The 114,704-nt window shown below is 45.5% G+C and overlaps 1 protein-coding gene and 1 non-coding gene across 3 annotated transcripts; both read left to right on the top strand.

The window, feature by feature from the left end:
- Window positions 1-20,022: 20,022 nt before the first annotated feature.
- TMEM182 (transmembrane protein 182) lies at window positions 20,023-85,611 on the top strand. 2 transcript variants are annotated; one of them, XM_036355477.1, is made up of 5 exons: window positions 20,025-20,323; window positions 20,546-20,645; window positions 22,198-22,296; window positions 63,491-63,628; window positions 83,418-85,611. In XM_036355477.1, exons 1-5 carry the CDS (start codon window positions 20,192-20,194, stop codon window positions 83,636-83,638), a joined length of 690 nt encoding a protein of 229 aa, XP_036211370.1. In that variant the 5' UTR covers window positions 20,025-20,191; the 3' UTR covers window positions 83,639-85,611. The 2 variants fall into 2 exon arrangements, with proteins under 2 accessions (XP_036211372.1, XP_036211370.1); XM_036355479.1 differs by lacking the exon at window positions 63,491-63,628 and having other exon boundaries at window positions 20,023-20,323.
- LOC118679156 lies at window positions 22,990-23,116 on the top strand. The gene has a single exon (XR_004975149.1). It is a non-coding gene; the product is annotated as a small nucleolar RNA SNORA25 (small nucleolar RNA).
- Window positions 85,612-114,704: the final 29,093 nt, after the last annotated feature.

Genomic DNA, 114,704 nt, shown 5'->3' with positions numbered 1-114,704 from the left:
CTGATTCCATTTATATGAAATGCCCAGAATAGATAAATCCATAAAGATAGAAAGTGGTTTTCTGGCTGGTGGAGACAGAGTGACTCCTAATGGGCAGTGGGTTCTATTTGGGATAATGAAAATGCTCTGGAAGTAGATATTGTGATGGTTGCACAACTCTGTGAATATACTAAAAACCACTGAATTGTATATTTTCAAAGGATGAATTGTACAGTAAGTGAAAATCTTAGTAAAACTGTTATAAAAATTAATCAACAAAAGTCTCCAAACAGAAAAATGAGTCAAGTAAATGAACAGCCAATTCACAAAAGAATACAAGAGGTGGATATACTCTCTCTATATATATAAAAAAGTTCAACCTCACTAAAAGTCAGATCAATATCAATAAGCACAAAATACCACTTCCAGTACCAGCCTGGAAAAAACTGAAAAGATTTTCATTGATTGTGGCCAAGGCATGTTCCCAATGAGCAGGAACAGAAAATGGTACACTTTGTCTGGACGGCAGCCTGCCAGTACTGAAGCAGATATTTAGTGCATTCCTTGGTTGGGTAAAAAGTAATGTTTGGATGTGAGTAATCTGAGGGCCCATGGTACAGATACTATGATTTCCCAGACGAAAGGGTATTTCACCAGCCGTAAGAAACTGTGAGTCCTGCTAAAGAACTGTGCCCAGAGAAAATCCAGCCTTGGTAATAATAAGCTCCACCAAGCTAGGCACTCAGGGAAGCTACTGGCCAGAGAAACTCCGGACTCACTCTTGCCAAAGGGCAGTGGCACAGGCAAGAACATCACCAGCAGTTATTCCCGCTATGAAGGGAATCACGGAGTAGCTGCTGTGGCAATCTGCCTTCAGAGCCTGATGACGCCTGGTGGGTGGATGTGGAGCAAACAGAATTGTCTCATATATTCTTATTTCTGGTTATGACCTTTTCTGCTGAAAACCTAAGCATGTTTTTGTAAAGCCAGTTTAGTGGTGATGAACTCCTTGAGTTTTGCTTATCTGCGGAACTCTTTCTCTCTCCTTCAGTTCTGAAGAGAGTATTCGAGGTTGTAGGTTCCTTTCTTTCAGCACTTTAAATATAACCCGCCACTCCCTTCTGGCCTGTAATGTTTCTGTAGAGAAATCAGCTGAAAGCCTTATGGGGTTTCCTTTGTTTTTGACTAGATGTTTTTCTCTTGCTCCCTTTAAGATTGTCTCTTTACCTTTTGCCATTTTAATTGCAATATGTCTTGGTTTGAGTCTTGTTGGATTCTTCTTGTTTAGAACTCTCTGTGCATCCTGGACCTGGGTTTTCTTCCCCAGGTTGGGAAAGTTTTCAACCATTATTTCTTCAATTAAACTGTCTACCCCTGCCCATTTCGTTCTCTTTTTTTTCTGGAATGCCTATAATGTGAATGTTAGTTTTTTGGTGTTTTCCCAGCAGTCCCTTGAGCTTCCCTCATTTTCATTATTATTCTTTTACCTTTTTGCTGTTCTGTTTGATTTCCACTACTTTATCTTCCAGGTTGCTAATCTGTTCTTCTGTATAATCTAATCTGCTATTGATTGCTTCTAGTTTATTTTTCATTTCAGTTATTATATTTTTTTATCTCTAATTGATTCTTTTTGTGTTTTCATTCTTTTTAGTTCATAAAAAATCAAAGAAAAACACATTTGTTTAAGAAAACAAGATACAATATTCAGATGATGTATTATAGAATTGTACACCTGAAACACATATATTTTATTAACCAATGTCACTCCAATTCTATATAATAAAAGGCTAATATGCAAATTGACTGAACAGCAGAATGACCGGTCACTATGATGCGCACTGACCACCAGGGGACAGACGCTCAACGCAGGAGCTGCCCCCTGGTGGTCAGTGCACTCCCACAGGGGAAGCACTGCTTGGCCAGAAGCTGGGCTCACAGCTGGCGAGCGCAGTGGCAGTGGCGGCAGCACTGGGGATGTCCGACTGATGCGGGGAGCGGGCCTAAGCCAGCAGTCGGACATCCCCCAAGGGCACCAGGCCTCTAGTAAATTCAATAAAAAAGAAAATAAAAATAAAAAAACTATTGCAGGAAAGGAGATCTGGGCTGGACCTACCTCTTTTAGAATGGGTAGGGATTTATTAATGTTTTAAACAAAACAAAAAGGAACAAAAAAAAAGAAATAATTGTTTTGTTCAGTACTGTTTGGCATAACTATTTTTTTTTTTTCATGCTTTAAACACTCAGCACAGCCACTTCAGGAAGCATTGAGATGAGACCAGCAAGAATGGCTGCTGGTGCCTTGGCTCTCTAATATTTGGGGGAGGCTCTGAGGGGCAATCCACCAAAGGCCCCCCAAATCCACTCCATTTTTCATTCCACCTATTTTTGCAATGAGAAAGAAACAGTCTCAAACTAAATTCTCAATATATTAAGTTTTGGGGTGTGCCAAGTGCCTCCCCAAACCGCCCTGGCTCTGTTCCCCCAGCCAGCTGCAGGAGCTACTCCAATGGCCAGGAGGCCGCTTGGTGCCAGCTCACTGAGAAGGAGGGTCTGTGCGGTCACTGCTGGACAGGGGGGTCCTTTTAGTGTTTGGAAGCTTCAGAGCAGCTCTTTCCCTCCTAAGCTCCCCCAACCTTGAAGGGTAAATGCCATCAGCAGCGTCCTGTCGGGACTGAGCTGGGTTTAGCTCATGCAGGTAGCGTCCGGTTGTAAGCCCTGGTTGCTAGCTTCCAGGCCGATTCCAGAGCTGGAAATGGACAGTTAGAACAGGAGGGGTGGGGGTGGGGGTGGGGGACTCAGGGGCAGGGAGGAGACATGCGGAAGTGCAAGCACTCCTCCTGGGCCAGGCTCCCAGCTATTTCCTCGGCCAGCTTAGAATTTTTAGAGCCTGGCAGCTTCAGGCTGACTAAATTATGCACCAAAGCAAACTGCACTCCCAAGCAAGAGATGTCCTGCTTCTCTGTGGTGATGGCGTTGGGCTCCCCTCTCCAGACTTTTCCCACGTGTGGCTCCCTATACCTTGAGCCAGCCAAAGGGGTGTGCGTGTGTTTGTGTGTGTGTGTGTGTGACAGAGAGAGAGAGAGAGAGAGAGAGAGCGCGCACAAGTAAAGCAGCAGTGCCCCAATCGACCCCAGCGCAGGCAGACCGCCGGGCTCTCAGGAGACGCTGAAGGTGAGTGAACAGCAGGGCCGGGGGCACCAGGCAGTGAGCAGCCCTTCCCGCTTGCGGTGCGGGGCTTCCTGGTCCCCGCCATCCCCTCAGGTCAGAGGCAGGCCCTGGCGGTTCTGCCCGAGCGAGGGTGGCACAGTCCGCCTCCGGGGAGACCTCCACGCCCTGGCCAGGAAGGCCAGCCTACAGGGCGGCCAAGGTGGAGCGGGAGGAGGGCACCTCTTGGCGGGCGGACACTCGCCCATCACGCCTCGCCCATCAGGGAACGCGGGGCCTGCCGTCCCGCGGGGGCAGGAGCAGTGGGAGGGCTCTGGCTCCTCCTCGCCCGGCCACCGCGGCCACCGGACGGGCGGGAGGGAAGCCGAGCCCGGCGCCGGCCCTCGCCTCCGTTTCCTTCCGGGTGGTTTCCTTGGGGGCGGGGGGTGCCCGCGGGGTCGGCCGCCAGCGACTGTAACAGCTCCGACCGGGCCAGGAAGGTCCTCCTCGGGCCAGAAGCCACCCCCGCGCCTTAAAGAGCTAGAAACAAACTCCTACCCCCGAGAGTTTGCCTCTGGCGGCCACTGATTGGAGGAGACAGGCCACAGTCGGCGGTGACTCACGGAGTTGAGTGTCATGATTGGCTGAGAGACACACAGGCTCCGCCCGACTGCAGCGTTGATTGGTGCCAGGCCCCAGCGTCTTGTGATTGGCAGGAAACCTCGGCGCTGGCTCGGGCTGCAGCGTGATTGGTCCAGACCGGAGCCGGCGTCTGGGAGACTGCGCGCTCGGAGCCTTCTCAGCCGCCCGCCCGCCCGCCGTGCCCGCCGGTCCGGTCTGTGCCGGACGTGCGCCTGCAGGTCGGCGTCCGCACGCCGCCTGGCCGTCCTCCCGGTAGTGGCGCCCGTTGCCCCAGCGGCCGGCCCAACCTGGACACCTTCACCTCCGGACGCGGGCAGCGCTGCGGAAGGGGACTGCGCGGCGCGGGCGCACCTGTCCTGGGCGCACCTGACCAAGGCGGGGTGTAGGTCTGGACCTCTGTCCACTGGAAGGAAGGCCTTCCCGGGGCGTGGGGCTGGGTCTGCCCCGTGGGCACAGCGCTGGCGATTGCGGCAGGTCCCGGGCTCGGAGGGCACCCGCGCACAGCTGACGGCGCGGGCAGGTCTTGGCACTCGCCGGGCACGGGAGGTGGTGGGTGTTCGGCTGCCAGCCTCCTGCGCAAAGCCCACGGTCGCGCCGATTCACCCCGTGATGAAGCTGTGCTCGTCGCCTCTGGCCGTCGTTCCCCACCTCCACCCCCGCCGGCGCCGGCACTGCTGTCGGTCCCCAGACGTGGCTCCTCGCCCCACACTGTCTGCAGCGGCTTCGGCACCTCGCCAGCGTGGTGTGGCTTGACCTGGGGCTGCAGCGCCAGCCACCAGCTCTGGACATCAGGGGCAGACCCACGTTCTCTGCCTCCGACAGGGGAAAGGTCGCTCTCCAAGCAGCTGCCAAACCCATAGGCAGCGCCGGCCTCGCCCACACAGCGGCAGCAGCACAGGTCTAGCCACTGCGGGGCGCTGTAGGCCAGCGTGTCCTGGCACCAGCTGCACCCCTGGGTGCCCCCAAGTAGGGCAGAGTGGCCGCGCTGTGGTGGGAGTCGGGGAAGAGCAGTGACGCGATGAGCACCAGCAGGAAGGCCCGGGAGAGGAGCCACACTCGCAGGGTGCGCTTCCTGGCGCGAAGGCCTGGGAGGCTGGACCACTGGCCCGGTGGGCAGCCGGCGTCCGGACCACTGGCCCGGTGGGCAGCCGGCGTCCGGTGTCACCGTGGCCACTCCTCTCCCAGCCCACTGGCGGCCTAGCCACAGCTAGCCTGCCTGTTCCGACCCTGGGTGCAGAAGACATGCGGGCATTGCTGCAGAGGGGACAGCCGCAGGAGTCTAGGCCAGCCCTCTCTCAAGGTCAGGAGAAAGCACGTGGGTGGGCAGGAGCGGCTCCCCACTTGGGCCTCTGCTTATGGCTTCATTGGGCCTCTCCATCACTGCCGGGCCACTGACGCTGTGCCTCTCCCCCTGCTCTAAGGGAAGGCCAGTACATTCCAGCCTTCTAGGCCATTGGGGTGGCTGGCTGCCAGCAGGCTGAGATGGTCCAGACTGGAGTAGTCCAGGGTCCTGGTGGTTCATGAGCAAAGCTGGGGGCAGCCCTCCTCTCCTGCAGCAGGGGAGCCCTTGACCCCAGTCGCAACATTGAACACATGGGCTCCAAGCAGCCTCGCTTCCATGAAGAGGGGCCCAACCCCGCCGCCAGGGGAGAGGAACCAGGCTCCATCCCTGAGAGAAGAAACCAGGACGCCCTGGGTGTCACAAAACTCTGCTGTGGAGACCAAGATACTCCTGACCTTAGGTTCTGCCCTTCCGCTTCCCATCGAGGCGCAGGTCCCTCTGGCCATGGTCACAGCCCCACCTGCAGCTTCATAAGGGGCTGCAGGGCTGCCGCCGCCGTGCAGTCCTCCGGGCCCGGCACAACAGGGTGCTGCTTGGAACGCAGTCTGGGTCAGCAGAGCATGTGCCGAGGGCCCTGCCCTGGCCCAGGCCTCCTTCCTGGTGCTGCCCTGCCCATCCCCACCCCAGAAGCCAGGGTCCTTCGGTCTTACTGTTAGCTCCTCAAGCAGCAATCCCTTGAGAAGCGCCCCTTGCTTTCAGGCGCCTGGCTGCTTCACTAGGACCTGCAGGCCATGTCCCTGCTCCTGCCACAGCCTCCACCACTGCAGAAAGCCAGGGCCACCGCCCCACCCAATTGCTTCTTCAGTTTGTATTTAAATTTTTATTTATTCATCTTTACTCTTGAGAGTATTACAGATATCTCCGACTTTCCCTCCCCACCCCTCATCCCCTATTGCCCTCCTCAGCCCAGATACTGCCTGCTCCAGGCCTTCACCACCCTATTGTCTGTGTCCGTGTGTAATGCACATATGCAGATAAATTCTTTGGTTGATCTCTTCCCACCCCATCTCCTCCCTTCCCTCTGAGGTCAGTCTGTTCCATGTTTCCATGCCTCTAGTTCTATTTTATTCATCAGTTTATTCTGGTTTTGTTTTAGTTTTTTATATATAAATCTTTATTGTTGAAAGTATTACATATGTACATATGTCCTTTTTTTCTCCATTGACCCTTCCTAGCCCCCCCCCCCCCCCCCCCGCCCCCCAACCCCAGGCCTTCAGCACCCTATTGTCTGGGTCCATGGGTTATGCATACAAGGTCTTTGGTTGATTACCTCCCACCCACCCATCCTCCCCTGCCTTCCCTCTGAGATTCTGCACTCTGTTCCATGCTTCCGAGTCTCTGGATCCACTCTGTTCATCAGTGTATTTTGTTTTTTAGATTCCTTGTTTGTTTATTTTGATTTTAAGATTCAATTGTTGGTAGACATGTATTTATTGCCATTTTATTGTTCATATTTCCCCTCCCCCTCCTCCTCTTTCTCCTCCTCCTTCTTCTTCTGACCCTTCAACATTTAATGTAATACTGGTTTGATGGTGATGAACTCCTTTAGCTTTTCCTTGTCTGGGAAGCTCTTTATCTGACCTTCAATTCTAAATAGCATATTTTCTGGGTAGGGTAATCTTGGTCGCAGGTCTTTGCTTTTCATCACTTTGAATATTTCTTGCTACTCCCTTCTAGCCTACAAAGTTTCTATTGAGAAATCAGCTGACAGTCCTATGGGTGCTCCCCTGTAGGTAACTGACTGCGTTTCTCTTGCTGCTTCTAAGAGTCTCCCTTTATCGCTAACCTTTGGCATTTTAATGATGATGTGTCTCGGTGTGGGCCTCTTTAGGTTCCTCTTATTTGGGACTGTCTGCGCTTCCTGGACTTGTATGCCTATTTCTTTCACCAGGTAGGGGAAGTTTTCTGTCATTATTTCTTCATATAGGTTTTCACTTTCTTGCTCCCTTTCTTCTCCTTCTGGCACCCCCATGATGCGAATGTTGGTACTATGATTGAAGTTGTCCCAAGGCTCCTTACATTATCTTCATATTTTTGGATTCTTTTTGCTCTTCTGGTTGGGTTTTTTTTTTCTTCCTCATATTCCAAACTGATGATTTGAGTCTCAGCATCCTCTACTCTACTGTTGATTCCCTGTAAACTAGTCTTCATTTCAGTTAGTGTGTCCTTCATTTCTGACTGGTCCTTTTTCATGTCTTTCATGTTCTTATTAATTTCCTTGAAATTCTCACTACGCTCATTGGCATTTTCACTGAGTTCCTTGAAGCCCTCATTAAGTCCCTTGAGCATCTTTATAACCATTGTTGAACACTATATCTAGTGGTTTGCTTGCTACCATTTCATTTAGTTCTTTTTCTGGAGAATTCTTCTGTTCTTTCATTTGTGACATTTCTTTGTCTCCATATTTTGTCTGCTTCCTTGTGTTTGTTTCTATGTATTAGGTAGAGTGCTAATTGGTTCGTTATTACATTTTCTAACTCTTTGCTGAAGTTTTCACTGAGGTCCTCTATTCTACTGTCAAGTTGGGTGAGCATCCTTGTGACTGTTAGTTTGAATTCTTTATAAAAAAATACTTATTTTCATTTCATGAGGCTTTTCCTGTTTGTTTCTTTAGTGTTCCTTCATTTGAAACATATGCCTCAGTCTTCTCATTTTGTTTTGCTCTCTGTGTTTGTTTCTATGAATTGATAAGTAGCTGTCTCACCCAATCTTGAAAAAATGGCTTTGTATAGAAATGACCTCTGTGTAGACTGTGTTCAGTGGTTTTGGCAGGCTGGTTGGAGCTGGGGTGTGTGTGTGGCACCTGGGGTACCAGCAGGCTTGGGAGAGGGCAGCCTAATGCATATGAGTTTGTGGTGGTGCCCTATTAGTCCACCTGTCTGGGGCCAAAGTGGGCTCTGGGCCATGCAGCCTAGTGTGCATGTACACAAAGGTGCCTTGCTGTCCAGGTCAGAGCTGGCTCTAAGCAGGCAGCTGGGAATGCACTGCAGTGGCCTTGCACATTGGCCAGATCACCTGGAAATGGCTGGCTCGCATTATGTAGGTAGAGGGGGAATGTAAACAGTGGTGCTCACTGGTACCTCCATATGCCTCATTCTGAAGAGTGCCCACAAATCCCAGAGAGCTCCCATGGTTACTCAACCTTCTCTATGCAGCCTCTCTTTTGTGCAAGAGCTGTTCCATCATCCCTCCGTGTGTCTAAGGAGGAATTGTTCTATATGTGGATGTATATTTGGGGTCTGTGTGGGAGGGGCAAGTTTAGCGGTCATCTTGAACCCTTCTCTTTCCTAAGACATTTTAAAAACATCTTTATTGTTGAAAGTATTATATATGTCTCCCTTTTTCTCCCCTTGTTCCCTTATATCCTTCCCCTGCCCCTTGCCCCAGGCTCCACCACCTTATTGTCTGTGTCCATGGGTTATGCATGTACACATACAAGTTCTTTGGTTGATCTCTTCCCACCAATCCATCTGCTCCTGCCTTCCATTTGGGATCTGACAGTCTGTTCCATGCTTCTTTGTCTTTGGATCCATTTTGTACAACAGCTTATTTTGCTCATTAGATTCCACATATGAGTGAGGTCATGTGGTACTTACCTTTCTCTGACTGGCTTATTTCACTCAGCAGGTCCCCAGGTCCCTCCATGCTGGCCTAAGACGTTTTTGATTGTCACAACTAGAGGTGTGCACCTAGCATCTGGTGAGTAGAGATTAGAGGTACTGCTAAACACCGTACAATTCATAGGACAGCACCCTATCCTTCACAACAGAGAATCATCCTTACATAATGTCTGTAGTAATGAGGTTAAGAAACGCTGCCCTTTCCCCCGTGTTTTTAAGGTGTGGGCTGGTCTATCAGATCATTTTTTTAATTGTATCTGCTCCCTCTTGGCTTTGGGTCACCTCTTGGCACTGTGAGTCAGAGACAGTCTTCCTCCTGCAGTTCCAGGTATAGTCGATTGTTATTTCTACCTGACACTTGTGAGCGGGTGATGGTTGGCTGGGAGGAGAGCATTCTCTGATCTATGTCTCAGCCAGGCACAGTCTTCGACAGGCACCATCTCACACAGGCACTGGGAACCCGAGTCTTGGGGTGTGGCCTTCACAAGTGCTCCCAACCCTTTTTCAGTTGTAGTGACATCAGATATTCCAGTTCCTCTCTTAGGTAGAAAGCATTTTTTTGTTTTGTTTATTTGCTTGTTTAATAGACTTTATTTTTTTAAGAGCTTGAGGTTCACAGAAAAATTGAGCATAAAGTACAGAGAGTTTTCATATCCCCCCTGACTCTCCATGTGCTCCATTATCAACATCCCCAACATAGTGGTACATTTGTCATAATGGATGAACCTACATTCACACATCATTATCACCCTGTCTGCAGTCTATATTAGGGATCACTCTTGGTGTTGTACATTCTGTGAGTTGGGACAAATGATAATGACATGTGTCCACCATATGGTATCATAGAGAGCAGTTTTACTACTTTAAAATTCTGGATGCTGTAAACCATATCCCTGCTTCTCTCTCAGGGGAAAGTCCCTTCCTTCTTTCCTTTCCCCATCCTTTCTCTCTCTCTCCCCACTCCTCTTTCCTAACCTCTTGTCTTACTCAGCTACAAAGGCTTTCCACACTGAGACAATTCTGTTACTCTTCACTATACAGATTACGGCTTTTGTTCCATAGGGGAGATAGGTAGGCAGAATCTGGCAGTTGCTACTTTTCTGCTCCCCCAGTCAGTAACGAGATGGAGGGTGATTCTCAAGATTCTCCTGTCTTCTCAGTAAGCACTTGCTGGGTTTTGTTGAAGAAAAGCAAGTTGGTGCAAAACCCTTTAATGGGACGCCTTTAATGGGTCTTCACACTAGACTAGACACACGTGGCCTATAAGAAATCATTAGGAATTTTTAGCTGAATGTCCGTAGGAGCTTACAGGCCATTCTGCATTTCCCACTGTGGGTTAGCAAACACTTGCGTCCTGTTTCTCCCTACAGGCCCTGTTTTCCCCAGCAATTCAAGTAGGTTGGTGTTTACCTGAGAACTCAGTTCTCTCATGGGTTCAAGAAAAGCCATTAATTTGAAGTTTGTCTAGCATTTTGTTTGTAGAAAATTTGGTCGGAATGCTCTTTGCAGCTTTCTACACCTCTAAGATAAAAATGGAAACCTTATTTTTTCACATTGTAGTAATTCTTTGACAACTAAAGTAGAACTGAAATCTGCCTAGAGCAGCAGTTCTCAACCTGTGGGTCGCGACCCCTTTGGCGGTCAAACGACCCTTTCACAGGGATCGCCTAAGACCATCCTGCATATGAGATATTTACATTACGATTCATAACAGTAGCAACATTACAGTTATGAAGTAGCAACGAAAATAATTTTATGGTTGGGTCACAACATGAGGAACTGTATTTAAAGGGCCAGAAGGTTGAGAACCACTGACCTAGAGCGTCTGACCCCTGGCCTTAGTTCCATGTTCTGGGGTGACACATGAGGCCCAGCCTCAAGTCTTCACTTACCCTGAATCTCCTTCCAATGGGCCCTATTTCCAAATACAGTCACAGTGGGGGTTAGGGATTTAAGATAGGAATTTTGCGGTATGCAAAGCAGTCCATAATGAGAAACCTTGCCACAGAGAGATTCAGCATTGCCTGTTTCCTCACTGATAAAATGGGGAAAGTGTAGCACTTACTGCAGTGGGTTATTGTGGAGGTTAAATGAGTTAATAAACCCAAAGCACTTAGAACACTGCCTTGGACAAAACGAGTGCTCTGCATGCTGGGCGTTATTGTTATGTTGCTGCTGTCATATTTGGTATTTAGCTGTGTGTTATTAGAGCATCCTCAGATGTCCGAATTTTTAAGCACTCACGCCATACCACACGTGCAACTACCTTAGACAGAACTAAAGGACCTGGCAGAGCAGAACAAGAAGAGAAGGCTGGAGCCATCGGTGCAGGAGCAGTGGTGGCACCTTCCCAGTCGCGCAGACAAGGGCCTCTCCCTCCCCACCTACTGCTTCTGTTTGCATTTTCACACAAACACCAGCTGTTTTCTCCTGTGGAGACCTGGGCAGTGAGGCCCAGGGATGTGTCTCCTCACCTCCCACCCCCAGTCTCTTTCTCTTGAGTGTCTTTCCTTTGGGGCACAGGACCTGACCTGGCTCAAGGACCCTGGGCTCCCTTGAGCCTCTCTCCTTGGGAAAGTACTTGGGAATGGAAATTAAAAGTCCACCGTCATCTTTATCAACAAAAAGGACCTAGTGGCAAAGGTATTGAAGGAGAAGGTAGCATACCCCAGAGCTGAGGTGAAATAAAAATGTCTTTCTTTAAATTAAGGTTTAAGTTCTTGCACTCTCTGATTAATGAAAAGTACTTTCACTACCAAGGGGCAGGAGAAGGAAACCTTTCCATTTATGTGGCTTCTGGCGGATGGAATGATATATATCCCCTCAGAAAGAATTACAACAAAACAAAGGAATGAGTGAATTAAATCAAAATTATAATTGTTTAAAATGTCTATTTATTTACATAATAACTACATCCTACAAGTTACATTTTTTTTCCATTTCTGATCCTATGAATCAAAGAATTTCCAATTTGGTTTCCAGGTTTGTTTTTGAAATGTTTTATTGTAGATTGATTGCAAATTAGGGCAGTTTTTAAAGAAATATGTTCCAACTTTTTGCCCTTTCAGGAGTCAATGCACTTAAACGCGCTAATAAGAGTTTCTTATGGAACTGAACCCAGAGTTGGGCAGCAAACCTTTTTCAAAGTGAAGGGCATTTTTGTAATATAACTGCTTCTGTGTGAATTACTCATGTGCGTAGCTCTCAATTGAATGGACTGTAAACTGCCTAATTAATGAGGTGAGTGAGTCTCTGGATCGTGTAACAGTGTGTTCAGTGTAAGTTATTCCTCAGGGCCTGGATACATTGATGGCACCATCTTAATTAAAGCTGTAAAGCATCTAATTCTGTGAAAATAACAAATCCTCTACTACAGTGTTGCTTTATATCAAAATCGCAACAACTGCTCATAGCAGTCCATGGAATGCAAATTTTACCTGTGGCCAGCAGATGGCAGTGTTCAACCCAGTTCAATTCAAGGCAGTATGAGTATTTGATCCGCTAAGTTTTTACTGAGCACCTGCCTACGGCACTGTGCTAGGTGTTATGTAGCCATAAACAAAACAGAATCACTCAGAGCTATTGCTGCTATAGAGTATGTTTGTTGTTCCTGTACTATGTGTAAGATGAGAAGGCTGGAAATAATTTTTTAACGTTGTACATTGTGGTCCTATTGTCCTATTGATGAGGGAGGTAGCACAGAGGATGATACACAAGAACTATAATGCCAAACAGAGATTAACAAGTTCACTAGAGTGGTAGAGACACATGGTGATGGTAGAAACATATGGTGATGGTTCTCTGGGAGTAAAAATCCGTTTTAATGATGATCATGGGGAAACCATTGCTTTTAGGGTCATCACTCAGTCTACCATCTTGCATGTAGGACTACAGGACCATGCTCCCTTAAGTGTAGCCTTTAGGACAGAGGTGTTTGGAACTCAGAGTTTTGGGATTTCGGAAAAGTAACTATATGCACATACTGTGTATTGCCTAACACTCCCAGTTGAACTTGGGGGGCCCTGTAGTCAAACATGTTCATATTCAGCGATCAAACAAATGAAAGCTCACACTATAGTTTATCCACATGCTACGCCAGTCGGGGCTGCTTTGCCTAAAGCTTTTGGTTTTCAGAGATTTTAGATGTGGAAGTGGCAGATATAAATATTGTGGATCTATAATACATTACTTCATGATGAAAAAGAATCTACCCTAAAATCTCCAAAAACCCATTCTAGTTTTCTGGAAAATGATTCCTATTCTATAAAAGCATTGGGAGTTTGATTTCTACATTTGTTTACAAATTTGTTCAGCATTGTTGGATGCTCTTGTATTTTTTTTAAGCTAAAGTGAACTGAATTAATTTTGTTTTGAGAATGTTTAAATAGTTTCATTAGATATTTTGATATAATTAAGACTATTGCAATATCAGGATAGAAATTATGACCTTAGGGGGGAAAGCACATACACACACAGTTAACTAAATAAAAGGACATTAGATCAAAACAAGCAAAGCCTTTCATTACTTACAGTCATTCAGCCTTTGATGGTCAAGTTTCACCTAACATGTAACAAGAACAAGGGGGAGTTTACTCCGGTATTCTGAAATGCTAATGATCTTCATATACAGATTTTCAAAGATTCACTTTTAAACTTTGTTTTAATTAAACAGTTAAGTAGAAACATTTCTGCCACCATTTCTCTAAGTGACAAGTGACTCCAAAAGGGACGCTTGCAGGAAGTCAGGAGGGTCTCAGATGAGGGTGTGAGAGGAGGAACCGCAGGATGAGGGGGAAGGGAGGGATGACTAAATAACTCAAGGATCTTTCCGATGACATAACAAAATGAGACCAGCATTTTTAGCTGGACACGCACCTTCTAATATCTGATTTCACAAAATGTCTGTTTTGCTTCATTGTTTAATTTTCATGTTGTTCTCAAAAGTATTTGAAGGAGCTTACATAAATGCGTACTAAATTAACAGGTTAAAAAGGTGTGTATGAGAGAGTCAGGGGCACCCGGGAAGGAAACTAAGGAAGTCGGGCTTGAGGAGGGGCCGTTGCCTTTTATCCATTGGCCTCCAACTTTCTAGGCACCAAAGCAGAGAGAAGCACTCACAGTGCCCCGAGAATACAAGCTGGTTAAGGTTAGAGCACATCTCACGCCCTGCTCTGCTCTGGGACACAGCGCGCTGTCTCAGAGTGGGCAAGTGATGAACACTGATGAACTGACAGCGTCTCTGAGGTGAAAAGTGACAGCAGTGTCCTATGGGAACACTTCTGTAGCATTCAGAACTTTCCTACTCGTCTGCACAGGGGCGCTGTAAGAAGGGACTAGCATCCCAGTAACATCTTGAAGAATAATGGGAAGATTCACTTGTTTGGTCATTAAGTTAATTGGCTAATGAACCAAACATTTCTTGACTTATTTTTTCCCCATGAAGCAGGGATTCAGAAACTGCCTAGAGATCAAGCACGGAATTAAACAAACACGGAAAAGCGCTATAGGTTGTATAATAGTCTTGTTGAAACTCAGCCCTGGAACATGCAGCGCACAGTAGGGACTTGGTAAGTATTTGTTGAAAGGGTTAATGAGGAGTTTGTCAGAGAGGTGGGAGAGAACGGCTTCTAATCACAGGGGAGCAGAATTAGGCACAGGTTTGGAGAGGGAGGGTGATTACGTGAACGTGGCACTTGGTGAGAAGTTATTCTGTGAAATAAACTAAACCCGAGTCAGATCTGGAATGTTAGCATAGGGACTTTTATTTTATTTTATTCCTTTTAAAACTTTTTCATCAAGAATGATCTTCAGCTAATGGCAGGAGAGAAAGAAGCCCAATGTATGATGCATCAGCCTATTTGGCACTTTTCCTCTTACCTGATAGCCCCAATCACCCTCTGGACATTGCTCCCATTTCCCTATAAAAGCAGACGCATGGAGTTGAGCAGTTCGTCCAAGATTACTCATCTGGAAAGAAAACGCTCTTAATTCCGCGAAATCCGCATTCTGAAAGACTGTTCATGGGAGGAGGCGGGGGAGGGGGGGGATGTGGCAAGGGAGCTGGTGCCTGCAGTTCCTATTCTTGGCCCCGGTTCACCGTGTCCTGGAGGGTCACTCTCATGTCCCCACTCAGCTCCTTGCCTCTTCATTTAGCTTTGGGGGTACAGGGAACTCAAGGTTGAAAGCTGCGGTGGAGCCGTGACTAACATTGAGGACATAAGCGTAGAACATAACCCATAAAGTATTGGGGATTACCTTTGGCAGTGAGGGTCCACGCAGATCTCTGCTTACCTCTGGCCTTTTTTAAAAAAAAAAAAAATTTAAAACTCTTTTCAATGACAGTTAACAATAACTTATTCTGTGATTCCCCTGCTAAGTCTGGTTCCCACCTGGCACTATCAGATCATTCTGTGCTTTTGTGGGTTTGTTTTTGTTTTGTTTGTTTTGTTTTTAGATTTCACATATGAAATGATAGTGTCTGTCTTTCTCTGTCTGTCTTCTTTCACGTAGCATAATAACTTTAGGTTCTTTCTTGTTGCAAATGATAAAATCTCATAATGGCTATCATCAATAAATCAACAAATAAAAGTGTTGGCGAGGACGCGGAGAAAAGGAAACCCTCATGCACAGTTGGTGGGGTTGCAAATTGGTGAAGTCACTATGGAACACAGTGTGGAGGCTTCTTAAAAAATTAAAACTACCATATGACCCGGCAATCCCACTTCTGGATATGTATCTGAAGAAATCCAAAACAGTAATTTAAAAAGATATATGCATCCCTATGTTCATTGTAGCATTATTTACAATAGCCAAGATATAAAGCAGCCTAAGTGTCCATCGATAGATGATCAGATAACACAATGATACATATATGCAATGGAATATTACTTGGCCATAAAAAGAATAAAACCTCTGGACTTCTTCATGTGACCAAGGAAATCTTTAACTCCTACGATCAAGACTTTTATATGTTAAAATTTCTGACCAAGAGAGTGGACACCCACTGAAAAACTGGTCCTTTCATACTCTGCCTATTGAAGACTTCGTTGTATTTAAAGTATTTAATGTGCTGACTATGGTGTCTGCCACATGGTGGGTGCGCAGGAGTATTAGTCATTATTATTCATCTTGGTTTACATTTTTGATAGTCCAGCGCTCCCACAGGCGGGACCTTGGGACACCATGCTTATGCTTGTGGCCTTGCAGAGTCAGTGTGACAGTCATATCAACATGAAAGTGGGTTCAATATTCACATAAGGGATAGGTACGCGCAGTAGCAGTGGAGTTGTTTCATTGTAGGATTCTTGTGCATTGAGGTTGGTGCCAGGTGTGGCTGTCTCCTCATCTCCTGGCCTTCCACTGGAAGGAGGAAGAAAGTGAAAAGGGGACCTGTGCCCAGATTTGTAGAGATCATGAGAACACAGCTGTTTAACAATTTTCCTGCTGCGCAGGCAGCTTTCTAGGCTGCTGAGAGAGCGCAGGCGAGAGACGCTGAATGGCTGGTAGAAGTATTTGAGAATCATGGAACGCTAGAAGAGTTTCAAATGACTGGCAAAGGATCTCATTTTCTGAAGAAGATACTTTTTGATTCTTGGATTAAAAGTTTTATTTCATTTTTTCATAAGAGCCTAAAATAGATTTTAAAAAAGATGGTTTGTGGGCATCTGCGGAGGAAGCACACACCCTGATAAGTTCCATCTCTCCAAAGTTCACGAAGAGCAGGCAGGCCAGATGGAGGCCGTCTCTGGTTGGGCAGCTCAGGAGGTCATGCATTTGCATCTCAGCCAAGAGTCCTAATACACATCGATTTTTATTTTACTTTAGTTCCTGTTATGTGTCAAGTACTCTAAGAAGCACTGGGGATGACTGAGCTAAAAGATTTCAGTTTTATGATGTAAAAGTATTGCATTATATTTTTCTCAAATAGGGGCACATGCTTGAATAGTTGGAAATAATTAGATAGGTCACATTAATAACTGGTTTAATATACATTTTTAATAATGATGCTTATACATTTTAGGATATGGTGAGAAAATCTTAGTCATTGATGAGTCTAGTCCAGATTATTACATATATATATATATATATATAGTGTGTGTGTGTGGCAAAGACAAAAATTGAGATGAATTGTAACATTAACAAAGTTTTATAGAGGTTGTAATGATGGCCTTCTGGCCCCAGACACATTCTCCTACTCACCTCACACATCTCCCAGGATTAGTGTGATGTGTATGTATTAATATGAAATCTCATACATGTTTATGACAAACCATTGAGATAGAAATAAAATAAATAAAAATCTTCCTAAAAAGATTCTCCTTTCTCTTCCAACAGCAAAGATGCCACCTTCCACCACACTGCACAACCGTAAACACGTCACACTAACCCTGGGAGACGTGTGAGGTGAGCAGGAGAATGTCTGGGGCCAGAAGGCCATCCTTACAACCCCTGTGTACTTAACTCTAAGGCACCATTTCTGTCACCTAGCTCAGGAACTCCTCAAGGTCAAGGACTGTGTGTTGTAAGCTTAAAATCCGATAAAGGCCTGGGCCCCCACAAGTTCTCAAAAGCACTTTTTGCAAATTTATTCCCCTCCCCCCCAAAAACCACCTTAACTTGATTGGATATTGCATTAATTATAGAACAGCATCTGTATTCATTTCCTATTGCTGGTTTATCAAATTAACACAGAGATAGTGGCTTACAACAACACAAACTTAAGATCTTGTACGTCCAAATGTCAGAAATCCCCCAAATTGAGATGTTGGCATTCCTTCCTGAGGCTCTTGAGGGAAAAGCTGTCTTCTCTCCTCTTGCAGCTTCTAGAAGCCCCACATTCCTTGGCTGTGGCCTCCTTCCTCCCTCTTCAAAACAGCAACTCTCGGACCCTTTCTGATTACATTTCTTTCTCCGACCATTCTGTCTGGAAAGATTGTCTTCTTTAAAAAAAAAATTGATTTCAGAGAGAGGAAAGGAGAGGGAGAGAGGGATAGAAACATCACTGATGAGGGAGAATCATTGATTGGTTGCCTCCTGCACGCCCCCTGCTGGGGATTCAGCCCACAACCCAGGCATGTGCCGTGACCTCCTGGTTCACAGGCTGACACTCAACCACTGGGCCACACCGGCCAGGCAGATTGTCTTCTTTTAAGGATTCATGCATTTAGACGGGGCCTACCTGGATGGCCCAGGACATTGCATAGACGGAATCGTGGTCACGGATTATAGACTGTGTTTAGGACCAGCGTTTGTACACCTTTGGGAGGCTGTTCCACAGCATCCAAATAAGGAAAGTGGTGGTATGAAGGCCATAGACCAGGGGTGGGCAAACTTTTTGACTCGAGGGCCACAATGGATTCTTAAACTGGACCGGAGGGCCGGAACAAAAGCATGGATGGAGTGTTTGTGTGAACTAATATAAATTCAAAGTAAACATCATTACATAAAAGGGTACGGTCTTTTTTTTTTTTTTAGTTTTATTCATTTCAAACGGGCCGGATTCGGCCCGCGGGCCGTAGTTTGCCCATGGCTGCATAGACTGTACTCAGGATATTTCACTCTGTTCACTTCGATCTTGAAAGTTCTAGCAAAGAAGCAGAACAGCAAGGAAATTTGGAGTTGTGTCGATCTAAGGGATGCTTAAAGGAATAGGATGTTTACTTTAGAAGAAAAAAAGATCTATATTAAGGGGAGGCATGGGAGTTGCACTTGTAAGAGGCATGAGATGATTACTTCCTCAAAATATCAGGAAGTCCTGTCATGTGCAATCAGAGGACAGAATAGGGGCAATTAACTTTAGGGAAACAGCTTTTGGCAGAATTAAGGCAGAGCTGTGTGGAAATTACTGATGTCCTAAATCCGACATGCTGGAAATGGCACGGCTTGATGATGTGGGGAGTCTTTTAAAGGAGATTTGGGCATTAGATGAGGGATCAGCTGAGGTGAACTCTCAAATTCCATTTAACCTTCACAGTCACTAGTTCTGTGACTTAGAATTCCACTCATGATCTCTGAGCACCTCCAGTTGCATATAGCTGGAGCTGGCCTAGGCCCCACATCCTTACTGAGGAGTCATCTTTGTGTCCTCTTACCAAGCATATACCCAAAGATGCCAAACAGAAGTGGTGAAGGAAGCCAGTATAATTCAGATGCCTCTTAGAAGATGCAGTGCCTCGTTACCAGTGAGAATATAAAACCACTAGCCATAGGGACAGTACAAGTTTAAAAATGTTATACAAATACCTAAAAATATTCTCTGGCATATTCAGACATGAAAAGAAAACAAACAAACCATAGAGACAAGGCATGAAGAAAGTGTAGTTCATTGCTATTAGGTGGCTTGTATGAGTATCAAGCATGACTCATATTTTGAGGAAATTGAATACTTATAATGAAGAAGGCTAAAGAAAGAGAGGAACAGATCCTTTTATCCTAATCCAGAAAACGTATTTTTGAGAATTCTTTTTCATCAGTCCACTTTGGGGATGATTATTTGAAATGATGTGTATGAGATCTGGGCGCTGCTGTGGAAAATGCTGTTTTTATGTCAATACTGTGTGCTGCATAGAAGTACATCTTATTTTATTTTCCATCAGCATTTATCCCCCTCTTCCACCTATACCCACCCCACTCCTTTCTCCAATCACCTCACTGTTGTCTGTGTCCATGAGTTCTTTCTCTTTCTTTTTTGTTCAATCCCTCCATCCGCCCCTTAACACCCCTTCCCCCAGAGCTGTTTGTCCACTCCCTATCTATGAGTACATTTTAATACTTTAAACAGTTTATGTTACCATATTCTTGGATCTTTTAAGTACACATCTAAATGTCTAGGTAATAAACCTGAACTGTATTCAGTTTTATGTTAGACCATTTGACCCACCAATTATTTTCTATCCCCAAAATATCCAAAATGAATGAAGAAATTAATTACAACTTCAGTTGTATTCAAGAGAAGTCTTTGTGTTTCTTTATAGCTGTGATAGCTCTTCAAAGAGAGTCTTAAGTGTCTTTGGGGTTGTAACGGCCACTCAAGACTAAGAGGAGCTTGTCAGACACTTAGGACTGGGCCAATACTGTCAAGGACTGTACCATTCCATATTCCTTCCACTTCTATGGATTACCCAACACCAATAATGATCATTCCAGCTCATGATACCCCTCTCTACAGTCAGGGGAAGGTCAGCTATTTTTTGATTCCCATGGGGGAGAGAAAGCTCCTCAATCAGTTTCCTAAAATAGCTGGCCATTCTCAGCTGCTGGGCTGGAGTCCCTCCAGGGGTGAGCAAAGGGAATACAATCCACCGGCTGGTTGTGAGTGAGAAGCCACCAAAACATGAGCTAGGAGAGGCTTCTCAAGACGATTCTGCCTTATCAGAAATCTTTATTCTTTTTTTTTGTTGAGCAGCTAGGTGTTTGCCATTTTAAAATTTCTTGTTTTGTTTAAAGGGAAACCAGTGAGTTGAAAATGAGACTAAACATCGCCATCTTCTTTGGGGCTCTCTTTGGTGCTTTAGGGGTTTTACTCTTTTTGGTGGCATTTGGATCGGACTATTGGCTTCTTGTGACCGAAGTGGGGAAGTGTTCAGGTGAACAGAATGTGCGTTTCTTTTTCCAATTATTCGTGTATTTGGTGAGGATAGCCTTTTGCTCTCTCTTGAAATCGGAGAACAGTAGGGAAGTGTCTATTTCTTCGTAGAAGAGATGTGTAGAAAAGAAAGCTACTGACCATCATTACTGAAATGAAATTTATTGCTTACAAAGTTCCCTGGACGTGAGAATTCAGATTGTGTTCCTTGTGCCCCGTTTGTGTTCTGTGCAGATAGAGAACGTGACTTTCCACCACGAGGGGTTCTTCTGGAGATGCTGGTTCAATGGGGTTGCGGAAGAAAACCAGCCCGATCTCTGGAAGTTCTGGTACGGTAAGTGCGCTTTTGTTTTACCTTCTCCTTTGTCTTTAAAATGAAAACGAGCAGCTTCTTATTTAGTACATACATGTCATTAACAAAATAGGATTGGATTCTTAGTTGTAGAATTTCAATAGGTATCTTCAAAAGGTTCAGTAGGTAGAAATGGCTATAGCAATCATTATTTTATTCCAACATATAAATAGTTTAGATCTTTATCTGCTGTTTTCTTGTTCATATTTAGAATACACCAACCCTAACTAACAAAGAGGTATCATTTATAGTATTTTTGAGTGTCCTTTGTTATATTGCAAATAAAAGTCTTTCTTTTAAAAAAATCCAGAAATAGAAATGTATTGTCTTAAAAGTTAAAAAAAACCTCTTTTTAAATAATGAAGCTTACTTACCGCCTCTGGCAGATGACAGTTTGCTCAGTTTGGGCTTCCACCAGGTTTGTGGGCAACAGCAAGAAATGCCTTGTTTTTGATGTTAGAATTCTCTCATAAAAACGTTAAGGTTTTTTTTTAAGTTGAGCAGCTTCTTAAAAACGTGATGCATTCTTTCAACTTTATTCCTTATATTGTATTAATCTTCAAAAATAAATTTACTGAAAACAGCCTTTATCTTATTGCATCAAACAAAGAAAAGAACTGTCTATTACCCTAAAGCTTATTGTAGGTTGAAATTATTAGTCTCCTTATGAAAACATACTGTGATAAACCCAAGTATGATATTTACACAACAGTCAAGAGGATGGAATAGACAATAAAAATATGTGGAAGACTTAAGCAAGCGGATAGCAAGTCAGCATATGTAGAAGGACCAGCATGTGTAAATAGCATTTTGAGAGAAAGATTTGATAGACTATATTATAGTCTTGCCAGGGAGGAAAATAAGCATGCAGTGTGTCAAAAATTTAGACTGTCGTCAAATGGAGTGAATAAGACTGTGCAAGAAGAAGATTTTGCCAAGGACTTAGAGAAAGGAAGAATATTCCACACCCTCCCCCCTTAAAATGTACACAATGAAGTCTTCAAGTTTTCAAGCATAAAAATTCTTTCTTGTGGTTTCTTCAAATGCTAGAAATGTATTTGAATTATTAAGTCACCTGATCTATTATTTCCATCTTTTCCCTAGAAACAAGGTATAGAATAAATTTTATATTGATTGGAACTGATCAAGGTTAAATCTACACTTTTTAGACTTTCATAACAATTATTTTTTTTAAATAACTATGTGCTAGGCATTATGTTAGGAACTGAAGAATATGGCCCTGAAAATAAGTGAGCGGTAGTGCCTTTGGTTTTAAGGTGATACAAGAAAGGCCTGTCTGCATTGAATTATGTCATGGGTCAGGTGTTTGGGGTGCGTCCAGGTTCCAGGTTCCGTGTGCTCCTTTGTATGAGATTTTTAGGAAGTCTCCCCGTTCACTCAGCAGTTCTCTGACTTTGTTGGTCTCCCTACAGGTTTATTAGCTGACATAACCCCAGACTCCCTGTGTATCTGCTTTAGGAACGGTGCCCACTTGGGTGCTCATACCATACCATTATTCTGCTCTCCATCCTAGGCAATCAGCCGGCGTCCAAGACCTGCACACATGCTTACCTGTCGCCGTACCCTTTCGTGAGAGGCGAGCACAATGCCACCGCCTATGACTCTGCCGTCGGTAAGTACCTCTGCCCACAGAGTGTCTTGGGGAAGACATGCAGCCTGGCGGATGCCACCGCAGCGCTGTTGTGGGCTGTTACCCATAATTTAACACCTTTGCGTACAGAAGAATAGGACAGCATTTTTAACACTGTTTATAACCCTAATAGAATATAACGTTGGTCTAAAAGTGAAGCTACTATAATTTACTTGCCACTTATAAAGGTAACTTTCTAAAAGTATGTTTTCTGGTATGGAGATAGTAATGTTTGTTAGGAAGAACTGTTTTGTAAGGGTTTGACTGAACTACTAGCTCTACAACAGAAAAAACTGTAGTGTGCTCTCTGCTCTTAGAGCATTTTTTTTTTTTTTTTTGCAATTGCTACACACAAGAAGCTGATTTTGTCACTGCATTCCTGCAAGGTGAATGCACTTGGTTACATGAGACAACCCACTGAGGAACAGCCAGGTGTCATTAACTGGGAGTTATGATCATCTAGCTTTGTGTGCGTGTGTGTGTGTGTTTTCATACTATTTGTTCTGTCAAAAGTAGATGAACATAGACTCTATGGAAAGTACATAATATGAAGTATGTAAATCTAGTTTTATAGAAAGTACATAAGCTCAGTATGTCAACTTTATTCTCAGCTGGTTTCATGAAGTTTTAAATAAAGAGTGCTCATCCCAATCTTTTAAAAAATGAAGGGTTGGTAGGTCATTTCAGAGAGAGCTTGTGGAACCAAAACCAGGAGCTCTTAACACTGTGACTAAGGATTGAAGCTCTCCATATGTTGTAACTGTCACTCAAGAATGCTGTGTTTTCCCGAGGAGATAAAAGATTTAATTGCTAATATCCATGACTCATGATGTTGGAAAATAAATAAATGTCTCTCAAGTTAAAAAACAAAAAAACAACCCAAAAACAAAAACTAAGAGTTGGTACAGAACTTGATAATGTCATAAAAAGAGCCAAAATATTTGTTTTTCAAAGAGAATACATATTATATTTAATATTCTGAATAAACAAATATTAGTCAAGATTCTCTAGAGCAGCGGGTCTCAACCTGTGGGTCGCGACCCCTTTGGCGGTTGAACGACCCTTTCACAGGGGTTGCCTAAGACCATCCTGCATATCAGATATTTACATTACGATTCATAACAGTAGCAACAAAAATTGAATTTATGAAGTAACAACAAAAATAATTTTATGGTTGGTCACAACATGAGGAACTGTATTTAAAGGGCCAGAAGGTTGAGAACCACTGCAGGGAGTCCTAGCCGGTTTGGCTCAGTGGATAGAGCATCAGCCTGTGGACCAAAGGGTACCAAGTTTGATTCTGGTCAAGGACAGGTACCTCGGTTGCAGGCTCCTCCCTGGCCTGGGCCCTGGTCAGGGCTCATGCAGGAGGCAACCAATTGATCTGTTTCCCTCACATCAATGTTTCTCTTCCCCTCTCTTCCACTCTCTCTAAAAATCAATGGAAAAATATCCTCAGGTGAGGACTTAAAAAAAGAAAAGAAAAGATTCTCCAGAGAGTCAATATAAGAAAGAGATATTGAGGAAGGGACTTTCAGGAATTGGCTTATGCCATTGTAGATGGTGGCAAATCTGAAATCTGTAGGGCAAGCCGTAGGCTTGGAGAGTCAGATGAGTCAGTATTGCTGTCTTGAGTCTGAAGGCTGGAAACTCTGGTAAAATTTCTGTTTCAGCATTGAAGAGAATTCCTTCTTCAGAAAACCTCAGTCCTTGTTCTTAAGCCTTCAACTGATTGGATGAGGCCCACCCTCATTATGGAGGATAATCTGCGTTACTTGTAGTCTACTGATTATAAATGGTAATCACATCTAGCTAGCACCTTTATAGCAACATCTAAACGAGTGTTTGACCAAACAACTGGGCATCATAGTCTAACCAAGTTGACACATAAAATTAACCACCACAGAACTTCCATTATTCATCCATTTTTCATCTTTCTATAAAATTATGTATTTCCATACATTATAATTTTTTTACAGTTTGTCAAAGGTTGTAGCATTTGGTGTTATCACAATATTAACATGACATTTTATGGAGTGGAGTGGGGTCTACATAGGAAAAGAGGCAAACTGGTCCACAGCTGTGCTTGTGTACCACGGTTGCTGGCCACAATATAGTTGAAAGGATTGTGACTGTTGGTCTAGCAAATGTGTGTGGCGTGGATACTCTTTCCCATTAAAAACTGCTTGGCCAGTGTGGCTCAGAGGGTTGGGCCTTGTCCTGTGCACCAAAAGATTACCAGTTCAATTCCTGGTCAGGGCACATGCCCAGGTTATGGCCTGATCCCGGGTAGGGGTCGTGCAGGAGGCAGCTGAATCATTTTCACTCTCACGTTGACTTTTCTCTTTCTCTCCCTCTTCCTTCTGGTCTCTCTAAAAAACAAACAAACAAAAACTGCATGAGGAATCTCATTCACATTTGTTGGAACCTCCTGCATCCTGTTTTATGTGGGCCTTCTCACTGCTAAGAGAAGAGATGGCGTAGAAAGGAGTAGAGTAAACCATTTTAAGTTACAAAAAAGGCATTCCTTTCCCGACATTCTTACTTTTATTAAATAAATTAAGAAATAGTATTGGGTTGGTTTTCCAGAACATTATCTATTTGCACAAATATTAGTATTGTTACTGTTGATATTTATATGTTGAGCTCCTGATATGAGGCGGTATTGTAGGCATTATGTTTTAAAGTGAATCTGCTTAATTGAAAAGTCTGCCCCTCCAGAAGATAGTGGAGAACTTGAAAACAGGTGACATAATCCATGCATAATAATTATGATGGAGATGGATAGTGAATGCACGTCAAAGTAATTATACTGCAATTACAATTAGAATTATTATGTAGCACTGCATATAATTACTGTGTCAGTTTTTGGATCTAGTAACAAAACCATATTCCAATTTTTTTAAAAAAATATCAAACTCCTCTTTGGCTCATTCACTTTAAGCAATTTTATCAAATACTTTCAGTAAAAAATGACAGAGATGGGAAGAGGTATGTCCTACAACTGAGACAGTATAATCGCATATCATTTATCTTCATTATATCATACAATATCTGACATCATATTTGGGTGATTTTTTATTAATTTCTTTATCCAAGATAAGGGCACGGATTTCATGAGGTTTCTACCCGCCTGCAAGAAGGGGTTCCCAGTCCCCGGGTCTTCACTGGACCTTCGTGTGCTTTATAACATCAGGCATTATACATGACCGTTTATCATTTGTAAAACCTGATCTATCCTGTCTGGCAAATTATCGGTGAAATGGCCTTGTATTCTCCCGAGTTTTTACAGTTACAGTTAGCCAAACTGAAATCAGTGAACATAACATAGGGGTGTATGATTTTTCTGGAAGGACTGTTTTAGAATCATTGGAGCTACTGATGAAGTTTTTCTATTTCCTAATATGGGGACTAAGACTGATTCAGAGAAACCACGTGACTGTCTTGACAGCTGGTCATTGCCAGAGCTGATCAAAGGTTCAAGTGTCTGGATGTTGTATACTGGTAATTTTAGAAGCTATAGTGAGTAAAAAGGCTAATTTTAATGCTTAACATATTCAGTGTAAGTCTTTTAGTTTCATCTCAATGAAAGAATACATTAAACTCATGTTGGTTTTCCCTACCTTCCTCTCTGATCCTGACCTGTGTATAATCAAGTCTAATTCAGTGTTTCCTTTATTTTTTAATATCAAATATATTAGCCAAAATTCATTTATGCGCAAATCTATTTATTTGAATGGCTGCCCAAGCCTACAGGGAGTGATCTAAGTATTGTGTTTCAGGTAGGACTGTGTACTTGGAAGTCCGTTAGACAATTCCATTGCCTTTGATCTCTGTCCAAATTTAGATTTTCTGATTTGTCTCATGCTTAAACTCAGTCACAGTTCATTTATTTGGTTTATTTGATAATGGTGTGATGAACATAGATGCATTTTTTAGATAACTCAACCCCTGAATGAACTAATCATTTCTTTTGGATGCCCCCTCCCCCCGCCCTGCCCCACCCCAACCTTTGACCACACCTCCACAACAGTCCTCCTTACACTTAACTTAATTTCTTGTTAACCTCAGTTTCCTCCTTACCTATTGCAATCCCTAAGGCACAGACTGTAATCTCACATTTATATTCCCAGAAATTAATATAGTGCCTGGTGCTTAGTAGACGCTTAAATATTTGAAAAAAAAAATGACAATGCAAAAATTACAGGTAGTATTTTCAGCAGTTAACTATTTTGATTTTATTTTTTGAAGTGGAACATTTTAAAAACCAATTTCATACTTGCTTTTCTGTTGAGCAGAATATATTGAACGTAGTTTCATCTTTTCTTGCTGAGTTGGAGCACACGCACAGGCTGGCCACCGTAACCCGGAGCTCCTCAGAAGCAGGATTCATCCTCCTGCCCAAGGCCTTCATATGTGCCGGCCCCTCCCCCCAAGTGCTGTTGCTCTCGTTGACCCTTTATTTCTCTAACATCGCAGGTTTGTCCTTAGTTTTCTAAGGAAGCCTTCCTTGCCAGCAGCCTCTACCCACTAATACCTGTACTAAACCAGTTCTCCTTTATAAAACTTGTCCTTTAATTTGATCATTCATAGCACAGATTTTAATTATTTATTGTGTAATTATTTTGTTCATTTATTTTCTTCCCTATTTAACTCTAAGCTCCTATAGCAAAGTCTTTTATGTTTGGCTCACCATTCTATCCAGTGAAGGCTGCATATTTTTGTAGAGTGACTATTTCTTGGGAGTCTTCATTAATATACTGTACTGTGGAACTAGTAGTAATACCCTAAGTCAGTGGAACTAGTAGTAATGCCTTAAGTCAGTGTCGGCAAACCGCGGCTCTCGAGCCTCATGCAGCTCTTTGGCCTCTTGAGTGTGGCTCTTCCACAAAATACCACGTGTGGGCGCGCATGTACAGTGCGAAGTTGACTTAAAACTTTAAGTAAAGTTTATTAAGTTAATTTTAGGGAACGTTTTGGAGTGAAAGAAGATGTAGTGTCGAGGATTGAGAAAGGTATGTTGAGATGGTTTGGACATGTAGAGAGGAGGAACGAAAGGAGATAGACGAAACAAGTATACAAGACGAGTGTGGATGGGAGAGTTGGAAGGGGTCGACCTCAGTGAATGTACCTCAATCAGATTGAGGACTTTTTTAGCAAAGGCCAGCTTAGGAGCACCCTAATTAAGTTAATAACAATGTACCTACCTATATAGTTTAAGTTTAAAAAATTTGGTCCTCAAAAGAAATTTCAATCGTTGTACTGTTGATATTTGGCTCTGTTGACTAATGAGTTTGCCGACCACTGCCTTAAGTAACTATTGAAATATGCGGGGATTTTAAGAACTTTACTAAATGGACCTCAGTGATTCTTCAAATTTTTTATTCATATGGTTTTAATTTTAATGTCTCCCAAGTTGTTTTCATATGTCAGCTTGCCCTTTGCTTCTATTGTCAGTATTTATTTATTTACTATTCTCCCTGGTCTTCTTTTCCTTCACTCTTAAGCAATAAATGTAGGGTAAAGTGAATAATGTGAGATTAGAATCAGGAAGGCAGCTAGGCAAGGTATTTGTCAGCAACACAGTAAGCTGTAAGCAACAGAAAACAGACAAAAGCTACAATATAAGGACTACTTTTCTCCCACAACAAGTTCAGAGCAGCTGCCATAATGATATTGTCAGGGACCCAGGCCCTTTCAGCCTTTTCTCCCACCGTCCTCGGCAGGTGGACAGTCATCGTCATGTTCTTCCACCTTCAGAAGAGCAGCGGTGTCCCTAGAACCCTCCAGTAGATTTCTGCCAACGCTTTCTTTTTTTTCAATCCCTTTGTGTTTTTTCTTTTCTTTATTGATTAAGGCATTACATATGTGTCCTTATCCCCCCAATGCTTCTTCATCAGAGCGCTGTCCCATGGTCTGTTAAGCTGGGGCGTGGACTTGGCTTGCTAGCTGCTAGAGTAGGGCAGGAAAGGGCGCAGGTCTGGGAGTGAGGGAGCGCATCCTCCTCAGGGGACTCTATCAGGGCTCCAACGAGGGCGGGACAGCGAAGGCGAACATAAACTAATGCACCTAAATGATATGTAAAGAGTAAATGTACAAAACTTAATAGCTAAACAATAGAAACCTGGAGGAATCTGGATGGTAAAGAAATTTCCTTTTGAGGAAGGTGTAATTCAGTTTAAACACTATACAATTAAAGGTAATATGCTCACTTTCCAAGCAATAAATATTATTTTAGTGTATTTCTTTTTATATGCATATTGTATATAGTTTTAATCATTGGGAATACAAACATATACCTCACTTTTCTATTTTTAAGATAGCACACATTTCTCCATGTTTTTACCTAACAGTTTCTTATATTTTAAATGTTAGATGCTACCTCCATATTAAAAATAATTACATGCATGCAACATTTTTCATAACCTGTATTAATTGTTTGGATGATATATTTCCGGAAGTGTGAGGGGTGAATCAGGAGACGGAGTGGGTTTGTTGTTGTCGGTACTATGCCACACTAGCAGCTGGTTTGCCAAGGGGCACAGAACTGTGGGTGACTTCAACTTAGCGATTTGTAAGGAGGACAGAGCATGAGACAAGAGGCCGAGGATGCTTTGAGTGGAAGATGAGGATACTTTTGGATTTCGATATATTCAATTTGGGTCGATGGTGGAACACGAGCTTGAAATAATTTAGCAAGTAGCTTGATGTGCAAACTTCCTGAGAGACATTAATTAGCGCAGCAGATACTGGTGAGGAATTTCAGGACTGGTTTCTGACCTCAGATATAATCTTTAAGAAAAATAATAGGAAAGAAGGCAGCAAAATGTCAACAGTTCTTAGTGGGAGAAGGAAAGAAAGAAGGCGGCCCCCGAAGAGGAAGAGAATGAAGCTTGAGAAGCAGGCCGGTGCGCAGGCTGGTGCGCTGTCAGAGGGGCTGCTGGAGGGGGCAGTCTTGGGAAGGAGATGCTGACCTCAGTGCCAAATGCACGTGAATGGAGATCAGAACAGAATGATCAGGCAAAAGTTCGGGGCCCCTGATGGCTCCTCCCACCAAAGGTTCAGCCATGGAGGCCCACGTCCTTCCACTCAGGGGCATGACAACCCACATGCCCTGCTGGTGGCCTGAGACGTCCAGACCCTCCGCTCTGGGTCCCACTCCTGCTCACTGCCAGTTCCTTGGACTGGACTAGAGGGCCTGCCGTCTTTCTTGGTAACACCCTTCCTCCCCAGGAAGCCATTCCATTTTCCTGCACACTCTGTCGCTGAGGACCCTCCTGAGAGCCAAGCCCTGCCCCCGACGTCCTCTTTCTTCTCTTCTCCCAAGAGCAGAGGTCAGAAAGCAGTGATCTTAAGGGGCAGAGCCGCAGAATGCTGGGAATGTGAAACCTCACACTGGGGCGCTCAGGGACTGGGCAGTGAGAAATGTGAGACCTTTGCAATTTGTCAACATTTGGACTTGGAATAGCCACCGAAAGAGCACAGCAGTACAGAGTAAAAGTCCTTACAGAATCATCACATATGCACACACACACATCTTGCTCTACTGTGCAAGGCACAATAAGATCAAATAGCAAAATGAAACATAAAACTACACAGTTTTAAACTGCACAGAAATGAATTAAAATTTGAGCCTAAAATTAATATAAATATGTAAATAATTGAGGAGACATATCTAATTTTGTTGGGATGGCCTTTTGCTTCCAGATCATTACACTGGGGTAGCTGGGTGTTATCATTTTTTAATATTCAGATACAGGGAATCTGGAAACTGTCTTAAATTTACCAAATAGTTTTAAGCACTTTACCCCACTCAGCTTTAGTAGAGCAAGACATACCTTGCAATCTGTAATGGAAAATACATTTCAGTCTTTTTCTGGGGGGTCACAAATGTCAAGTACCTAGACATTTGGAAATGCCATACCACCCACTTAATTTCCTCCTGCTCGTCAGACATTCGGGTCACGTGGCCACGGCCACGGCCACACCAGTCAGAAGCCTGGTCCCAGCGCAGGCTTCTCGCCTCTAGGCTGGAGCGCTCGCCCGCTTCCCAGGGCTGCAGTTCACGAGGGCACAGCTGGCTTTTCAGTCCCAACATCAAAGCTGTGGTTAAACATCAGTTATTCAGAGGCAGTTATTTTATGTTTTCTACAATTTATTCATGGGCATCTAAGGATTGGTTGGCAGTTTATTTAACACCCTCCCAATGAAGGAGGCGCTCGCCTCTGTAAACAAGGATGCGTGCTCATGTAGGAAGGCGTGGACTGCCTGCCTTCATGGAAGACGGGCCCAGCCTCTGTCTCCCTGTGAAGGCGATGGCCAGCTCAGCAGGAAACATCTCCCCTAGTGACAGGGCACCTGTTGGTGCTCCAGACCCAGGGCTCCTCAGCGTCAGCAGTAGTGATATTTGGGGCCATGTCATTATGTGCGTGGGACCGTCCTGGGCCCTGTAGGTTGGTTAGCAGCATCCCTGGCCTCTCTACTCACTAGATGCCAGTAGCACCCCTTAATCATGACAATGAAAATGTCTCCAAACATTGCCAAATGTCCTGGGGCGAGTGGGCACAAAATTACCTCCGATGAGAACCACTCGGGCATTCTAGACTTTTACTCCTAGCACTTCTGACCCAGGGCCCGAGCTCTTCCTCAGAATCACTGGTATACTTCCACCGCCTCCACCTGTGCTCAGCTCTAGTTCTGGACAACAAAACACCCAGATAAAGGGTTAGTTTCCTTCTGCCTTTTTTCATGCAGAATAGCCAAACCATAAAGGAGAGGCCTAAGCCTCTCTTTTGTTTAAATATTATTGCCTCTGCTCCAAGCTCTGGATCTTTTTTAGAAGAGAGTATTAATTAAATGAAATGAAAAAAATATTGAATACCACTGTTATTGGGCGCTTCAGAGTCAGCCCTAAATTCTTGCCCTCATCGAATTTTCATTATAGTGGGGAGACAGAAAATAAAATATCAGTCAAATCCTTGCAGAGAAATAGGAAAGAATAGAGTGTGTGTGGAGAGGGTGCCAGTTTTAAGTAGGGTGACTAAGGCGGCCTCACGGAGAAGATGCTATCCATTTGTGGCTGGCTGGCCCTGGGTTAAATGGGTGCTGCCATCCAGCTAAGCGAGCGATTTCAACCTGTGTGCCACAAAGATTTTTAAAACATGCATTTCCTGACTATGTAGTTGAGGCACTGACTTCTTTTCCTTTAGATTGTCAAATTTAGAAAACGACAGCTGTCGTGTGTGAATGAGTAAAAAATTACACCTTTTTTTTTGTTCAGATGGGCAAAAACCACATTTTTTGGTGTGCTGCAGAGTTTTAGGCATTAGTTTATGTGCCATGAGATGAAAAGGGTTGAAAATAGCTGGGCTGAGCCATCACAGTTCCCCGGTTTCTCATCTGGGACTAGACGGGCGCGGTGGGAGGCTGAGCACAGGCCCCGGGGCCCCAGGAGGCTTCGTGGGGCTCTGAGCCCGTCCAGTCCGGTGTCTGTGCCGTGACTTGGAGCCACGACCTGGCCTGGCTTCCTGAGCTCCGGGAAGTTCACTGCACTCATTTGTGGAAGGAAGATGAGTATAGTCTCAATCTCACCCAGTTGTTAAAATGAAAAGAGATAATAATGCAAAGGCTTAGCAGAGCGTTGGCCATGCAGTTGGTATCCAGTAAGTGTCAGCTGTTTTTACGACAGTGCACCGATTTAGAGCACTGAAAGTAAGCTGTGCTCAGGGCATGCGGATTCATCATGGCTTCTCCCTGGTGAATGCTTCCTGCTCTGTGAAGTGTGTGTGTGTGTGTGTGTGTGTGTGTGTGTGTGTGTGTGTGTGATATCGAGTATTTGGCAAAAATGAAGGACTTCAAAAATCATGTTCATTATCATGATCATGATCATCACCACCCTAGTACAAGATAGTTAACATTACCCTCTGTACTGGCCAAGATTTACCACTGTTTATCTGGTAATATTGATTAAAATTTATCCAACAAATATTTATTGAACACATACTATGTGCCAGACACTTTTCTAGGTTTTGGGGGCCAGCAAGGAGCAAAAGGGAAGGACAGCTCTGTGCCGTGGAGCTGACGTTGAGTGAGAGGAGAGAGACAGAGCAACATAAGGCTAGCTAGTGCGTGGGAAATGACTAGTGCTCTGCTGAAACAGGAGACATGGACCGAGGCTGGAGACTCGGGCCTGGGGTGGCATGGGAGGGCGATAGAAATCCGTAATGTGCTCAGAGGGGCGCACGCCTGTGAGGAGGAAGCGTCTGAGTGGACACGTGGAGGCGAGGGAGCGAGCCATCTGGTGTCCAGGAGAGGAGTGTTCCCCAGAGGGAGACCAGCGGCCGGGCCTGGAGGCCGGGACACCTGAGGTGTGCAAAGGGCAGAGGAGAAGTGTGTGCAGCAAAAGAGTGAGCGAGGATGGAGCAGAGGAGATGGCTAGAGACACAGAGGTGCCAGCAGAGGTGGGCCAGCGTAGGGACCGCTCTTATCTGGAGAGGGATTGAGAGGGGGGCTGTGAGGAGAGACCCGGGGTATATGGTACACGAATCTTCGCAGGCTGTAGAGAGGCGAGGGTGGGATCAGGGAGCCCAAGAGGTCAGCTTTACCTTAGGTGACTAAGGTAAGGATATTAGAATGGGGACATTTGTCTGATTCTGAAATGTGTGTTGTATTATTATTATTATTATTATTATTATTATTTAACAACTAGTAAGGAAATAGTCAAATGGACAACACCTGTAACACAAGATAACAAAACAAAAACAAAAACTCCTCTGTCCTGGCTATTATACACCTTACCATATCAGCCCTAGATTCCATTTATGTCCTACTTTGTTGGAAACTGTTTTGTTATAGGCATTTTCAACATTTATAGGAATGCAGAAACGAGTATAGTCAACCCATGTATTGTCATCACCCAGTTTCAATAATTATCCACACATTTTATAAGTAACTTTCGCTGCTGTGAGTTGGAGAGTTCTTTATATATTCTAGCTGAGTCATTACTAGATATATGGTTTCCAAATATTTTCTCCCACTCTGCAGCTTGTACTTTCATCACCCTAAGGTCTTTCACATAATAAAAGTTGTAAATTTTGTTCAAGTCAAATTTATGGAATTTTATGAATCAGACCTTTGGTGTCTTATCTGCAGGACCAAGCCTCAGGGCCTGCAGATTTTCTCCTGTTTTCTTCCAAAAGTCTTATAGCTTGATATTTTAGATTTAAATCTATGAACCATTTTAGTTGCTTTTTGTACAAGGTATGACATATTATTTTTCAAATGTACATCCCATTGCTCTAGCCTTATTTGTTGAAGAAACAATCTTTTCTCCATTGAATTGCTGTGCACCTATGTCAAAATATTGTTGGTCATACTTGTGTGGGACTATTTCTGGATTATGTATTCTGTCCCTTTGACCTATGTGTCTGTCCCACTGCCAAGCCCACACCATCTGGATCACTTTAGCTATATGTCCTGAAATTGGGTTGAACGATTTCTCCCACAAGGTTCCTCTCTTTTAAAATTATTCTAACTATTCTAGACCCTTTTCTTTTCCATATAAATGTTAGAGTAGTCTTGTTTATATCTTCAAATTTTTCTTGGATTATAGAATTATTTGTATATCAATTTGGGGGGAATTAATATTTTTATTATGTTGAGTCTTCCAATCCGTGAATGTAATATAGCTTTCAGTTTATTTAGATCTTAGTTATTTTCTTACATCAGCATTTTGTAGTTTTTAACACACAAGGCTTAATGTGCTTTGTTAGATTTACATCCGGGTATCTCATTTTTTGACCAATTATAACTGGTATTGTTGTTTTTTGTTGTTGTAAAGTCTTTATGTCTTTTTCCTTTTTTTTTTAGTTAATCCTCACCTGAGAATATTTTACCATTGATTTTTAGAGAGAGTGGAAAGGAGAGGGAGAGACAGAGAAAAATACTGATGTGAGAGAGACACATCAATCGGTTGTCTTCTGCATGCACCCCAACCAGGGCCAGAGAACCTGCAACCAAGGTACTTTCCCTTGACTGGAATCGAACCTGGGACCCTCCAGTCCACAGGCCGATGCTCTGTATACTGAGCCAAACCGTCTAGGGCTGGTATTGTATTTTTAATTGTGGTTTGCATGTGTTTATTGGAGCTAGACATATAATTGATTTTTATCTTGTATTCTGAGACCTTGCTGAATTCATTTGGTAGTTCTAGGAAGTTTGTGTTTATTTTATTTTTTATTTTTGTAGATTACTTGGGATTTTCTGCATAGATAGTCATGCCATTGGCATATGGGGCTAGTTTTATTTCTTCCTTGCTTTTTTTTTAACATGCCTTTTATTTTATTTTCTTGTCATACTGCACTAGGTGTCACTTCCAGTGCCATTTTGAGTAGCAGCTGTGAGAACAAACATCCTTGCCGTGTTTCTGGTCTACAAAATCACTGTCCTTTTTTTCATTAAGTAGGTTGTTTGTTGTAGGATTTTTACAGATTTTTAAATTAAATTGAAGAGGTTTCCCTCTAGTTTCCTGTGAGGTTTTGTTATGAATATATGTTGACTTTTGTTAAATGTTTTTCTGCATCAATTGATATATGATCATAAGATTATTTTTCTTTAGCATATTAATATTGTATACGACATTTATTGATTTTCAAATATTAAAGCTGCGATTTATCCCTGGAATAAATCTCACATGGTCATGATGTATAATTCTTTTTATACATTGCTGAATTCTATTTGTTTATTTTTGTTAAGAATTTTTGCATCTGTATTTTTGAGGGATATTGGTCTGTATTTTTTCTTTTTTGTACTATCTTTGGGTCTGGTATCAGAGTGATACTGGTTTTATAAAGTGAATTGGGAAGTGTGGAAACCATGCCAGAGTCACCGGGTAGTCAAAGCAATGGAGTGTGAAAGGCCTTGTTGGTGGTACACCGGATGGCCAAGGCCACTCTGAACATGGGACTCTTAATCAGAATGTTCAAGGCTAAGATGCGATACACAGGTGCAAGGACACAATGCTCTCACTGTACACTGTGCCCTTCTATAACCCAAATGATTGATGTCACTGTTGGCAACTGGCCTCTTTTGTCTAAGTGGTATAATACGTTACTGACCAGCTACCATGTGAAGCTATTATGTGGGGAAAATTCAGGGAGAGGTGAGAGAGGCTGGAGAAGCTACTGGGGCTGCAGCGCTAAGGGAGGGCTCAGGTGCTGCTGCTATGTGAAGCGGTAGGTCCAGAGGCAACATGCAGCTTCTCAGATAATGGCTGTGGGTACAGAGACGGCTACTGCTTGATGGGAAAGATGTGTTCGTTTATTAGCCCATGTGCGGCTACCCATATGGGACTTTGCTGTGAAGGACTGTTTTGTCTGATGACTATATGGCCACTGGCTTCTGCAATAAAGGCGTTCTTATATACATCCTCAGCTTCTCATGGCGTCTCCATCTACCACCCGGTGTCCAAGGAAGTCCAGCCCCTGGCAGAGGGGCTCAGCTCCGACAGTTAGTGCTATGGGCGGGGCTTGAGAAGGAATCTGTCCTAACAGTTGGTGTAGTCGAGCAGAATTCAAAGAATATAGGACTCAGAGCACCTGTGCTGTGGTAGTGCTCTGACAGGACGTTTCCTCTTTTCTTCTATTTTCAGGAAGGTGCTAATTCTTCTTTAAATGTAAATGTCTGTTGGAATACACCAGTGAAAACCATCTGGGCCAGGAAATTTAGCTTTCAGAGACTTTAAAATTATAAATTCAATATCCTCAATAGTTACAGGGCTTTTAAAACTATCTATTTAATATTAAGTGAGTTGTGATAGGAGTTTTCTAGAATTGACCCATGTTATCTAAGTTGTCAAATTTATATCTATAGGATTGTTCACAATATTCTCTTATTATCCTTTTATATATGTACTATCTGTGATGATATCCCTTGTTTCATTCCTGATATTGGTCGTTTGTTTCTTACATGTTCTGTGTCAATATTGTTGAAGCTGTTCACTTCATGGAACTTTTCAAAGATCCCACTTGTTTTTTATTAGTTTTCTTTTCTGAATTTCATAAATTTCTGCACTTATATTTAATATTTACTTCTTTCTGCTTGCTTTAGCTTTGTCTTCTTTTTATAGTTTCTTGAAATAAAAGACTAGATTATTGATTTTTTCTCTTTTCTATTCTAAGCATTTACTGGTATAGATTTCACTCTCAGCGCTGCTTTAGCAGTTTCCCACACTTATGATATGTTCGTTTTTATTTTAATTTAAAGTGTTTTTAAATTTTTCTTGAGATTTCTTCTATGACTCATAGATTATTTAGAAGTGTATTGTTTAGTTTCTAAGAACTTAGGGATTTTTCTTTGATCTTTCTGTTATTACTTTTTAGTTTGATTCCATTGTGATCACAGACCATACTTTATGTGATTTGCTATTTTAAATTTAATGAGGTTTGCTTCGTGGTCGGGATGTGTCCTGCTGAGCTGCATGTTCCGTGGAGCTGGTGGAGCTGGAATGCTCCAGGAATGTCAGCGTCATTGCATATGGCGCTGCTGAGTGCTTCTGTGTCCCGCCGGTTACCTGCCTACTGTTCTATTAGTTGTTAGAGGTGGTATACTTTCTACATCTATTGAAGTCTCCAAAATAATTGTGGATTTATCTATTTCTCTTTTTGTTCTATCAGTTTTTGCTTTGAAGTGTCATATAGATAGCATATAATTGGATGAATTTTAACTTAAATCTGTTAAGCTTCTCTTTTTTAAATTTTGAGATAATTTTTAAAAAGCAGGCTTAGGTTTTATTCTTGTGTATGGTGTAAGTTGGTGGTCTAGTTTCATTTTTTTGCATAAGCCTGTCCAATTTTCCCAACATCATTTATTGAAGAGATTGCCTTTACTCCACTGTATGCTCTTGCCTCCTTTGTCAAATATTAGTTGAGCATAATGGCTTGGGTCGATTTCTGGGATCTCTGTTCTGTTCCATTGTCTATATGTCTGCTTTTGTGCCAGTACCAGGCTGTGTTGAGTACAGTGGCTTTGTAGTATAACATGAAATCTAGTATTGTGATTCCTCCAACTTTGATTTTCTTTCTCAAGATTGCTGAAGCTATTCAGGGTCTTTTTTGGTTCCACTTATATTTTTAGAGTGTTTGTTCTAGATCCGTGAACTATGCCATTGGTACTTTAATGGAGATTGGATTGAATCTATAGATTGCTTTGGGTAGTATGGACATTTTAATGATGTTAATTCTACCAATCCATGGACATGGTATATTCTTCCACTTGTTTATATCTTTCTCTATCTCTTTTTTCAATGTCCTGTAATTTTCTGAGTACAGGTCCTTTATTTTGTTGGTTAAGTTTATTCCTAAGTATCTTAATTTTTTTGTTGCAATGGTAAATGGGATTTTTTTTTAGTTTCTCTTTCTGAGAGTTCATTATTGATGTATAAAAATGCCATAGCTTTCTGGGTGTTAATTTTGTATACTGCTAGGTTGCCAAATTCATTTATTAAACATAATAGTTTTTGGATGAAGTCTTTAGGGTTTTCTATGTACAATATCATGTCATTTGTGAATAATGACAGTTTTACTTCCTCCTTTCCAATTTGGATGCCTTTTATTTCTTCTTCTTGTCTGATCACTATGGCTAGGACTTCTAGTACTATCTTTAACCAGAGTGATGAAAGTGGGTATCCCTGTCTTGTTCCTGTTTTTAGGAGAAATGGTTTTAGTTTTACACATTGAGTATGATGTTGGCTGTAGGTTTGTCATATATGGCTTTTATTATGTTGAGGTATGATTCCTCTATTCCCACTTTGCTGAGAGTTTTTATCATAAAAGGATGTTAAATTTTTTTCAAATGCTTTTTCTGCATCAATTGATATGATCATGTAATTTTTGTCTTGCAATCTGTTAATGTGCTATATCATACATACTGATTTGTGACTATTGTACCCGCCTTGCATCCCCAGAATAAATCTCACTTTTCATAGAGTATGATCTTTATAATGTATTGTTAGATCAGATTTGCTAATATTTTGTTGAGGATTTTAGCATCTATGTTTATCAGAAATATTGGCCTGTAATTCTCTTTTTTCATAGTATCTTTATTGGGTTTTGGAATTAGGTTAATGCTGACCTCATTAAAAGAACTTGGAAGTGTTCCTTCCTCTTGAATTTTTTGGAATAGTTTGAGGAGGATAGGTGTTCTTTAAATGTTTCATAAAATTCCTCTGTGAAGCTGTATGGACCAGGGCTTTTGTTTGCTGGATGTATAAATGCAAAATGGATAAAAGACTTAAATGTAAGCTGTGGAACAACAAAAATATTAGAAGAAACCATAGGCAGCAAAATCTTAGACATCTCTCATAGCAATATGTTTACAGATACATCTCCTAGGGCAAAGGAGAAAATAATCAAATGGGACTACATCAAAATAAAGAGCTTCTGCACAGCAAAAGAAACCATCGGCAAAATGACAAGAGAGCCCACTGCATGGGAGAACATATTTGCCAATGATACATCCGATAAGGGATTAATCTCCAAAAAATATATATATATAGGGAACTCATACAACTTATCAAAAGGAAGACAAACAATCCAATTGAAAAATGGGCAAATGACCTAATAGACACTTCTCCAAAATGGACATACGGAAGGCCAAGAGACATATAAAAAATGCTCAAAGTCACTGATCATCTGATGAATCAAATCAAAATGAAAATGAGGTATCAAATCACACCTATCAGAATGGCTATCATCAACAAATCAACAAACAACAAGTGCTGGTGAGGATGTGGAAAAAAGGGAACCCTATTACACTGCTAATAGGAATGCAGACTGGTGCAGCCACTGTGGAAAACAGTATAGAATTTCCTCAAAAAATTAAAAATGGAACTCCCATTTGACCCAGTAATCCCATTTCTAGGACTATACCCCAAGAAATTGGAAACACCAATCACTAAGAATATATGTTCATAGCCGCAAAATTTACAATTGCTAAGATTTGGAAACAGCCTAAGTGCCCATCAGTAGATGAGTGGATTAAAAACTGTGGTACATCTACACAATGGAATACTATGCTCCTGTAAAAAAGAAAGAACTTTTAGCATTTGCAAGAGCATGGATGGAGCTGGACAGCATTATGCTAAGTGAAATAAGCCAGTCAGAGAAAGATAAATATCACATGGTCTCACTCATTTATAGAATATAATGAACAACATAAACTGATAAACAAAAATAGATCAAGAAATATAGAAGCATCAAACAGGCCATTAAACCTCAGAGAGAAGGCAGGGGAAGGTGGTGGCAGGTAAGAGATCGTCCAGAAGACTTGTATGCATGTATATAACCATAACCAATGGACACAGACAGTGGGGTGGGGTGGGGGGCAGGGGTTGGCTAGAGGAGGTCAGTGGTGGGGGGAAGGGGCCATATGTAATACTTTTAACAATAAAGTTAAAAAAAATAAAAGCACTTTTAGGCTCACAGAAAAATTGAGAGGCAGGAACAGAGATTTCTCATATATTCCCTGCCCTCACACATGCAGGTCTCCCTATGATCAATCCCAAACCGGACTGGTCCATCTGTTATAATTGATGAACCTACACTGATACATTATAATCACCCAAAGTTTATATTTTACCTTAGGGCTCCCTCTTGGCCTCATGGGTGTAGACAAATGTATAACGATATGAATCCATTAGTACAGCATCCTAGTGGTTTTACCACCTTAACAATCCTTTGTGCTCTGCCTATTGACAGCCCCCTCCGCCTCAGCCACTGTACTTTTTACTGTTTCCATAGTTTTGCCTTTTCCAGGATGGCATATTGACAGTATTTTGTCTTTTAAGATGCATTTAAGTAATCTCCCTGTCTTCTCAGGGCTTGTTAGCTCATTTCTCTTTTTTTAAAAATATTTTATTGATTTTTTACAGAGAGGAAGGGAGAGGGATAGAGAGCCAGAAACATCGATGAGAGAGAAACATCGATCAGCTGCCTCCTGCACACCCCCTCCTGGGGATGTGCCCGCAACCAAGGTACATGCCCTTGACCGGAATCGAACCCGGAACCCTTCAGTCCACAGGCCGACGCTCTATCCACTGAGCCAAACCGGTTAGGGCTAGCTCATTTCTTTTTAGCACTGAATAATGTTTCATTGACTGGTTGTGCACAGCTTATTTATCCATTAATCTAATGAAGGACAACTTGGTTGTTTCAAGTTTTGCCGATTATGGATAAAGCTGCATAAACATAAGTGTGCAGGTTTTTGTGTGGCCTGAAGTTCACAAGTGTGCAACTCCTTTGGGTGAATACCAAGGAAAGTGATTGTAGGATCATCCCTGATGGCATATGATGTGGAGCATCTTTTCATATGCTTATTTTCCATCTTTATATCTTCTCTGGTGAGGTGTCTGTTAAATAAGATCTTTGGCCCATTTTTTAATTGGGTTGTTTTTTTGAATTTTTTTTACTAGAGGCCTGGTGCATGAAAATTCATACACTGGAGGGGGTGGTCCCTCAGCCCGGCCTGCCCCCTCTCACAGTCTGGGAGCCCTCTGGGGTGGGAGGCGACCCGGCGATTAGGGGAAGGCAACGCCCCCATCACACCTCTGCTGCTTCCACTGCAGGCAGCACAAGCCTTGGCAGGCCCTGGTTACCTGAGCCTCGGGCCGGCCCTGGGCTGCTGGGCAGCCAACAGCCTGCACCTCGGGCCGGCCCTGGGTGGCTGGGGGGCTGAGAGGACTGGGTGACTCCAGAGGCAGGCACGTGGCAAGGCAGGCCCGGCCTTGCTGCACACCTGCCACCCGACAGGGTTGAGGGGACTGGGTGCCACCATCTTGTGGCTGTGGGCACTGCCATCTTTGAGGGTGTGACAGGCAATTACCATATTCCCTCCTTATTGGCTGTGGGTGCCGCCATCTTTGTGACGGTGTGAGGGTCAATTAGCATATTCCCTCTTTAATAGGTAGGATTTTTAAGGGTTCTTGGCATATTTTGGATCATAGCCCTTTATCAGATGTATCTTTTGCAAATATTTGTCCTAGCCTGTAGCTTATCTTCTTATTCTCTTTGACATTGTCTTTTGTAGAGAAGAATTTTAAATTTTAACAAAGCCCAGCTTATCTATTATTTCTTTCATGGACTGTTCCTTTAGTATTATATCAAAAAGTCATCACCATACCCATGGGCATCCAGGTTTTCTCCTATATTGTTTCTAGGAATTTTTAGTTTTGTGCTAATATAAATGGTATTGTGTGTTTTCAAATTCCATTTGTTCATTACTGATGTATAGAAAATCAATTGACTTTTGTATATTAACCATGTATCCTTCAACCTTGCTATTATCGGTTCCCTGAGTTTTTTTGCATTGATTTTGAAAGATTTTCTACATAGAAAATCACATCATCAAATGAATAAAAATAGTTTTATTTTCTCAGAATCTATATTGCTTTTATTCCCTTTTCTTGTCTAATTTTATTATCAAGGACTTCCAGTGTGATGTTGAAATGTAATGATGATAGGGGACATTCTTGCTTTGTTCCTGATCTTAGTGGAAAAGCTTCAAGTTTCTTACTATTTAGTATGATATTAGCTGTAGAGTGTTTCTATATATATGCATTAGCAATTTGAGGAATTTCCCATCTATTTCTAGTTTCCTGAGTTTTTTATTATTAATGGTTGTTGGACTTTTTCAGAAGCTTTTTCTACATGTATTGATAAGAATCTTGTGATTGTTTTTGTTTAGACTGTTGATGTAATGTTTACATTAGTTGATTTTTGTATGTTGAAACAGCCTTTTGTATGTTGTATGCCTAGGACAAATCTCTATTGATCATGGTGTGTAATTGGTTTCTCTTCTTCTAGCCTCTGAAATATTATAGAGAATTGGTATAATTTCTTCCTTAAATGTTTAGTGTAATTCACCAGTGAACCCATATAGATCTGGTATTTTTTTTGGGGGGGGGGGAGGTTATTAACAATAGATTCAGTTTATTTAATATATCTCAGCCTAAATTTACATTGTCCATTTCTTCTTAGTTGAGTTTTGGCGGATTTTGTCTTTCAAGAAATTAGTTCATTTTATCTACATTATCAAATATGTGGGCATAGAATATTCCATAGTATTCCTAATTACCCTTTTAATCACGTGTAGTGATATCACCTCTTTCATTTCTAATATCAGTAATCTGTGTCCTTTCTTTTTTAGCCTGGTTAGAGAATAATAAATTTTTTTTGATCATTTAAAAAATTCTTTCCAATATGTTGATTTTCTCTATCGATTTTCTGTTTTCAATGTCAATGTTTTTTGCTCTAATTAATATAATTTATTTGCTATGTTCATTTTGCATTTATTGTGCTCTACCTTTTATAATTTCTTGAGGTAGAAAATAAAGTTATTGGTGTTAGATCTCTCTTCTTTTCTAATGTATACATCCAGTGCTATAAATTTCCTCTAACCACTGCTTTCCTTGCATTCCACACATTTTGATGAGTTGTGTTTTTATTTTCATTTAGTTGAAAATATTTTAAAGGTATTTTGAGATTTTCTCTTTGACTTATGTGTTATGTAGAAGTGTGTTTTTTAACTCCACATATTTTTGGGCTTTCCAGTTATCTTTCCGTTATTGATTTCTAATTTAATTCTACTGTGGTCTAAGAGCTGACATTGTTTGATCTCTTATTTTTTAAATTTGTTAAGGTGTGCTTTATGGCCCAGAATGTGGTCTACATTAGTGAATGTTCCATGAGAGCTTGAGAAAAATGTGTATTCTGCTTTTGTTGAGTGAAGTAGTGCATAAATGTCAGTTATCTATAATTCATTGATGGTGTTACTGAGTCCAGCTATTTCCTTACTGATTTTATGCCTTCTGGATCTCTCCATTTCTGATAAAGAGGTGTTAAAGTCTCCAGCTATGATAGTGAACTTGATACCATTATAATTAGCTAGTTACTATAATAGGTAAGGAGCAAGAGGGGAACATCAGACATAGGTGTAGAGCTAAAATCAGAGCCTGTGACCAGTTTCCTTTCCATGTGGAGCAGAGTACAATCCAACATCAGGCTAGCATAGTTTGTGTCCCCCTCTGTAGTACTGCAGTCCATTGCATGTGGGGGCCACAGGGCCACATGGCTGTGGAGGAAACAGGCAAATGTGAGGAAGTCAAGAATGAGCCAAGAGCACAAGGGTAACAAAAGCAACAAGAGCTACAAGAGAACAACTTTCTTTCTTTAGGAGCTTATATAGTCCCAAATTTTCATGCATTTACAATGGCCACACCCATTCTGGATAATGATCTTTGTTCCCAGGTATGACTGATAGGCAAGCACCTTCCCTGTGTCACCCCAACTTTACTGGGCATGCATCTCTCTTCCCTTCATTGAATCCCTTTCCCCGTTGTTTTGCAAGGAATAGGCCAGTGATTTCCTGGGGAGTGCAAAGTTGCAACTTCCTGGTGAAGCTGCCCAAATGACATGTCTATAATGTCTGGCTTTTCCTTTTACTCTTTTTCTATTATTTATAACTAGTGACCTGGTGCACGAAATTTGTGCATAGGGGTGTGGTGTCCCTCAGCCCGGCCTGCACCCTCTCCAATCTGGGACCCCTCTGGGGATGTCCGACTGCTGGCCTGCTCACCCCCAACTGCCCCCCACTCTCTGGCTTGCTTGCCCCCAACTGCCCCTCCCCTGCTGGCCTTATCACCCCCAAATGCCCTCCTCTCTTAGCCTGATCTCCCCTAACTGCCTCTCCCTCAGCCTCGCCACCATGGCTTTGTCTGGGAGGATGTCCGGAAGGTCTCCCGGTCGAATTAGCATATTACCCTTTCATTAGTATAGACTAGAGGCCTAATGCATGAAATTCGTGCAAGAGTAGGCATTCCTTCCTCTGCTGCTGGCACCAGCTTCCCTCTGGCACCCGGAACCCGGCCTTCCCTCTGGTTGCCTGCAGGCATCTGGGACCCGGGCTTCCCTTGCAGCCCTGGCTTCGTCTGGAAGGTCCTCTGGAAGGATGTCCGGTCTAATTAGCATATTATGCTTTTATTATTATAGATAAGCTAATTATAATGCTATCACTTGCAGTTCTATAAGTTTTAGCCTCACATAGTTTGATACCCTCTTGTTAGGTACATATACATTAAAGCAAAAATTTTTCTTTAATTAGTGTATCATCACCATTTACATTTGATTTCATAGTTGATATGTTAGGACTTTACCCTGCCATTTTATTTTTTGTTTTCTCTTTATTCTGCTTTTAATTTTCCATGTTCTCTCTCCTCTCTTATAATAAGTTACTTGTTTGTTTGTTATTTTGGAATTTCATTTAATTTTGATTTATAGTATTTTTTAGTATATCTCCATTCTTCACTCCATCCCACTATTCAGAACACCAACTGAGTTTTTATTTTTGGTTATTATATTTTTTCATTTCTAAAATTTCCTTTTGGGTCTTCTTTATATTTTCTGTTTATGTGCCAAGACTTTTTCTTCAATTTAGTTCAAGTATGTTCATCTTTCTCTTTAAGACATTTTGTCATAGATTATTTACAATTTTTGTTAAATAATACTAACACTTCTACTCTATTTGTTGGCATGTGTTGCATAATCTTTTTCATTGAAGTTGACATTTTTTCACTCTTGTATGAATAGTCTTTTATTTTTCAATTAAAAGTTGGAACTTGGGGGATATTATGCTATAAGATTCTGGGACTTCTGTTTTGGTTGGCTTTTTTGATACTGATCCTAGGAAGAGTGGACATTAAAAATCAGGTGGGAGTGGAATTCCAGGCTCCCCACTTGATCTGTGTTGACATGAGGAGAAACCCTTCTTCTTCCTTGTAGGGAGCGGCTCCAGGGTCAAGCCTCGGGCTGACCGGTGGCAGGGCCACAAACAAGTCCCAGCCTGGAGGGCAGAGCTCTCCTAGCATAATGAAGCCTGGCCTTGTAGCCCTCCCTAATTTCTTCCTAAGTAGCTAATGGGCTGTGGGAGGTGCAGCAAGTGTTGCCAAAACAAGAACATCTGTATACATGTTCATCTACCCTTGTGTTTTTTTAAAAAAATATATTTTATTGATTTTTTTTTACAGAGAGGAAGAGAGAAAGATAGTTAGAAACATCGATGAGAGTGAAACATCTATCAGCTGCCTCCTGTACACCCCCAACTGGGGATGTGCCCACAACCAAGGTACATGCCCCTGACCGGAATCAAACCCAGGACCCTTCAGTCCACAGACTGACACTCCATCCACTGAGCCAAACCGGCCACAGCTACCCTTGTTTTAATCAGACTATAAAAGAAAGCATCAGCTTGCAGGCTGGGTCTTTTGTGTCCTCATCCAGACACGGGAGATCCACCGAGCCCCAGCTGTATTCTCTTGTCTGTCTTTTCTTCAATCCTTCACCGCCTCTCCTCAGGTTCACCCTTGGCCATGCTGGCACGGCATACTTCTTTTTTAATCCTCACCTGAAGCTATTTTTTTCCATTGATTTTTAGAGAGAGTGGAAGGAAGGGGGGAAGGAGGAGAGACACATCACCGTGCGAGAGACTTATTGATTGGTTGCCTCCAGCACATGTCCTGACCAAGGCCAGGGATTGGACCTGCAACGGAAGTATGTGCCCTTGACTGGGAATCAAACCCACAACCCTTCAGGCTGTGGTTTGAGGTTCTAACAGCTGAGTCAAACCAGCCAGGGTGCGGAGCCCTTCTTGGTACTGCTGGGTAATGATGAGAACTTTGGCTTCCTACTATGGTTCCATTGATACCATCCTGGCCAGTAGGCTGAGGCTTGGATCATTACAGCTTCTACTATGGCTTCCACTGACATGGTGAGTATCCAGGGGTGGCCCCATTACTACTGGGTGGTGGTGAACGTTTTCACTCTCTATGAGGCTTCCCCGGAAACCCCCAATAGGGCAGGGGTGCCTCATTTCCATTTTGTAGGTAAGGAAGTCCAGCTCCCCATGTGGTTTCTACTGTTTCTGTGAATGGTGGCTTCATTACCCCTTCATAGATGAAAGTCCTGATTCCTTATTCAGCCTTTTCTGTCATATCCTTGTGTGCATGTTTGGTGGTGGTGTAGGGGGCACCTTGCTATAGCCTATCAAGAGTTGAAGTCTAGCCTCTGCTCTAGGTCTTTGCTGATCTGAGTGCCACTGCTTTATTCTGTAACGTTTTACTGGTTAGAGTAGTTATTTTCTAAAAGTTTTCCGCTTTGTTTGGTGACCCCTTAATCTTTTGGTTAAATAGTTTTATTGGGGCTTTTTGGGGGGTCTGTAATTGTTGGCATTTCTTAGTTGCTGGCTTTTCATTTCCACTGATACCTGGTAGTGATGAAAGTCCCACCCCTTCCTTCTCTGACACCACCCCTGCAGGGGGTGCTGGCATGTTCCCTATGGTCTGCTGGGGGTGGAACTAGACCCTCCACTCAGACTTTGTTGAAGTTTTCTCCTGTGGTGTTTGACTGCAGTGAGCAGTTATCACATGAATGTTTACTGTGTTGATATGCTGCCCTTTTCCTGGTGGTTGGTCTAAATAAACCAGGTTTTTGGTGTCAGTGTCTGACTCCTCTAACTTCAGTACGAGATAAATGAGGCCACAAGAAATCCCAGGTAACTCACCACCACGTCGTTCCTTGGGTTCCAAGGTCCCTAATTGGTCCGCCCCTTCTCTTCATCATTCGGATCTTCCCTTTATTTCATGGATAATCTCCAGGGCTTTCGGTTGTGAATAAAAGAAACAACAGGGAAAGTGTGGCTGCCTCATCTTCCTGGAGGCAGAAGCTCAAAGGACCTGGTCACATTCTGAAGAGCAGGTGGCCGGACTTGCTAATGGGTGTGAGGGAAAGAACAGGCAGCGATGACCCTTTTTTATCCTTTCCAGCTGGCGGGATGGAGATGCTATAGTTAGAGATGGGGAAGGCTGACGTTAAAGAGGTAGTTCTTGGACATGTTAAGTTGAAGACACCCTGTGAATATGGAATGTAAGCTTTTGGATCGAAACCTACTAACCTACTGGCAACTGTCTAAAAAGAGACATTTTATTTTTTATTTTACAGAATCACTAATGTCACAACAAAGTGGTTTAGTTCATTTTTATTACAAATTGAGTGGATTGATGGGGGCACATGCCAGCTCCTATTGTGAGCAGCCACTGTGCAGGCCCACCCGCTGTACACATATTGCCCCCTTGGATCTTGGTGACAGCGCTGTGAGCTAGAGTTTATTGCCACCAGTTGAAAGCTGATGAATCTGAGATTGTCTAGGTTTCTCAATACAAAGATCAAGCTTTGCAGTGAGCTGTCTGCATTTCCAATCACCTTCTTGATTACACTGTAGGGGAAATTGTTTCATGTACCTAACAAGCAATATATACTTTCAAACAAAATCTACTTGTTAATTAGAGGAGAATTGATAAGTCCTTTTATTTTACTATTTAGTTTTGGTGTGATGAGTCAATATCAGTTTTTCTTTTACTATTTATTACTCTTTACAAACTAGTTTGGGGGTATGGAACTAAAATTAAAGTGACTTTTAAATATAGTTATTTAAAAAATATGATAGATTTTAATAGTGTTTTTCCTAGCACTCAAATTCATTGCTTCCAGTCTTGGAGTAGCCAAGTCTATTATTCACATCAACAAAGTGTTGGTTCGGTGTTGTTAAGGGGAGCAAAACATTTTATGGAAGTCAGAATGTTAACTTGTTTCCAGAGCAACAGCTGTCGCCATGCAATGGGCCGGTGTTTGCTGTGACGCCTTATGCTGAGTGGCTGAAGAGGCGTCCTGTCACTGCAAAGAAATAAGTAAAACCAAATCACGCTCCAGCCGGGCGGCTCCGTTGGTCGGAGCATCATCCTGTGTGATGTTGCAGGTTCAGTTCTGGACAGGGCGCGTGCCTAGGTTGCAGGTTTGAGCCCAATTGGAGCATGTACGGGCGGTAACTGATCGATGTTCTCTCTCACATCGATGTTTCTCTCCCTCCCTCCCTCCCTCCCCCGCTTCCTCTCTCTCTAAAAACCAATAAAACATATTCCCAGGTGAGGATTAAAATAACAACAAAAGCAAATAAGCCACGCGACCATGTACAGAGCAGCCATGGGAATGCTGTGTTTGATCTTTTCAGTGACTTTCATTAAAACGGGCAGTGTTAGAAGGCTGCTCCTGCGAGAAGAGACCTGGGAGTTCCGTGCATTGTCAGAGGGAAATATCGCCCACCACTTGCTGGAACTCTCACCAGGAGCGTTAGCAGTACCTTCTGGGACTTGTGGTTCTCCCTGTGTGTCAAGAAACAAGCAGAGACTTAGGAAGGGTGTTTCCATGACTCACTTCCCAAGAACACACAGCAAATTGCTGGCAGGTCAGTGCGACCTCAAGGCTGCCAGGAGGCATTTCTACCTATTTTTTCAGTCTGATTCCTGGAAGAGGCCAAGTTCATGGAAGGGCCCGGGAAGGCTTTAGGTACTGTACTTGGTGAATACTGACTTTGAGCACCAAGGATCACGTTTCCTGAAAAGCGGGAAATCATGACTCTCAATCTGTTGTGAATAAGCAAAGTGAGAACGTTTGTTCTGGAATAAACGAGGCATGCTTGCCCTGCCAGAGATGCCAGCTGTGCCCCAGCGACCTTTCTGTCCCCATGAGACACTCATCTTACATGGGCTGAGCTAGCACTCCTTGCGTGCGGGGCTCGCACCATCACACGGGAGCTGGCCGAGCATCTCAAGGCAGTCGCCGCCAGGGACAGGCCATGACTTGCTGGTATGGCCCTCTCGCCCCAGCAGCTGATGGTTACTCTCATCGTAGTACCTTTATTTTCTTCCTAGGAACGTGTTTGGTTCCTTTCTTTTTCATTCCAATTCTTTGATAAGGTTTCTTTGCCCATTTCATTGTCCCCACAAGGCAGGGCAGTTACTGTGATGAACTGTCAGATTATTTTGGTGGCTTTATCTCATAGTATTTTACCCCTTTAAAAATATATTAGGAAATATAAACTTCTATAAGAAAAAATGGAATATGTGTTTTTCTGCTTTCTATTTGTATTTCTTTCTCACTGAAATATCTCCCTTCCCCCCAAAAAAATAACCCGGACTGCAAACATGTTGCCAATGGTTTGAATATTGATAGATTGAAGCTCCACGTGGATAAAAAGCCAATATGAATTTCAGTTATTGTGATTCGTGATTTATAGGAAAGTTTCTTACAGCGTGGGGGAATTGTTCCAATGGAAACGACCTACGAGGACCACCATGACCTTCCCCCCGGCCACTTCCTCTAACACTAACGCTTTCCCGCTGTCCGTGCCCACACGTGCCACTGCCCTCCATGGCTTCCCTGCCGTGCTGTCTCCTCTCTGCCTCATTTCCCACATTTCTGTTCTCCCTTTTAAGAATCACCTCCTCCAAGAAGCCACTAGTAGTATGCCAAGATTGGGCCAAGCACCCTTTCTCTGTTGTTTTCTCCTTGCACTTGGCATAGCTATAGTCATCTGATTGTGTATCCTTCCTCTCCTATTGGACCGTTGATGGCGCACATTGTACTTTTCTATGTCATATCAACAATAAGTGCATACCTAGCACAGTGCCTGACATAAGGTAGATTGTTTTTCAGTCAATCACAAATTTGAATATAGGTGGATGAAAGAGTGGAATTCAATTTAGTTGTCAATCATTCTTTTGTTGGGTGTTTTATGATAAGCAGAGGGGGAAATACCAAATCATTCTAGGCCATGGAATTTCTAAGCTAGCTCTTCTGATGCAGAAGTGGTAGAACCTACTTTTGGTCTTGTCCCTCAAGAAGGAATGCAACCTGGATGCAGGTTGCTATAAAACAGCATAAAATCCTCTGAAGTAATGTGATTTCTACGGTGTTAGAAACTTATAGAGACAAATCCTGGTATAAAAATGAAGATTCACAACAGAATACTCACAGCTCAGTGAGCAAGACTTTGCAATGTTTATTTTCAATTGTGTCTAAAAAAGCTGTGGGTGAGCAGGTTCAAATCTAATGTTAAAGAAGCATTGGATAAAGTGTCCTCCAAATGTCCTTCCCATTGGTTGATATAAAGGATAACAGGGCTCCCCACGGACAGATAAGATTTTTTTAGAGGGAGCGGGTGGATGGGGAAATGTGTCTCTCTTCTGACATTTTCAGAGCTGGGCAGGAACACTTAACTGAAATTCCTGATCTTCTCGGCTTGCTCCCCTGTGCTGGTTACTCAGGAGCATGGTCAGGCCTCAGCGCTCTGGCTTGGTACCTTGGTGGCAGCATCTCATCACCGATTCCTCAGTTCTTCCAAGCACCTGGTTTTCCCTAGTAGGGATTAAGTGATAAAGTCTCTCCAACTGTTACAATAGTTGCATGAGGTCAAGATCGTGATGCATTTCTGTTTTGAATGAGTTAGCTTCATTCTGTTCCATAGCTATTAACTATTCCACCGACTTTGGCTGTATACCTTGAGATTTCAGTGGGAACTGAGTGATACATTACTGATTGTTCACTCATTCACATTTTATTGAGCATAGAGCTTCCCCTGGGGTTAGACAGATGAATAAGACTGAGTGTTTGCCTTAAGGAATTCATAGTCAAGAAGTGAGGTGGAGATGAAAGGAAGGAAGACAGTACAGAGTGCTAGTCCGGTGGCTGGTGTGTGTCAGGAACACTGACTGAGTCAGAGACCAGATGTTCTGCTCAGTGCTGACCTGTGTTAACTTTTGAGCCTCTTAGCAGCACTATAGGATAGATATGATCACACTTTGTGGAAGGTTAAAGTGAGGCAGGTATAACTTACACAAGGTCACACACCTGGTGAGAGGTGTTCTAGCTCTTGAGTCTATATTCCTACTGATTCCACACTCTGCTGCCTCTTGGTGGAGATGACGGGGTAGCTGCACTATGTCCCTTCAGAGAGGTGCCATTGGACATTGAAGGACAAGGAGAGGCTGTTTATTGCAGCCGTGGAAAGAGCATCACACACGGCCAGAAGCATGGTGACAGCATTTCCCCCAGCAACTATCAGGGTCTGTTAGCATTTCTGGAGGATGAGGCAGGAGCAGCCAGGGGGGAGGGTGTGAGCCTAGAACACTTAGATGGAGCAGCGACAATTTATTTGAAAGCACAGCAAACACAGACACTCCAGGTGTCTGAGGCTGAGCGCAGAGACCCAAGTTCAAGTTTTGCCTTGCCATTTCCTGGCTCTTTTAATGTTTGAATTTCATCTAACTTCTCGGAGCCTCATTTGTAACATACACACCAGGGATTGCTGTGAGGACAAAGGGAGACGCCCTGTAAAGGCTGGGCCACGGCATAGGTACCGGACTTCTCAATGAAACCAGGAGCTCAGGGAGGCTGGGCTGCCCTGCATCTCGGCCGCCGCACAGCCCGCTCTCCTGGAGGCTTCAACAACACGGTTGCTGGCGCCCCCCTCAGAGATTCTCACTGGGATGTCTGGTTTGGAACCCTGGTTTGGGAATGGTGTTAAAGCCCACCAAGTGGCTCTGACGCTGAGGCAGGGGTGGGAGCCCCCAGCCCAGGCAGCAGGCCTCGGGGGGACCTGGGAGCTGGAGGGTAAGCCCTGGGAACTCACCTTGCCCTGTGCCAGGATCCGAGTGGCTGTGTACACAACAGCTCTGTGAGGAAGGGAGGGCGTTTCCCTCTGCCCTCTCAGATTCAGTGACTGGGGCCCTGCAGTTGTTACAAATACATAGGGAGGAAGCACTTAGGCCCGAGATTTTTTATACCTTTTTAACAAAAAAATAATAAATATGGAGATGTGACAAGACAAAGGGAAAGGAGTTTGGTCTGGGGCAGTAAACTATAAGAAGGTGACTAGGGAGTATGTGGGGAAGTGAATGCATGAGTAGGGCTCTTGTATAAGGAATATTGTATAAGGCTATTATATAGCTATTGTATAAGGGCTTTCATATAAGAGCTATCATGTAAGGGCTATCGTATAAGGGCTATCATGTAAGGGCTAGCATGTAAGGGCTATCATGTAAGGGCTATCATGTAAGGGCTATCATACAAGGGCTATCATGTAAGGGCTATTGTATAAGGGCTTTCATATAAGAGCTATCATGTAAGGGCTATCGTATAAGGGCTATCATGTAAGGGCTAGCACGTAAGGGCTATCATGTAAGGGCTATCGTATAAGGGCTATCATGTAAGGGCTATCATGTAAGGGCTATCATGTAAGGGCTATCATGTAAGGGCTATTGTATAAGAGCTCTCATGTAAGGGCTATCATATAAGGGCTATCATGTAAGGGCTATCGTATAAGAGCTATCATGTAAGGGCTATCATGTAAGGGCTATCATGTAAGGGCTATCATGTAAGGGCTATCATGTAAGGGCTATCGTATAAGGGCTATCATGTAAGGGCTATCATGTAAGGGCTATCATGTAAGGGCTATCATGTAAGGGCTATCGTATAAGAGCTATCATGTAAGGGCTATCATGTAAGGGCTATCATGTAAGGGCTATCATGTAAGGGCTATCGTATAAGAGCTATCATGTAAGGGCTATCATGTAAGGGCTATCATGTAAGGGCTATCATGTAAGAGCTATCATGTAAGGGCTATTGTATAAGGGCTATCATGTAAGGGCTAGCATGTAAGGGCTATCATGTAAGGGCTATTGTATAAGGGCTATCATGTAAGGGCTATCATGTAAGGGCTATCGTATAAGAGCTATCATGTAAGGGCTATCATGTAAGGGCTATCATGTAAGAGCTATCATGTAAGGGCTATTGTATAAGGGCTATCATTTAAGGGCTATCATGTAAGGGCTATCATGTAAGGGCTATTGTATAAGGGCTATCATGTAAGGGCTAGCATGTAAGGGCTAGCATGTAAGGGCTATTGTATAAGAGCTCTCATGTAAGGGCTATCATATAAGGGCTATCATGTAAGGGCTATCGTATAAGAGCTATCATGTAAGGGCTATCATGTAAGGGCTATCATGTAAGGGCTATCATGTAAGGGCTATCATGTAAGGGCTATCGTATAAGAGCTATCATGTAAGGGCTATCATGTAAGGGCTAATCATGTAAGGGCTATCATGTAAGGGCTATCATGTAAGGGCTATTGTATAAGGGCTATCATGTAAGGGCTATTGTATAAGGGCTATCATGTAAGAGCTATCATGTAAGGGCTATTGTATAAGGGCTATCATTTAAGGGCTATCATGTAAGGGCTATCGTATAAGAGCTATCATGTAAGGGCTATCATGTAAGGGCTATCATGTAAGGGCTATCGTATAAGGGCTATCATGTAAGGGCTATCATGTAAGGGCTATCGTATAAGAGCTATCATGTAAGGGCTAATCATATAAGGGCTATCATGTAAGGGCTATCATGTAAGGGCTATTGTATAAGGGCTATCATGTAAGGGCTATCATGTAAGAGCTATCATGTAAGGGCTATTGTATAAGGGCTATCATGTAAGGGCTATCATGTAAGGGCTAGCATGTAAGGGCTATCATGTAAGGGCTATCATATAAGGGCTATCATGTAAGGGCTATCATGTAAGGGCTATCATGTAAGGGCTATCGTATAAGAGCTATCATGTAAGGGCTATCATGTAAGGGCTATCATGTAAGAGCTATCATGTAAAGGCTATTGTATAAGGGCTATCATTTAAGGGCTATCATGTAAGGGCTATCATGTAAGGGCTATTGTATAAGGGCTAGCATGTAAGGGCTAGCATGTAAGGGCTAGCATATAAGGGCTATCATGTAAGGCTATGTGCAGACCCTTCTTGGTGCTGTCTGTCTTCCTCATGCCAAGCCCCCCAGGAAGAGGGAGTGTGTGGCAGGTCTCATTTCTCTGAAGTTCCTGCTTGTGGTCAGCGAAGGAAAACTCCTAGAAGGTTACCTTCGGCACGTGCCGATTCTCAGTTGCTCTAATTATTTCTAGCGCAGATTAAAGGAATTCTTACGCCAGAGTGGCATGTGCTGGGCGGGCAGATTCTGACCCGCTGCGCCTCACTCTGAGACCTCCCGCCTCTAGACTGCGACCTGGAGGATGCAGCTGCCGCTGTCCGCGCATCCCTACCCCCCACTCCTGGGGCAGCCCCTGCTCTTCCACCCCCTTTGCCCAGGCCCGAGGCAGCTGGCAGGCCTCCCTCCTTGCTCCAACGCCTCAGGCCGGCAAAGGAGGTCTGACGCTGGCTTTCCGCCCCCACCTGGAAGCTCTCACCCTGTGAAGAAACCCCTCTCCGCTTCAGGGACCGCCCAAGGTCACAGCCAGGGGGAAGGTGGCACCTCCCCGCTCAGTGCTCCCTGGCGGCCAGTGTTCCCTGCGGGAGGTGACTAGCCTCCGTCCTGCCCCTCCCTCCTCGCTCCTTCCTCCCGGGAAACCGGGGGCTGTGCAGGGCACGTGGCTTGGCAGGTCCCCAGTCACGGAGCTGGCACAGGGGCATGCCCACGCCCACAGTCTTCCCTCTGCTTTGGGTGGGCATCGCCGTACTTTTAGATCCAGCAGCGCCGCCAAGGCCAGCTGTGGGGCAGCGCAGGGCAGGCTGATGCGGCCCCGCGGCTGGGAAAGGGGGGAATGGGGGGGCGGGTGGGGAGGGAGGGGGTTCCCGCCGCGGTGCCTGAGCAGTGAGCGCAGGTTATTAGCTTCAAGAACCAGCTGGCGAGCTGTCTGAGGCAGGACACGACACGGGCTTTGCAAAATGAGTGACATCAGTGTATCTTTAAACTGCAAATATATTTACATTTTATACCCACACAGAATAATTTATCAAAAAACTCTGAATTTGGAATTGTGATCATTTGGGTTGACATTTTTACTTGATTGTGTATGAAGGGTCTGTTGGGTAAATTATGATCTTATGAAATCAGGGATTTGTTAATATCCTAACAAAACAAACGGTTCACTCTTGCTGGGTTCTCAGCACCCGGGACAGCAGTGCCCCTAGAGCTGTTTCTCTCCATGCGGTGCCCCTGCAGCTCCAGGAGCTGCTGCCATAGCTGCCTAACATGTCCCTGCAGGCGCTCGTCCGCCAGTCCATCCTCCACGGATGCTGTTCCCATGCGACGAGGCTGTGGTGCTCACACTCGTTTCTGAGGGCTGACCTTCCGCACACCTGGGGGCCTGAGTGATGCAGTGTGGACAGAGGCCTTGACTGCCTGTCTAGGTTCCCCATTCCCCTCACCGGCCTGGGGACAGCTGCAGGGACCACTTTCGCTTCCCGGGTCCCTGGGCCGCTCCTGTGCTGGGATGCCTCGCCTCCAGCCCAGTGCAGGGCTAGGAGAGGCGAGGTTGGGGTAAGCCCAGCTCCGCCCTCCCAGCCCCAGGCCTGGCCTCTGCACTCGGCCAGGGCCAGGCTAAGGCTCCTCTGCATTCCTCTGCCAGGCGCCTGACATCCAGGGTTAAAAGGCTGCTTTCCCTCACTGGACTGACTTCTGAGGGCCAGGCTGTCTGTATCTGAAGTGGCAGTGTTGTTCCTGGCACCCAGAGAGACTGGAGGTGTATCTGCTAAGTTAGGTGGCCTCAGGTGTCAGCAGTGCGCCCAAGGCTCAAGCAAGCTGGTGGTCTGCCGGCGTCCCTGGAGACACACTAGTTGGAGCTGTTGTCTGCACGCAAATGGTTGGGAATGGAACTAACTCTCAAACAATCCACAGCGAGAACTCCCGCTGCTTTTGCCACTGTCTACATTAATGAGGCCTTAGTGTTTGCTTGTTTATTACGTTCCTACTGGAAAAATAAATACGGTAGGGCTTCATTTTTCTAACCCTTTACATGAAACTAAGGACAGATGCCAATTCTAGCATTAGTTTTCCATCTTGGTCTGCACGGAGGCACAAAAGCACACACAAACTCAGGCACACATATTTATGTGCATAATTACTAGTCCACTCTATTTCATGGCCTCCACTGTCCTGAAGGTTTGGATGACTTTTAAATATCCATATTTTATTGTTATCAGAGAGGAAGGGAGAGGGAAAGAGAGAGATAGAAACATCACTGATGAGAGAGAATCATTGATCAACTGCCTCCTGCACACCCCCATACTTGGGATTGAGCTCACAACCCGGGCATGTGCCCTGACAGAGAATCAAACCATGATCTGGTTCATGGGTCAATGCTCAACCGCTGAGCCACAAGAGCTGGGTTTGGATGGTTTTTATGTTTCCTGCCTGAAGGATTTTTAATGGATGTCTCCCTACACGTCCTATTTATGCCTCTTTGGAACTTAACCTTTTAGATATACCCCAGATATGAGTTCCTTTGATATATATTTGAATCTGATATTTGAATTTGCAATGAAGTTAATACTCTATATGTAATGTACTTTTTATCAATAAAACTGTGACCTTAGGCCTTGGCTGGGTGGCTCAGTTGATTGAGCATTGTCCTGCACACCCAAAGGTTGTGGGTTACATTCCAGTTGGGGCACATACCTAGGTTGTTGTGGGTTAGATCCCTGGTCAGTGTGTGTAAGGAGGCGACCAATCAATGTTTCTTTCTCCCATCCACTTTTCACTCTCTCTCTCACTCTCCTTCTCTCTTTAAAAAAATCAATAAACATCTTTGGATGAGGATTGAAAAAACAAACAAAAAACGGAGACGTCAGGAACATAGCTTTGCATTCTATGTACACTCTTACTTAAGAAACTTGACCATCTCAATGACTTCATATCTTTTTCTACTGAAGAAAGGCAGCAGGATAGTCCTCCAGTGAAAACTAGAAAATACTTCATAGAAGTGAAAATATTGTAATAATATGAAACGAAATATTTACATGGAATATGTGTTAGGAAATTTCAGCATACTCTGAGCTGATGATTCTAGATCTACTAGAGTGAAATTACTAAGCAAATTGGTAAAAGTAATACTGTAGGTTAAAAATTTACTCAGGAAAATAAACTGAGGACACTGGGAGAACCATTTCTATAGCATCTGTTGTTTGACTCATTACTAGTCATCCTCCTCATTACACTTGTCAATCTGTGGTCATTGGTGCCAATTCAACACCAACAGGGATCTCCAGTGTGGGTGCTGTAAGAAGACGCTTTCTTCAGTGCAGAACAGCTCAGTTTTGATACAGCACAGCTGTGAGGCAGTGCTGGGGCCCGGCCCTCTCCCTCCAGACAGCTCTGCTCTGCTGAGGCATCTTTGGTGTCTCAGCTCAGCCAAGGAGCTGCACTCTTTAGTCTTAAGTGAAAAGGGAAAGTGTACTCCTAGAGCCAGAGGACAGGCAGTTTATATGGACTAAAGTCCCTGCCCTTGGTCCTTGATTGGTCCGTCCTCATGCAAATGAGGACTCCAAATCCTCAAGTTTGATTGGTCCAAAAGGCACTGGGTCAGAATAGAACCACTCTGATTGGCCAGGGTTGTGCAACTCTGATTGGATGGGGAAAGACTCAATCCTATTGGTTGAAATAGGATTGTAGGAAACCTTTATTAGTGCTGGCTCAGATGACAGAAACACAGGGCAGGCAGGCAGTTCAGTGTTGGGGAGCACAGGAGACTTGGTTGGAAAGTTTATAAGGAGGACATTCCAAGAAAAGGGATGTGCCAAAGGCGGGGCCCTTAATTATTTCTTGATCTTTCCAAACAAGTCTGTGCGCATGCAGACCCCTCAGTGTTTACTGGAATCCTTATGCTTAATCTTTGGTCCTTGCTTAAAAGACACTGAAAACACACGTGTCCTCACAATATTACTTACCTTACTGATTGTATCTAAAAGATAAACTTTATCTCAAAGTGCTGTTACAATAAAAGCCTAACAAGTCAGGCACTAGAGGCAGTCTGGTTCCTTTAGCCAGGCAGTCCCTTAGCCCTCTCTTTCACAGCAAGTGTGTCAGAGTAATCATTCATCCCTCGCTCAGCGTCTGCTGGTCAGCCCAGGCAGTTCAGCACAGGCTTTTCCATGAGGTGCATCTTGCCTGAGAGGCCTCTGTGCAGAAATGGCTGCTGGGCTCTGTTTTTTAAAATTTGAGCCTAGTTAGCCACCAGCAGCTCTTCCTGGTAGGTGCCTTTTTTTCTCTGTGTTTACACACTTGACCAAGGAACACTTTGTTAAGTCACCACCACTTTATCTAGAATCAACAGAACTTCATTTCTTTGGAAATAGCCATTAATTCGTGCCTTCCACAGATTCAAATGAGACTTTCTTTTGATTAATCCAAACTGTGATGATATAGAGTACATGTAAACCCACTTACATTATAAATCTTGCTTCATGTTCTAATAGGAACTAATAGAAATTCAATATTGCTCAAGGTAAGCATTGACTTGTATTTAATAGCACAGATGGATTTTAGATATGTTTTCACTTAGCACAGTCCAAACTTTCAAAGAGAAAGCTTTTCTGTTTTAATGGCTCATATAACGAACAAGGAAACAGACTAAGTGTTCTCTGAGACACATTTAAGACCTAGGAATCTTAAAAATATAAACCACAAAAACATCCTAACCAAACAAAAACATCCTTCCCACTGAAATTTACAGTTCTATATATTAGTACTGAAAGCTTGTTCCCATTCCAGATCCATGAGATTAGTAGATAGATTTTTTTAAGTGCCAACTGCAGATATGTAATAATAATAGATACGTAATAATACCAGGTATGTAATAATAACAGCAAACATATTTGAAGTCTTACTGCATGCTACTTTTTATATATTTCCTCTATCCTTACTATAAACTTAGGTGAATAATATTGTTTTCTATATTAGAAAACTGATCTCCATCAAAGTAAAAATTAGTAAGGGGAGAGGCTCCAATATCATATAATCCTCTTCATGTTGAAAATTCTCTGAAGGCCTCAGTTTTACTTCACCCAGTGAAAGGACTCTACTCAATTCCACATGATGATTCTTCATTATAATTGAGCATTTAATTCTGGAATCAAAGTGTGCCACATATGCAAACTAGGTGATATCACTGGCTAAGAAACAGGATGTTCCAAGACATTTCGAAATAGTCTTGAAGTTGAGCAACTTTGAATGCTGAAGCACAGGCAGGAAAGAAAAGCATGCTGTTGGTGACCGCAATAAGGAATCTCACTTGGAAGCTATTTCTGTGTCTTCAGACAGCCAGATCCCCTTTCCCTTAAACACAAATCCGTTGCTCCTGCCTTTTCCAGGAAATGCAGAAGGAAAAGCCAGGCTATTCGTTAGAGCAAAGAAGGGACAGGAGCTAGCGTCAGCGGTGACAGCAGCTCTGGGGAGCATTCACCCCGCTCTCCGTCTGGCTGTCTCGGCCTCCTTCTCCGGGTGTTTTTTCTCTTTCTCACCGTCTCTCTGCGTGTCCCGTCTTCTCTGTAGCCCGATCCATAATTCCTCCCTCCTGCTTGCATGTGACCCTGGCTTCATGGTTCCTTTGGACCTGGCTAGTTCAAGGTTACATACATGTATAAATGGCAAACACTATATTACTCTGATTCCAAACCTATATTTCTTTCCTGTGTTATGCTGACAGTGTATTTTTATATTTCAAAAGTCAATATATTTTAAATGAATTAAGATGAGGAAAATATTTATGTAGATACTCACCGTTTCTGTTATCGCTTACTTCATTCTGGAAGTTTCAAGTAAACTCTGGTACCATTTCCCTTCAGCCTAAAGAAATTCCTTTCACACATCTTTGGAGAGCAGGTCTGCTGTGATAAATCCCATTTTCCTACTTGAGAAATAACTTTCTTTCTCTTTCATCACTCAAAGGCGTTTTTACTAGAAGCAGACTTTTAGATTGATAGGTCTTTTCTTCTGGCATCTTAAAGATGTCTTCTGGCTGCCACCCTTTCTCAGGGGACACTTTCAGTCCTTGGGACTGTTGGTCCATACATTTAATATTGGCATTCCCATCTCACCCCCAGTCTTGCTGCTTTCAAGACTTTTTCTTTGTCCATGGTTTTCAGTAACTTTCTGATATGTCTGGGCTGAATTTTTATTTTATTTTATTTTGTTGTATTGCTTAAAATATTACAAAGAGTAGTATATATGTTTCCTTTTTCCCCCCTTGACCTTCCCCTAGCCTCTCCTACCCCCCCCCCCCAGTGTCTTGTGTCCATTGGTTATGCTTATATGCATGCATACAAGTCCTTCGGTTGATCTCTTACCACCCCCCAACCCTCCCCGGCCTTCCCGCTGTAGTTTGACAGTCTGTTCAATGCTGCTCTGCCTCTGTATCTATTTTGGTTCATCATTTTATAATGGTATTCATTATCCATAAATGACTGAGATCATGTGGCATTTTTCTTTCATTGACTGGCTTGTTTCACTTAGCATAATGCTCTCCAGGTCCATCCATGCTGTTGCAAATGATAAGAATTCCTTCTTTTTTACAGCAGCATAGTATTCCATTGTGTAGATGTACCATAGTTTTCTAATCCATTCATCTGTTGATGGGCACTTAGGCTGTTTCCAAATCTTAGCTATGGTAAATTGTGCTGCTATGAACATAGGGATGCATATATTCTTAGTGATTGGTGTTTCTGGTTTCTTGGGATATATTCCTAGAAGTGAGATCACTGGGTTTTTGAATTTACCCTCTTTGGAATTTGTTGAGTTTCTTGAGCCTGTAAATTTATTTTTCACCAAATTTGCAAAGTTTTAAGGATTCTTTTTTTAAACATTCTTTTTGCAATGACATCTTTTGCCTTTGCTTTAGGGACTCCATGACACAAATATGAGATCATTTGATATGGTCCCACAATTCTCTGAAACTCTAGTCATTTTTTTTCAATCTCTTTTCTTTCTGTTGTTCAGATTGGATAATTTATATTGCTCATTCTTCAAGTTCACCTGCTCTTTCCTCTCTCATCTCCATTCAGCCCTGGAGCTTGCATAATGGATATTTAATTACAGATATTCTATTTTTCAATTCTAAAATTCAGTTTAGTTCTTTTTCATAGACTCTATCTGTTAAGAATTTCTACTTTTTTGTTCGTTTCAAGAGTGTTCACTTTAGCTTATAGAAAGTGGTTCCAATAGCTATTTTAAAGTCTGTCCACTAATTCACACATCTGAAGCTTTGGGTTGGCATCTGCTGATTGCTTCTTCCTTTGAGGATTGGTCAAATTTTCATGGTTGTTAGTATATCATGTAATTTTGGACTGTATTTGGACTTTTGAAAATTACATTGTCAGACTAGGCATACTGTTAAAATTCTCTGGGAAATATTGATTTGTTGTTTGAATAGGCAATCGACCTGCATGGTCTGCTCATTTCTTCTATGATGCTAGTTTCAATGTCAATTCAGTTTTCAGTTATTTTTATGCTGTATAGGTCAAGGGGGCATGCACCCCCCAGGGCTAGCTCTGGTGCTTGGTTGACTTTATCACCCAAGAACTGTAATTCAGTTCTTAAAGCTTTGTTATACTTCTTTGGGCATTTTCCACATATGGGTAACTTGAGGTGTGAGCTCATTACTTGAGTAGCTTCAAACACAGACTTAGAGATTATCATCTCAGTTCTCTTATGTCTGTGGGATTTTCCCCACATCTTCTGGCTTCTAGGACTCCCTTACGCAGTTTTGTTGACAAGAAAGTCTGGGCTCTTTCAGAGTTTTGGCCTCCTTTACTGTGGCACAGTTTCATGTAGTTACACCACAGTGCAAAGCAGGAGGGAAAAGAGAAAACACATACCATGATCCCCCCACTTTTTGCACAATAGATGTGAAAGTCAACTATCTGGAGGACTGAATCATCATTTGGGATCATAAGTGTCCGTGACTCCACTGAGGAAGCAGTGCAGATTTAATTCTGAGGCAGGACTAAGAGAACACAAGGAGATAAGTGGACATGGGCATTTTCCCTATACTTTGGCTTGTAGGGGCCCTTCATTCTGCTTCTTATAAGCAGAATGATGACTTAACTAGGGTATTTTTTTTCCTGTTTGCACCTTTTACAAAGTTCCCAACTTAGCTCACCTCCAGGCCAAGTTCAGAAGGAGAAAAAAGGAAAAATTTGGGCGAGTCTTTGCAGCTGAGTTGACCTTAGCTACAGATTCGAGTTCCTTCCTTATACCACTTGCTATCGTTTGCTTTCTGGAGTCCTCAGCTAGGTCTTTGCCATGATTGTCCAGCTTTAGTGTGGTCAGGGGAGGGGCAGAATGGGCTTCTCTCGTTAATGTTTTTACCCTTCACGCTTTCCACGGAACCTGCATGTGATATGATGAGGCACATAAAGTGAATAAAAATCAACAGCATTGGTTTTGAGGTAAATTCCACTTGTTATTCCTGCCTTCAAGACTGAGTTATTCACACAAAAACCCCAGCCTTCTTTTCCCATTTAGCTACATGACTCTTCAAATTCCCATCTTCCCATGCATTTTTCTCTAAGATTCCAGTTGATTGACATATGTTTTTCTTTGCCAGGTGGGCTTGTTGAGAAAAAACATTCTTTGCTTCATTATAATGTTTTTATGTTTGCATACAAATTATAATTTTAATATGATTCACAGAGCTTTCCCTTGTTTACACCAAAAGGAATTTATTTTTGTGTTTTAGCCTTTGGGAAATGATATATTTGTTTAACAGATTGGTAATTATTCCATTCAAAATTGATCATTAGGATTCCTCTTTATTTGATTACTATGAACATATCACCAAAACCACAATCTATTTTCTACCAGCTGTATCCATTAATTCAACCTTGCTGGTCCTTAAATAAAAGATCACTATAACTTCTCATTTTGAACCTTTTTAAGAACAAAGATTGATAGAAAGTAATAAATCTTAGATATATCTAATTTAAAATCTCAGTCTGTTTACAAAAGTTTTCTTTTTGACTTTGCTTGCTATTTTTATTATAAAAATTATCTTAGCAAGAAGTAACTGGCGGTGTTTATACATGCAAATTCCTTTCATGTCTTTTGTACGCTTGGTCTGAAGCACCTATAGGTGACCCAGTGGGTACTCACTCAAGAGAACTTTTTAGAACTTAGGGTGTTCCCACTTCTAAAGCAGAACATCTGGTCAGGAAACTGAGCCCCCCAAGTCTACTAAGCATGTATGTGGCGCACACCCTGAGCATGAGTTGAGTTAAGGCTGACTTCACTGAGTCCAAAGTCACCTGATGAGGTTTCCACTTAAAGAGAAGCCAGGACCCACAGCCTGGTCCCACCTGGCAGTGCTATGGCTGCAATTAGAAAAATGAAGAGGCAAGAAACTCGCCCGCCACAGTCTGTGCGCTCACAGTCTAAGTGTGTTTTTCTTTTCTCCTTTTCTCCGGGGATCTTCAGTTTACCGTGGTTTCTGGGCTGTCTTCATGCTCCTGGGGGTAGTCGCTGTCGTGACCGCGAGTTTCCTGATCATCTGTGCAGCCCCCTTCACCAGCCACATTCTCTATAAGGCCGGCGGGAGCTCATATATTGCTGCAGGTATGTAAGTGCTATGGGTGTGCTTTCTAGCCCTGGGTTTTCTCTGTATTATATATTGGCCATTTATAGTTTCAGGTATCAGGCTTTCAGCAGCAGGAATACAGTTATATTCATGTGAAATCTGTCTAAGTTCTACCTGTGCCTCAGACACTTTCCTAGGGACTTGGCATTTTCCATGTGCGAACACAGCTAATCAGCATGGCAGTCTTGGCTCATTGTGTCCACATCATATGAAAGAGACAGTTGAGGGGAATCTGTGCTCTGAGAGCCTTTGAACATATTCACCCTATTAATTTCCTGTCTTTGTAACCTTAGGACACAGGTGAAGTCCTCTGTGTGCTCTGACAAGGGCAGCCGCATCATGATGCTCTCATGCCCGATTGCCCGCGGGAGAAAAGCATCTCCTGCAATGTCCGCATTCGGTTTTCTCAGTGTGATCTGTGTGCATTATCTAAACAACCCTCCTCACTGTAAAACCTACAGGTATTTTAGTCAGCTTTCCAACTAGTCTTTCTAATTCCTACCGAAATGATCATAGTACAAATAAAAATAACTGAGTAGGCAAGTCTTGTGAATATGAAGTGAATTTTAAGTCCCTTTCACTTAATTAGGAAGTAAAAGCCAGAACACTAACTTGAAAACATGAGCTCAAGGTTGTTTGTGAAGATGACAATTCTAGGAAATTAGATCAATGTCAGTGTGACTTAGACTGAACTTTTCGTGACCATGCTGTGCTGTCCCATTAGAGGACAGAGTGTTTCTACAAGAGAATGCAGTGACGGGAAGGGAAGGGGTGGGAGGAGAGCTTGTCTTTACTTATCACCATGGCAGACAGTGCAGGAGGCTGGCCAGGATTTAATCTAATAGCTTCTTTAAGCACGCATTTTACATAATATTGTGCTTAATTCTGCGGAGGGGATAAACGAAATGGTCAGATATGGATCCTCTGCTCCGGGAGCTCAAAAACAAACTCTGTGAGGTCAAAAGCCTGTTTAACTTATTTCATTTCAACTCTGTTCTTCACTGGTCTTCAAGGGCCTGTATCAAGAGCCCAGATTTGCCCATTTAAACTAAGATATAATTAAGATACAACTCACATATTATAAAATTGGCCATTTTAAAGTGTTGATACATTTACAGAGTAGTTCAATTATCATCAGGATCTGATTCTGGGATATTTTTATTAGCCCACAAAGAAACCTCATCCTCTCCTCTCCCTGCCCCACCCCCAAGGAGCACTAATTGACTTTCTGTCTCTATAGATGGCCTTTTCTGGACACTTCATATAAGTGGAGTCACACGATGTGGTCTTTGTATCTGGATGTCGTTTCCCTGCTTTAATTCAGAATTCCTTAAGACCAAGCTCCTTATGACTTGGGATCTTCTTTACTACCTGTTTTTTCTCTCCCAACCACATTCTACCCTCATTTCACTCAAAGGTCTAGTTAAGGTACACATGTACCCTGGTCTTCCCAGAAATAACAGCTCCCTGCTGAAATATGTAAATATTTCTTTCTTCTCATTCCTTGATTTTCTTTTTGAATCTTTCTCAATAAAGGTAATGTGTAATAGAAATAGGTTAGTACTAACACATGGGCAGCACAATTTATTTACTTATTAATTTTTTAAAAATATATTTGTGTTGATTTCAGAGAGGAAGGGAGAGGGAGAGAAAGAGATGGAAACATCAATGATGAGAGAGAATCATTGATCAGCTGCCTCCTACACACCCCCGACTGGGGATAGAACCCACAATCTGGGCATGTACCCTTGATAGGAATCAAACCCTTCAGTCTGCAGGCTGACACTCTATCCACTAAGCCAAACCAACCAGGGTAGCACAAATGATTTAAACACAGAAACGTTCTGGTCTCGAGTATGGTCTTAGGGAAGTGTGTGTGTGTGTGTGTGTGTGTGCGTGTGCGTGTGTGTGTGTGTGTGTGTGTGTGTGTTTATGTTTAGTGCTTTTGAAAACAATTTAGCCATTTGATAATTGTGTAAAAAAGTAGTATATCCAACTAGACTTTTCAGGGTGATCATTTCATAAGGTACAGAACTGTGGAATCACTATATTGTACACCTGAAACTAATATGATATTGTGTACCAACTAGACTTTAATACAATTTTTAAAAAAGAATTACAGTTGGCCAAAAACCCTGCAGAGGCATTTGATATGTATTCATGTGCCTGTGACGTGTATTTTCATTTCCAGTGAATCTTTCGTTATATGTGGGTATGGGGCTGAGATCCTCCCTGCTCAGGTCTTCATGCAAAGACCCCGGAGTCCAGAGGTGTTCTGGGAGCCCATTCTGCAAGCCACCGAACTACAATTATGAGGGCACTTCCTTTAAGAATTTCATTTCCTTCCTGGCCCAGTTCCTTATTGTTTATGTAGGACTGCTGCTTTCCCAGGAACAGAGGGAGGCCCTCTCCTGGATGAGGTACAATATTACTGTTCATTTTACCAGTGCAGACAGGAAAGTGGTGCACTCGGGAGTAACTAAAGCTTACTTTATAGTTGCAATCTGTCACAGAACACAAACTTTTAAACAGCTGTAGGCCAGTAAATCATCCTTAAACTTGCGTAATTATTGACGGAAGAATTTTTAAAATATTTTAATTCTCTGTTATTACCATTCCCAGATAATATGAAAGTCAACTTATTTTTTTCTCAAAGTTGAAGATGGAAATTTACATGCTGTGTTATACAAAAATGAAGGAAATATGAAATAATCACTAGGATTGTTGCTCAGCCAAATTTTTTCTGTACCGCATTTAATACCTAACCATACGTATAGCCATTTACTGAGGTAAAGTGAATTTATAATGCTTCCCTTGGTCAGATTGTTAAATTTTAGAAATGAAGAGGTTTCAGTCCATGTACCTAGTATTCCAAAATATCTTTAGTTTTCGGCCTTGCTTTGTCATCCGGCCTAGCCGAGTCTCCCAGGCTGCCTGGTGTCACCACTGTCCTCGGGCAGGCGGTGAGGAACAGGTGCGGCCTGGTACGGGTTGCTGTGGCTGCCTTGTCAATGCCACGGCCAGGATTGGACACGCTCTTTATTTGGACAGATGGCCTCAGGACAGGGCAGAACCAGCGTCCAGATGGCACTGCTGGGCGTGTACATGCAGGACGGTTCTTTGGCATCAGCAAGAAGGTTGTGGGGGGCATTCCATGTGTGGCTGGACATGGTGCTACAGCAGCTGGTGTGAGGGGTGGGTCCATGGTATTCCTCTTGCTCTGGAAACAGGCCCAGAGCAAGGCTCCGAGGGTGTGGGCTGCCACTCCCTGCACTGGGCAGATACCCCCTCGGGCAGGCGGGCCAGGCCTGTATTCCCAGGGAGTTCCGTCTGACTGCGTGCATGGAATTGTCAGGGCGTTCTTAAAGCCAAGCCTCTATTTCCATCAGACTCACCCCCCTCTAACCCCCCCACCCCCACCACAATGCTTAAACAATTGGTGATTATTTTGCATTTTATTTTTTAAATTCTCTAATACATCATCTATAGATTATATTGTGTGTTCACCACCCTGAAGTTGGCTTCCATGTGGCCTTCTGGAGAACTCCTACATACCAAGGGGCGACCTTGTCTTCTCCTGACCCTGTGATCCGGGAGGCCACAGGAAAGATGCAGAAAGCGCAGGATGGGTAGATCCCCAACCCCGCCCCGGGACAGGCTGCACACTGCATTGCAAAGCATTAGTTTGAGGAGAAGTGACTATAGAGCTGCTATTTCTAGTGCCCAGGCAGAGACATCTATGTAGGAACTGGTGTTCATCATAAGACTTCTAAGTGAACAAGAGGGGATGGCGGCATGGTCTGGATGCTTGGGACGCTGGCATGGCTGTCAGCCAGGGCACTAGAAATGTTATCGACCAGCGTCGTATGGGGTGCACCTGACATCCACCCCGGAAATCACCTCTTCCCAAATACACACTGGGATCAAGTTCTGCTGAAGGAGGAGCCGGTTCCCCTTAAATCCCTGCTGGACCTTCAGGTGGGTGAGGCTGCCCAGGCGTCTTGTGAGTCAGGGGTACAGCAGCCCCTATTCTAGGGGCTCCTCAGCGTCATCAAACCCTTGAAGGTGGTGGAGCGAAGGCGGGCCTGGCCGCTGCCCCGCCTGCTGTCCCTCCCCAGAGAGCTGCTCCTGGGTCACGTCTGTCCCCAGCGGCAGGAGCGAGGCTGTGACCTGGCAGTGCTGGGCCTGGGACAGGAACGCACCCTCCTGCGGGCTCTGCCCTCTGGGAGGACAGGTGCTGGAAAGGCGGGTGCACCTGGTGAGAAAGCAGTGCGTGCTCCGAAGGGAACAGGAAATCCTATCTGCAGGTGGTTCTGACTCAGAAGTAAATCCGATTTGTGGTTTGTTTTGTGTCCTTTTTCTTTCAAAAGCCCCATGGGTTGGTCGCAGCTCCTCAGTAAGCGCTTTCCCCTGCACCAGGTGAGATAGAGGTGGTGGCTGATACACGGCCCCGCCCTAAAGGCTCTCAGAAGCCCAGGACCCTGTCACCCCGGTTCCCTTTCCTGTGGCTGAGAAAGCTCGGCTCAGAGGCCAGAGGCACCGGTCCTCCTCCAGGCGAAGCAGGACCTGGCCCTGGGCACCTGGATGCGGGGACGCCTGAGAGCAGGAAGGGACAGGAGAGAACTGCAGAGGAACAGGCTGAGGCCTGAGGCAGAGGCCAGGGCAGCGCTCCCACCTGACAGCGCCTCTCCCCACCTGCCCACCAGCCCACCTGCCCTCTCCTCTCCCAGTGAGATGGTTACACACATACTCCCCACCTGCCGTCTCCTCCCTCAGTGAGATGGTTACACACACATACTCCCCACCTGCCCTCTCCGCCCTCAGTGAGATGGTTACACACTTACTCCCCATCTGCCCTTTCATCTCCCAGTGAGATGGTTACACACATACTCCCCACCTGCCCTCTCCGCCCTCAGTGAGATGGTTACACACAGGCTCCCACCTGCCGTCTCCTCTCCCAGTGAGATGGTTACACACAGGCTCCCACCTGCCGTCTCCTCTCCCAGTGAGATGGTTACACACAGGCTCCCTACCTGCCCTCTCCTCTCCTAGTGAGATGCTTACACACATACTCCCCACCTGCCCTCTCCGCCCTCAGTGAGATGGTTACACACATACTCCCCACCTGCCCTCTCCGCTCTCAGTTGAGATGGTTACACACATACTCCCCACCTGCCCTCTCCACCTCAGTGAGATGGTTACACACATACTCCCCACCTGCCCTCTCCACCTCAGTGAGATGGTTACACACATACTCCCCACCTGCCCTCTCCGCCCTCAGTGAGATGGTTACACACATACTCCCCACCTGCCCTCTCCCCCCTCAGTGAGATGGTTACACACATACTCCCCACCTGCCCTCTCCACCCTCAGTGAGATGGTTACACACATACTCCCCATCTGCCCTTTCATCTCCTAGTGAGATGGTTACACACATACTCCCCACCTGCCCTCTCCGCCCTCAGTGAGATGGTTACACACTTACTCCCCATCTGCCCTTTCATCTCCTAGTGAGATGGTTACACACATACTCCCCACCTGCCCTCTCCTCCCTCAGTGAGATGGTTACACACATACTCCCCACCTGCCGTCTCCTCCCTCAGTGAGATGGTTACACACTTACTCCCCATCTGCCCTTTCATCTCCTAGTGAGATGGTTACACACATACTCCCCACCTGCCCTCTCCGCCCTCAGTGAGATGGTTACACACTTACTCCCCATCTGCCCTTTCATCTCCTAGTGAGATGGTTACACACATACTCCCCACCTGCCCTCTCCGCCCTCAGTGAGATGGTTACACACAGGCTCCCACCTGCCGTCTCCTCTCCTGCCGGGAGCCGGTCCATCCTTGCTGTTTCAAAGGACCTGGCATATATGGCATACTGTTCTTAATATGTTTGCTCACCTTCTTGGCACTATGTGTTTTAACCAAGGTCTCTGAGAAAGGTTGTTTCCCCAGGTAGGGATTTTCCCCTGAAGTTAGGGAGGGAATAAAACCTCTTAACTAAGTGCCAGGCGGGTAATTAATCACTTTATGAACAATCATGCTTAAGCTACATAATGGAGATAAGAAACGCCCTAACCTTTGTAATAGAGATTGATAGGATTGAATCAACTGGTATAAATACAGTTGTAACTAGACAGCAAGAGACAGAACTTAGAACACAGAACTTAGAACACAGAACTTAGGACACAGAACTTAGAATACAGAACTTAGAACACAGAACTAAGAGAACAGAACCAAGAGAGACAGAACCTAGGCACAGAACCTACACAGAACCTACAGACAGAAGAACTTCGCTGGAGAGAACATGGCAAAAGATCCTGGACTGAACCTGACTACAGAAATTGGCAAGAGAACCTGACTAGAACCTGGTGACTGAACCTGGCTGGAGAACCTGGACAGAACCTGGCTGGAGAACCTAGCGAGGGAACATGGCTACAGAACCTGGCTGGAGGACCTGGAGAACCTAGCAAGAGAACATGGACACATATCCTGGCTGGAGATCCTAACCAGAACCTCACTGGAGATCCTGACCAGAACGTGGCTAGAGAACCTTGCTATGATGATCATCTGAACGCCCTCTCCATGTCATTCCTTCTTCGCCGACTCCGTCCACGCCTTTGGGGACCCCTGGACCTGCTGGGGCAGGACCCCGGCACTCTCCCAGTGAGATGGTTACACACAGGCTCCCACCTGCCGTCTCCTCTCCCAGTGAGATGGTTACACACATACTCCCCACCTGCCCTCTCCGCCCTCAGTGAGATGGTTACACACATACTCCCCACCTGCCCTCTCCGCTCTCAGTTGAGATGGTTACACACACTCCCCACCTGCCCTCTCCACCCTCAGTGAGATGGTTACACACATACTCCCCACCTGCCCTCTCCTCTCCCAGTGAGATGCTTACACACATACTCCCCACCTGCCCTCTCCGCCCTCAGTGAGATGGTTACACACATACTCCCCACCTGCTGTCTCCTCTCCCAGTGAGATGGTTACACATACTCCCCACCTGCCCTCTCCTCTCCCAGTGAGATGGTTACACATACTCCCCACCTGCCCTCTCCGCCCTCAGTGAGATGGTTACACACGTACTCCCCACCTGCCCTCTCTGCCCTCAGTGAGATGGTTACACACATACTCCCCACCTGCCCTCTCCTCTCCCAGTGAGATGGTTACACATACTCCCCACCTGCCCTCTCCTCTCTCAGTTGAGATGGTTACACACTTACTCCCCACCTGCCCTTTCATCTCCTAGTGAGATGGTTACACACATACTCCCCACCTGCCCTCTCCGCCCTCAGTGAGATGGTTACACACTTACTCCCCACCTGCCCTTTCATCTCCTAGTGAGATGGTTACACACATACTCCCCACCTGCCCTCTCCTCTCCCAGTGAGATGGTTACACACAGGCTCCCACCTGCCATCTCCTCTCCCAGTGAGATGGTTACACACAGGCTCCCACCTGCCGTCTCCTCTCTCAGTTGAGATGGTTACACACATACTCCCCACCTGCCCTCTCCGCCCTCAGTGAGATGGTTACACACATACTCCCCACCTGCCCTCTCCGCCCTCAGTGAGATGGTTACACACATACTCCCCACCTGCCCTCTCCTCTCTCAGTTGAGATGGTTACACACATACTCCCCACCTGCCCTCTCCTCTCTCAGTTGAGATGGTTACACACATACTCCCCACCTGCCCTCTCCTCTCTCAGTGAGATGGTTACACACATACTCCCCACCTGCCCTCTCCGCCCTCAGTGAGATGGTTACACACAGGCTCCCACCTGCCGTCTCCTCTCCCAGTGAGATGGTTACACACAGGTTCCCACCTGCCGTCTCCTCTCTCAGTTGAGATGGTTACACACATACTCCCCACCTGCCCTCTCCTCTCTCAGTTGAGATGGTTACACACATACTCCCCACCTGCCCTCTCCACCCTCAGTGAGATGGTTACACACATACTCCCCACCTGCCCTCTCCTCTCCCAGTGAGATGGTTACACACAGGCTCCCACCTGCTGTCTCCTCTCTCAGTTAAGATGGCTATACACAGGCTCCCCGTCAGCAGCCCAGGGGCAGGAGTGAGGACAACGGGCCTAAGGCCAGGGGTTCTGGCCAGGATGTGTGCGGGTAGGAGTTTTCCTGAGAAACCCCAAACATAGCTTCCCAACCTTATCTAATAAAGAGGGAATATGCAAATTGACTGTCACGCTGTAACAGTCAAGATAGCTGAGCCAGCGGAGGCAGGGATTTGGTAACAAAAGATGGCTGCGCCAACAGTGGAGGCCGAGTTTCCGTAATGAGCCTTAATGAGCAATCAGCAGGGACCTGAGGCTGCATGGCCCTGGGCTGGGGTAGGGGACCTGAGACTGCGCCCCCCCCATCCCTCTGCCTGAGGCTTGACAGGGGACCTCAGGCCATGCCCCCCGTCCCGGCACCAAGCCAGGGGACCTCAGGCTGCACCCCTCGCCGCAGTGCCAGGCTGGGGATCTGAGGTCCCACCCCCTGCCCAGCAGGGCTTGACAGAGGACCTCAGGCTGTGCCCCCTGTCCCGGTGCCAGACTGAAGGACCTGAGTCCACGCCCCCGCCCCGGCACCAGGCCAGGGAACCTGAGGCCACATCCACTGCCATTTGGGGCTTGATGGGGGACCTCAGGCTGTGCCCTCTGCCCCAGCACTGGGCCAGGCGACCTGAGGCCACACCCCCCCACCTGGAGGGGCTTGATGGGCGTGGGGCCGGCCAGGTCTGGAATCTTGCACGATTTTGAGGTGCACATGGGTGGGCAGGGACTTGATTCTGGTTCCTGTGGCGCACCCCAGACTGACAGGAGGAAGGTTTTCATATACATTTTACTAATTTTCTTTCATCTCTGACACTTCCATTATAGAGAAAGGGCAAATAGCAATATTAAAATATTTCCTCTAATTAATTCCCTTTTAATGTGCACAAATTTCCTGCACCGGTTCACTAGTAGGAACAGAATATTCACCGACGCCTAGGGATGAACATTGTATTCGCAGCCCTGGCTCCTTGGAGGTGTGAGGGGGGAAGAAAAGGTGATGGATAAGTGCTCTGGGTGCTGATATGTCAGCAGATGCACTTCTCACAGTAGAATCTCCCATTGCGTGGCCTGTTGAGTGGTGGGGCGGGGGTTGTGCTGCTCGGTCACAGGCCTGGCACCCCACCCCCATATGGCCCGCACCCACATGCTCAGAGCTGGCCCCTCTTGGGATGGAACTGGCCTGCTATGCCAGCACTCCATGCCCCCAGCTGCCACACTTAGGGATTTGTTCTGGAAAGTTATTGTTTTGGATACAATATATTATTATATTATATATTCTATTATAATATATATTACATATTATATATTACATATGATATTCTATTATAACGTGGGCAGCCTTCTTTCAGATTTTCATGGGGAATTTTAATGTCCTTCACCTGACATTTTACATAATCTAAGTGCAGAATAAGTCACCCTTGGTTCATGTTAAAGAGGAAGAAGCTGTGAAGGGTTTTTATTCACAGAAATATTTTATTTTTTATTTTATTTTAAAACATATTTTATTGATTTTTATGGAGAGGAAGGGAGAGGAATTGAGAGTTAGAAACATCGATCAGCTGCCTCCTGCACAACCCCTACTGGGGATGGAGTCTGCAACCAAGGTACATGCCCTTGACCAGAATCGAACCTAGGACCTTTCAGTCCACAGGCCAACGCTCTGTCCACTGAGCCAAACCGGTTAGGGCTTCACAGAAATATTTTAAAGCCTTATTACTTTCTTAATCAGATGCATCCTTGCAAGTTTATTTTTCCTCACAGCGCTCTCAGTTGAAATGTGTGTAACAGACTGGTGGACGCAGACTTGTCCTGCCCGGGTTCCCATGGGGCACCCATGGGGCGGTCTGGCACTAAGGCGGGAGGAGGCCCCGGGCAAGGCTGCGGAAGGGACAAGGGACGTCCAAGCTCAGATCTAGGAGTCTCAGCATCTTAGCCCTGATGAAGGCTTTGGCATGGAGGGCGTGCCGTGAGGAAGAGGAGCTGGTTTCCCAGAGAGGAGAGCGCGAGGCCTTGGCCCCCTGGGGCAGGGCTGTGGCCCTGGGAGGCGCCCTGGGTCAGGGCCCAGCTCCTGCCCTGGGAGTCTGGCCAGTGAAAGGCCAGCTTAGGAACAGCTTTGGGGAAACTTTTCTGGAAAAAGTTGAGTTTCCAACTTGAATAAGTATTCACTACCCCCTTTTAAAAATGTGTCTGTGCCGTCTTCCCGAGAGCCAGAGCGACGGGCCTGGCGAATGAATCTTTCCCTTTCGTGCCATGTTATTACGGGACATAATTCATCTCACCCTGAGAGGGAGTCTCAGATGTGTAAGGAGAGATTCTTTCTGGTTATAAATAGGACCTCCGGTTTGGGATTAGGTTTGTCCTAATGAGTGTCCACTTGCTCCCTTTTCCTTTCCCAAAGTATGTGTATCGTTCACATCTATTTACTCAGTACTGTAAGGGAGTTCATTTCTTTGTAAATATTCTTTTTCATTCCACACCCTTCCCCCAAATAGTCACTTTGCTCAAACAAACAAACAAACTATTAGTGAGTGGCTAAAGCATGTTGGTTTCTTTATGAAATTTTGTTATGTTTTTCTGAGAACTTTTTTTCTTTACACTTTCTCATGTACAAAGAGAAAAGCATAGGAACAGTTCCATCTGCATGATCAGGTTGACAAGTGCCGAGTCCTGGGAGGAGTGGCGGCTGCCCACACAGGACTGCTGAGGAGGGCAGGAGGCTTGCTTGACTGGACATTTGAAGCAGAATGTCCTTAATACAAATAAGCACAAGTCTGGCGTCACCTGGCGCTATTTCCCCTAAGTGTTCCCTAATGGGCCCGTGAGGGGACTGCTTCCCCCTGGTGGGCAATTCCAGTAAGACGGTGGCAGAAGCTGCTGAAGCAGTTTTCCCCTCACTTCCCTCAGAACTGGAAGACAAAGTGGCAAGTTACCTGTTGGCCAGTCCTGAAATAGGCCAGTCAGAAATGAGAAGTTCTGAAGCTTTTTAGAGGACACCATTTGCTAGCCATTCGCTTAATAACAACGATGGCTATAACCCTGGCCAGTGCTGACCACGGGTTCCAGGTGCCTGTGAGGGCTTTACCTCCAATAGTTCTTCATGGCTGCTTGCTATGGCAGGAACTTGTGTTATCTCTACTTTTCCAATAAAAAACCGAGAAAGAAGTAAAAAGCTTGTTTAAGGTTATTCAGCCAATTAAGTGTTAACTTTCCAGACAGTAAACCTAGAGCCAGGGCAGCTGGAATGCAGGCCTGTGATCTCCAACCACTCCTCTTTCCTGAAACTCAGTGGTTGAGACTAAACACTTTCTTGGCATTAAATGAGCTCTCCTTTTCAGACCAGATCCCTAAGCACCTGTAGAGATGGATAAACCCTGTGATCATTCTCTATCAATAATTGTTTCTCAAGAGGGTACAGGGAATTGATTGTATAGGATATTTAATGCCTAAAATTATTATGCCAGTCTAAGAAAATAATGAATATTGAGAAACCTGATAGATATTATAGAGTTTTGGTGATTAAATAAAAATATGAGCCCAGAAAATGAAAGGGAAGAGGCATTTAATATATTTGGAAAGTCATATGATGAGTATGGGCAGCAATGAATATTTGAGAATCAGATAGATGTAATGAAAATATACAGTTATGACATTATAACTATATAAACTATATACAACTATGTAAACTATCTTAGAAAATTGAAGAAAAATTAATAGAAAAGTGATTCTGAGAAAATGAAGAATGGAGATAAGTCGAGAATGCTTATGTTTGGCCATTATGTATTAGTTTTATGATTTCTGAAATACGATATGTAAAACTGAGCATAATTATAAGAAAAAGCAATAGCATATTAATTTAAAGAAAAAAGAACTACTACAAAAACACAATTTTAATTATTTTTAAGAGGCTCTAGCTTATGTTCCTAGAGCTATTTTTTGTTTTTGTTTTTTTGTTAATCCTTACCCAAGGATATTTTTCCATTGATTTCTAGAGAGAGTGGAAAGAGAGGGAAAGACAGAAAGAAACATTGATGTGAGAGAAACACAGCAATTGGTTGCCTCCTGCATGAGCCCTGAACAGGGCCTGGGCTGGAGAGGAGACTGCAACCCAGGTAAGTGCCCTTGACTGGAATAGAACCCGGTATCCTTTGGTCCGCAGGCTGATGCTCTATCCACTGAGCCAAACCAGCTAGGGCCTTAGAGCTAAATTTTTAGTGACAGAAATGATATATACAAGACTACTTTAAACGTATCCTAATATAAAAAGCCAGGAGTGGTCATGACTGAAACAACTGGATGGATGACCGAACAGCAGGCTGCATGGGGTGACAAGGCCAGCAGAGGGGTTAGTGAGGGACGACCAAATGACTGAACAGCAGGCCACATGGGGCGACAAGGCCAGTGGGGGGGGGGCAGTTAGGGGCAACCAGCCGACAGGGGAGCAGTTGGGGGAGACCAGGCTGGCGGGGGGGGGGGGGGTAGTAAGGGCCAACCAGGCCAGTGGGTGGGGGCAGTTGGGGATGACCAGGCCTACAGAGGAGGCAAGTTGGGGGTGACCAGGCCTACAGGAGAGGGCAGTTAGGGGCCATCAGGCCAGCAGGGGAGGGCAGTTGGGGGCGAGATCAGGCTGGCAGGGGAGGGCAGTTGGGAGCCATCAAGACAGCAGGGGAGGGCAGTTGGGGGTGATTGGGCTGGCAGGGGAGCAGTTAGGCATCAATCAAGCTGGCAAGGGGAGCAGTTAGGGGGCGATCAGGCAGGCAGGCAGATGAGTGGTTAGGAGCCAGCAGTCCCAGATTGTGAGAGGGATGTCCGACTGCAGTCAGACATCTATCTCCCAAGGGGTCCTCTATTGGAGAGGGTGCAGGTCAGGCTGAGGGACACTCCCACCTGTGCACGAATTTCGTGCACTGGGCCTCTAGTCCTATATAATAGAAGGCTAATATGCAAATAGACTGAACGGAGGAACAACCAGAACAACCAAACAACCAGTCACTATGACATGCGCTGACCACCAGGGGACATGACTGGAACATGGCAGGCATCGGCAGTGGTGGGATGGTGGAGCAGGTGAGGAGGGTGGCAGATGTATCTTTCTAGATGTTTGAACACACATAATCTCTTCCAACATAGGCCACAGGCTGCCACCACACTCTTATTCTTGAGTTGTTCATATTCTTATTTGGAAATGTTTTCTGATTTACATAGATGTTGTAAGTCCCTCTGCTAAGACCCATTGGAGTTTTACTAGCTGTCTTAATAATGTCTTTTATAACCAAAGGATCCAGTCCTGGAACATGCTTTGCATTTAGGTGCTATGTCATTTGATTCTCCATCACACCAGAAGAAGTTCTTCTTTGACCTTCATGATCTTGACTCTTTAGAAGAGTACAGGCCCATGCTTTTCTAGAATGTTCTTGAATCAGTTTGCCTGGATTCATGACTGGATTTAGGCTCATTGTTTTGGCTGTAGTATCATAGTAGGGATGCTGTGTTCTTTCCATTGCATCTCATGAAGCGATGACATCAATTTGTCATGTCACTGGTGATGTTAATTTTGATCACTTGATGAAGGTGGTATTTGCTAGGTTTCTTTAGTATAAAGCTACTATTTTTCTCTTTACAATTATTAAGTTTTTTATGTGAAGAAACTCAGAGCCTGTGTAAATATTTATTACTTGTCTAATTTTCATCCACTAGTTTTAGCATCCATTTTTGTTTCTTGCCTGAATTATTACCTAAATAAATGCCAAGTGGGGATTTCAAATTTAACGCTTCCTTCAATTTCATAAGGAAAAGCTTTTCCCTCTCCCCACTCATTTACGCACTCTTTTATTTATATCACTGTGGGTTCATGGATCTTATTTTATTCAATGATATATAATGTGCCACTGTCATTATTTGTTTGATAACAAATTGTCTCAGAATTGGCTATGGGAAGCTCCATCAATCTGGCTCCTGAAACATCCCCATCATTCTTTGAGCACATCTTTATTTTTGGTAAAGCAAGATATTCCAGATTCCCCTTGTACTTTCTGTTCCAACTTGAATTCATATCCTGGTTCCTGGTATTTAGAAGCCAAGATCTGGACACTTAGTGTGCACTGTGCTACTGGGTGTTGTTGATCCCAGATCCGCTCAGGGAACAGAGCCAGGAAATGTATCTAGATATATACACACAGGTATGTTTTAGTACACACACACTTTTACTTTATATTTACCCCTCTGTCCATCTTCATAAATTCACAGATATATTCAATCCCAAATAAACACCATAGAGTTTATTCTAGCTTTTCCCATTTTAAATTTTTAACTCCTTTTTTAGGCAGTGAAAAACCTGGCTCCAATGAACTCAATGTATTTATTCATTTGATCGGTTTACCTATACTAACAGTTCCCTGACTGCTCTCTTGGCCACATTCTTCGTGCAGAACCCTGTCATAAGTTCTTGCTGCTCTATCAGCTAAAACACTGGCCTTGGTATAATACTTCCCCATGCTTGTTAGTTCATTTTACTTCTCTCTGTTTCTGTGTGCATGTGCACATACACACCAGGTGGAATACTCTGACAATTCAATGGGAATGGAAACACTGTTTTTCCCCAGGCATAAGCTATAATAAAAACTGATGTGAAATGAACTAAATGGTTTATGTCTTCAGTTAGTGAACAAGTTAAATGTTATAGTGATAGAAACACCTATTATTCATTTCCTCCAGGATGTAATTGCTCTGGCAATAACAGCAGTATTGAAATATCAGTAATTCTTCCTTATTAAGAACCATCTACACGATTTCCAGCAATACATTTTTTAAACACTCTAAATTAGGAAGTGGATTTTGCAACTTTTGAAACAATGTATATCAGGCTACTAATTTTTCACAGAGGCAATTTTATTTTTATAAAAATATCTGCAAACACAGGAGATTCACCTGGTGCAATGAAGATAAAAACCATGTCAACAACTAATAACAAAGGTTTGCAAATAGTATATAAATCACTGAGTCAACCTTTACATCAGCAGAGAACACCGTCTCCACATTTGCTGGAAAAAATGCATTGAAACGCACAGAGTTGCCAAACGACACATGGCATGGCCATGTTGTTGCGAGGATCTGGCTTTGCCAGAGCTTGCTCTCAGGCTCTGACTCCTGTTTTCGTGATGTGATGTTGTTCAGTGGTTAGATTGCTCTATTCTGCGCTCCAGCGTTTGCATTTATATTACAGACCACAGTGTGAAGGGTGCTTCTTTTCAGTGAAGCATGCTGAGTCCTCCCTGCTCTGTGGCTCCCATCACGATTATGAGAAAGGTTAAGCTCTGATACTGAGACATCTTGACATATTCATGGGCCCTTCTTTTCTGTTTACTTGTTAAGATCGGTTATGAAATTGATGACCCGAGAGAGAGAGAGAGGACCTCCTAAATACTGCAGGAGCACAATTAACTCAGGAAGGGTGATGGATGGCTCTTAAAATGATCCTCTCCTGCCAATATGCCTCCGTCTCTGCTCCTGGCAGAAGTTCTGGTTCCCTTTTGGACACACTAGCATTTAGAACATGGAGATTTTATACCTGGTGGGTCAGTTTGTTAAATCAAAGAGTAAATAATTCCTTGACATGTTTGGCTTGAACTTTTGGACAAATAGCAAGTCACCTCAAGTATCTTTTCCTTCATGACAAATTTGAATTCCCCAGGATGTGTGGTTTGTGTGTGGGACCTGTCACTCACTCACTAGTGAATCAGCTTAGTTCATGCTCCTGAACTGGTAGCCCAATGTGGTCCTCTCCCTCCTGTTTCTACAGTCACAGTCACGTGGAAAAGTATGTGCTTAGTGGTAGTGTCCAATTCTAGCGTTCACGAAGCTCTTCTGTCATATTTCTTAAGATCAACTGTGCAACGCTATAGTATTTTCTCTACTCTCACAATTCCAACAGCATTTTTGAACAGGTGGATTAAAGTTACATTGAAATTGTTGATAAATGTGATGTTATCTTAAAATCAGTAGTGTGAAAAATGGAGGAATGGAGGGACAGGAAAGGGAATGGAAGAAAGGGGCACGGAAGAAGGAACCTTAAAGTAAGTGAAAACACTGAACGAAAAGCAACGAAACTACCGCACCAATTTTCCTTGACTGGCTTACGGGAGTTCAGTTGATTTCTGTAATTACTTTCCTGTTTTCTTGGCCTTTCCTTTCATTACTTCCTTTCCTTCCTGTTCTTCCTTTCTTTCCTTTCCTTTCCTTTCCTTTCTTTCCTTTCCTTTCCTTTTCCTTTCCTTTCCTTCCTTTCCTTTCCTTTCCTTTCCTTTCCTTTTCCTTTCCTTTCCTTTCCTTCCTTTCCTTTCCTTTCCTTTCCTTTCCTTTCCTTTCCTGTCCTTGTTCATTTCCTTTCCTTTCCTTTCCTTTCCTTTCCTTTCCTTTCCTTTCCTTTCTTCCTTTCCTTCTTGCCTCCCTTCTTTCCCCTCCCTCCCTCCTTCCGTCCCTTCTTCATTAATCCCTTTCTTTGCTTAATATGCTCCTGATCTCAAACCTGTGGTTTCCTCTTCCACTGACTCTTTTATTTTCAGTCCCCTCCCTCATTTCTACAAGACAATGTTTCTTTCCTTTTTTCCTTTTTGAATTTATTGGGGGTGATATCTATATATATAAACGCCTAAGCAACCGGTTGACCACTTGACTGGTCAACCAGTAGCTATGACGCGCACTGATGACCAGGGGGTAGATGCTCAATGCAGGAGCTGCCCCCCGGTGGTCAGTGTGCTCCCGCAGCAGGAGCGCTGCTCACCAGAAGCCGGGCTCACGGCTGGCTCCTCTGCAGTAGCACTACCAAGCCGTGGCGGCAGGTGCAGTGGGGCTGGGATGAGCGGGGGCGGAGTGGTGCCTGGCCCCGGCTCGGGCTCCTCCCGGGCAGCCTGCCACTTCGCGCACTGCTATGTCCCCAAGGGGTGCCAGATTGTGAGAGGGTGCAGGCCAGGCTGAGGGACCCCACCACTGTACAAATCCATGCCATGGACCTCTAGTTAGCTAATAAAATTACATAGGTTTCAGGTATACAATTCTACAACACATCATCTGTGTATTGTATTGTGTGTTCACCACCGCAAGTCAAGTCCCCTTCCATCACCCTTAATCCCCTTTTACCCTTTTCTAACTCCCCCTCTTCCCTCTGGCAATCACCATACTGCTGTCTATGTCCATGAGTTTTTCTTTTAGTTTTTTTCTTTGCTTAATCCCTTCACCCTTCTCACCCAGCCCCCAAACCCATCCTCAATAGCTGTCAGTTTGTGCTCTGTATCCATGAATCTGTCATCACTTTGTTGGTTACTTGATTTTGTTCATTAAATTCCACATATAAGTGAAGTCATTTAGTGCTTGTCTTTCTCTGACTGGCTATTTTCACTTAGCACAATACTCTGCAGGTCCATCCATGCTGTAGCAAAGGTAAGATTTCCTTATTTTTTACTGCTGAGTAGTATGCCACTGTGTAAATGTACTGCAGCTTTTTTATCCGCTCATGTACTGATGGGTACTTGGGCTGCTTCCAAATCTTGGTTATTGTAAATAGTGCTTCAATGAACATAAGGGTGCACATATTCTTTTGAAATAGGGTTTTGAGTTTCTGGAGACATATTCCCAGAAGTGGAATTGCTAGGGTCATAAGGTAGCTCCATTTTTGATTTTTCTCAAGTAACTGCATACTATTTTCCATAGGCTGCACCAATCTGTGTCCCCAGTCCAATAAAAAAAAATGGGCAAAGGACCAGAATAGACACCTTTCCAAAGAAAACATACAGCTAGCCAATAGATGTGTTCAGTATTACTAATCATCAGATAAGTGAAAATAAAAACCACAATAAGATATCACCTTAAACCTGTCAGAATGGCTATCATCAATAAATCAACAAACAAGTGTTGGTGAGGATGTGGAGAAAAGGGAACTACTGGTGGGAATGCGCTGTTGGTGGGAATGTAGACTGGTGCAGCCACTGTGGAAAGCAGTATGGAGTTTCCTCAAAAAATTAAAAATTGAACTGTCTTATGACTCAGCAATTCCGCTTCTAGTAGAGCTGATAAATGAATTCAGTAAAGTACCTGGATACAAAATAAATATCCAGAAATCAGTTGCATTTTTATATACCAATAATGTATTATAAAAAGTTAATCTAAGAAAAATTCCATTTACAATTGCTTAAAAAATGCCTAAGAATAAATATAACAAAGGATGTAAAAGACCTATACTTGGAAAATTATAGGACACTTAAAGAAATTGAAGAAGATACAAATAAGTGGAAGCATCTACTGTCCGCATGGATAGGAAGAATTAACATCATTAAAATGTCCATACCACCCAAAGCAATCTATAGATTCAACACAATTACTATCAAGATACCAATGGCATTATTCCACAGAACTAGAGCACATATTCAAATAATTTATATGGAAACACAAAAGACCCCAAATAGCCATAGCAATCTTGATAAAGAAGAACAAAATCGGAGAAATCATGCTACCTGATATCAAACTATACTACAAGGCCATAGTCATCAAAACAGCATGGCACTGGCATAGAAACAGATATATAAATCAATAGAACCAAACAGAAAGACCAGAAATAAACCCAGGATGTTATATCAATTAATATTTGACTGAGGAGGCAAAAACATACAATGGGGTAAAGATAGTCTATTCAATAAATGGTGTGGGGAAAATTGGACAAATATGTGCAAAAACCCCAAAACAAGACTATTTTATACCATATAAAAGAATAAACTCGCAATGGATTAAAGACTTTAATGTTAGACGAAAAACCATAAATATCCTAGAAGAAAACATAGGTAGTAAAATCATGGACATTTATCATAGCAATATTTTTCCTCATATATCGTCTCAGTCAATAGAAACAAAAGAAAACAAACAAACAGGACTGCATCGAACTAAAAAGTTTTTGCACAGCAAAGGAAACCATCAACAAAATGAAAAGACAACCCACTGAATGGGAGGACATCTGATTAATTTCCAGAATTTATACGGAACTTATAAATTAGAAGGCAGTATATCTTTATGCTGTAACCAATCTTCAACATATATATTTTAATTTTAAAGAAGAATATATATTCTTTTACATTAGTGTTTTCATCTCTTTCTTGTCTGGTACTTAATGTTGGCTTTTATTTTCATGGCCATATTTAAATTTAGCACTAGTTATCTGTGTTATAATAATATAACAATATTAGTCAGAAAGACCTGAGCATAAAATTACTAACTATGTTTGCACATGCTGAAAACTGGGTTAATAGTACCTATTTTATCAGTTTATTACATAATGAAAGAAATGTGTTACAGTGCTTATCCAAAACCAGGCATCAGTAAAGATGGGTAAATGTTAGAATCAATTTCACCAGGCAGGGATCTTTGACTCTTATGCTCACAAGCTCCTAATACAGTGCCTGGCACACACAAGTTCTCAGCACCTCCATGTCAGCTGCTGCCTTGTCCTGGCTCCTACTCTATAGCCCTCATCTCAGTGCTTTGACAATTAAACACAACAGAGCTGCATATAAAGTACATAACAAAGGGTCTGACACAAAGAAGGTGATTTAGCTAGAATTATACTTTTAGAGGCATCATCAGGCAAACGATTGGTGAGTGCTCTTGGGAAAACATCTTCAGCAAGGCTAATGGTCTTCTCTTCTGTCCTGCAGGCATCCTGTTTTCCCTGGTGGTGATACTGTACGTCATCTGGGTCCAGGCAGTGGCTGACATGGAAAGCTACACAAACACGAAAATGAAAGACTGCTTGGATTTCACGCCTTCTGTCCTGTATGGCTGGTCATTTTTCCTGGCCCCAGCAGGGGTGTTCTTTTCTTTGCTCTCTGGGTTACTATTCCTAGTTGTTGGGCGACATATTCAGCTACACCACTAGCCACACTGTTGCCACTGGCGTTTTCTTGAGAAGTTTGAAAACAGCATATTTTATTGTTATTTGCTCCAGTGATCCTAGCAGAGAATTAGTTGATGTAACTTTTTAGTTGCTATTTGAATTAGCCATTTCACTTGTGATTTTCTCTAATAAGAAGGTTCTGGAATCTCTCCGGACCCCAACATGTTTTCATCTTTTAAGTGCGACCCAGAACCTGGTTCTTCAGGGAGCAGGTAACAGGCCTCCTTCATTGCACTTGCCAGAGTTCACGCAGGTTGCAAACATTAAAGGCAGAAGAGCAGCAGCATAATACCATGCTCTGGGGCAATCAAGATTTGACTCGAAGCCTCTTTCTTGGCATTCACTTCTGTTGCTACTTAAAAAACATCTTTGGAAATTGATTAAGAATGAAAAACAAGTCTAAGAGAATTTACTCCATTTCTTCTCCACACACGTACATATCCATGTCTACGTTCACTGACTCCTTTGAGCAAGTTATTCATTATTTAAAAATAGATAGCAGTTGTTCTTGTAGCAGGAGCCACACAAACGTATCAGTTATAATAATAATTATATAATTACAATAAAAGGCCACGCAAAACCGAGAACATCCACTTCCCCATGTTCTCATCAACAGTCGCTTGGTCACATGACTTTAGAATGTAACTGCGCATGCTTACATAACCCTGAGCTGTATTTAAAAGTAGCACATCTGTACACCAAAATACATATAATGCAGATTGGATTTTTAGAACTTCAAGTGGGTTAATTGTATATTTAATAGGGTTGAAAATACACAAAACCCAAGAACCTTAGCTTACTACATAATTCTTTTTGATATTTAAAAATTCCCATTTAAAATTATATTGCTAATATGTTCAGCTTATGAAAATTTATTGATGAAATGTGCTTTTAATCTGCACACAATACTTCTATATGAGGATGATAATCGATTCTCTTTATTAAAGACTCTGAAACTGTAACTTTTCCAAGACTGTATGGGTTGTAGTTCTTCTGATCACTTGATTCCTTAGTTATTGTTCCTCAGATTTTTCATCTTTACAACAACTATTTTAACACTTACAAATTTTCTGTTTCCTTTAATGTCTTTGAAGAGTGGGAGGGGTGGAGTGGGAGGGGATGATCCTGTATTACTGCCGAGCATAGACATTTTGCATATCAAGGATGTTTGGTACAGATTGTGAATGAAATCAAACCCATCTGAGAAGCCTCGTTCTCGCATTTTGGAGACCTCCCCGTGGGAGGGTGTGCTAGTGAAGGCATGAGGCTTGGAGGGAGCCTGGCAGTGACTCTGTCCCAGGGGCAGCATTTTCCTCCACGCTGCTGTGGAGGCAAGGCAGGGCTCAGCAGACTGCGTGACCGCCCATAGATGCTGTGGGGTGGAGGGGCTGCGCCTCCCTCAGCTGCCCATGATGCAGACACTGCCCCGTCTTCACCGCACATCTCGTGTTTTCCACTAACCTTGTCTCCGTGGGAGCGGTTTCCAGAGGAATGGCAAGGGTCTGAGATACCTATAGAATAATGGGTGGCACTGTAGTGTTTGGGGACAGTTAGGACTTGCATGTAGTAAAAAAACACACAAAGAAACAAAAGTACAACAAAACTTCAGGATTTTAACTGGTTTCTCAAGCCATTTTAATTATATCATAAACAATTTTGTGTAGTTTCATTTGCCTTTTGTTTTACTTTGATATTGCTTCACTTAGTTCCTTGCTTTTGGCTTGATGATTATAAAAATAATTATGGGTTCTATGCATATTGGCTGTGATATGACATTATGGCATGCCAGTAAGTTCTCCAGACAATGCTAGATGTATTGATTAGTTCATATCGTCTGTAAGTACAATTCCTTTCTGTAGAATTTTGGAATAGAGCCCTTTTCTGGTGTATTACATGTCATTTAGATTTCACATACAAGCTGTTTTCATTAAAGGTTTGAATATTTATAAATGTCAGATGGTTACCCTCACTTTCTAACGTACTTATGCGGCTACCATATATTTATCATAAGGCAATGGGCTGAATATCTGATGTGCGTGACACTTTTACACACACCGCCTTTTGGAAGTATCTGTGGTTGAAATGCATCAATGTCATTAACTCCAATGCATTTCCTGATCTACCACGAGCAGTCACGGAAGGAGGAGGTGAGCTGTGCTTGCTGTCGTAGAAAATATACTTAAAAATAGAGGAAATATGTGGCATACTCTTGTAATGGTCTTATGCCTGATTTGGGATAGTATAGCTCCTATTGGATGTATTGATTAATTTTGAAGATTCCAAAGTGCTAAAATCTTAAGAGTGTTTGATTTTACATCATAAACTTTCAATTTGACAAATAAGATATTTTTTTGTGTGTGGCCATTCTAGAAGTGAAGTAAGAGGGAGGGAATCATGCTCTTGGACTTGGTGAGAGCTGCGATCTCCTTATATGGTGTTCAGTGGGTTAGTTTGGTCATGGGTTAGTTTGGTCATGGGCTGGTTTGGTTGGTGGGCTAGTTTGATTGGTGGGTTAGTTTGGTTGGTGGATTAGTTTGGTTGGTGGGTTAGTTTGGTCAGGTAGCAGGAACGGGGGGAAAACCACACAGAGAACCACCTGAATGGTGTTATTTGTGGAGGTTGAGGTAGGATGAGAAATCCGTAAGTGCACTCTTACTGGTCATGTAGTCACTTTTATGACTAATCTGTGAAATATCTTTATTGAATTTGAATATTATAATTAGGAGGGTATATGGTGGTGGAGGTGTCAATATTTGGTAATTATCATTTATCTCTATCACCTATCATCAACACAAGTTGTGTGAATGTGAATGTTGGTGTGTGTTACAATTATAAATCTGGGTAGAAAGAGATAAAGCAAATGTTGGAAATGAATATATCTGAGATAAGCAAAAATGTAATTTATTTTTTTAGGTAAGCAGATTTATTTTATTTTAGATAAGCATTTCTCTTGGGTGACAGTGAGACAGCTGTGTTCCCTGAGTGCCACTTTTGCTGTTTGACCACCGAGGATGGTTTACTCAGGTCAACACATACCTCAGCTTATATGTTCATGACAGTGACCTCACTATGCTACAAAGAGACTCAAGCTCAGAGGGCTGGGCAGATGTGGGTGATGGTAAAAGGAAACTGGACATGCATGTGCAGGTGGGTAGCATGGTGGGGGAAGACCAGTAGTATTGGGTTCTATGGAAAGAAATAAATTAATGGGTAAGGAGACAGGTCCCCAGTTTGACTTTGGTGGGACTCCATCAGCCATTTGGGGGCTCACACAAAAGAGATGCTAATAGAAACTGAATTTTGGTTGATTGAAGGAATTAAATATATTGAGACATTTGCTCAGTAGTGATCAAGTATAGGTAGAAAAATTACAACAAAAACTTAAGAAGACAGTATATTAGATATGTTAAAAAGCAAGGAGAGTGGAGAAATGTTTAACCTCACACACATTATATAAAGCATAAACTAAGCAAAAGAATATTCAAGTTGGATGCAGAGAAAGAGGAAAGAGAAAAATGTTCAGTTAGAGCTCAGAGTTTCGGAACTAGCAAGCCAAGGCCAGTGCTAGCAGCTATCTGCAGGAGTGTTAAAACCAGCCTGGACCGGTCTGTCAGCTGGGAGTCATAGAGAGAACACGTTTAAAAGGCCATGAAGAAGGACTACCAAAAGTCCCACTCTGGCCTTTGAAGGGCCGTTTTCTCACCAATGTATAGCTATGACTGTGAAAAATGGAAGGGGCAATTGGACGGGTGAACGTTGTTAGGGATATGTAAAAGTCACATGATATATCTAATAATTCTATTTTGTATATATGTGTGTATACATGTAATTTATCTAAAGATAGCCTATATAATAAAAGGCTAATATGCAAATAGACTGAAGGGCAGAACAACCGAACACCAGGTAGCTATGACGTGTGCTGACCACCAGGGGGTGAGCGTGGAACATGTCTGGCATTGGCAGCAGGTGGCAGAGCGTGGAACATAGCGGGTGTCGGCCGTGGCGAGATGGTGGAGCAGGTGAGCAGGGGTGCCAAGCCAAGTTGGGGTGCTGGTCGCTGTCATCGAGGTGAGCCTCTGGTGGTTACTGAAAATTCTTTGCTACTGCACGCTGCAGTCCTGCTGTGGTCCTGCCTGGCACTCGCACCTGCTGCCAGCACCAGCCCTGCTCACACCCACTGCTGGTGCCGGCTCCGCTGGTGCTGGAGCCACTGCTTGAACCTGCTGCGGGCGCCCAATGCTGGTCCCAATCACTCAGCACTGTCAGTGGGTTTGAGCAGCGGCTGCTGGCCCTGATCATCCCTGAGGGATTCTCCACCTCCCCCTGTTCCTGAGAAGGTATTGGGACAGCAGCTGCCACTTGCACCCGCTGCTGGTGCTGGTCCCAGTCTCTCTGTGCTGTCAGCGAGTGCAAGTGGGGCTGGTGCCGTCAGCACATGGGAGTGGCAGTGGGAGCAGGGCTGCCAGCAGACAGGGGACCAGGGCCTATGGCAGGAGGGGCCAGGCAGGGGCGTGGAGGATGGGCCAAGACCCGCCCCTGTGCCCACCACAGCCTCATGGCCCACAGTTCCTTTCAAGGTGCACAAATTTGTGCACCGGGCCCCTAGTCTATAAATAAATTAGAATGATTTTGAATTCTGTAAGTAATGATGATTTTTCTGGTTCTCACAAATGGCAGAGATAGTCTAAACTGGCTTAAGAAATAAGCGTGGCTGGAGTAATTGTGTCTGGCACTGCCCCTGAGTGTTATGTACATCACTCAGGGAGGGGGGGACTCATTGGCATAAGTTAGAAGTTAATATTGTCATTCTTCTGGGAGTCCAGGAGTTATTGTGACATATTCACTGAAAATGAAGATGGCTCTCCCTTTATATGGCAATTCTTTTTTCTTTTTTTAGCATTTATTTTTCCATTCAGTCTAAAAAAAACCTGTCACTGTTTAAAAATTCACCAATGCTTGCAGATAGCATTGACATTGAAAACTATCTAAACAAATAGGTATTTAAACAACATAGATTTTCAAAGAGTGATATGTAAAGAATAATGCTTACTGCCTCATATTTTGGTGTAGTGTATACAAAGACACTATAAGAAATATTGATATACTAGAGGCCTGGTGCACGAAATTCATGCACGGGTAGGGTCCCTAGGCCTGGCCAGCAATCAGGGCTGATCAAGGCCTTCCAGCTGCTGGCTGGGGCCTTCTTTCCTCAGCTGCTGGCTGCCGACCTGGGCCTTCCTTCATTCCATGCTGCCCCCCTGGTGGTCAGTGCACGTCATAGTGAGCAATTGAACTCCAGGTCTCCCAGTTGAACTCCTGAGGGGTCACTTTGCATATTAGCGATATATGTGTGTGTGTATATATATATATACACACACACACACACACACACACACACACACACACACACACACTAGAGACCCAGTGCCCGAAATTTGTGCATTGGGGGGGTGTCCCCTTAGCCCAGCCTGCACCCTCTCCAATCCGGGACACCTTGGGGGATGTCCGACTGCTAGTTTAGGCCTGATCCTGGCCAAAACCGGCAGTTGGACATCTCTCTCACAATCCTGGACTGCTGGCTCCTAATTGCTCACCTGCCTGTCTGCCTGGTCATCCCTAACTGCCCCCCCACACCCCTGCCGGCCTGATTGCCCCTCACTGCCTCTGTGTGCTGGTCTGATTGCCCCTAACTGTCCTAATCACCCCCAACTGCCCCCCTGCTGGCCTGGTCGCCCCCAACTGCCCCCTCCCTGCTGGCCTGGCCACCTCTTACTGCCCCTCCTGCCAGCCTGGTCATGCCCAAATGCCCCCCTGCCAGCCTGGTCGCCCCACACATCGTGCTTGTTCAGTCATTTGGTCATTTCTCACTAACCCCTCTGCTGGCCTGGTCATAGGCAGCCTTCTTGTAAGGGCATGAGGGTTAATTTGCATATCACCTTTTCATTATGTAGGAGATATATCTAATCTAATAAAAGAGAAACATGCAAATTAACCGTACCTCCGCTACACCCACAAGTCACGCCCACAAGCCATGCCCACCATCCAATCAGGAGCAAATATGCAAATTAACCCAACTAAGATGCCGGCAGCCATGGAGCTGGAGCAAGCAAGAGTCTTGGAGGCAATGGAGGAAGCCAAGCTTCCCGCCTGTCTTGCCGGCCCTGAGCTCCACTCAAGGCTACAAAGTATCAATTATAGAAGATAAATAAATCCCAGATACCTGCTTCCAGCTGCCATGGCCACAGAACTGGAGTGAGGAGGAGGCTTGGGTTGCCCCCTGCGATGGACGAAGCCAAGCTTCCCGCCTGCCCTGGCCGGACCTGGGCTCTGCTCAAGGCTACAAAGTTTCAATTATAGAAGATAAAAAAAATCCCAGAATAAAAAAACAAGAAAAAAAGGAGAAGCTGGGAGCTTCTGTCACCGGGGGGCTTGGCCAGCGTAAAAACAGCCATCAGCCCCTAACCCAGACTGGCCAGGCACCCTAGTGGGGACCCCCACCCTGAAGGGGGTGTGACCAGCCTGAAAATGGCCCGCAGCCCTTCACCCAGGCTGGCCAGGAACCCCAGTTGGGACATCCCCCACCCTGAAGGGGCTGTGGCCAGCCTGAAAACAGCCATTAGCCCCTCACCCAAGCTGGCCAGGCACCCCAGCGGGACCCCCACCCTGATCCTGGACACCCTTCAGGGCAAACCAGCTGGCCCACACCCATGCACCAGGCCTCTGTCCTATATAATAAAAGGGTAATATGCAAATTGACCCTAACAGCAGAACGACTGGGAATGACTGGTCACTATGACACACACTGATCACCAGGGGCAGACGCTCAATGCAGGAACTGCCCACTGGTGGTCAGTGCGCTCCCACAGGGGGAGCTCTGCTCAGCCACAAGCCTGGCTGCCGGCTGCCAGCACAGCGGTGGTGGTGGGAGCCTCTCCCACCTCCTCAGCAGTGCTAAGGATGTCTGACTGCCAGCTTAGGCCCAATCCCCCAGGGAGCAGGCCTAAGCCACCAGGTGGATATCCCCCGAGGGGTCCCAGACTGCAAGAGGGCACAGACCGGGCTGAGGGACCCCTCTCCCCAGTACATATATATATATTAGGGGCCCATGCATGAATTTGTGCACCTTGAAAGGAACTGTGGGCTGCGAGGCTGCAGTGGGCACAGGGGTGGGTCTCGGTACATCCTCCGTGCCCTGCTCCTGCTGACACAACTTCCATGCACTGACGGCGCCAGCCCCATTCGCACCCACTGATGGTGTGCAGCGATTGGGGCTGGCTCCAGCAGTGGGTGCAAGCAGCGGCTGCTGCCCCGATCACCCCTCAGGAGGAGGGGGAGGTGGAGAAGCCCTCAGCGGTGATTAGGGCTAGCAGCTGCCACTCACACCCACTGACAGCACCAAGCGATCGGGACTGGCACCAGGTACCAGCAGTGGGTGTGAGTGGCGGCTCCAGCACTGGCTGTGGTGCAAGCAGAACTGGCACTGGCAGTGGATGTGAGCGGTGGTTCTGGCACCAGCAGCAGATGCGAGTGGAGCCATCAACAGCAGGTGCGAGAGGTGGCTGCCAGCCCCGATCACCCCTCATGAGCAGAGGGAGGTGTAGAAGCCCTTAGGGGCAATCGGGCTGCCAGCCATGGCTCGCACCTGCTGACAGCGCCGAGTGATTGCAACCAGTGCCGGGCGCTAGCAGCCGGTGCAAGTGGTGGCTCTAGTGCTGGCTGTGGGTGCAAGTGAGGCCAGTGCTGGCAGCAGGTGTGAGTGTGCGGGAGAAAAGAATTTTCGGTAACCACCAGAGGCTTGCCCCGATGACAGCGACTGGCACCCTGCCTTGATCTGGCGTCCCCGCTCACCTGCTCCACCATCCTGCCACAGCTGATGCCCGCCATGTTCCACGCATGTCCCCTGGTGGTCAGCACACATCATAGTGATCGGTTGTTCAGTTGTGATTGTTCCACCATTCAGTCTATTTGCATATTAGCCTGTTATTATATAGGACTAGAGGCACAGTGTACAAAAATTTGTGCACTCGGGGGGGGGGGGGGTCACTCAGCCTGGCCTGTGCCCTCACGCAGTCTGGGACCCCTCAGGGGATGACCACCTGCTGGCTTAGGCCCGCTCCCCGGGGGATTGGGCCTACGCTGGCAGTCAGACATCCCTCTGGCAGTCCGGGAGCCCTCGGGGGATGTCCACTTGTCAGCCGGGAGCAGGCCTAAGCTGCAGTTGGACATCCTTAGCGCTGCTAAGGAGGTGGGAGAGGCTCCCACCACCACCGCTGTACTGGCAGCCATCAGCCTGGCTTGTGGCTGAGCAGAGCTCCCCCTGTGGGAATGCACTAACCACCAGTGGGCAGCTCCTGCATTGAGCATTGCCCCCTGGTGGTCAGTGTGTATCATAGTGACCAGTCATTCCTAGTCATTCTGCTGTTAGGGTCAATTTGCATATTACCCTTTTATTATATAGGACAGAGGCCTGGTGCATGGGTGGGGGCCGGCTGGTTTGCCCTGAAGGGTGTCCCGGATCAGGGTGGGGGTCCCGCTGGGGTGCCTGGCCAGCCTGGGTGAGTGGCTGATGGCTGTTTGCAGGCTGGCCACCGCTCCTTCAGGTAGGAGTCCCCACTGGGGTGCCTGGCCAGCCTGGGTGAGGGGCTGAGGGCCGTTTTCAGGCTGGCCACACCTCCTTCAGTGTGGGGGGTCCCTGCTGGGGTGCCTGGCCAGTTTGGGTGAGGGGCTGATGGCTGTTTGCAGGCTGACCAAGCCCCCCAGCGGGGATCCTCACCCTATGAGGGTGTGGCCAGCCTGGGTGAGGGGCTGATGGCTGTTTTCAGGCTGGCCATCGCCCCCAGTCACCCAAGCTCCCAGTGGAGGCTGGCTGGAAGCAGGTATCTGGGATTTATTTATCTTCTATAATTGAAACTTTGTTGTCTTTAGTGGAGGCCACAGCCAGCCAGGGCAGGTGGGAAGCTTGGCTTCCTCCATAGCTGGGGTAACCAAGCCTCCTGCTTGCTCCAGCTCCGTGACTGCCGGCCACCATCTTGGTTGGGTTAATTTGCATATAGTCACTCTGATTGGCTGGTGGGTGTGGCTTGGGGCATAGCAGAGGTGCAGTCAATTTGCATGTTTCTCTTTTATTAGATTAGATTGTCTTTATTCCCCCCCAAAATACAAGAAAACTTTTTTCTCAAGAATTGTATGGATGCATGCAAATATTTGGAGAGATGTAAATCAGAAGGTTGGATTAGTCTCTGTGTGTGTATGTGTGTGTACACATATACCCAAATGCCTATGCATGTTTACATGTATGTACTAGGTGGCATGCGTGCCTATCTATATAAAGATTTGGATAAAACTGTATATATGTAATTGTTAAAAGATACACATCTGAACATACACGAAAGTTTTCACATCTATTATGTATATGCATGTATATAGGAAATGCCTGCATTTCAATTACATATGCATGTACACATTTGAAAATATCTGTCTGTCTCAGTCATGCCTGGTCTCTGAAGGTTGGCTGAAAAGGTTGGCTGAAAAGGGCCACATTTCATGCTGATGCTAGTGCATGCCTGTCCCAGGGGTGGCTGGGTGCAGGAGACTCAGTGACTGCTGGCAGGGCCTCCCTGTATCCAGGGCATACGTGGTGATGCAAGTGCAATGGACTGGGCATGTCTTACGCTATGAATGCCCACTGGCAATGGCCCTGTCTTTGAGCATCTTCTAGCAACTAATATTTACCAACTGATAGTTGTTGGTGCATGTTTTAATAGCTATACATTTTGTATAAAAGAATTCCTTTCTAAAGCAGCATGCCTTGGTTGATACCCATGCAGAAGATGAAGTCCTCATTTGTGCCACCTTCGGGCAGACCCTGTGCTGTGGTGGGGAAGGCGTAAGCCTGGCCTGAGACCTGCATTCTGAGCCTGGACTGTAAGCATAACCGGATAAGCTGTTCCACCTCATGGCGGCTCGGTGTCTTCACCTAAAATATTGACTCATTTATTCAACAATAGTAATTGTGTCACAAATGGTGCTGTATATTGGGTATATTTTACTAAACAAGACTGAAATGGTATTTTCATTCTTTCAGCTAAGGGTCAAGGAAGGAATATAGACAATAAATAACTAAACCAAAGAGAACTGAATTTATAACTGGGGACAGATGCTCTAAGGTAAAATAAATGAGACATAATGACAGATAAAATATGATTGACAGGTAGTCAGGTAAGTCCTTGGTAAGGGGAAAATTCTGAATTGCAGGAACGTATTTTGACACATAACAGATAGGCAGGGGCCATCTGGGTGGAGATGGCAGGGAAAGCTCTTCAGGAGGGGCCGGGCGCGAAGGCCTGAAGGGAGAAAGGGAGGGAGCTGTCCCAGGAGCAGCAGGGAGGCTGGTGTGGCTGCAGATTGAAGGGGGTGGTCTCTGATGAAGCTGGAGAAGAAAGGCCCAATTACTAGGAGTCCTCCCGCCATTATAGTATCTTTCAAAGGAAAGTTGAAGGAACTTGCTGGTGGATTGGATATGGGATGAGGACAGGGACAAATCAGAACTCACTCCCAGACTTTCTGGCTTGAGCAAAAGGACGGATGGAGAGAGAAGACAGGACTGAGAGGGGAGGGACAGGCTGGGGAGGAGGGGCCTGGTTCACCTGCTGACAGGTCTGCGGCGCCATCGAATGTCCAAGCCCACCCACTGGAGACAATGGCTATGGCCCGGAGCAAGCTGAGAGGAGGCGCATTTCGGACTCCCCGAATCTACGGCCGTGGGAAGAGCAGGTTCGCGGGGAGTGGAGTGCTTTCATGGAGCCCCGAGAAAGCACTCTGGGAGCCTGGAGCGGCCCGAGGGTTACTGCAGACGCTGGACGAAAGGCAGTGGGGAGGGCGCCGGGGAGGGGGGGGACTGCCGGGTGACGAATGCCCCCGCCCCCGTCTTCATCAGAGAGGCCAGCGTCCAACGACCTGTCATGGGCTCGGTCCCGCGCAGCCCCTGGCCCGTGGTCAACTCCTTCCGTGCCAGCGGCCTGCTGAGGAGGGACTGCGAGGAGCCAGGGAGGGCGCCAGGGCTCCCAGCGAGCCTGGTTCCACCATCCCGGGCTGGGAAAGGAAGGGCGGGCGCTTTCTCTAACCAACCAATCAACTTCCCAATCCTTCACAGGCTCTTGATGGGCATTTCCCCAACCAATCCATTTCCTAGATCTCTCAGGTTCTGTGTCCCTTATCCAATCGGACCCTTTCCCAGGCTAGGCTCCGCCCCTCCTGGGCGCCATCTAGTTCCTACTGTGCAGGCTTCCAAAAGAAGCACATCCCCGCCCTCTTGGCTTCTACTGGGCATGCGCCAGCAGAGGACTTTCCCTGGTATTGTCCTACTGGAGGCCCAGTGCACAAAACTTGTGCACTTGGGTGTGGGGGGTAGGGGTGTGGGGGCTGTGAGGGGTGTGGGAGGTGTCCCTCAGCCGGGATTGTGGAGGGTGCAAGCCAGACTGAGGAACCCCACAGTGTGCATGATCAGGGCTGAGGAGGGATGTGGGAGGTTGGCCAGCCCGGAGGGACTGTGGGAGGGCTCCAGGGCAAGTCCAGCCTGCCTCTTTCAGTCCTGATCAGCTGGAACCCAGCAGCAAGCTAACCTACTGGTTGGAGCATCCGCCCCCTGGTGGTCACATCAAAGCGAGCAGTTGAGCGGCGTTAGCATATCATTAGCATATTGCACTTTGATTGGTTGAATGGCCGACTGGCCGGCCAGATACTTAGCATATTAGGCTTTTATTATACAGGATCCCTCCCCCGAGTCACCTGCCAATGGACAGGTGGTTCCCTGGGGAGTGTGTGAAGCTGTAGCTTCCTAGTGAAGCAGGCCCAGGGTTGGATTCAGCTGTAAGTTTGTCAGGCTTCTTAATGTCTGAGTTCCCTTGCTTCCTTCCTTTATTAATATCTAGCTTCCTATGAAGGTGGCTAGAGAGTAACTTTCTCTGCACGAAACACCCAACATTGAGAGGCCTGAGCCTGAAGAGAGACCAAAACCAGAGAAGGAGTGATGGGAAATGTGATACGAAGAGATGAGGATGTTTTGAGCACGGACTGAGTTTTGATCTTTACCAACTCTGCTGAGATGATGACTAAGACAGGGAAGGGAAGAAGAGCTTTGCTATGGGAACTTGGAGGTCATTTGTGATGACAACAGAAGTCTTGGCATATTGGTGGGAACAGAAGTCAGCTTTGATTGGCTGGAGGAGTTAATGTGAGGCAAGAAAGTGGAGAAAGCTTGTTGTGTAATTTCTAGAAGAAGACTGTCCTTGAAGGACAGCTAAGAGTCATGAATCTGGGTAGCAGAGATTGTGGGGGCCAGAGAAAACATTTGTAAGACCGGGAAAAATGAGAGCTAGTTGTGGATTTTGAAAATGCTCTGTCCAGAGCAGTTAGTGATGTGAGGAAGGACCATGACTAGAGCAGATTCATGGAGATGCCAATGTGTGCATGGAGGGATAGTGGGACCTGCCTCACTTTAAAGAAGGTCACATATTGGAAAAAACCCAGAATGTAGAAAACTCTCATTACATTAACTTTGACAAAAACAAACAAAAATTCTATTGTACATTTTCCATGTCCTAGCTCCAACCTTGGGTCTTGGGGTTACAGAAAGTTTGGCAAATCACCTTGCACAGGTCAAATATATCGCTTATAAATAAGTATATGAAGACTCCAGGGAGCAAACGCAGTTGAAAGATAGGTCTGAGAAAAATGTTAGTAGCATAGAAAGTGACAGCAGACTCAGTGTGTCAGGGTGCACTGCCTGTGAAGGCTCCATCTTGCCATGAAGTGAAGTGCTTGCTCCCTGACTTGCTTACGTAGGTGAGTATCTCAGAAGGAGATGTCTTGCTTGTATCTGAGGGCATGAGTTTTCTTTCTACCTAAGGAAGTCCCAGTGTCTGTCAGAAGGCCATTCACTGGGAGGATGGGAACACTCAGCTTCCTGTTTAAGGAAAATCAAAAGACATACCAGATACTGCACTCGAAACCTCAATCTGGATTCTGCATTATTTGTTTTGTTACCTATTTCTGATCTTGGAAAATAACCTAAGATAAAAATAAAATTACAGTATAAAAATTTCAGCCTGGCTGGTTTGGCTCAGTGGATGGAGCATGGCCCACTGACTGAAGGGTCTTGGGTTCGATTCTGCCCAAGGGCATGTGCCTCGGTTGTGGGCTTAATCCCTGGCCCCAGTCAGGATGTGTGCAGGAGGCAACCAATCAATGTGTCTCTCTCACATCGATGTTTCTCTCTCTCTCTCTGTCTCTCCTCCTCCCTTCCACTCGTTCTGAAAATCAACGGAAAAATATCCTCAGGTGAGGATTAACAACAACAACAACAAAAATTCTAGCTTCAAGGCCCTCCAGTCTGATCTTTTTTCTTTGCTTTCCTCTACTCTTTTTGAATGAAGTATTTTGTGTGTCATTGATCTTAGAAGGTTGTTTCTTGAAAACAAAAAAAACAAAAAAACACACAAAAAAACAAAACCAAAAACATTTCCTCCGCCTAAGAAGCCCCAGACAAGGCTGGGAAGTGCAGCTGAGTGTTGAGCATCAGAATAGCAGATTTAAGCCTCACCTTCATTATCACACAATATTTATATTTCACAGAATATTCATGGAAAACAAGCAAGCAACTGCCAAAATGATCTGGCTAATTCACACACTGGAGAACACGGCTTGTGGTTTTAGGATCAGAGAAGTGAAATGTTTTGGAATATGACTCTGTGCAGCTGTTAACCAGAGAATAGAAATCAAATTCCTACCTTACAAATGACTGCGATATTAAATGTGTCTCAGGTCATGTGTAATGGAGTTCCCCGTAGAGTCAACTACTAGCATTGCTAGTCGGTACAGGGACGTGGTGGTGAGGACACAACTTTCCCTCATGGCCGATATATGTCATACTCTTAGCAAAGACATTACTTAATTTTTTATCTGTAAAATTAAAAGAATCATTTAGAGAGCTTGGAAAACAAGGTAGCCAGTTCACTTCCCAGGTTTTCACATGTTATCTTTGGAAAAAAAAAAAAAAGCTAACAGGAAAACCGGTCTTGATTTTGACATCCCCACTGGCTCTGGCACAGGATGGCCCGTCAGTCGAAGTTTCAGGAGTGATGGCCACGGTCAGGGGAATGCTGCTGATAGCCCCTCTTTGACTGGGTCTCCGCAATAGCGACTCAGTAAACATTGGCTGAATGAACGACTGAATGATGTCAATGGGTCAAGCTGCTGTGAAGTGGGGCCCAGAGCAAGATTACTTTAAGTAAGGGTGTAGAAGAAACTGAAGCAGCCGGTAAAATTTATCTTAAACAAACATTCTGGTCATTTATTAAACAAATATTCTGGAGCTGGAGGCCAGGAGCCTTCCACGGCCACAGCAAAGCCTCTGGGTCTCACGAAGCCACTGGTACTGACGGGACTCCCTTCCGCTCTCCATGCGGGTGGCCTCTGACCCGCCGCCAGAAATCTGCCTGTGCCTTCTGACCGAGGCGTCTATCTCTCCTTCCAGCACTTTTTAAAAAATATATATATTTTATTGATTTTTTACAGAGAGGAAGAGAGATAGAGAGTTAGAAACATCGATGAGAGAGAAACACCGATTCAGCTGCCTCCTGCACACCCCCTACTGGGGATGTGCCCGCAACCAAGGTACGTGCCCTTGACCAGAATCGAACCTGGGACCCTTCAGTCCACAGGCCGACGCTCTCTCCACTGAGCCAAACCGGCCAGGGCTCTTCCAGCACCTTTGATCTGCCCACAGTGTAACAGAACCTGGGACTGAGCAGAAGTTAGCAAATATACTGGATTTAGTCTTTCTCTTTTAATGTACAAGAATTGGCAAGTGAGTCCTTCAACTGCAGCAGAGAGTTTAGGGATTGCTAATGTTCTCGCCAGGCAGAGTTGTTCATTTACACTGAGCAGTATTGGATTAAGCACTTTTTTAGTACTTCAAACACTTCATCAAGAAGTGCTTCATAAGAAATGTACTAATAACGCGCCAGAGCTGGATCCTGCACGTTCCAGGAAGCAGGTGCCTAGTTCGCGCCCCAGGCACCTGGCCCACAGACGCCAGTGCATTCTACCCACCTACTCGAGACTCTGACCTCCAGAGCCCAGGGGGAAATTGGGCCGTCGGGTTCTTTTCTCTCCTTCCTTCCTGATTCCCTCTTCTCCCCCAACGGCTGCCCTCCCAATATGTACACCGTGGGCAGATCAAAGGAGCTGGAAGAAGGAGAGACAGACGCCACAGTCAGAAGGCACATGCAGGTTTCTGGCGGCGGGTCAGAAGGCCACCCGCATGGAGAGCGGAAGGGAGTCCCGTCAATACCAGTGGCTTCGTGAGACCCGGAGGCTTTGCTGTGGCCGTGGAAGGCTCCTGGCCTCCAGCTCCGGAACCAGCATCCTGGCCTTGTGTGGGAACACTCCCCCCCCCGCCCCCCCGCCCGCCATTTAACCTGGACTGAGGCTGCCCACACTCTCAGCAACTCCAATGCCAACCAAAGCAGTTCCCCCCAGGCCAGCAGGGCAATGTCCGTATTATCTGTAGAGTGATGAAGAGTGACAAGAAGGATTTCACTTTGCTTGAACACCACTGGGGAATCAGAAAAGCTGGAGCAGCTGAGAACTTACTGCTCACCCAGTTCTGACTAAGGGTTTATGTCTCTCCCGGGATGCTTGGTTTCTAATCCCCTCCCACTTGTTGTTATAATGACATGATGTCTTGTTACTGTTGCTAAGTTCATACACCTGAACCTTTACCTCTTATTTTCAGCATCATAATCCTCAGACTTAATGAATAATCAAAAATTGACAACCCTTTCATGCAAACGACCATCCTCACCTGCAGACTCAGGACTCCGATCGGGATCGCTGGCCTGTAGCCTGGCGGGGCGTGAACTGGTGGCTCAGCATCGGGTGTTAGCCTCAGGGTCTAGAGCTGGTGGAGGCAGATGCCAGCTCTCAGGCTGGGCTGCGGTGAGCTACCCTGGGAGGTAAGCTATTGCTTACAACACTGGGGCTTTGGGGAAGTACATTTCAGTTTTGACCAACTGACAAACTTTTGGAGCACAGGCCATTTATAAACAGAGCCCTGTCTGCATACATTTTCCACGCAGTCATGTTCAAAGACGAGTGATGGAGAATTTCAAAGGCAGAACTTTTGTTCTAAGATGTGCTCCTGAGTGTGAGTTTCTGCCATGACTGATTGCTGACCCATGTGCTCAAGTCATAGAGTAAATTGTAAGGAAGGCTGGGCCCAACTTCGCTACGATGCTCTTTCCCCGGGGCACACAGGCCTGCGTTTTATGTATTGCAGAGAGGCAAAATGTGTGTGCCAGCAGAAAACACTCAAGAGAGATGGGGACCATGGACACTGTTTTCCCGTGCTGCCTCTCCAGGCCGGCGTGGCGGAGTGACAGGCGAACACCTGCCTTGAAGGACGCAGCCATCAGCACGTCACTGGACTTGACCTGATGACATCCCATATTAGCCACGTTTTCATTTTGTACATAATCAACACATAGTCCAAGGATGTATTTCTGGGCTCTGAAATACCCCTTCCGTTCCAATGATTCTCCTCACATTTCCTCCAAGTTCTTTTCAGTGAAAATACTTGTGGCTTTTGTTATTGCTATGGTTGTAGCTGCCATTTTTACTGCATTTATATGTCCTGGCACAGCACCGACATGTCACAGTTCTGATGGAAAGGGCCTCCCCAGCTTGACAAGGTGCTCTGGCTTGAGGATTATTCTCTGAAGGCCTTACAAGGTTTGTTCTAACTTCACTCTTGGGGAATGTAGACTTGGGGTTGGATGTCTGGGCCAAAGGCAGAATCATATCCTACAACTGTGTTCAAGACCAACACTCAGATCTAAGCCCAAAGAAGTTGGAACTATTGCAAACCACATTTATAATATCATGTGAGGGACAGCGGGGGTCAGGGCTAAACTTTAAATGATCAGATGCAGAGGCAACTCTTGCATAACAATAAGCTTGGCTGCCACACCAAATGGGAAATATATTCTAAACAGGAGAGGACTTGTTTTTAGGAAGCTACTCATGATTTACTTCCCACCTCTCACCCTCAAGAATCGCCCAGTAATAAGGTAACGTTTTACTATAAATTACACAAGGCAATTGTTTGAATAGTTTAGGGTTTATAGCCTGAGAGCAGGTCTGCCCGATTGTGCTGGCAGGGAGACGGCTGGCGTGACCTGCTGGGTCTTTCTCCTCTCCCGTGTCTGCGCGTCTTGGAGATCCATCGCAGAGCCTAATTATGGCAGCGGTGTATTGTTCTGAGCTCCTAATGGCGTACTTCACCAGAACAGTGTGTGTGTGTGTGTGTGTGTGAGAGAGAGAGTGAGAGAGAGAGAGAGAGGGGGGGGGGGTGCCCTTGCAGTGGTTGACACAAAGATTGGAACAAGCAGTGATTTCATGGAGGAGCCCGCCTTCCCAAGCGGTGGAGGGAGGAGGGAGGGTCAGGGCAGGGGCTCCTCAAACCAATTCTCAGTTCTTTAATTTCTCGTATAAACTGATATGGATATAGGTTTTGTAGGAATAACAGCCATGTTAGCTCTGACCCTTTGCCTCCATTTAAGGAGCATAGCTGTCCCCCCGCCCCCCCGCCCCCATCGAATCCGGCTCCAGCGTCACCCTGGGAGCTGTGCACGGGAATGGGAAATGAAGCACCATGCTTCTGTTTTTTAACGTTATATTTGTAAAGAAATCTAAACTTACAGAACGGCTGCCAAGATAAAATAGGAAACTCCCGCAATCCCCCACCTGCTTTCTCTATAGTTCACCTCTCGTGAGCCCACAGCATGACTTGTAAGAAGTGGACGGAGGCACAAGGCCCCTGAGTAACAGCAGGTGCCTGCCTTTGCTGGGACAGTCTTCCTCTCTCCGACCTGATGCAAGCGCCCAGGCTGCAGCGGCCCCCTCGCCTCCTCCAGCCGGCGAGCTCCCGCCTCTTCCCTGGCCCCTCATGATGCTGACTAGTAGAGGACCCATCAAGTACCTGTCAGGTTGGACAGATGGGACCTGTGGGTTTGGGAGAGAATGATTTTCCATTCTCAGTGCGTCACAGCATGAGGCTCAGAACACGAAACTATCCTGCGAATGGTGATGGCGACCTTAACCAAAGTGGGCTCTGCTGAGCCAGTGACGTACACCGTATTCCACTCGCGAATGGGGCCCGAGTTACCCAACGATCACAGCTATCCTCGCGCTAACAATGCGTTTAGTGGAAATAGAATTTAAACAGCAGGAATGTGCTTGGAGTAAGTATTCAATCCTTTGAATCATTGAGTGGGCTTGCCTTTTCCATTCCCGTGCTCCCTGATGTGACCATCGTGAGGAGGCCTAATAAATCTCGGGTAATTCTGTAGCCTTCAGTGAGTCTCCCTCTGCCCCCACTGGGCCTTGGCCCTTCCTCGAAGGTGGAGGTTTATCCGTTGCTGAGTTTTGTGTATGTGTAGACCTGAAGAAAGAAGCGCTGATCTAGTTACAGCCATAGGAGTTGTCTTTTCATCTGCATATGCTACATGTATGTTTTTCTCTCCTTAGCCCTGGAGGTGGAAAAATCAGAAAGAGTGTTATTTCCACCCCACAAATTAAAAACAAAACAAACAAACAATAACTGATGAACTGATGTTTAGAAAGGTTCAAGGACGTGTCAAGGTTATATGGCTGTGGCCGTGCAGCGTCAGCTGGAGGGTCCAGGTTCTCTGATACTGAGCCCAAGGAACCTCCCAGAGACCCAGGGCCTTGCTGGTTGAGAGCAGTCCAACCCATAAGCACGTGGCTCGAAGTCTGAATTCATTACTGAGTTATGAAAGTCCAGGAACACTTGTGATCGCTGGTTCTTCCACTTGGTGGTTGTTATTTCAGGAATAACATTCTCTTGCGTCTATTTCTAATTTAATGCCAAGATGCAAATTGTGCCTCACCTGTTTGACCTGGGGTGTTATTTATGCCCAAATAACACCTCCTAGATGAGGACCCACCATGCCTGTCTCCTCCGTTGGAAATTAAGGATAATGATAGTAATCAGCTGCACACAAAGCAATTGTGAGGGGTGGGGTGGAAAAGTCTCAATGAATGTAACAGCTGAGGGAAAAGCAAAGTCAGGGCAAGTGCTATGGACGTGCTAAATGCAGTAGTAGAATTGTGACTTCTCTGCACATTCGCTACCAGAAGCCAAGATAACACAAATGCTCCAGAAACATTAACTTCACTCCACAAATACATACTGGCTACATGTAACACCAGAATCTAAAGCTAGAGGGATTTTAGATAACAAATAACCACAGCTAACATTTTTCATAGACTTTATTTTTTTAGAGCAGTCTTTATTTTTTAGGTTCTCAGCAATATTATTAAGCAGGAGCTACAGAAATTCCTTTCCCATATACCTCGACCCCCACCCCTTGATGCATCGCCTCCCCTATTACCAACATCTTACGCCAGAGCGGCACTTTGCTACAACTGATAAACGTACATTGTTGCAGCATCATCAGCCAGATCCACAGTCTACATTAGGGGTCATTCTTTTTTTTAAAAAAAATAAAATGTTTTTATTAATTTTAGAGAGAGAAGAAGGGAGAGAGAGATAGAAACATTGATCAGCTGCCTCCAGGATGCCTTCTACTGGGGGTTGAGTGGGCAACTCGGGCATGTGCCCTGAATGGGAACCGAATCAGTGACCTTTTGGTGCGTGGGAAGACACCCAACCAACTGAGCCTCAGCAGCCAGGGCTAGGGTTCACGCGTGGTGCTGTGCGATCTGTGGGTTGGATAAACGTATGACATGTATAATCCACCGTTATTGATCTATACAGAGTGGTTTCACTGCCCTAAAAGTCTTCGGTGCTCCCGTTCATCCCTCCCTCCTGCCTAACCCCTGGCGGCTAGGCTCTGGGTACTGTCTCCATAGTTTTAATTTTTCCAGAATGTCACATACATACTTGTAGCCACACAGTATTTCGCTTTCCAGACTGGCTTCTTTCATTGAGTAATGCGCATTTAAATTTCCCCCTATCTTTTCATGATTGCTAGCTCATTTCTTTTTAGCACTGAATAATATTCCATTGTCTGTTTTGCCTTTTAAAAATCTATTCACCTACTGAAGACATCTTGGTTGCTTCCAAGTTTTTCTTTTAATTCTTTATTGTTGAAAGTATTACATATGTCTCCTTCTCCCCCCCTTGACCTCTCCCTGGCCACTCCCACCCCCAGCACATGCCCTCACCCCCCTATTGTCTGTGTCCACTGGTTATGCTCATATGCGTCCATACAAGTCCTTCGGTTGATCTCTTGCCCCCTCCCCCCTCCCCTGCCTTCCCTCTGAGGTTTGATGCTTCTCTGTCTCTGGATCTATTTTTGTCCATCAGTGTATGTTGTTCATTACATCCCAAAATGAGTGAGATCATGTGGAGAATGACCCACGGAAGCCGCAGTATGGGACTGGAGCCCATAGGGTCTCACAGCTGTTCGGGCTGGGACCCTGAGACCTCAACCAGGCCATGGGCAGAGGGAGGGCGGCGCGAGGGTGATTTAAGATGCCCGTGGGTGTGAAAAATGAGGGGGAGAGAGAGAAGCCAAGGATGGGAAGGACCTGCTGTCTTCATGAAACTAGAGGCTGTACCTTCAAAAGCGGCCACTAGAGGGCTCGTCCATCTACAAAGAAACATTTTCTTGAAAACCCAGGACTTTTCCAAAGGCATCTTTTTGGGACATATCCTAAAGGGTGGCGGGTTATGCTGATATGTACGCATACATGTCCTTTGGGTGCTCTCTCCCCCCACCCCCCAATGGGCACGGACACTGGGGCGGTGGGGGCTTGCCCGGGAGGGAATGGCTGGGGTGGGGGTGGGGGGTCAATTGCGGAAAAAGGAGACATATGTAAAACTGTAGACAATAAAAAAATTATTTAAAAAATAAAATGTGTTCGGTGAAAAAAATAAAGTAAAATAAAAGGGTGGTGGGAACTGACGGGTTGGGGTGCTGGGGGTGGCATGAGGCCGACCGAGTTGTATCATCGGATAACTTTGGGGGAAGGTGTGAAGTCACTGCAGGTCAAGACGCTGCATTTTCCTGCTCGTGGGGCCTCAATACACACAGCGCCTATTCCAGAGAGAAATGAAAGTCCATTTATCTCGATATAACTCCTGCCGCGGGGATCTGGATTTAACAAATGTGTTCCCCGTTGTGTTCCCAAGGGCCGGCCACCTAAATTGGGGCAGAAACCAAAGTAAATATAGGGATATTTCTGGGTCAAGTAAATGACATTTGGGCACAGAGACTAGGGGCCACTAGGCTGAACAGAGAGCCCAGGGATACCAACCACCAGGAAGAAAGGGGATTAACAAGCAACGACGTGGGACCCCAGTTCCTCCACAGAAAGCAGAGCGTTCCCAGACGCGGGGATTCCCAGGACAGGGGCGCCGAGGCCAGGCTGCTGGTCCTTCGGTCTGTGGCACCGGTTCCAGATCCGCCACTGGCAGGTCTCAGCTCCCGTTATATTCAAGCGGCCCCACTTCCCACGGTGCAAGCGGCACCACATCCGCCGCCGTCCTGCGCGGGGACGGGCAGCCGCCGCGCTGACTGCCGCGCGTGTGCAGCGGCCGCTCGGGCTCCTGTCCGCTGAGCGCCCGGCCGCGGAGAAGCCCGGCCGCTCGGGCTCCTGTCCCGCTGAGCGCCCGGCCGCGGAGAAGCCCGGCCGCTCGGGCTCCTGTCCGCTGAGCGCCCGGCCGCGGAGAAGCCCGGGCGGCGTCCCGCAGGCGGCGTGGAGGAGGGGCTGGCGGCTACAAGCCGCGGCGGAGCGGGAGCCAGACCGGGAGCGACAGGGACACGCGGGGTGCCCTTCACCGGCCGAGGTCGCGCTGCCGTGGGACCTGGCCGCAGGGGAGCCGGAGGCTGCGTGTTGATCGTCCTGCGAGAGCGCCACTCACCTGCACACGGGCAGCCACGGGGAGGGGGGGTCCGCGGCCTGCGCCACCAGCGCCTCGCGCTCTCCGCCGCCAGGCGGCGCCCTCCTGCAGGGCCGGGCTGCGCAGTCCTTCCTTCCCAGCAGGGGTCACTGTGGAATTATTAAAATGGAAAGAAGAAAAAGCTGTGTTTTAGTGAGCTGAGCCCCAAATAAAATATTGAGCTGAAATTGCGCACAGGCCACGCAGCAACGACTTGGAGGAATTAAAAACAAAACACTCCGCTGACTCCCAGGCTGTGACTGCTGTCTTTGAACTCTGGTTCACTTGGATTCTCAAGGTTTAAGAAGCAGAACTATTATCCACACAACATTAAGAAGCTAGATATCTACATTTCACAGTGTCATAGCAATATCCATTTTTTGTCCTATTTCCTGGCTGTTTGGATAGGCACTTTGGTTTGCTTTTTAATGAGGAGGTAACGATGTCATGGAGTCCACAAAGCTGTCTGGTGAGTCCCAGTCTGCACCCCACGTGTGTGTGACTTTAGGTAATTTACATGATGTAAAGCCTTGCAGCTCAGTTCCATGACAAACAAGGTCATTGTGAAGGTTAGATAAGGAACCATCATGGAAGCACCTCGAGGGTTTAGTTAAACCTGAATCTAGATGCACCGCTGAAGGGCCAGTTAGACTTCATTATCATCTTAGTACTTTCATTTCATTCTGAACGGAGTCTATTCATACGCTATTGGCCAGGTGGAAATTATAGCCTTTAGAACAGTGGTTCTCAACCTTCTGGCCCTTTAAATACAGCTCCTCATGTTGTGACCCAACCATAAAATTATTTTCGTTGCTACTTCATAACTGTAATGTTGCTACTGTTATGGATCATAATGTAAATATCTGATATGCAGGATGGTCTTAGGCGACCCCTGTGAAAGGGTCGTTTGACCGCCAAAGGGGTCGCGACCCACAGGTTGAGAACCGCTGCTCTAGAACGATAACCCGCTTATCTTACACGGGCTCCAAGCCCACCGACCGGCTCTGCCCAGATGTCCTGCTAGGACTCCAAAGCGAACCAGATCACTGTAGCTCAGGGTCACTTTTGCTTTCTTTATCCCATTAGATGGTGCTGTCCCCTTCCCCGAGCCTTGAATTGCTGGGGTCACCTCAAATTCTCCTTTGTCATCATCTTCTAATCCAAACAGATCCCTGCCACCCTCCAATGTCTCACCAGTGGCAGGATTATGAGTCTGGTGTCCTGCCTCAGTGGCTACCGAGGGGCCTTCCCTGAACACCAATGCCAGGGCCCACCCAGATCCCATCATCAATATTGGGGGTGAAGGTGCAGAATGACATGGCTTTAACACACACTCGGGATTCTGTTAGGAATCGTCACATAGATTCTGACCTCAAGTCAGCCTACCTTTAAATGCAAAGTGCACCTCCCTGGTAGAATGCTCTTGTTAAAGCCATATTTCAGGTTTGCCCCTTCCCTGCTGCAGTCTTCCTGATTTCCGTTTCACAGAGAAGGAGCTCAACTGCAGAGCCAGGAGATGTCACCACATAGCAAAGCACCTGCCACCTGATGCATAGTTACTTACAATAGCTCCCTCTCGTGGTTGCCTGGATCACAAACATGCCCCCTTCCTTAGGGGCTGGCCTGATGGACAGAAGGGCCCCTGGCACCGTCCCTTGGCCATAGTTGAGGGCAGGCATCTGACTCAATGTATGCAGACAGATGCTGTTCCCAAATAATCGGAAACCTGACGTGGACATTCGATTTGAAGCCATGGAAACGGAGTCCATGAGTGACAACCCGCCCCTGAGGAGCTCTTGCTGCGAGGCCAGGCAGCGCCGGTCTGCCCTCCCAGTCCTAGCTGCTCAGGCCTGCCCCTCCCTCGCACAGCCTTTCTTCTCTTTCCACTCGCCGCCCAGTCCGTTCATGAGAAAGTCCTTTGTTAAAAGCCTGATTCTCCTAAAAATTAAACCTTTCCTAAATGGGTTTCCTCTCCTCTTTGTCACCCCGGCATCTCAAAGCCCGGATGGCCGCCCGTCTGAGAGTGCCCCATGCCAGTGCACTCCTTCCTCTGAGCCGTTCCGAGCGTTCCCCGAACGGCTCACACCGGTTCACGTTGCCGTTTACTTTCTCACTTGAACTTAGTCATCTTCCCAAGGTTGCAAGCCACTTGCAAGCAGGGAACACTTCTTGGATTTGTTGTGTAATGTTTTACTGTCAAATGCTTAATGCTTAATGCTCTCTCTGCTACTCTTATTCCTGAACTCTCCTGGTTTAAGTGTCTCACCCCCACTATACCATGTCTTATAAATATTTATTGAATGAATGGAGGGAGTACGTACCTGCTTATAATTCTAAGTAAAGGGAATTCAGGAGTATAGTATTTGTTTTTCCAAAAATGCTTCCAATTAACCATTCCCTCATCGGTGCACATGTAGAGGGAAATGGAAAGTTCCTTTCTAGAATGTCTGCTTTGTAATTGCTGCTGTCAGGATGATTAATGAGCAGTGGTTTGTGACCAGGACCCTCGATGGTGACCTGGTGGTCAGCAGAGGCCACCTCGTCTGATATTTCTGTCCTTGCATGAGGTGTTTCTTTCCTTCTTTCTTTTTTTTAAAAAACCCACACAAAATGATGGCTATGGAAAACGGCTAAGGTTGCATGATGGAAACATTTGCATACGGATTCCCAGAGCGGCCCAGAGCTAATTGCATCCAGGCGGGAGGCCTGACTTGCTTACCAGGCCGTCCTGCCTGGGAGGTGGATGGTCCTTCCAGCTGGGGCCAGTCTGGCCCTGGAGCCAGGCTTCCGCCTTCTGCGGACATCTCAGGTGACCTGTGGTCTCGCGGGGGGACTGGGTGGGGGGCGCAGGGGATGCCGCGCACAGGGCTTCCCCTTCCTCGGGCGCTAACTCAGGTCCAGGCACTAAAAAGCTTGTCACCCGTAGGCTGCTGCTCCGAGGGCCCTGCTGCTCCCCCTGAGGCCCCAGTCACTCCAGCAGCGGCTCTTCCCCGAGGGGGAAACTGTGGCCCCGGGGCCAGGCGGAGGCTTGATGCTCTGTGAGCAGAGGGGCGGCTTTGAACCTGGCATTCAAAGACTGTGCCCCTAGAAGCCAGGGGCTGCCGCCGGCTGCTGTGCCTGCCCTTCCGTCCAGCCCGGCCGGCCCTGGGGCCAGGGTGCGCTGGGGTAGTTACCGGCCTCGGCGAACGAGTGCGCACACCCGAGTGCTGTACGAGGCCCAGGGGTGCCTCACTGTCCCTCAGGGCAGCCAGGCAGGCAGCCTCTTAGTCATCCCGTCTGCGCGGCAGGGGCCGAGGCACAGGGCAGCTGAGGAACTTTCCCAAAGTCGCACGGGTTTTGTTTATTGCGAGTGTTCTTATAAGAACAATAAAATTACTATAGATAAGAGCGCCTCTTTAAGTGCTCATAATAACTAAATCTTTCCCAGGAATGGTGTGTTTTAGGAACCTGTTTACCAGTAAATTAGATGGCAGCCTTCTACTTGATCATTTAAAATTCTTTATTGACATATAGCCCTGTTCTACAAGCTGAACGAAATTTAAAAAAAAGAAAAGGAAGGAAGGAAGGAAGGAAACAAGAAGGAAGGAAGGAAGGAAACAAGAAGGAAGGAAGGAAGGAAACAAGAAGGAAGGAAGGAGGAAGGAAGGAAGGAAGAAGGAGGAGGAACGAAGAAGGAGGAAGGAAGGAAGGAAGGATGAGGAAGGAAGGAGGAAGGAAGGAAGGAGGAAGGAAGGAGGAAGGAAGGAAGGAAGGAGGAAGGAGGAAGGAAGGAGGAAGGAAGGAGGAAGGAGGAAGGAAGGAAGGAGGAAGGAGGAAGGAAGGAAGGAAGGAGGAGGAAGGAGGAAGGAGGAAGGAAGGAGGAAGGAGGAAGAAGGAGGAAGGAGGAAGAAGGAGGAAGGGAGGAAGGAAGGAGGAAGGAGGAAGGAAGGAGGAAGGAGGAAGGAGGAGGAGGAAGGAGGAAGAAGGAGGAAGGAGGAAGAAGGAAGGAGGAAGGAGAAAGGAGGAGGAAGGAGGGAAGGAAGGAAGGGAGGAAGGAGGAAGAAGGAGGAAGGGAGGAAGGAAGGAGGAAGGAGGAAGGAAGGAGGAAGGAAGGAGGAAGGAGGAAGGAAGGAAGGAAGGGAAGGAGGAAGGAGGAGGAAGGAAGAAGGAAGGAAGAAGGAGGAAGGAAGGAAGGAAGGAGGAGGAAGGAGGAAGGAGGAAGGAAGGAGGAAGGAGGAAGGAAGGAGGAAGGAGGAAGAAGGAGGAAGAAGGAGGAGGGAGGAAGGAAGGAGGAAGGAGGAAGGAAGGAAGGAAGGAGGAAGGAAGGACGTGCTGGGAGAGAAGGACGTTTCCTGTCTTGTCCTCTGACTCTGGCTGAGGTTGCGCCCAGGGCGGTGCCCGGGAGGCCGGCGCTCTTGCTGGTGCCGGGCGGGCAGTCTGGCCTGGTGCTGAGGAGAGGGCCCCGGCGGGCAGAGTGTGTCCGTGAACATCCATCGCATCGCCCTGCATCTTAATCATCCGCTGTAAAGCGGCCATAACCGTCATTTCCGGTTTCTCGGGCTGCTCCTCGGAGGCAGAGAACTCCCACTCCTGGGGGAGCTGGACGACTGGACGCCGCTGAGCTCAGCCGCTCTGGCCCCTCCTGCATCTCCGTGTGCACCCAGAGCTGGCGCACTGGGAGACCCCATACCCCCCAGGAGACCCCCCCCCCCAGACCCCACATCCCCCCCAGGGAGACCCCACATCCCCCCCAAGGAGGCCGCACATCCCCCCCGGGAGACCCCACACCCCCTGGGAGACCCCACATCCCCCCCCAGGGAGACCCCACACTCCCTGGGAGACCCTACATCCCCCCCGGGAGACCCCACACACCCCCCTCGGGAGACCCCACATCCCCCCGGGAGACCCCACATCCCCCAGGGAGACCCTACATCCCCCCGGGAGACCCCACATCCCCCAGGGAGACCCTACATCCCCCCGGAAGACCCCCCCCAGGAGACCCTACATCTCCCCCGGGAGACCCCACACCCCCCCTGGGAGACCCCACATCCCCCCAGGAGACCCTACATCCCCCCGGGAGACCCCACACACCCTCCGGGAGACCCCACATCCCCCCGGGAGACCCTACATCCCCCGGGAGACCCCACACACCCTCCGGGAGACCCCACATCCCCCCGGGACACCCTACATCCCCCCGGGAGACCCTACATCCCCCCCCGGGAGACCCCATATCCCCCCGGGAGACCCTACATCCCCCCGGGAGACCCTACATCCCCCCCGGAAGACCCCCCCCGGGAGACCCCATATCCCCCCGGGAGACCCTACATCCCCCCGGGAGACCCCACACACCCCCCGGGAGACCCCACACACCCCCCGGGAGACCCCCACCCCCCAGGGAGACACCACATCCCCCCCAGGGAGACCCCACACACCCCCGGGAGACCCCACATCCCCCCGGGAGACACCCCCCCCCAGGGAGACCCCACATCCCCCAGGGAGACCCTCCTGCTCTGCCTCCCTCCAGCCCGTTCCCAGGGTGGGTGGTGTTCCGCTGGGGGTCCTGTGAAACCCTGTGCGTTCTGCATGGAGGGCACCGTCCTGCCGCCCACGCCCGTGCTGGACGCACTGAGCGCCGCTCACTGCCCGCGGTTTCCCGCCTGGGACGCGGGTCCAGCGGGAGCGGTGCTTGGCCATCGGCCGCCGCGCTCTCCACCGGCGCGCAGAGAACCGGCTCCTGCGGACCGTCCCGGCCTTCGCGTCGGGGGAAGGGGCTTCCACAGAGCCGGGGGGCGGGGGCGGGGGCGGGGGGGCGGCGGAGCTGGCGCACCCAGCAGGTCCAGAGGCGTTTCTGGAAGGGCGAGTGGAAGCGGGGGGCGGGCGGCCGGAGGGCAGAGGCCGGACCCCCGCAGGGGCCGGTGCTACACCCGAGGGGCGGGCGGCGCGGTGCGTGGCGCTGCTCACGGCGGGGCGGGCGGCCCGGGACGTGCGGGGCCGGCGGCGGAGCCTGGGCTCGGGGCGGCGCCCCTCCAGCTTCCCGGCGCCGGCGTCTCGGTGTTTGTGGACGCCCCTCGCCGCGCTCAAGCGAAAATGAAGCACGTGACAAGAACTAGAAGTGATTCTGGAGAGAAATCTGTTTTGTCGCTACAGTTAGTGGAGAAATAACCGTTTGTCACCTTTAGCTGTTTGGGATTTTTCCTCACGCTGTGGTCTGCGTCCTGGTGAAATGCCAACCAGAAAACCGAAGCTGGCTGCGCCCGCGTTCACGGGACTCTGACTTCTTTGGTCCCGGACATAGACACGCGGTTTCCGACGAGGTGCTGCTCTTTGGGACTTGGCATACAAAGTGTTAGTTTGATTTCAGAGTTGAGAACTCTGTTACATCATTAACGAAGTTGGCTGATTCCCGCTCCCAACCCCAAGTCCTGGAGAAACAATGTATTAAGATGTGTTCAAAGAATGAGATTTTTAAAGTGATGTGCCTGTTTTCTATGTTTTCATGCCATGGAAGTGGAAGAAGAGGGAAATGATATATTACAGGGTCAAAGCAGTGAGCAAAGCCATCAACTACACAAGACGGATGGAGTCCTAATGTTGATAGATTTTTAAAGTGGAATTTTGGCTGCTTTGTTTAATTAAGTTGTTTCAAAAGCCAACTTTCTTTTGTAGAACTTGATGTATAGTATGTACAACAACACAGGTAACACGGAATGGCAACTGATATGGTGGATGAGTGTTTGTGCAGAGAAAGGTGATAAGCACAAGAAAATTTGCCACAGGATGGATCAAAAAATAATATATATATATTTTATATAGCATTATATTTAACTTATAAGTATCAATAGTTTCCCCTGTAAATTAGCAAATTTTTGAAAAAATTACCGAAGTATTTTCAAACATAGAAGTATCAAGAAAGTATAATAACCCCACGTGTCCATTCCCTGGATTCCACAGACATCACCATTCTTCCTGTCTCCTCGAATCCATTCCCAGCCCCACTTTTTATCTGGAATATTTTAAAACAAATTCCTGATACTATATTATTTCAACAATGCATACCATCTATCTATTAGATAAAGCACCCCTCTTTTATTTTTATTGTTTTATTTATTTTTTTAAAAATATATTTTATTGATTTTTTACAGAGAGGAAGGGAGAGGGATAGAGAGTCAGAAACATCGATGAGAGAGAAACATCAATCAGCTGCCTCCTGCACATCTACTGGGGATGTGCCCGCAACCCAGGTACATGCCCTTGACCGGAATCGAACCTGGGACCTTTCAGTCCACAGGCCGACACTCTATCCACTGAGCCAAACCGGTTTCGGCAACACCCCTCTTTTAAACATAAACATCAATACCATTATCAGCAAAACTAACAACAATCCCTTAATATCATGATACCCAGGCAATACCCAATTGTCCCCGGTTCACTAAAAAGTGTGTTTCTACAGTTGATTTATTTGAATCGGGATCCAGATGGGACGCATACACCGAGCACATATTATTGGTATATCTCTCTTAAGTTTCTTTTAGAACAGTTCCCTTCTCTTTCCTGCCTTCCTACTACCTCCCTTTCATTCTTTTTTTTTTCTTCCTGCCATTAACTTGTGGGAGGAAGTGGATTATTTGCCCCGAAGCTTCATCACCTGGATCCGGATGCCTGAGCCCTCCAGTGCCATTGGTATCTGGCTGCCGATGGCTCTGCGACTTGATTAAATGCTGATCATCGGCAAGAGCACCTCAGAGGCTTTTATTCTAGTAAATCACCCGCAGGAAAGACCACCTGGTGGCAGCGTTAGGCCCGATAGTTTCTTTGGTGAGCCTCCACGGTGTAGCAGAGCTCTCTGCGTGCCCTGGGCCCGCCAGCCACAGCGGCACCGCACACGCAGGATGAGTCGCTCTCCTTGCACGGTCCCTCCTGGAGTCTCCTCAATGTCTAGAGGGAGGAGGCCGACAAGGTCTGAGCAGCCTGCCTAGCCTGCCCCATCGTAAGAATCACCAGCTGGCCTCCTGATGAGTTAATTCAAAAGTATAGAAAAGGCTGTTGCTGTCTTTGCTTTTCGGTGGGAGACGGAAGGGTTTCACTATGACATGAGTTACTATAGGCCATAAGACATTCATAGCATCTCAGCAAATGTGATGCAAAATGACGGCCGCCCAACACCTTTATTTCAGCCATGGCCCCTTGCCCCTTCACAAGAGAACAACAGAATCTGTGTTTCCCTTCAATTATGAGGACAGTTTCAGGGAGCCAAGAAGTGCTCATTTTTTCATAGTATTAGGTAGCTCCTGGATGGGTCAGCTGGAACTTTCCAAAATTGCTTCCTCATCAGAGGCCAAAAGGGTGACAGGCACAGCCCAAGGGATGACAGTGGTGACTTGGAAGCTCATTCTGGGTTAAGGCTCTGAAACCAAATTACTTGCCCTCAGTTTATTCACCTCTGGAATGTGAATGACTGTTCATAATTTACATATGAAGACGAAGCAAGTTAATCTATTGGTGTACCTGTCAAGTAGTTGTGATGTCAATTAATGTTAACACACAAGAGGCAACCTCGGTAACACTAGGTCTTCAGGGTTAGAGTTGGGTGAATTTCAGGACATTTTTATTTTTTATTTTATTTTATTTTTTAATATATATTTTATTGATTTTTTACAGAGAAGAAGAGAGAGGGATAGAGAGTTAGAAACATCGATGAGAGAGAAACATCGATCAGCTGCCTTCTGCACGCCCCCCAGTGGGGATGTGCCCGCAACCAAGGTACATGCCCTTGACCGGAATCGAACCTGGGACCCTTGAGTTCGCAGGCCGACCCTCTATCCACTGAGCCAAACTGGTTCGGCTTAGGACATTTTTAAATTGGAACGATCAGCCCAGCTGGTGTGGCCCAGTAGTTGAGCATCAACCCATGAACCAAGAAGTCACTGGTTCAATTCCTGGTCAGGGCACATGTCCAGGTTTCAGGCTCAATCCCTAGTGAGGGCAGACAGGAGGCATTGATCAATGTTTCTCTATCCCTCCCCCTTCCTCTCTAAAATCAATAAAAACATTTTAAGTTTGAAGGATCACATTGAGGGA

Source organism: Myotis myotis, unplaced genomic scaffold, assembly GCF_014108235.1.
Source record: "Myotis myotis isolate mMyoMyo1 unplaced genomic scaffold, mMyoMyo1.p scaffold_m19_p_22, whole genome shotgun sequence".
NCBI classification, from domain to species: domain Eukaryota; kingdom Metazoa; phylum Chordata; class Mammalia; order Chiroptera; family Vespertilionidae; genus Myotis; species Myotis myotis.
Note: the sequence above shows the minus strand (reverse complement) of the source record. Positions and strands in the feature narration are given on the sequence as shown.

Bases quoted from the DNA above. Each gene is read 5' to 3' on its own strand.
- TMEM182 (XM_036355477.1), top strand. From the start codon at position 20,192: ATGAGACTAAACATCGCCATCTTCTTTGGGGCTCTCTTTGGTGCTTTA. The intron at 20,324-20,545 runs GTGCGTTTCTTT...TGTTCTGTGCAG, and splicing joins AGTGTTCAGGTGAACAGAAT to ATAGAGAACGTGACTTTCCA. The intron at 20,646-22,197 runs GTAAGTGCGCTT...TCTCCATCCTAG, and splicing joins TCTCTGGAAGTTCTGGTACG to GCAATCAGCCGGCGTCCAAG.